We start from the raw sequence: 144,179 nt of genomic DNA on the forward strand, positions 1-144,179 counted from the left end.
ACAAAACACAAGACAAGTTTGAATTTTGGTGGCATCACTTTTACCATTCAAGAGTTATACCCCTTTACAAATGAAAAAAAATGCTGAATTTTTTGTTCCATTCTCCCACTTCAGTTTGACTCAACCAAATGATATGAAACTTATACACAATGCTCATTACCACAAAACACAGATTGAGTTTGAGTTTTGGTGGCATCCCTTTAACCGTTCAAAAGTTATGTTTTTTTACAAATAGAAAAGTTGCTGAATTTTTTGTTTCAAACTTCAGTTTGTCTCAACTAAATGTTATGAAATGTATATATAATGCTTATTACCACAAAACTCAGTTTAAGTTCAAATTTTGGTAGCGTCACTTATACAGTTAGTGAGTTATGTCCCTTTATAACGTTATATGCAAGCGGAAACATCATCTAAGTCCCTATGGACACATTCCCCATTTATTTTATCTTTTATAGTTTTTGAATTAAAAGGAAAAACACTAAAATTGGTAAAAATCATCAATTAGGGGTAAATTCAGAAATTATTGCGTGCATTTATTATTGCGATTTTTGAAGAATGGACATAAATGTAAGATTAATTATTGCGAATTCTGGAAAAGCTGCATACAGATATATGCATCAGATATCAGAATGCGAGTTCTTATTATTGCGATACTCACCCAGTTGCATTATTCGCAAAAATAATAAAATGCTCCGCAGGGCGCAGCTTGATATGACCGCAGAGGTCGAACCCTGAACAGTTGGGGCAAGTATGGACACAACATTCAAGCTTGATACAGCTCTGAATTTGGATTGTGATTAAATATTTGACACAGCATAGGTTTCTGACACAGAATGAATGTGGTCTAAGAACTTAAAAATTTTAAATTGGACATTCACCTATTATGGTCCAATATCCAAAATCTAAATACATGGTTAGATTCAGCATATCAAAGAACCCCAAGAATTCAATTTTTGATGAAATCAAACAAAGTTTAATTTTGGACCCTTTTGACCTCAATGTGGACAAAGTTGATAACGGGGCCCAAAAATCAAAAATCTAAGTACATGGTTAGATTCAGCATATCAAAGAACCCCATATATTCAATTTTTGTTGAAATCAAACAAAGTTTAATTTTGGACCCCGATTTGGACCATCTTAAAAACTGGGCCCATAATCAAAAATCTAAATACATGTTTAGATTCAGGATATCAAAGAACCCTAAAATTTAAATTTTTGTTAAAATCAAACTAAGTTTAATTTTGGACCCTTTGGACCTTAATGTAGACCAATTTGAAAACGGAACCAAAAATTAAGAATCTAAATACACGGTTAGATTCGGCATATCAAAGAACCCCAATAATTCAATTTTTGATGAAATCGAACAAAGTTAAATTTTGGACCCTTTGGACCTCAATGTGGACCAATTTAAAAACGGGGCCCAAAATCCAAAAACTTAATACACAGTTAGATTCAGCATATTAAAGAACCCCAAGAATTCAAGAATAAAACCCCATTGAAATTGATCAAGAAATAAGCAATTTATACGAAGTATCTTCTTTTGCACAATACTGTGCAATTGAATATTTCTTGCTATTGCGCAATACTGTACAATTGACAATTTCTTGCTATTGCGCAATATTGTGCTATTGGATATTTCTTGCTATTGCGCAATACTGTGCAATTGAAGATTTCTTGCTATTGCGCAATACTGTGCAATTGAAGATTTCTTGCTATTGTGTAATACTTTGCAATTGAAAATTTCTTGCTATTGCACAATACTTATTATATAATAATTTATACATCCTGTTTGGTGTGTATCTCCTACCATATCATTATTATTTGCTTTTAAATATAAATCAGAAATAACCAACTTAAAATGGAAAATTTTAAAAGAAAAAAAAAGGAAAAAAAGAAAAAAAAAGAAAAAAAAAAAATCCCCCCCCCCAAATTTTTTGAACCCCCTTATTATTCATTACCCCCAAACTCAATCCCAGCCTTCCCTTTGTGGTATGGTACCTTGCATACAATTTCAGAGAGATCCATACACTTGAACACAAGTTATTGTCTGGAAACTAGGAAAATGCTTATTTTTGGCCCCTTTTTGGCCCCTGATTCCTAAACGTTTCGGGCAATTACCCCCAAACTCAATTCCAGCTTTCCCTTTGTGATATGGAACCTTGTAGTACAATTTCAGAAATATCCAAACACTTACACACAAGTTATTGTCATGAAACTAGAAAAATGCTTGTTTTTTGTCCCTTTTTTGGCCCCTAATTCCTAAAATTTTGAGGCAATTACCCCCAAAATCAATTACAGCCTTCCCTTTGTGATATGGAACCTTGTGGTACAATGTCAGAGAGATCAATACACTTACACACAAGTTATTGTCTGGAAGTTACAAAAATGCTTATTTTTGGCCCCTAATTCCTTAACTGTTGGTACCATAACCCCCAAAATCAATCCCAACCTTCCTTTCGTGGTATTGAACCTTATGGTAAAATTTCATGGAGATCCATTCACTTAAACTAAAGTTAGAGTGCGAAAACCAATGTGTCTTCGGACGACGCCAGACGACGACGACGACGACGCCAACGTCATACCAATATACGACCAAAAAATTTTTAATTTTTGCGGTCGTATAAAAACCTCGCAATAATTTCTGAATTTACAGTACTCCTTTACAGAGTTAACCAACAGTTTTGTCCTTGTCATATTTCTGGTCTTGCTGTGGCCAGGTGAGCTAAAGTAAGGAGTAGTTGTATAATTGCAAATGATACACTTATACACCAAATACCAAATGTCATGTATATGCTTAAGCTACTTTTGGTCATCATACAATCTTCAACGATGATCCTTAAAGCCATAAAACTCTATAGCAAGCTATAAAAGGCAGTCATGAACCAATTCAAAAAATAAAATAAAATGAGAAAACCTATTTCTGATTTAGGCTGAAACTATAATATTAGAATTACAGCCATTCAATCACAGGCTCCTGACTTTGGACAGGAATTTAAAGAATGTGTTGGGTGGGGGAGGAGGTTTCATAGGACTTAATAATGTTCCCTATGAAATAATGTCTAACACACATTTTTTCATAATAAATATAAATACTGTCCATGGACAATATTTACTTATTTAAATGTGTCCAAGCCACAATTTTCCTATGAAAAATGGTCTTAGGTATGAAAAAGTGTCCATGAACATATATCACTGTATATAGCCATATTTAATCATGTTAATACTAAAATTTCTATGATTTTTTTTCATACATTAAAGTATAATATAATAGCCATGTTATTACTAAACATATTTTAACCTATTATCATGTTTATTGCTTACTTTTAATACATTGTTTCTTTGACAGAGAGAAGTGTTGTCTCATTGGCTCTCATACCATCCTTATATTCTTGTTTACATTTTTATACTACCGCAAAAATTTTTTGGGTTCTTATAATGCTATGATGTCATTGTCTGCATCGTCATCCGAAGACATATTTGGTTTCCGGAAAATAACTTGAATTTAAGTGAATGGATCTCTATGAAATTTTTAAAGAAGGTTACTACAAAAGGATGGTTGGGATTTATTTTGGGGATGATGGGCCCAACCACTTAGAAATTAGGGGCCCAACGGTTTTAAAAAAATTAGGGACTAAAAAGGATAAAAAAACAAGCAATTTTGTAGTTTCCGTACCATAACTTGTGTGTAAGTGTATGGATCTCTCTGAAATTGTACAACAAGGTTTCATATCACAATGGGAAGACTGGGTATGAGTTTGGGGGTAATTGCCCCAAATGTTCAGGAATGAGGGGCCAAAAAAGGGGCTAAAAACAAGCAATTTTGTAGTTTCTGGACAATAACTTGTATGTAAGTGTATGAATCTCTCTGAAATTGTACTACAAGGTTCCATATCTCAATGTGAAGACTGGGTAAGAGGTTGGGGGTAATTGGCTCAAAGTTCAGGAATTAGGGGCCAATAAAGGTGCAAAAAAATAGCATTTTTCTTGTTACCAGACAATAACTTGTGTTTAAGTGTATGGATCTCTCTGAAATTGTACTGCAAGGTACCACTCCTCTAAGAGAAGGCTGGGATTGAGTTTGGGGGTAATTACTTCAAGGGGGGTCAAAATAATTGGGGAAGGGGGGGGGTCATAATTTTATGTATTTTTTTTTTCAATTTTCCATTTTTCAATTAATTATATTAGATATGTAAAAGCAAAAAATATTGATATAACAGGAGAAACACACAAGTTATCATATGAAGTATTGTGTAATAGCAAGAAATCTTCCAATTGCATAGAATTGCACTATAGCACAGTATTGCGCAATAGCAAGAAATCTACAATTGCACAGTATTGAGCAATAGCAAGAAATAACCAATTGCAAAGTATTGCACAATAGCAAGAAATCTTCAATTGCACAGTATTGCACAATAGCAAGAAATCTTCAATTGCACAATATTGCACAATAGCAAGAAATATCTTATCGCACAGTATTGCGCAATAACAAGAAATCTTAAATTGCACAGTATTTAGCAATAGCACAGTATTGTGTGTATCAAGATGTCTCATTCCAAATTTCAGAAATTAAAAAGAAAATGTCTTCAAATATTCAATTCACAACAGCATAGTGTATTGCACAAAAGCAAAACATTGAATATAAATTCAAATAATATAACCAATTCTAAGTTCTTTGACTACAGTTATTCTGTGTCAGAAACCTGGTATGTGTCAAATATTCAATTACAATCCAAATTCAGACCTGTATCAAGCGCAAATATTGTGTTCATTTTTGCCCCAACTGTTCAGTGTTGAACCTCTGCGGTCGTATCCAGCTGCGCTCAGCGAAGCAATTTATTATCCATTTGGGAATGGGGGTCAAAGGGAATATTTTTCCTTTTTTATGACAAAATTCATAGGAAATATGTTCCATCGGAATTTATATCACAGAAAATATGTTCCAGCACTGTAAAATTTGTTCCGGAACTAATTTTATGACCAAATGTGAAATAAGTTCCGGAACAAATATCATAGCTCCATGAATTTTGTTCCAATTAATATTACATGTATTTAGAGTTGTAAATAAGATAAATATTTAAGTTTCTGTGATATTAGTTTTAAACGAACATGTACATATTTCATAGAAACCAATTAATAAGTTCCGCTCAAACATATTTTCACAGAAATTAGTACTTTTGCAACATATTGCACACGAAAATATTTTCTTGTTACACTTAAATTATAATGCAAGCTAAATGCTGTACTGAGTGTGCTTGCATGGGATACATTTGCAATCAAGGGATGTCTGTAACCATAGGATGAAGATACGAAATAAAGCCATTGAAATGTATTATAATTTGTATTTATTTTTTATGTAGTATTCCTCCTTGGTTCCTTTTAACTGTCATGGCCCCTTGTTCTTGTCATACATGTACTGAGGTCATGACACAGTTTCAAAAGAGTATGTCTTTTGAAACTACATGTCTTTTGATACAATTGATCAGTTATTATGTCCTTTTCAAATAAGTACATTATGTTCATCCTTAACTATCGTCCTGAACATGCATGAAATATTTGCCACTGGACGTTAAGCAACCAACAATCAATCAATCAATCATCCTTAACTATAATTTTTTTCTGAATGATTTTTCTTATTTTACTCTTTTCTGGCTCAAAAGTGTCATTTTGATATTTTTACAGGGTATATAACTAAACATGCTCAACATTTGCTATACTCCACAGGATCCGAATTGGATGATTTATACTTTTTGCTTATATTATTAATATAATACTTATTTTTATAATGCACATGAATGATAACTTTAAACGCACTGATGACAAATGCTCAGTATATAAGATAACTTGTTTAACCATTGGAACATATTTTACAGACAAGGAACTTATTTCACCAGGTGAGGAACAAATCTCACAGACCTAGAACTTATTTCACCAGGTAAGGAACAAATCTCATAAACCTGGAACTTATTTCACTAGGTAGGGAACAAATTTCACTACCCCAGTACTTATTTCACCAGGTAAAGTGTGGAACAAATTTTATAGAGATGGAACAAATTATATAGAAATCATCTGTGAAAAAAGTTCTCCCAGAACATATTTCCTGTGATATTAGTTCCGCTGGAACTTTTTTCACAGGAACAAATTTTGGCTCATACTAGCACCTTAAAGTCCAGCTAACCTACAGGCCAGCTGGCTAGTACATTAGCATTTTTTAACTTTGGCATTTTTCATTTGGCTTTTAGCTTTTACATGTTGTTTTACTATTCATATTTTTATATCATTTGGCATTTTTTCATCAACACACCCAAAACACTTTAAAATTGAGAGTTAAATATACACTTTTGGCATTCATAATGTTTATCAATCAAAATAGCATTCTATTTTTAAATTTACATTACACAATTTGGCTTTCTGTAACTTTGGCTGTTAATCTTTTGTACGAATGCTATGATGACCATTATGTGTAGAAAATAAGACTACATTTCTAAAAGTGGCTCAGTATCATATGTTTATGTTTGGTATCAATTTGGTTCTAAATTTCCTTCATATTTCTAAAATGTAAATTCTTCCATTTCTGGTACATCTTATAATATTGTATTCATCTACTAACCCAATCTTCTCATAGGGACTTAACACAAAGCAGAAGGGGTATAGGTGGTAGGTGGTTAAGGGTGTTACGAAAAAGTGAAAGGGCAAGAAAGGGAGGGAGAAAAATAAAATGATGGAGAGGGTGATGGTATATGATTGTGAGTGGAAATTAGAGAGGGAGTTAATCTGTGAGAGAATGTGATTTCATAGTAAGGGTAGGATGAATTGGTCTAATGGAAGTGCAGTTTCTGTTTTGTCTCATGTAGTTTCTGTTTTCTTCATCAATCTGATAAGTTTAAATATTGAAATTGCTGCCATCTACAGTTCACAGGTTAACAGCCTTTCTTTTAAGCAGTAGCTTCTTTACAGTCTATTTTAGAATGATGCCAAGTGGTGATTACCTGTACGAAATGGGACGCCCGTAAATGACACGGAAACCAGGCGTAGAAATCATACTCTATCAGGGCGTCATTGTAGTGTTTACGGAATGCATGTCCAGGCGTCAACCAGGCGTAAACCAAGCGTAACTGAGGCGGAAACCAGGCGTAAAATTAGGCATAATATTTAAATGAGTACGCCTGGTCCAAAGAAAACCAGGCGTTATACGCAAATGAGTACACGTGGTCAATAAAAAAAACAGGCGTAATATCCTTACATAATACTACACTTATTTTAAATCAGTGTATTACCCTAGCTGTGTACTTTTGTGTATTTGATACAAACTTCTGTACTATTGCTTAAATTTCTCATTGTTTGACATGAAACTTGAAATATTAACCATTAATTGAAGAAGCTATATAAAAAAATACATATTAGACAGACACTGGCTCAAATAAGTTTAAGTTTAAATTAGAATTATGACAATTAATTCTTCCTGAAATAAAACCAGCATTTTAACTCAGTTTTTTTGAAAATTAATGTCATTTTAACCAAAATATCAATGATAATACTGCAATTTAACTTAATGTGAAAGATTTTAATGTTATCATCCAAGGATGAAGGTTTTCAGAATTCAAAATTACTGTTAAAAAAAAAAACTTAGTTACTCACATAATTATCTTTTACAATGTATATTACTTTCCTTTTATTTCACAATTTTCATTAATCAATTTGATTCCATAATTCCAATTTCTTCCAAAAAGCACAAAACAAGCTTAATTATCCCTGAATATATAAAGCTGCCATAAGTCCAACTCTTGCAAAATAATACCAAAGAGCCAAATTTTGAAAAAAAATCCCATGATCCATTATCAACAAAGCATTATGGGTATTATGATTTACGCCATACCAACAGTTTTATGCCCGTAGGAAAATTTACGCCTTGCTTATTTCAATTTACGCCAGGTTTACCATATTTTCTACGTCCGTAAGGACTACAAATTTACGTTTCCTGTTCCCTTACGCCTGGATCTGGACACGTAACTACCACTTACGCCTGGTTTACGCCAGATTTCCAGGCGTAATACGCCTTATAATTTCGTACCGGTAGCCTTATTCTTCTGTGCTTTTCTTTGAAGTTTAGAAATGTTCTTTAATCTTTCTATGAACTGAACTAGTAATTACACATGATTAAGCTGTTAGTATTCAAACTGGTTTAAATTCAGATCATTGTGAACTCTCTCGTTTAGTCTTTTCAATCTTGATGACTTTTTTGTATCTTGGAATAATATACCAGTTAGGGACCAGTCAAAATTTCTCAACGCATGGGACCGGTGCAAAACCAAAATGAACTGTAAAAAAACTTGAAGTCCCATGGTTATGCAAGTGAAGAAAAGTTGATGTCCCATTCTATTTTGCAACAAAAAAAGTTGGTGTCCCATGCTAATTCATACAGTATAAACTCACACAAAGTCCCTCAAACCAATGTGCCAGACAAGCATACATGTACATCATTCAAATAATGCCCACATTCTTTATTTAATTTTTTGAAGTTATTATCTGAGGTTATTTTTTTTGCGATTTGTTTACTTTTTCTTGTCCCGCCAATTTTGTTGTACAGAAATTAGTTATTTTCAAAAATCTTTTTGCTCTCTGGCCATGCTAATATTTATTACTTGTCCAGGTTTAGTTTTATGAAAAAAATTCTTGCCCTGCTATAATATAATCAGAAAACTTATATATATATATCAAAACTTAAAATGATAATTTATTTTTAACTAAAATGTGTATATACATCAAATTAAATACTTACTAAATTATTTTGATTGTTTTCATGTTCATCAAATTACAAGAAAATCTCAATAACAGACATTTGGACCTGCAAGGAATTTGGAAATATATACTACATTCAGATTGTATTACCAGTACATGTGCTTTAATTGACTCTTTATTTATAGGAGGGATGGGCCAGTTCATTCTAATTTTTACTGAATTTTATATTTATTTGTGTACATGTAATTCCACATGATTTTAATCAAGTAACCATATCTATTATTTTTGTCGTCCTGTTACACTAAAAGATTCTTTCTAATGCAGTTTGTTACTTCATCTTTCCTGATACATGATACTTATAAATGCACCAATCACTCTGTGTTATAATTTTCAAAATTTATTTGATTGAATATCAAATTATTAATATGAGTATAAAAGCTAAATCTTACTCTTGGTTTTAATTTAGAAGCATGGAAGGAACAAAGTAAATCTGACTTTAAATTGTTTAATTTCTGATGACGCTGGTCATCAATGTGGATTCTTTCAAGTCTGTTTTCCTTGTCAGTAATGAAATTATAGAATATATTTATGTAAATTCAATTTTCTGACCACTGCACAGAAAATATTGACTTTGTTCCTAGAACCACTCCCCCCCCCCCCCAAAAAAAAAACAACAAAAAGCAAAAACAAATTCCTTCAAAATTTCATATCTAAGAATCAAACAAAAGAAATAGTTCTAGATAAAATTACTTTCCTGTTTCATAACCTTATTTAAACAATGTTTTCACAAATACATTTTTAAGTGTCAAAACCAAACTCCTTTATTCACATCAACAACACCTATTTGTATAGCCCCCTTTTTTAAATAACCATTTACTAGTAGATATTTGTATAAAGGAACTACAATATTAACTCACAACAAAGGCTTTTTGAGGTATCATCCTGTGTTTGTTTTCGTTCAAGGGATGAATAGGTGCAGAGGAGTGAAACAAAGGCTCTTCCTTAGTTTTATGTGGGACTGATATTGATCCCAGGTTTTACATGTTTAATGCAGATGAAATTGGAATAACAAATTGTAAAAAGATAAAAACTAGTGAAGAAAAAACTTATTGCATACATTTATTATGTCAATTTGAAGTGTACATAAATACATCCTAATTTGAAAATAAGCTTTAAGTGTAAGAATTATTCAGACATTCCATCTTTGAAAATGACCATTACTTTTTCAAATCAAAATTGAAATGGGATTTTCATAACGCTAAAAGCTATTTTCAATATCTTCTTACAAGTAGCAAATATTATTTTCATAAAGAAGTTTTGCTCTCAATTGTTATAAACTTATATGTGAAAAAAAAATTCTTCTCAGTTGGGATTAAATTCATATAGTTGACTTTAAAAATTTCTTGAAAGTTCTATCTCCTTTTAAAACTGTGTTTAAAATGGCAAATTTTGTAGATTTATTACTGTTAAATTTTATGCTATATAAAAAGGTGAAAAATCCAGTTGGGAATAAATTCAGATACCAATAGTCACCTTTGAGAATTTCTAGGTCTTTTAAAAATAACCTTAGATTTTCATTTAATTGGGCCATTATGTCATGTATATACTGTTCTTACAATTTGCCAAATTTTAATTCATTTGGAGATCTACTGTTTTTAAATAGGCAAATTATATAATTGTTTTCAATAAATGATGATTGACAAAGATAGAGATTATCATTTTCTTTTCAAAATATTTAAGATTTTTATAGACCTTCACAAGTGAAAAAAAGTCAATGTCCCATGCACATTCAACTTGAAAAAAATCAGGTCCCATGGAAATTTTGTTTTAAAAAAGAGCATGTGACTATGTCCCATGCGCCTTTGCACCGGTCCCATGCATTGAGAAATTTTGACCGGTCCCTTAGTATGTTTAACTAATGTCATAAAAATTCATAATATCTAATAAGATTAGTAGGTTTTGCTAACAAAGTCCTTATATTTGAATAAAGTAACATTCATTTTAGTGGAAAATTGTTTTAACGTTAATTAAGCTATAATTAAAAATTGTTAGCTTACCCCTCTCTGTGCTTAATGTTAGCATGGTTAGATAACTCTAATTTTCTCAACACTCTATCATTATGGGGAGATAATCAGGGCTTCCAAAATTATTGTTAGCCAGCCGGACATTTTATATATTGTCCCGATTTTAATCCCTTACATGCCTTATATTATAAATAAACAAAAGGCAATAATAGTAATCAGTTGCCGAGTTGGCCATCCCAATGATTGACATTAAAATTTGTGAATTTTCAAATTTGAAGTTCTGAGATCTTCTGACGTAAACTGTTAAATTGGCAGTGCATCATTCGAACTGTCCAACATCAGCGTACTTATATCTGTCTTAGACTCTATATTTGTGCAAAATAATGTTGTCAAAATCTTTACTTTCGATAATATAGGGGAATATAAAGGTGTTGATATGACTCCACAGTCATGATGGCATTAAAAAAAGTTTATTTATTCGGCTTGATATATTCAATCATTTGAGAAATAAATGATACTTATAAGTATACGTTGTTTGTGTCGTGTATGTTGTATTCCTTATTTTTTTCTTCATGCAAACATCTTGATATGTTCCAAATTTGAAGTCAATTAATTGATCTCGAAACAAAATTTTAGACTGGCATAATTTTCACTATCGACCAGGGACCTTATTCACAAAGCATCCGTAAAGTTACCGCACCCGTAAACGTTGCGGAATGGTTGCGAAATTGAAAGTTTTGTATTCACAAAAACTTCGGAAATTTTGCTTCCCTAAACGTTGCGGAATATGTCCGGTAATTCCTGAGAATATTTACGGGACGTCATGACTATCCGTAAACGTTGCGGAATCGGGCACTTGTGTAAATTTTAAATTTTTTTTACGAAAATATTTGTTTCAGAATAAAAAATAACTGCAGGTACTTGGGGACAGGCAATTTTTTTTAGCCTTTTTTCCAAAATCGGTTATTTTTTTTGTTTTCTATTAATTCCAATTATTTTCGCATTTTTATGAATCATATGATACATAAATATATTAGAAATAACTTGTATTTGCTTTTTACTATCAATTCCAAGTTTACTAATGTATAGCTCTCTATAAATATAATACATCAGTGACCGCTGTTGATAGTAAAATTCAATTAATTGCGTAAGAAATATGTTTGATGTATTATTGATATATAAATACTAGTATGCAACTTTGCAGAATTATCATTTAACAAATGAGTTTTTTCATAACGTTATCTGACTTTGATAAAATTATAATAAGGCACCGACCATCCATCTTTTGTGCATTGGGCATGATTTTTTTTAGATAGAATGATTTCCTTGCTGTGTTGAAGACCCATTGGTGGCCTTGAGCTGTTATCTGCTCTTTGGTCGGGTTGTTGTCTCTTTGACACATTCCCCGTTTCCATTCTCAATTTTATGTTTCTTCTGGAAATGTGCCCCTATATGTTATATTTACGCTTTATATCAAGGCAATACAAGTTAGCTCATCATGGAAAGACGACAGTGAAAAATGCAATACAAAACATTACACAGAAGCTACGGGTATTTCACTATGATCTAAAACCCCGGGTGTGAACTCAGTTGTTCCTGTAAATTAAGCAGTTATCATTCGTAAAACCTGAATTCATACGACCCAATTTCCCATTACCCCTCCCCCATGCACCCCCGACCCCCCAAAAAAATAATATCTAATTTTGATTTAATTTCACCGAATTTACGTTTTGTTAACCTATTATATATACATACACATATATAGGTGACGCATGCAGATTTCGCACAGTGTCAAGTCTTAAGGATTTAAGTGAAGTTTGCATCTTAAATTGACCAAAAGGGTGAGCAAATCGCACATTCACATATAACATTTTTTTTACTTCTCATCACGATCGGCTTTCCCTATATGTTATTGAATATGAGCTGCCTAAATACCAAGGATCAAAAATTTCTACGACTTCCACTACGAACAAAAAGGCCTATCAGTAGAGTCAATAAAAATACAAGACACGGAAATTATGAATATATGGAAATTTCGTCTTGACCCCAATTTCCGAACACAGGTTGTATTTGTTGAAATTTTATATCGTCAGAAAAAATTAACCTACAGCGGCAATATTTACTATACGGCGATTTGGAGTCTCATCGGATCTACAACAGTTTACCATTAGACAAGCTTTGAAATACACAGTAAAAATTGATACCACTGTACCACAGGATTGACGGAGGAGTAGCCTTCATCTCCAGCAGAATTAATGCATTTTGTACTTCATTCAACGTTATATGCGTCTTCTTTTTCGTTCAACATTTGGTTGGTGAGGGTAAATGTAGAAAAGCGCTTCGGACTGACCAAATTTATACAGTGTTACATGCATCTTCATTTGCTTATTAATTCCATTAAAATGTTCACTTTCTTGGTTAATTTTAAGTCCAGAATGGATTACACTGTGGTATTGTTTTCTAGTTCTATTCTATATAGACCAGCACCACCGACCAACAATACAAATTAGTTTACGAGAGACTAGCATTATAGTATTTGTATGTAAATATAGATTAACATGGACCATTTCAGTAAAAACTATCAAGAACCCGAGCAACCACAAAAAATCAAACCCATTCTCAATAACTCCAAATTATATAGTACGTAATTATTTAAAAGTACCTAGCTAACAAGCAAGACAATTTCTGTCTTTATTTTCCTGTTCGGTTGGTTTAGTAAAGTCAAAGTTAAACTTGAATTGGCTTCAAGATTTGTCTAATACAGTCGATTACCCAATACGAATTACCACATTATTAAGCAAACATGTGTCCGGTTCATGTCTTCCTGCGGACTGTTACCTTGTGAACTAGCGCGCTAAAAATCCGGCTCAGCGTGTCGGTCTAGCACAAAGCAGGGTTAATATTCATATTACATTAACATGTTCTCGTTCTGAATATGCATTTAATTTGCCACTGGACATTAAGAAGCCATCCACCATCATCATCAATCACATATAAAATAATTCCGTAATTATAAGTAAGGAGTGAAACTCTAAACAAATATTTCATTTTTTGTTTGGGTGTGGGTGGGGTGGGGTAGGCAAATTGTAAACCATCGACAATTAGAAAGTAGTTCCACTTCTGAATTCAAACTATATATTTAAAAATAGGGAGATGTGGTATGAGACAATAATTCACCAAAAATCAAATTAAGTGAATGTAACCAATTATAGGCAACCTTACTTTCGATGTACACTTTATCATCATTAAGGTCAATATCATATCTGTAATCATCTTTTTCATCGGAATTCATGCAATACAAATTAAAATTTCATGTTATTTGAAAAAAGTAAAAATTTAAACTGTCGATTTACAAAAAAATCGCTCAAGAGTGTCGAATATATATAACTAAGCTCCAGAAAAAAAACCTAAGACAAGACTGATGCTGCGTAATATGTAACGAAAGTTTGGGAAGATGAGATGAGTTCAATGCAGTTTACAGCAAACGAAAAGGTTACTGATGAATTATCCAAGAGTACCACTGAATTCGACACTGGAGACTACGGAAGCCGGTTATTGTAAGGGTGTAGTTTTATTTTTAAGTCGTGAAAACGACTTAGCTAACTCGTTATAACGACTTAGCTTACTTGTTATAACGACTAAGCTTACCTAACTTGTTAACTCGTTATTACAGCATAATAAACTCGTTAAAACGACTAAGCTTATCTAACTTGTTATAACGACTTATTCACTCGTTATAACAACTTAACTAACTCGTTAAAACGACTTAGTTAACTCGTTATAACCACTTAGCTAACTCGTTATAACGACTTAACGTACTCGTTATAACAACTTTGCTAACTCGTTATAACGACTTAGCTACTTTCTAATTCCAGGAACTATACCCCTTAAAATCTTTGTCTTGATTTATTTTCGATTGTCTTCTTATTTAGATATTTTTTTTATTTTCTACTTAGTGCACATAAATAATAAATAGAAGTTCGAAGATGTACAATCGAAAAAATGAAATTGAAGATGAAATACATTTTTTACTTATATACGTCCTAAATACACCGAAGAGTGAAAGCAATTTCCAGATAATGTAGAAGTTTATAAGGGTGGCAAATTTTAGATATTTATTCATAAATCTAAATTGTTTAATTTGTCTTGATGAATTCTTCAATCGGAAGAGGTAAATCACAGTAGCCTTTTTTAGGTTCGCTTTGTTTTATTAGTAGTGGAACAAGGAACTTTTAAAAAGAGGGAGTGATTACATGTTGATAAGGGGAGGAGGAAGGAGCCAAACCTTATATTTTACTATTTTTTAAAGAATATGAAGAAAATCAGCAAAATAACACAAAAGATTAATATGCATAGGCATCCATTGATGTTTAACGATATTGAAAATTCAAACAAGTCCATCGGAACATTGTTTGGTATGCTTTAATTCAGAAATTGTAATATAGTGCTAAAATTTAAAGATATTGTGTCGTTTTAACGATTTAGCTAAGTTGTTATAACGAGTTACTAAGTCGTTGTAACAAGTTAGGTAAGCTAAGTCGTTATAAAGAGTTAGATAATAAAAATAAGAAGATGTGGTATCAGTGCCAATGAGACAACTATCCATCCAAGTCACAATGTGTAAAAAGTAAACACTTATAGGTCAAAATACGACCTTCAACACGGAGCCTTGGCTCACACCGAACAGCAAGCTATAAAGGGCCCCAAAAAGACAAGTGTAAAAACAATTCAAACAGGAAAACCAACGGTCTAATCTATATAAAAAACGAGAAACGAGAAACACTTATTAACCACAACAACAAACGACAACCACTGAACAACAGGCTCTTGACTTAGGACAGGTGCATAAAAATGCAGCAGGTTTAAACGTTTTAACAGGTGCTAACCTTCACCCTAACCTGAAACAGTGGTATAACATTACAACATAAAAAGACGCAAAATAAAATATCAATTGAAATGGCTTAACTCGATCAAAAAGACAATACACAAAAACAAGTAAATATACACCGAACGAATAAGTTTGATCTATGACACAATTTAGCTAAGTCGTTATAACAAGTAAGCTAAGTCGTTATATTGAGTTAGCTAGGTGGTTATAACGAGTTACCTAAGTCGTTTTAACGAGTTAGCCAAGTTGTTATAACGAGTGACTAAGTCGTTATAACAAGTTATGTAAGCTAATGCGATATAACGAGTTAGCTAAGTCGTTATAACAAGTAAGCTAAATCGTTATTACGACTTAAAAATAAAACTACACCCTGACATTAACTGGCTTTCGTAGGAGACAGTCTTGACTTTGTTTATAGATGTCAGATATTTATTTCATCATTGAATATATTCAAGCAAGTGCCATGATTGGAAACAGCAATACAGATCTTTATCTATTCCTATTCAATCCTATTATTTCATGGGCCTCAGTGGCAGAGTAGTTTAAGTAGTTCATCTACAGTATCATAAGCCTGTCAAAACTATGAGTTCGAACCCCGCATGGGACACGTACGTTCTACTCTGAGATTGCCAGTTTTCCTGCCGAAGGTCGGTTGTTCTCTCATGGAACTCCAGCTTTCTCCACCGATAAAATATACCCGCGACGATATAGCAAAGAGATCTGAAAGTTGCGTTTAACACCAACAATCAATCAATCAATCAATTCTATCATTTCACTATTTTTTGTGGTACATCAACAATTCTCCAATCAATCGTGTGATTAGTTCTTTATAATAAATAACATATCATAAATGTTTTATGGTTAACTTTCGGCGGAATATGTTTCACGCATACTTAGGACAATCGCCAATTATAAAATAGTTCAATAATTATGAATAAAAAGCATAGGTTCTGCAAAGTGGTTGGACCATGAGGATTTGCAGGAAACTTTGCTTTGTATCAAATCACCAACGGATCACCAGGACATGCTAAGAGGGTGACATTCTCCAAATGCGCAACCCGCATACGAAAGAAAACGAACGCATTTCTTAAATTTAAGATAACAAGTATGAAATTTTAAATTGTGATATCACTTTGATGTTATTTTAAGATAATTTTTATGTTGCAAATTGTTACATAAAAACTAGTTAAACCCCGTCACATAATAATCATTATCGAGTGCCTGTCCCGAGTCCAGAATGTTGTTAAGGGTTGTCTTATATCATTTGTGAATGTATTTTGTTATATAGCAAATATGGTTATGATGACAGACCCGTTAAAGGTTATGCATACTTAATAATGAATTGTATAGACTCTGGCCTATTTAGAGCTTGCAATATTGTATAGATAACTGACTACTGTTGTAGACTGTATACTGCTCTATACATGTCTTAAGGTTATTTTTATTGATGGGTTGCATTATTATTGACGTACACCCCACATCTCAATTAACTCATGTATCTGACTTAAAATTACCGAATTACAAATAGTTTATGACAAATTAAAGTTTGAGCCACAATAAAATTGAGAATGGAAATGGGGAATGTGTCAAAGAGACAACAACCCGACCATAGAACAGACAACAGCAGAAGGTCACCAACAGGTCTTCAATGACATCTTTAAATTAGACATCTTGGAGAAATTTGACAAAGGAATATAAAGACGACACACAAAGGACTCTTAAAACAAGGGTTTTATATTATATATTACTTTCGGCCAGGATAGTATTTTTTATCTGTAAAATATTTAAGACTTTCGAAGTGATGTTTCAATATATTCATCAAATTAAGAAAAAACGAGGCTGAAAAATTATGAAAATGTTATTTCTTAGAAAAAGGAACAAAGGAAACACCAGTGTATAGATATAAGAAGATGTGGTATGAGTGCCAATGAGACAACTCTCCATCGTAGACTATATATATGTTCCGGACCATATGAGCATTTGGACCATACGCGAATGGTCATGACCATATGCGTATACTCATATGGTCCGACCATACGCGTATGGTCGGACCATATGAGTATATACTCGTTTGGATATTAACGAGCCGGACCATATGAGTATTCAGACCATATAGGAATTTTCGAATATATTCTAAATGGACTATTTTCTTCTTTCCCCAGTATTTAGATAATTTAATTTTTTAAATTCTTCTAAATTTTACCTATTTTCACTTAATTGATGTGTTTTTGTTCCTATTTATACGAACTTACAATAACAGTAGTTCATACATAAAAACCTATAGAAAGAGCACGTTTAAACTACGTGATTGTATAAACAGGAGCATGAACACATTAAACTTCATTAAAAAACTAAAAATAATCTAAGATATTAAAAAAATATTTACTAAAATCAAATTAAAACATTAAAATAAAGGGGAAAACGGTGAGGGTGCAATGCCCCAAGTGCCTGTGAGTTGAACAGTTGACTTTTTGTTAAACGGTACATTTAAATATTTCTTGAAGTTATATTCCAAAGTTAAAATCGACAAATGTTGTGTTTCGTAAGGACAAGTCGAAAAGGACCATGAAAAAATGCTTTAACTTAAATTTTAATTTGAGTAAAATTAATTTTATTTCATTAACACCCAGAACCATGCAAAAGGCTTGTAAGTGGGTCCACATGACATGTCAACCAAATGTAATGAAATTTTGCACATATGTTATGATAGTCAAGAGAAAAAAAATCTTACTTATTGTTAGATTTTGAAGCGCCATCTACTGGAAAAGGCTTAATTTCCTAAAATTTCCACTAATATGTCACATTTTTGTCACTCTGAATATGCTAGATATGGTTTTGATTAGCTGGTATTTGAATTGATTTTTAAAAAACAAGCATCATTTGTCCTTCGAAACTTGACAAAATGTTATAACTTGAGTATAGCTATATGTTGGGGCTTACCGGTCTAAAAACGGCATTTTGTGTATATTTTGGATACTTGCTAAAAAGATCAACAAAAAGACATGAAACCTTTAAAAGTACTATATTTTTTTTAATGTTTTCAATATTTCTATAAAGGTTTACATGTGTTTTACAAGTTTTATGATTTTTGAGCTAAGGTCTCGTACACCGTTACCATGGCAACGGGATAAAAATGTGTAATTTTCAAGTATTTTTCTCAATGATCCGTGTATTTAATTAATCTTGAAAACTTATTTATCTTTTGACACTGACTTATGATATTTGGCATGAAGGTGTATTTCAATAAAACAGTGTATCTCATAAATATCAAGACCGTCAAATGACCTTGACCTTTGACCTCAAGGTCAAACTACTCGATTTTTTAAAATTTTCTTGTCCGAAGCACACCCTTTTCTCTCCCTTGACAAAATCTTTTATATTTGATACACAAGTGCATCACCTAAATATAATGTGTCGCGTTCCACGGATGATGACCTTGATCTTTGACCGTCAAGATCAAATAAAAGTCAAGGTCAAATATTTAATTTTATATGTCACCCTAAAACCAAACATATTCTTTCTTGTTATGTCAATATTAAAATGAAGAGATGTGGACTGATTGCTTATGAGACAAATATCCATCAGAGTTAAAATGAAGTGGTAGTAAGCAATTTATAAGCCTCAGAACCGGCAAGACCTTTGCAGTGCAGCTAAGGGTTTGTTCCTGGGGATCATGACCCGCCCCCTCATATAATAATGTTGTTATTAACATTTATCTAAAAAAGGATCCAGAACCCACCCCTAATCCATATTTAATCTTAATTGCCTTTCTATTTTATCATGGGGGACATGCCCTGCCCCTACATACCATTGATGGTAAAATAGCTTGAAATATGTTCATATCCCTACCTCTTAATCATATATATATATCATCAATCAGCATGACAACACCTTTGAGTACACCATATGTTTTGCTGGGGTTTAGGGTTAGGGTAAGGGTTTAGGGTTAGGGTTAGGGTTAGGGTTAGGGTTAGGTTCAGGGCTAGGTTTGTGCCCCTTATTTACACGGTTCAGATCCCCACCCCTAAACCATATACTATAATAAATATATCATAATTAGACCCAATAAGTGTACCATATATTTTGTCCCTCATGCCCTACTCTCTCGTTTAATAAATTGTTAAATATATTAAAAACAGTGCATATTTCCACGCATTAACCATATAACTGTATATTCTTACTTGCAATGACAATCTTTTTTTTTACTAGAGTGACTCCTACAGGGGAGACATTAGTTTTAGTTCCCTAAAACGGTTCTACCTAGGTGTAATTAAATTCAAAGACAATTTGGTAGAATTCTGACTTTATGCAGACAAATTTTAAATACTGCGAATTCAGAAGTTAATGTGTGTATTAATATCATTGCGTATTCATGGTGACCTTCCAAAATGTGAGATTAATTAAAGCAAATTTAAATTAAACTGTAAGGTAATATTGTACAAAAAATGAAACTAAGGTCATGTGTCAGTCTGGGTAATATAGGGCTAACTACATGGTGTGGGGTTTCCCAGTTTGTTGCAGATCGTGTGGCGACCTCTGGGTGTACATTTTTGGTTAGTAACTTCTGAGATGAAATATTGTCTCCTTGACATATACCCCATATCTGTTCTTGTCCCCCTCAGCATCACATTGCGACCGGGAATATATAAATGTTTATCGTCCGTCTGTCCGTCCCAGCATCGGTCTGGGTTGTAAACACTCTAGCATAATTAATCGTTATCTAATTTGGATAAAATTTATGCAGTCGCTTTCTACAGACAACCGGTCAAGGTTGCAAATGAGCCCTGTCAAAATCTGTTGTTTTATTCATATTGCAATAATTTTTAAAATTACAGAAATATATTTTGAAGGTCTCGATCAGAAGGTTTCGAGATACATTGTACATGTAAAAGTCAGCTTGATAGATTTCCCAAATAAACTAAGAAAACCATGAAGATTTAACTGAAAGGCATGGGAACCAGATGATATATTTTTTTATGGACTAAGTCTTCTTTCATAATGTTGTTTAAGCACACAAAGTTTCAATTAAATCTGATGACCCCCCTTGTGGACTTTTTTGCATGGTTTTATGGATGGTGTTAAGAATGGTTGCCGTTTGATGTACTAAGTCACAATTAAAATCTTTTAATTAATGACACATTGAAGGTTCGTGCTGAAGGCAACGTCCTTCATTTTAAACACCCGGACCATATGAGTATATACGTATATGGTCATGACCATACGCGTATGGTCCAAATACTCATATGGTCCGGAACATATATATAATACTCAATTATGAAAATTATATTAGACATTTTTAGTAAAACATTGATTTAATTAGATTAAGACGTCAAAAGTATTACGGAAACGTTCCGTAAATTACGGTACCTTTACGGACGCTTTGTGAATACGGCGTAAACGTTGCGAAGTAGATGCGGAATAAATCCGTAAACCATCCGTAAACTTTCCGCAACGGAATGTTTTACCAGAGACATATAATATATGTATTATATGTCTCTGGTTTTACGGAACCTTTGTGAATAAGGTCCCAGGAAATTAATCAGGTTATGAAAAAGTGAAACTTATGAATACACTACATTAAATAAAGATTTTAAGAAAATATGTTTTTTTTAAATGCAAAAAACATGAATGAATTTTACATTACATTTGTTTTTTCTTCAAATTTATACCTCAGTTTTTTGAGGATATAGTTTTCACTAAAAAGTTATTCCGTATTGTACGATTTTCTGACACATTTTGAATAATATGATAATTTAAAACTGATCTCTTTTTGAACAAACGAGTCGAGTTCTAAACTACCAAGGACCGAACTCGTATACATGGTAACGCAGCAATCAAATAAAACGCAGAACTACGACAAAGTTTGGAGAGCGTTCGATCCTACTTCGGAAGTTGCTCGAGTCCCTAACCAATATGTCTTTTCTTTTTAAAATGTATGATAAACTTCCGGTAAAAATAGTACAAAATGCAAAATGACATTTCAAAACAAAAAGTAGCCATAAAGTAGCTGCTGTGTGGAGATTAGTTTACATTTTAAATGATAACTGGTAAAAAAAATTCTGTCTATATAATATCCTGATTTTTTTCAAAAGAAAAGCATGCACTGATAAGTACATGGTCGTGTTGACAGCACAAACTTTACATCCGAGAACAAAACAAACCTGTGCGTGTGGAAAAGTTTTAAGGCATAAATAGACACAAACATATTTATAGAGAGAAAAGTTATATGTATATCATGTTTGAGAAAATTAAAAGAAATCTGGATTTTCCCCGATGCCAATTCTGCATTAGCTCAGGGCTGTCAAATTTTCATGCAGCAAAAGCGTGGGATTTGGAAAGTTTGTAAAGAGTGTGAGATTTGGAAAATTTATAAAGATCAAAGAAAAAAATAGATCAAAGGAAAATGCCACCAAAAAAGCATGAAAATGTGTCGGACTTGACAGCACTGATAGTTGTTTCGGCCACTGACAATTCAGCGATACTGCCCAGTGAATCCGGGTCCGTTCGCCCTGATTCGCATTCGCCCTAGTACCTGTTTGCCCTGGGTCCGTTTGTCCTAATTCCTGTTAGCACTGAGTCCGTTCGCCCTGATTTCTATTTTATTTTGTTGTCTTGTAAAATATGAATTATTTGAATTAATTATGTTAAAGTTTGTTGAAAATTCCGCTGAAATATTTATGTTGTATTGTTGCTACCAGACAATTATTTTTCTTTTGATTTGCATTGAATATTCTTGCCAGAATATTCATCATGTTGAATGTGGACAGTATTTTGAAGAAGAAGAAGTGTTCAGGAACTGGAGACCAAGACCCAGTTCACACTAGGACATGTCGACTAGATCGGTGCACTTTAGACCGATTTAAGGGCCAATGTGAACGTGTTGAATCGATCTTTAATCGGTCAAAACTAAAACACCTGACCAAGAGAGGTAGTTTAGTTTGAATCGATCTAAAGTGAACTGATCTTACTTTAAATGTGAACACAGAGATCGGTTTAAAACTAGTACGATTGAATTGAAAATAATGTATGTGCATGTATAGCGGCACAACTATATCAATGGTTTGTTGTTTAACCCATATTTCTCTGTTAACAGACCTTTGTGTACATGCACGTAAAAACAAACTGAAAACATGTTGTCTTCGCCGTAGCATAAATTTGCAAAATCTGTGTCTTCTTTTTTAGTTGATTTTTTCTTTTCAGGAACCGCAGTATTTCATCGTGTTGTAACTTCATTGCTACAGTTTTTTGTATCAAAATCAAAGAAAACTGCAAGAACACCAGTATCAAAATTTGAACTTGTGATTCAAGAGAAACAATAACTTCATCCATTTTTTTTCAAGTGTGTGTATCAGTGTATCAACACATCAATTTGATAAATTAGTTCTATTTACACCACATGATTTATACACAATGTTTACAGTTTTACAAGTAATAAGGTCAGATCAATTGCATTTTTAATTGTAGTGTGAACGCACTGGTTCAGATTAGACCGATAGAGATCGTTATGATTAAAGATGATGTGAACGCTAACTGGTTTTATTTAGATCGATTCGAATTAGATCGATTAAAGAAAAATGCTAGTGTGAATGGGGTCTAAGTTATCTGTATGAATTTATCTTTTTTGAAACCTTGTAACAATTTCAAAACAATCCAAATAGGTATAACAAGATCCAACTCACTCAACACCTTAAGATCAAAGAAGCCAAGCGGCGAAAACAATTTCCCTTTAATGTCTTACAATTCTTACATCATTGTTTTAACTCATTCCAAGCTGACTTGTTTATTTAAAAAAAAAACAATTTCATTATTAATCCATCAAAAACAATAACTACAACAATCAGTGAGATCAAAGACATCGTAATCATATCTAATCAGCATTCTAAATTACAAAACTTTGAATTTTCGGAATACTTAGGCTTTTCCACCTCAGAAATATATTACCTTAGCTGTATTTGGCAAAACTTTTAGGAACTTTGGGTCCTCAATGCTCTTCAACTTCGTACTTTATTTGGCCTTATTAACTTTTTTGATTCGAGAGTCACTGATGAGTCTTTTGTAGACAAAACGTGTGTCTGGCGTACAAAATTTCAATCTTGGTATCTATGATGAGTTTATTTACAATCAACAATCAACAGTCATTAAAAGTAATTCCTAATAAAAACAAATGTAACAATGAAGCCAATTAGCCTGATTAATGCTCCAAAACAAAAACTTTTTTTTTTTAATTTCAATGTTTATTCATGAATTTGGAGATATACATTTTTAATATTTACCATTTGAACATGTTGAATATCTAAATAAGATTACAAAACTTTAAATTAAACCATTAATATTATTTTTTTTATAAAAATTAGGGCGAACGGACCCAGGGCTAATGGACTCTATGGGCGAATGGACTCAGGGCGAACGGACCCAGGGCGAACATGTAACTAGGGCGAACGGACTCGATACCCTGCCCAGTCAGGAGATTTACTGAAATAAGTGATTTATAAATATAACTCATTTAAGTAGCAAATTTGAAATTCTGTGATTTTGTAGTTTTACCAAAAATTCTAAACATACACATTTAGATTATATCTAATTATTAATAAAATTGGAGAAAAAAAAATGAACCTTTTGCTTCTTTTAATCATTCAATCTGTAAATTCTATATTTGTTGAAAACAAATGCTATTATGAAGGCACTACATAATGCATACCTACCAACCCTCCCGTTTTGAGCGCGAGACTCCCGCTCAAATGACGAAATTCCGGAAATCTCCTGCTTGCCGGTCCCCTCCCGTGCGGGAGTATCAAATCTCCCGCTTTTGGACATTTTACCTTGAATTGACCAGTCAACATTAATAACGTTTTTGTGTCACTGATGAGGGATTTTTTTTACCTGTAAATCACAGTCCATGTGAAAATTAAATGGCTTCACATGACAGCTTGGGTGTCAAACATAATACTAATGTAACGTGTAACGGGCGATCAATGGATCCGTATCTGAATAAATCAGGATTTCAAGTGTTCTACTCAATTTTTCACCACAACCAGTTGTCCTTTTCAAAACAATCAACACATCCATAAATGGATTTACAACGAAAAATATATACACAGCACAATGCACATAAATCAAAATGCAAGGTGAAGTACCTCATTCACAATGCATAAACACACTGTATCATAACAGAATATATATACACAATGTCACTATGCAATCACTATGCAACATGTATCAGACCGATTTATTCACAATGTCACATACAGATTACTATGCAACATGCATACGGCCCTAAATTTATTACACAATGTCACCAACAGATTACTTTGCAACATGCATCAAGTAAGTATCACACAAAACGTATGAACATATATACAACTTCTATTTACAACGTCCACCAATATGTAGTATCACCTTGTTAGTCTGCAACTAACCACAATAACACAATGACACATTTACACATGCACAAATCCTTCAATGCACAAGGAATATATATATAAACACAGCTGAACTCACGCACTAAATATCCCTTTGAGTTCCCACACACTGAATATTATCCAAACTGGTAAGGTTTAACACAGTGCACTTTCACTAATACACTTCCACAATATCACACATAGTACAACTTGCAACACCAGCAAGTATACACCTTGTTTTCTCACTAATACAAATCTATGAAGTATCCACACTTCCACATAGTACAACTTGCAACACCAGCAAGTATACACCTTGTATTCTCACTAATACAAATAACTTATTATATAAGTTTCACTTTATATCACAATCACTATTGCAATATCCACATATAAATCCGAACACTATTCATATATATCCTTTGGAATCACTTAATTCACTCTACTTACCAGTTGGAAAATAATTCCTGATGTTATCACTTCAACGGTCCACAAAAAACTGACAGAGTTTCTCTGTCTTGAGCTGGTTTATATACTACCATCTGGATCAGTCCATTATACTTAAAGGGGTGAAAATCAAGACTATACCAACTTTAGGGGTGTTTTAAGTAACAGGTGGTGCTCCAACTATGGAGAAACTTATATACATATAGAAACACAATAAATAGGAAAAGACAACTGGTATTTCACATCAAAATAAATGAACTATAACCGATTTCCGTTACACTAATTAACGATCATTAACGACTTTTACCTCAAGCTTTGTAAATTTGAAAATACTTCAAAGAAATTTCGGGTTACTTCCCCTGTTTAATCCTGTTTTAAGTTACCCTACTTAAAATAATGTGAATTGGTTAAAGAATATAAATTAAATACAAAATGAACAAAGAATCATAAAAGGATGGTAATTTAATGATTTTGAAGACCTTAGGACAAAAATTATAATTATATTTTGAAAATCATTTAATAGATCTATACTTCTATTCAATGTTTAAATTGAAATTTATAAGGAATGTATTTCACTATAATGATTAAAATGTGACTGTTTATACATCTATTACTGCATTCTTTACATTAACGATGATGACTTGAATCAGACCTATCTTAGAGGTATGCTGGACTGAAGGTACATTAATGTCAAAGGTAATGGAAAAGTAAAAAAACAAACCAACACACCTTTTATAGAATATAACCATGATTGAAGAAATAAAGTGTATCTATTTACTCTTATTTGTGTTTTGTAAATGAATAAATAAACAGGTCATATTTTTCACTTGAAAATGTCGTTCGCGCAAAATCTCCCCCTCAGCTGTCTTAGCTGAGGGGGAGATCTCCCTCTTTGAAGGTTTCAGAGGTTGGCAGGTATGCATAATGATCTAATACTTTCTTAACAGATTTTGCCTAGCAGTGGGAGTATTTGTACTACTTAAATAGGTGATTAACATGTCACCTTACCCGGACACATTATTCTGACTCCAACTAGTCTTACTCCTTAATGTCGCTTGCTTACCAGAGAAGCAGTAAAAAAAAAAAAGACAACTCGTACTTCCAACATTTCTGGAAAAATGTTACTTGAATCAGTGATTTAAGAAATCACTCATTTAAGTAATTCCCCTGACTGCTGCCAGTTCACACAAAGATACCCCTATTTCTCTATTTTATATTGTATCTGTATCGTTACGTCAAAGATACCAATTCTGGTTTTAACAAAACAGGATAGAGAGCGCCTATTGACAGTACTGGAGAGCTGTATTGAAGCTTCAGTACATGTATATAACTGCATTTATAGATGTTAAAGACTATGATTTTGAGATATATGTTATTATTACTCAATAAATGTGGAATTTAACTTCAGGAATTCGATTTGTGTGTCTTGTATGCAAGTTACTTGTTTAATAATACAACAGATAACACAATCTTCATTTTAAACACAGGTACATGTATTTAATTTTCTCAGACATTTTTGATAGCCTATACATAGTTTCAGAGACTTATAAAACATGGTTGGAAAATCCCCTGAGTTTTATAAGTATTGCCAAACCCAATGAGAAATAAGTGAATAACTGGGTTATGCTGGGCAAGATTAAATACTAGTCTGAATCTTAAGAGGGTCATCATGACACAAGGATTAAGTGATCAATTACAAATACAATTCATAAAAGATATACATAAGAAATAATATTTTAATTGATATATACGTTCTCTGCACTCTCAGTGTGAATGCACTACATCCCTCCCACAAGACCATCAAGGCATTCATGTAGATCTTACATGTACCATTGTCCATTATTCATATATATATATTATTCTTTCTTCTGTATTTCAGATCATGACAAATATGTAATAAATGGAGAAGTATGAAACTGTAAAGAAGCTAGGGATAGGTGGATGTGGAGCTGTTTATCTGGTGAAGGGTGTTGATACCAAGAAGTAAATAAAATGTTAAAGTTATTTTCACTTGATTGAAAACATTTAGATTTGAGAGATTGTGTTGATGACAAGCAAATGGGTTTGATGAAAAGATAATCCTATACAAATCATATCAAGTTATTTCGAAATAAAAAAAATACAAAAATAATGACACATAACAGATTTCTATTATTATGTAAAAAAATAACCAACTAAGCAAATAAGAAAAATTAAAAACACATACCACTATGGGTAAAACTTTAACCAACTTAGCCAATAAGATAAAGTAAAATCACATATAAATAGGGGGCATTAAGTTTTACCCTTGTCCATACGTACGTCTGTCCGTACATACGTCCGTACGTCCCAAAATTGGTTTCCTCTCTATAACTGTAGTTTGCCTCAACCAAATTTAATGAAACTTATACACAATGCTTATTACTACAATTTTGAAAACACAGATCAAATTTGAAATTTGGTGGCGTCACTTTTACCGTTCTAGAGTTATGCCCCTTTACAAATGGAAAAATTGCTAAATTTTTCGCTTCCTTTCTGTAACTTTAGTTTGCCTCAACCAAATGTTATGAAACTTATACACAATGCTTATTACCACAAAACACAGATCAAGTTTGAATTTTGGTGGTGTCACTTTTACTGTTCTAGAGTAAGGCCCCTTCAAAATGGAAAAATTGCTGAATTTTTCATTTCCGTTCTCTTACTTAGTTTGCCTCTACCAAATATTATGAAACTTATGCACAATGCTTATTACTACAAAACACAGATCAAGTTTGAAATTTGGTGGGGCCACTTTTACTGTTCTAGAGTTATGCCCCTTTATATTCGTTTCCTTTCTCTAACTTTAGTTTGCCTCAACCAAATGTTATGAAACTTATACACAATGCTTATTACCACAAAACACAGATCAAGTTTGAATTTTGGTTGTGTCACTTTTACTATTCTAGAGTTATGCCCCTTCAAAATGGAAAAATTGCTGAATTTTTCATTTCCATTCTCTTTCTTTAGTTTGCCTCAACTAAATGTTATGAAACTTATGCACAATGCTTATTACTACAAAAGACAGATCAAGTTTGAATATTGGTGGTGTCAATTTTACTGTTCTAGAGCTGTGCCCTTTACAATTTTCATTTCTGTTCTCTAACTTTAATTTGTCTCAACCAAATGTTATGAAACTTATACACAATGCTTATTACTACAAAACTCAGATCAAGTACAAATTTGGGTGACAACGCTTTTAGTTTTACCGTTCTTGAGTTATGTCTCTTTATAATGTTTTATGCAAGCGGGGGCATCATCTGTGTCCCATGGACACATTCCCCATTTATTCTGTATTGTTGTACTGGGGTGATTCCCCTTGCATTTTGGTATTGAAAAATCACTTGATAAATACTACTCTTTAAAGATTTGAACATCTTCTGACTGAATTCAGCCTACTGAAAGATGCATATAAATGCAGCCAAAAGCTTACAACATTAATTTCAAATATTGGTACTCATTTGTTATAAAGTTATTTTATTATGTTATATCCTCATGAAGGTGTCTGTTGATGTCCTTGATTATGGATTGAGAAAATAATATTTTTGATTTAACAGAGACCTGTAATGCTGTATTTCATTTTCCAAAATCTTATACAATTTCAGATTATGTGCATTGAAGAAAATAGAAGTAGATGACAGAAGAAAATCAAGGACGAAAGAAGCAATTCAGAAAGAGGCTAAGTATGTCATACAAAAAAGCTATAAGTATGCATTATCTTGTATGTGTTGATTTTGTTCAATTTATCATGAGTTCATTCTTAACAAATTATTTGTTAATTCTGATACATTTGCTTTTTCAATACACTGCATTTGCTTCATACTAACAACCGTTGATTAGCAAATGCAATGAGCCAACATATTTTACTAAATTGATATGGAAGGACAAAGCCTTTTCAATATGCACAGTAACTTCAAGACATTTATTGAAGTAGACAAGTTCTTTATTTCTGAAAGAATCCATACAACAATTCTTGGCAAGTAAAATCACAGTAGATGTGGTTTCAGTTTGACCTTAGGAGTCATATTATTCTTACGATGTCAATGAGATTATTAATTGCAGTGTAATTTGAATACAAAATAAAACATGAAAAAATTCATACAATTAAACTCTTTTATTAAAATTAGTATACTGTAAATTGATACTTTATGGGTACTTATTTGTGTTTAACTCTTTGTTTGTAGAAATATATTTTTCACGATTTTCTAAATTTGTTGTTATAATGTATATTTATAAAAGTGATGAACAAAGTTAGACATATTTGCAACAATTTATTACCCCATTGTTTTTAAACTTTCAGAATTCTTGAATAATAAATCGCTAGTGAAAATTAGTTTGTTTAAACTAATTTTGTTTATTTTTCAGCATTTTATCACAATTGAAGCATCCCCACATCGTATCTTTCCACGAATCATTTTATGACCAAGAATATGTATATATTGTTCAGGTATGTATGACATACAATCTTTCAGTAAAAGGGGATATTTGGATGTATAGTATGTAACAACTTGCTCAAAACATTCTAGGTGAATTTAGTAATTTTCACCAGTCCATGGCATAATTTTCAAAACAGTAATATTTACTGGTCAAATCTGTCAAATTTCATATTTGTCTGAAAAGTGAACCAAATATGGGTCATAGAAAATGGATTTACCGTGTTTTAATTCTTTTTCTACATTAAAAATCTTGATCACTGCAGCAATAACAGTCAATAAGCACAGGTACTCTTTTCTGGTCACAAAAGTGACATGAGAAGTAATTTCTGTAACAAGCCTTAATAAATAACCCTGACAACAAAACAGATACTGATAAGGGCTGAGGTTTACCTATTGACTAGACCGGTAAACAAGAAGCCAATTTTGGTCAATTTTATGAAGTATTCGATCATTTTAAATTGTTTACAACCAAATAGTTTTGGTAATGAGTGATTTAGTTTGTCAAAATAATATTCTGATTGATTAGGTAAAAATGATTTGGAGAAATAAAGTCATGCTGATGAATAAAATAGCATGTGTGCACAGGTTTAATACTGAATTGTGCATCCAAAGGCTTTCAGAAGGAATCAATAAGTTAAATCAAAAATCTTTTTATGTTCTCAAGTAATTGCTGGAAAAAAGAATGATTAAATAATTAATAAATCTTGACAAAAATGTACACAGATTTCCAAAATTCCATCTCTGTTCCCAGCTGTTTAGTCAACACTCTATAATTAAGATTATAGCCAAATTAAGGTAAGTCCACTGACATTACACACTATCAGATAACATAACCAATATCAAAGTATTGACTACAGTAAGTTGAGGGAATCCATACATGTATCAATGTATGAAGTAATCAATTTCATGTGTTCAGGTTTTACTTGTATAGATAGCATTCTTCCAGCAGTAAAAGTCTTATAGAAAAATACATTTGTCATTTTGCAAATTTGCACTGGGAACCAGAACAAAAATCTTTCAAACTTAGCAACTAGAATTTAAATGGGGAGACGTCTATTAGAACATTTTATAAGAATAACAATCTATATCCAAAAGATTTATATTAATGTTAAACCTTAATTAATATATTTAGAAAGGTTTAACACTAATATGAAGCTTTTGAGATAAGTGCGGGTAGTGATTTGAATCTGAAGGAGGGGGTATACTCTTGGTATGCCTTTTCCAACATCATTCTAAATAACATTTATTAAGATACTAAACAGATTCACAGAATACTGCAGAAGTAGAAAAGAGTAAACTATTAAAATATATGATGAAATTCCTTGTGTATATCTCCTGGTGATAATCATAATTGGCTGGAATTTCTTTTATTACTAGAGGAAAAGAATTAAAAAGGGACTGAAAATAATGTCTGTCAGGCTCAAATATTTTTTAACCCTAGTAATTAGACTTGCCCTGCTATCCTGTTTAGTGGACATGCCATTTCCTTTCTTTTATCATTGAAATTGAACACACTTTACCTCAGAAAAATTAGTTGAGCTTTTGTTTTTAATATTTTTATATGACTGCAAAAAATTTTTTGGGATCGTATAATGGTATGATCGATGTCGTTGTCGTCCGAAGACACATTGGTTTCCGGACAATAACTTTAGTTTAAGTGAATGGATCTCTATGAAATTTTTTAAGAAGGTTCAATACCACAAAAGGAAGGTTGGGATTGATTTTGGGGATGATGGTCCCAACCGTTTAGGAATTAGGGGCCCAAAAGGGGCCCAAAACAAGCATTTTTCTAGTTTCAGGATAATAACTTGTGTATAAGTATTTCGATTGCTCTGAAGTTGTACCACAATGTTTAATACCACAAGTAGAAGGTTGGGATTCATTTAAGGGGTTATGGGGCCAACAGTTTAGGAATTAAGGGCCTAAAAGGGGCCAAAAACAAGCATTTTTCTAGTTTCCACACAATAACTTGTGTGTAAGTGTATGGATCTCTCTGACATTGTACCACAGGGTTCCATATCACAAAGGTAAGGCTGGGATTGAGTTTGGGGTTAATTGCCCAAAACATGTAGGAATTAGGGGCGAAAAAGGGCCAAAAACAAGCATTTTTCTAGTTTCCAGACAATAACTTGTATTTAAGTGTATGGATCTCTCTGAAATTGTACTACAAGGTTCCATACTACAAAGGAAAGGCTGGGATTGAGTTATCGGGTTATTGCTCCAAGGAGGGTTTCAAAAAGTTGGTGGGGGGATTTTTTTTCCCAAATTTTTAGGGGATTCATATTTTTTTCAAAATTTTTCAAATTTTGAATTTTTGAAAAGTTTCAAGAAGAAATCTTTAATTGCACAGTATTGTGCAATAGATTTGAAAGATCTTTGACCACATTTATTTTGTGTCAGAAACCTATATTATGTCGAAAATTTGATCACAATCCAAATTCAGACAGTATCAAGCTTGAATATTGTGTCCAAATTTGCCCCAACTGTTCAGGGTTCGACCTCTGCGGTCGTATCAGGCTGCGCTCAGCAAAGCATTTTATTACAAAATGTAAGGTCAAGTTTTGGTGGGCTGACCACAGTGTGATGGCAGAAATAACAAAATCCACATGACCTGTAGGGATCAAAGAAACAATACTTATATTACTGTTATTGGTTTTATAGTTACTGAAAGGTCTCCACTGATGAAATTCCTTAAGAAATTTAGCATCTCAAAGTCAATAATCCAGGTGATTCTTTATAGGAAACAATTGCAAGTGGTAAATTTTTATAGGATATATGTTCTGATTTTACTCTATATGGGGGAAATCCTTTTCCGTCCGGTGTAAACTATTTCAAAGATCTTCTCCTCTGAAACTACTGAACCAATTCAAACCAAACTTAAGCAGAATGATCCTTAGGGTATCTAGAATAAGTTAGTGTTTTATTTTCTGTTTCGTCAAAAAACATGGCCGCCATGGCTAAAAATAGAATATAGGGGTAAAATGCAGTTTTTGGCTTATATCTCAAAAACTAAAGCATTTAGAGCAAATCTGATATGGGGTTAAATGGTTCATTAGGTCAAGTTCTATCAGCCCTGAAATTTTCGGATGAATATAACAACCCATTGTTGGTTGCTGCCACTAAATTGGTAATTTTAAGGAAAATTTGCAGTTTTTGGTTATTATCTTGAATATTATTATAGATAAAGATAAACTGTAAAGAGCAAAACTGTTCAGCAAAGTAAGATCTACAAATAAGTTTGAAATGACCAAAATTGTCAATTGTCCCCTTAAGGAGTTATTGCCCTTTAAAGACAATTTTTCACAATTTGTTCATCTAGTTTGCTTACTTTAAAAAATCTTCTCCTTTGAAACTGCTGAATCAATATCAGCCAAACTTGGGCTGAATGAGTTTCAGAGTATCTAGTATAAATTTTGTATTTTATTTCCTTGTATGTCAAGAGCCACTATGGCTAAAATGGAACATAGGGATAAAATGCATTTTTTTGCTTTTGAAGAAAATATAACAGATACAAAGAACATTAAAATGGCATTTTTAAGCCACTCATTAATATATATTAAAAAGCAAAAATAATTATTGATGAAAGATTTAAGCAAAAACTTAAAGGTGAGCGATTCAGGCTCTTGAGAGTCTCTTGTTTCTTAAACTTTTCGAGGATTCATTCCAGATATAACTGCTCATTGCCTTTCTCTTTTGGAATTTAATTGGCGGAGTTTAAACTGATATAACAATGGTATTTGATTTACAGTAATGTTAGTGATGATTCTAATGCAACTTGGCTAAATAAACATGACTTCTTACCTCAGACTGTAAACAATTAAAATTTACCATTTGCACAAAAGAATATTTTTAACATAATTACAAGAAAAGATTTTGTCAGCATAGTCTCATGGTGATAGATATCTAGATAAATAAGTTATTTTGTCTTAATGGGTTTTTTGTTGTCTAGCCTGGGACAAAAGTCCTAGAATGTGAAACATAGTATAAAGCTTCATATTTCAGAATGTGAAAGACCTGGATGCTCCATTCTTTGTACACAGATGCCTTACGTTCAAAATTTTCTTCTGTCTTATATTCATTGTCCTTGACCTCATTTTCATGGTTCAGTGACTTCTTAAAAAAATGTATAGTGTTTTTGTTATGTTACTTTCTCACTTCTTATGACTAATATGGTATTTAGTATATGGGATCCTCGCAAGATCTACATGTCCATCAAACAAGGTTCACCTGACCTCTACCTCATTTCGTGGATCAGTGATCAAGGTAAAAGATACTTTTGGTTAAAAAAAAAACCTTCATATTAAAGACTTTTAATTCAGTCATGGTAAGTAAAGCAGGCACGAACATTTAGTGTGTTCACTCTTGTTTATTTTAGGATTACTGTGATGGAGGAAGTCTGGATGAAAAAATACAAGAAGCAAAAGAGGTAAAGTTTACTGTTTCCAAGTTTTGACATTTTTTTAAAAGTCTACTACATAATTCACTATTAGGTAATAGATTTCCTTTGGTCTGGCACTGGTCAATTACAAGAGAACATGGGATGTTTAGTATTAGCATGAATAGAAAAGTTAATTTCTACCTACAAGCGTAAAGAAACATTTCTTCTCATATTGGTAGACACTTTTATACAATGCTCGTCCTAGTAGTTAAAATAATTTAAACAATTTTTACGGTTAAATTGACTGTTGCAGTTACCCAGTTATTTCAGTTGCTCTCATTTGCAGCTTATTTATTATGATGTCACATTATAGGTAACTTTGTTGGTAAAAGCGTCCCATTAGATTTCAATACTAGAAAGACTGAAAAACAAAATAGGAGACAAAAGTTTTTGCCTGTTCATGAGCTGTAGTAATATCAATTTTTGGTAGGTAAAGTTGATATTTTAACAAGCTTGCATTTGAAAAGTCATAGTCAAAATGAGTTTTTCTTTTCCCAAAGTTTTTCCGTCTTTCTATTGGTAATTAATGGTCTTTAGTTTTATTGCCTGAAACTGATGTGCTACATGTATAGTAAAATACTCATATTATTAGATAATGGTGAAATTTATTTTTTCAGAAAAATATTCACTTTGAAGAAAAAGAAATCATGTGTGTAAGTATTTGAAGATAGATTAAAAATTTATCTTTATATATTCTGCTTCTCATTCAACCTTATTTTTGCCAAAACTTTCTTGATTTATGATATTTGGTAGGAAGATATATTACCATAAGACAGTGTGTCACATATAATTATGACCTTTGACCTCAGGTTCAAAATAGTTGATTATTTTGGACATTTCATGTCCAGAACATCTGTGAACATAGGACTATGATATTTGAAAAATGGTTAAGACAATTTTTCTTATACCATGGATGTTAGCTGGACTTTGACCTCAAAAGTAGAATACCGCCTCAGTGGTCTCATGGTAGCGTGTTCGCCTCGAGTGCCGGAGGTCATGGGTCGGGTCAAAACAAAGACTTTAAAATTGGTATTTGCTGCTTCTGTACTAGGCACACGGCAATAAGGAGTAAGAGCAAAGACTGGTCGACTCGGAGTTAGAAAAATGTGTCCGGGTAAGGTGACATGTCTTCCTGCAGACTGTTACCTTGTGAACTAGCACGTTAAAAATCCAGCTCAGCATGTTGGTCTAGTACAAAGCATGGTTAATATCCACATTACATTAACATGTTCTCGTCCTGAATATGCATATTAATTTGTCACTGGACGTTAAGCAGCCATCCATCATCATCATCATCAACATCAAAAGTCGAATAATAGATATTAGGAACATACTCATGTTTCCCTTGGGGGACATGCCCCTTTCATTTCATTGATTTTTAAATATCTTTAGAACTGTTCAGATACCCACCCTACACCATTCAGGGGCATAGCCCCTTTGTTAAGGAAGTGGAATCACAAACCGAAGCCCCCGGACGCTCCACATATATAACGTTTTAAAACAGTTATGACCGTATTAAAATTTGTACATATTTGTTGTGTTTTTTTGTCAATTATTTGTTTAACTTCGAAATGTTCGAGTCGAATGATGGCTTTTAAAACATGTTTTTTTTTGTGTTTTTTGTACGCCGTGAGAGCTTTTAAAATCACAGAGATTTGTTCCATATATAATTATTTGTAAATTGTATTGAGCAAAGTAGATATAAGAATAAGGAGATGTGGTATGATTGCCGATGAGACAACTATCCACCAAAGTGTAAATGGAAGTGGATGTAAGCAATTTTGTAAAGTTCAAATGAAGTGGATGTAAGCAAAGATGTATAAAAAAAACAGAATCATAAACATAAACTCAATACTATATTATGTGGAGTTTCTGTTAGCCTAAACATATCAAAACAATGATTCAATCTTTTGAATTTCAAACTTGAAGTCATATTAATTCTGGTCCCAAACGACGTTTCTTCTTAACAGCAAGTCCATCGTTCAACTTCCTCGCGAAATTGTGCAACATTGTTAATAGTAAGGTCATTTATATACGTCTCAAATAATATGTTGATTGCTTCCTAATTAATCCTATTTGGCTTTGTTGATATCAAATACTGGGCAGAAAACCGCTCTTCGTTAGAAACCAATCTGCGTGTAAGTTCTTGTATCAGTTAATCAAGAAATGGTAGAAACATTGCACGTTTCCAGTACTGACTGGGCGTTTCAGCTGGTACTTTTACGTGATATCGCTGTCTACCGGCAGCTCTCGGCATGGAAAAGACACAAACAGTATCCGAACGTTTAAAAAATATCATGTTCATAATAGGTAATAGATGCATCACTCTGTCCGATTCCGATTGACCAATTCATCTGTTTCTCTCTCTCTCTTTTTTTTTTGTTTGTGAAAACGACGTGGATACACGTGCTGTCGTGCCTCTGGGTAGCTACGCCCCTGCCATTAATAGTCCTAATTGTCATGACAAGATCTTTACAGTGCACCATAGGTCTTGACTTTGAGAGTCTTACTCCTACCCACCCCCTGTATTGTTAATTATTGAATATATCACAAAACCCAAATTAAACCATATGTATTGATAATTCCCATGGACAAATCTTAAGTGCACAGTATATTTTATCCTGGGGTTGAGGCTTGGGGTCATGCACCATCCCTAATATCATAAATTGTTGAACATAATGAAAACAGTTTAGATTCCAACCCATAAACCATGTATATATTCTTATTCTGCCATGACAATACATTTTCAGTACTACAATGTGTTTTTTGGGCCTTTTTGGGGTTTTTATACGACTGCAATAAATTCAGACCTGTATCAAGCGCGAATATTGTATCCATTTTTGCCCCAACTGTTCAGGGTTGGACCTCTGCGGTTGTATCCAGCTGCGCTCGGTGAAGCAATTTATTTAGATTGAAAGAAACTTATTAATACAAAAATTAACCATTTGTTTGACAAGTATCAATTGTAATGTTTAAATATCAGAAAATATAAAAAAGATAAAAAGTGCTACTGAAATTTATAAAGTTTTGACTTAATACCTCTGCTGACAGACTGTTAGTCCCTGAGAGGTATCAGCAGCTCAGAAGTCAGTGCGTAGATACTGACATGATTTATAACTTGCATTTCTAAAATTTCCCATTGATGAATTCAGAAATTTTTAAGAAATAAATGTTATAACTCCCTCAGGCAATGTTAACATAAGATGAATTCAGCTTTACTTTAAGGTCAGTTTTGGTCTTTTCTTCCTTACATTTCTACATGTTTTACATTTCTACATGTTTTACATTTCTACATGTTTTACATTTCAACATGTTTTACATGTTTTACATTTCTACATGTTTTACATGTTTTACATTTCTACATGTTTTACATTTCTACATGTTTTACATGTTTTACATTTCTACATGTTTTACATTTCTACATGTTTTACATGTTTTACATTTCTACATGTTTTACATTCTTGGCTTTCAAATGTTTATGTTTGAGCATTCCTGATGAAGGAAAATCAAGAAAAGTATTTTGGATGTTCAAAATTTATAAGTGTAATTTTGTTATCTGAAATATATGAAGGTTTTGGGTTGAAAGAAACTTTTTAATACAAAACTAAACTGTTTGTTTGCCATATATATATGTGATTGTACATTAATTATAATATTTCATTGTTTGAATATGAAAAAAAAAATGGAAATATTTCTCATATTCAAATATATAAAAATTCTACACTCATCTATTCAGTTGTGAATGTAACCATTATTTAATCATTTTTACCATTGGTTAACCTAGAAAGGTCCCTAGGATTCCCCTAGGCTGGAAACTGTTATCAATTTGTACTGTGATTCCTGAATCAAAGAGTTGAAGAACATCTAGCAACTGTCATGTTAAAGAACCGCAAAAAAGTGTTATTCCTCTAATATTGTCAGTTTGCTGTATATCTTTGGATTTTTTTTCTTATATTTGCACAAATTGTGCTGTTATCGACTCCTTAGATAATATTTCCAAATTTTCTGAACAGGACATAAGCTGATAAAAGATATTTCATTGCACTGTCTTAAGTTTACATAAGATCCTTTGTATTGACATTCTAGTTTTTCAGAGATAATTCTATTTGTTATTGTAGAGATGCTAAATTGCTACATTTTTTTTATCATTTCAGTGGTTTGTACAGATGACCATGGCTGTACAATATATACATTTAAAAAAAGTTCTCCACAGGTAATACAAAGTCAGATGAATTCTTGTGGTTTTTCTTTTGCCAATATAGACAAAGAATTTACTTGTTTTTTTATCACTGTGATGATGTGTAGAAATTATTTCCTTGATTGATTGATTGATTAAACTTTTCTGATATAGTTTTAGAGAAAAGTTGATAATATTCCATATTTTTTTATCTATTATTATATGGAAAATGGACCACTAGTTTAACTAAACTTTGCTGTTAGATCATCTGTGTAAATGAATATGATACTTAGAATGAAATTTCTTATTTTATGCTTTATGCCTATGGAAGGTTATGAAAATTTATTTAATTAAAATGTATAATTATAGTACTAAATATATGTTTATGATGTATGTGCACATACTGGTACTCATTGTTTGTCTTTTTTCAGAGATCTGAAGACAGAAAATATATTTTTGACCAAAAGCAATGTAGCCAAAATAGGTTTGTATAGTATTCAATTTTCTATTTTTCTGGACTTCTCAGCACTAAGTATATAGTAAAGGATGAAATATGTGAAGAGTTTTTTTCCACCTTTTTCATTCTAAAAGTTTATAATAAAATTATTATACCCCCACTCAAGGAGTTGGGGCTTTATTGTATTTACCTTGCCTGTCAGTCCGTTCCCTCAACTAATATTTTTGTTTATTTTTTCCCAGGTACTGTTCGACAAAAGATTTTATATTTGGTCAGCTGCTTGGCAGTGCTGAGTTGTAATGAGAGCTCTTTTCAGATCTGTCAAACACCTGTTTTACAATACTTTGAATTACTAGTAGGGTATGCTTAGCACAATATTTTTGTTTAATTCTCATGGGAGTTAACATACTTATTGACCAAACAATTTCTAAGAGTTGTTTCCAGGTATTTGAGCCCATGAAACCCATGAAATATTATCACAATCAGGTCTTTACAAATTAATCACTTGAAATCTCATGACAAATTTTGATGGTCAACTATATATTGGCTTGTGAAATCTGGTTTGATTGACTAATGAAACATATGTAGTCCAAAGTAATGTTTATCAACAAGTAGATAATCATCAAATAAATAAATAATGTGTGGAAATCTTTTTTAGCAAAGTTGTTGTTGTATATTATTCCTTGGCATGTGTGATCGTTATGAATAGCTTGAATTCAACATGACTGTGACATCTTTGTTTCCTGTAGATCTATATAATTTATATAATGTTTAGTTAAAATAAGCAATGCTTCATCTTGAGCTTGAATTTAAACTGAAATTTTAAAATATTGACATTGATTTATTTTAAGGTCAATTAAGGATATTTGCTGTTGAAATTTGAAATACAGAAATTATGATTATTGAGTTATTTCAATATAAAATTTATGATATGTCAAATTCCATAAATTTATACAAAAAAAACGGTTTTGTACTTGTTATTGAAATACAAGCATTTGAAAAACAAAATCAAGGGAGAAATGTCAACTTGAATTTTTGGAGTTGAGATGTTTTTGACAGCTATCATTGAAGTCTGAAATTCTTTAAATCTGAAACCGGTTCCAATTAACTTCATTGTGGCTAATTCATAATAATTTGCCATTTTAGAATTTCATTACACAAGATCACAAGAATAAAATTTATTTTTCAGGTGACTTTGGTATATCTAAGGTGCTAGAAAGTACAATCGACTTGGCCAAGACAGTAGTTGGTACTCCGTCCTATCTTAGTCCAGAAGTTTGTCAAGAACATCCATATAGTTCTAAGTCAGATATCTGGGTAAGGATATATGTACAATTTAGAACACACACAATCAAGGCTTCCTAATTTGTTCTATATATGTTCATTAGAATTGAAAATATGTTTGTTTTTCAGTGTTTTTTTTTTGTTGTTTTTTTTAAATCTGTTGTAAAAAAAGAGGCGGAAGATACCAAATGGATTATCCAACTCTTAAGTCGAAAGCAAACTGGCAATACCATTTCAAAAATTGATGAAAAGACAAACAACATGCCATTAACAAAACACAATAAGGGAAACTAAATTTTTTCACACAATTTCAGTCATTTTGAGATGACTTGAAAGTGTAGGTCTTTTTTTCAAACTGTCGAAATTGTTCACATAAGATTCATGGCATCAACGAACTTGTATTTACTGGTTTCATCAAATTTACTTCACGAACTTTCTAACTGCATGCATATTACATAGAAAATAAAGCACATGTTTGACTTGTGAAAATTTTTTTTTTTTCAACTTACATTTAATAAAAGTTTTATTTTTTAAATCAGAATTGGCAATTGTCTTTTATACTGAAAAGTTCTTAAATAATAAAGTAAGTTGTAATGGAATAGAATTTCATTTTTATAATATTAGTACTGAGCTTGATCCCTTCTGTCAGGTGTGAAGAACGCAGGTAAAAGATGATTAGCGATTATTAGCCATTATCTCCCGGAGGCTTTACTATGATTATTTGGAGGTCCCTCAGGGTTATCATACTATACTGGAGTGGCAATTTTATTTCCTTAAAAGAGTTTCAAAACAAAATTTAGTGAAAAATGGCGATTTACAAACCCAATCTCAATGAAATGACCAAAATTATTCCTGTAAAAAAGTAAAATTTGACCTAAACCCCATCTACCATTTCGGTCAATGACCTGTCAGTTTAGACCATGACTTGCAAATATGTGTGGCACCCATTGTGTTGCCATCAAGGATAAGTCTTATTCTTCTTGTTTATATGAAAAATAATCATTTACATTTTACACAATACATTATAAAAAAAAAATAGATATTGCCTTTTGGATTGAATTATTTCATGAATATTCCATGATACCTTATAGGAATTAAACAATAATTAAGTAGACCCTTAATTAATAAACAATATGAATGAAAGGAGATGAAAGTAAAGGAGACTGCAGCAATCTATCAATTCATTACAACCAAAAAAATCTTGAAACATGCAAATAAGATGTACAGTAACTTTATTAAATATCTATCTTAGTAAAAGGTTGTCTTTTTTGTCATTTAGAACAAATAAAGTAGGAAAATTTCTTATAGGGTAATTATCAATTATGTACTTTTGACGAGGTCAATACATTATATATGAACCTGTTCAGATTATATTGACCAAGGACATCCCTTCTGTCAGGTGTGAAGAACGCAGGTAAAAGATGATTAGCGATTATTAGCCATTATCTCCCGGAGGCTTTACTATGATTATTTGGAGGTCCCTCAGGGTTATCATACTATACTGGAGTGGCAATTTTATTTCCTTAAAAGAGTTTCAAAACAAAATTTAGTGAAAAATGGCGATTTACAAACCCAATCTCAATGAAATGACCAAAATTATTCCTGTAAAAAAGTAAAATTTGACCTAAACCCCATCTACCATTTCGGTCAATGACCTGTCAGTTTAGACCATGACTTGCAAATATGTGTGGCACCCATTGTGTTGCCATCAAGGATAAGTCTTATTCTTCTTGTTTATATGAAAAATAATCATTTACATTTTACACAATACATTATAAAAAAAAAATAGATATTGCCTTTTGGATTGAATTATTTCATGAATATTCCATGATACCTTATAGGAATTAAACAATAATTAAGTAGACCCTTAATTAATAAACAATATGAATGAAAGGAGATGAAAGTAAAGGAGACTGCAGCAATCTATCAATTCATTACAACCAAAAAAATCTTGAAACATGCAAATAAGATGTACAGTAACTTTATTAAATATCTATCTTAGTAAAAGGTTGTCTTTTTTGTCATTTAGAACAAATAAAGTAGGAAAATTTCTTATAGGGTAATTATCAATTATGTACTTTTGACGAGGTCAATACATTATATATGAACCTGTTCAGATTATATTGACCAAGGATGAAGTCTGAGGTTCAATATAATCTAACAGGTCCATATATAAAGTATTGACTGAGTGAAAGCCCTTAATTTATATATTACACATGTTCAGTAAAGGTGTATTATGGAAATGGACTTCAATGTTATTTCTGTGTATTTTAGCATTTTGCAAGATTTTTAATATTGTTAAAAACAAACTTGTATATACAGTAAACATTCTTTTGTTTCTTAACTTGTGTAAACTGAGCACTTGTTTAATCCAAAAAGAATCTTCAGTTCTATATGTGTAAGTTTAAGATATCTTTTGAATGCATTTATAATGTTGCCTCATGTTAAAAACAAACTCTTTTTACTGAAATTTTTACATAGAAATACTCTTGAGTCATAAACTTTTCATTGTTACTATGATAAATTTAATGGTAAGATTTTGATTATTGTTACAAGATTTCATAGAAAGTGTAAGAAAGCTTGCTTATTTTAAGATATTCATTTACAGGCATAAGGTTGTGTTGAGTATATTGACATATGTGCCCATGACACCTCTATTTATTATTTTACAGGCATTAGGTTGTGTTTTATATGAGTTATGTGCCCTGGAGCCTCCATTTGATGCCCAGAACTTAATCAGCTTATTTTTCAAGATAATCAAAGGAGAGTTTATTGTAAGTCTTAGATATTTTCATATTATGATAAATTTTGTATTTGAAATAGATAACTAATGAAATAATCTAATTAAGCCAGTTCAACTGGATTTTTAAAAGTACATGTTTGGAAACATCAGAAGAAAGAAAGAACAAGCACTCATACCACATCTTCCTATATCTTTACACAAAACTTCAGAACCCCATTATTGAAAAATAATGAAAGTATACTATGAGAGGCCGATGATGTGTTATCAATTAATTTATGAGAAGGTTTAAATTCCAAATATGTACATGTTTGATGTTAGAAAACTATTTAAACAAATGTATACAAAGATCTGGGAAAAAATACTGAATATATTTTTTTTTAATTTTATTTTACAGTGAAAGGGTAAATTTATTCATGGTTACAAACATTGATTTTGTTTTGTCAAGATTAATTTTGTTTTGTCAAGATAGTGACTTTTAAATATCCAAATTTGTTTTGTATTTCTGCCATACCAAGTCTGAAAACACAATGGTAAAATTAAAGAATGGGGATTTTTTTCTTCAAATTTATGCTGCAAATAAAAGTAATATTTACCAGTGCATGAAATCAAAGAAGGGCTACATGGACCTTTATATTTCTTTTTAACAGAGAATACCATCCAGATACTCTGATCCCTTGAATGATTTAGTACAAGCAATGCTAAAAAGGGATCCAGAGGAAAGACCAAGGTAAAACTAATGTACAATAGACCAAGGTAAAACTAATGTACAATAGACCAAGGTAAAACTAATGTACAATAGACCAAGGTAAAACAAATGTACAATAAACCAAGGTAAAAACAAATGTACAATAGACCAAGGTAAAACTAATGTACAATAAACCAAGGTAAAACTAATGTACAATAGACCAAGATAAAACAAATGTACAATAGACCAAGGTAAAACTTATGTACAATAGACCAAGATAAAACTAATGTACAATAGACCAAGATAAAACTAATGTACAATAGACCAAGGTAAAACTAATGTACAATAGACCAAGGTAAAACTAATGTACAATAAACCAAGGAAAAACTAATGTACAATAGACCAAGATAAAACAAATGTACAATAGACCAAGGTAAAACTTATGTACAATAGACCAAGATAAAACTAATGTACAATAGACCAAGATAAAACTAATGTACAATAGACCAAGGTAAAACTAATGTACAATAGATAAGATAAAACTAATGTACAATAGACCAAGATAAAACTAATGTACAATAGACCAAGGTAAAACTAATGTAAAAGAGACCAAGGTAAAGCTAATGTAAAAGAGACCAAGGTAAAGCTAATGTAAAAGAGACCAAGGTAAAACTAATTTAAAACAGACCAAGGTAAAACTAATTTAAAAGAGACCAGGATAAAACTAATGTAAAAGAGACCAGGGTAAAACTAATGTAAAAGAGACCAGGGTAAAACTAATGTAAAAGAGACCAAGGTAAAGCTAATGTAAAACAGACCAAGGTAAAACTAATGTAAAACAGACCAAGGTAAAACTAATGTAAAAGAGACCAGGGTAAAACTAATGTAAAAGAGACCAAGGTAAAGCTAATGTAAAAGAGACCAAGGTAAAACTAATTTAAAACAGACCAAGGTAAAACTAATGTAAAAGAGACCAGGGTAAAACTAATGTAAAAGAGACTAAGATAAGATAATATAAAGTAAGTTTCTACTTACACAATAAACTGCTGTTATAAAACTGCATTTTAAAATAAAATATTTAAAAAGGATATATGGGGAATACATAATGAGACAGCAAACCAATGACAAAAATAACTTAAAGAGATCTAGAGGGTAACAAGCAGTACCCACACAGGTGTCCAAACAATTTGTCAAACTCTAAATAATATGGAGTCTATAAAAGTTGGAAATTAATTAAACAGAAACTTAAAGCAATAGATCAAATATATTTGGTATTATATACTGGGTATATAATGATTGAAAGGTGTTCATGTCCATCTGACCTTGACCTCATCTTCATGGTCCATTAGTAATGTATAGTTTATGTTATACTGTAGTAAAACCTGTATCTTAAACTTTTAACATAAAATACAATCATAATCAGTGAAGCAGGCAAGACAAAACACTATGGCCATTTGTTTTTGCCATTGGGAGACTAATGAATGAATGCAATTTATTTGATGTTAGACCCTTACATGTATATTGAAATATTTAAAGGAGAATATGCTAAAATGCCATGCATAGTTTTGTTTTGACTACTCAATAATTCTTTAAGGAATAGAAAAGTAAATTTTTGCATTGAAATTCTCTCTATATTTTGTAGCATTTTGCATGAAGGATACACGAAAATATTTTGTTAAAAATTTTACCATCCCACTATTGGACTAGTAAAATTTAGACAATGAAACGCCCAATTTTATTTGTCCTCAGTGAATGTTTTAATCTAGCATATGTTGGGTCAGAAAGAAAATCTGAGAAGATATGGAATGACTATTTGAATTGTCACTGGGTTGCTGTCACCTGAGATATCAAACAAACGATTTATTTTGATGCAAAGTGTTTGTTAAGAAGGTAGAAGTTCTCTTAAAAATCTATATTTAGAAAACTATATGGTAAACTCAAATCTAAAATTAAGCCCCAGCATTTTTAAAACTGATTAACAAAATAAAAAGAAATGCCTTACAAAATGTCTTGAAATAAAATAAGCATATAAAAATCAACTTCTAGTATTAAATAAATTGTTGATAATTTTCAGTGCAAGTCAGATTCTTAGTTTACCATTTGTAAAGAAGCATTTAGCAGATTTCATAGAAGAAAAGCAATCATTACTACAGCAAAAATCCAGAGACTCCTCAAATGGATCCCTGATGAACCAATCAAATAACAGTATTAAACCAAAAGGAACTCCTAGAAGGTATTAGCAAACATAGTAGCCATACAATTAGATGACATTTAGGTTCAATTTTTATCTTTTGGTTAAAAGTACTTGACTTTCTTTATCGAATTATACCCAAACAAAGTTTTGGGGAACACATAGGATCCATCTTCCTTTATGTGCGTCTTCCCATGAGCCATGTAATCACAATTCATTCTTAATGACCAGAAAAATATTCGTTCAACTTTACGCTGTTGCGTAACATTACCTGATGATGTGCATAAAGGAATACAATCCTTGTCCAACAAGTTAAAGGGGAGATAATCCAATTAACTTATTTCAGTAGTTCAATATGTGGTCATAGTTTTACAGAAGCACAATTCCGCTTAAACAGCTAGAGGGATATTGATTAAACTTTACACCGGTGTAGACCTTAACTTGAGGTATATTCATAAAGGAATATAATTCAGGTTCAACTTGTTATAGGGAGAAAATCATGTTTATTTACTTCAGTATTGCAATATGTGGTAATAGTCTCTCATGAGCATAAATTCTTCTAAACAGAAGTATATTGATAAAACTTTATTCAGCTGTAATACACTACCTGAGGATGTTTATTAAGGGATTTTATCCTTCAAAACATGTGATTGTAGAGATATGTTAACTTACTTACCTCATTATTGCAAAATGTATGTGGTTTCCTTTCAGTGCATTTCCTGTTGAATGGGTGGACGAATATTTATGAAACTTAAAAAGTAATAGAAAACTACCTAATGATGTTCATAAAGGCATATTTACTCTGTCCTACATATAAAACAGGCTCATGTCTCCTTGTGTTAAGATGTTAAAAATAAATGTAGAAAAAAATCACACAAAGAAAATTTTATGGTCATTTTATGTATCATTTTACCTAATTGAAATTTATATTTTGGATCATTTTAATTGACTTAATGTCTTAAGTTGCATTTAAGGAACAAAGTATTAACTATATTTTATGATTACAGTGGTAATACCAGTATGAACCATCAATTCCTTAAAGTCAGCCCTGCCATTAAACGAAAAAATAGTCCGTCCAGATCTCCTCAGCAAAAAGATAGTGGGCTTAGTGTGGACAAATCTGATGAAGGTATGTTTAAAAATAACATATAAAATACCAAGTCATAGAACAGATAGCACCATTGTCAAAGGAAAATAAATAGATGAAAAGACTAATGTTCTAAAAACATACATAACAAAAGATTGAGCAACATGCTCTAAAAACTCTTACATACATAACAAAAGATTGAGCAACACAAACCTCAGCAAAACCAGATGTGAGCTCAGCTGATCTGATAGGAAATATATGTGTATAAATAATACATTTTTGCATTCTTTCAAATACTGTGGATACATTTATTTTTTGTGTGTACCAATTTTCATGGTTTGAGGAAAACTTGTAGTTTTATGAATAGTACCTATACCAACAAAATCCACGAAAAATTGACATCCCATGAATTAAAAATGAATCCACAGTACTATTGAATATGAATAAAGATTGGAAGTTTATGATGTACACCAACAAGACAACTAAACAAGATAACTCAAGCATATAGATGTAACAAAATGGTCTTAACAATAGAAAGTTTATAACATAATATGTCAATCTCATTATTGCACTGAATGTAGATAGGTTTCTTATAAATTAAACAGAGGAGCTAAGATCTGCTATCAACATGAAAGTCCTAAATGGACAAAACAATGACTGACTCTCATGAATTTTATGGGTGCAGGTGAACTCCAAATTGAAGCTTTCAACAAAATACAAATTTCCTAACGATTTATTTGCAGAGATTGTCCATGAAATCAAATTTCCAGCAAAATAGGTGACTTTGACAATAAATAAATCCACACAAGTTTATACTACCTAATAGGTTTCATAAGAATCTGATATTATTTGAAAATTTTCAGAGTGAAAAGCAACTTATCATACAGTTATGCTCACACTCAAGTTGTTGATTTTATGGCCCCATTACTTAGTGGTTGGGGCCATATAGTTTTACCCTTTTCCGTCATTCTGTCACGAACAATTATACACTTTTTTTTCTAAATGACTTCACATATTGAGCTGATTTTTAGTACGTCAGTCTACTATGATGAGTTTCAGATCGAACTTTTGTTTGATTCCGCTCCGCTGATTTTTGCCAAAATGACGGGATTTGGACTTTGAAAATTGAGTTATACAGACTTTTTATCCAAAAGCTTTCACACCATAGCTGATTTCTAGTATGCGTGTCTACTATGATGAGTTAAAAATGGAGTTTATGTTTCGTTCCACTCTACTGATTTTTTCCAAAAATTATAGTTTAGGTTTTTCGCTCCTCTCCGTGACAATTTTTGCCATGAAAACACTTTTTGGATTACTGACATTACAATGATGACTTGAACATCTAGTACGCGTTTGATTCAGCATCACTGAGTTTATTTCTAACTATTAATAAACAGTCTGCCTATTTTAGGTTTTTCTACATTGAGTTTGCATTTTTTCCAAAAATGTTGATTATTGTGAAAATTATCAACCTTTCATTATCAAATTTCCACTCCTTAAAATGGCTTCAATCTTTTTTTGTGAGTGGGGCTATTCATGTCATTCCGACACATCTTGTTATTTGTATAGGTTTGGTTTTCTTACACTGTAAGAAGTGTTGTGATTTGATAGGTTTTGTTAGTGTAAAGTGGGAAATTTTTGCAAGGGGTAAATTTTTCGCTAATTGTGCAATTAGAATAAAATTGTAAAAATATCCCTGCATAAATTTTATTTTAAAGGAAGATCAGAATCGAAGACAATCGAAATATGTAAATAAAACTTGGCGAACAAGTTTGGCCATTGAAATTGTGAAATTTGAACTCCATGACAATAAACCAATGTACACTATTATATTCTTACAACAAAGCAAGTCTGTAGTAGACATTATGTTGGATCAATCTAACAATCTGGTTAGTTGATTACAGACTTCCATGATGACAATTCTTTGAAGGAAGTAAAGCGTCTGATGTTAATGATTTTTGATTTTTTGTTTTTCAGATCTCCATGACAACAAGCCTGAAGCAGACAACATGTCAGACTATTCTGATGATTTTGATGAAGTGTCTGATGAAGAAGGTAATTAACTAACAATATAAAAGGAAACAAGTTTTGTTAACAGATCTGATGTGGAGGTGGCTCTAAAAGGTCAAGGCATCATCCTAATATCCCAAAGTTAATATTTGTACAACAATATTATAATTCATATCAACCACCATTTTGTAATCACAAAGAAAATACTTTTAAATAGGTGTCATGACTAGATCTCATATAAGAAATATTATCTTGTCAACAATTTCAGGGATGAGTCACAACTTTGTAACTAACAGTCCTACAGGTAAAAATATTCACTCATGATGGAACTAGTTTGGAGGAGGAGGGGGGGGGGGGGGGGGGGGGGGGGGGGGGGGGGGGGGGGGGGAGATGGGATGGTTTAGATCTGATATAAAGCATTGATATTAATTATTGTAATTTTTCAAGTGAGCTTTTCTCATCACTTGGCATCCGTCGTCATCGTCGTTAACTTTTTACATTTTGAACTTCTTCTAGAGAACCACTGAATGGAATGAAACCAAACATGGCATGAATGTTCCTTATGAGGTGCTGACCAAGTGTTGTTACTTTGTAGCCAATCCATCATCCAAGATGGCCGCCAGCGGGGGACTTCGTTTAACATAGGACCCTATGGACAATACATACAAATGTCTTCTTTTAGAGAACCACTGAATGGAATGAAATAAAACATGGCGTGAATGTTCCTTATGAGTTGCCGACCAAGTGTTGTAACTTTGTAGCGATCAATCATCCAAGATGGCTGCCAGTGGGGACTTAGTTTAACAAAGGACGCTATGGGAAATACATACAAATGTTTTCTTTTAGAGAACCACTGAATGGAATAAAACCAAACATGGCATGAATGTTCCTTATGAGGTGCTGGCCAAGTGTTGTTACTTTGTAGCCAATCAGTCATCCAAGATGGCTGCCAGAGGGGAACTTAGTGTTGTTACTTTGTAGCTGATTTGTCATTGTCCTTATAAAGTCATTTTCTACAATTTCAATGAATTTCTGTAAAATTTACAAAAGTCTTCTGCTTTTGATTAAATTACGGGGCCATTATAAACCAAATTTGGCCTCAATCATTATTAGGGTATATGTTATGATTTTAATCTATTTTTACTTGATTTTCAAAACCAAAGTAGAATCAGGTGAGCGACACAGGCTCATGGGAGCCTCTAGTTTTAATCTAAAAGAGGTTGTATCACATGTCACTGTCAAGGTCATATTTTTAGTTCAATTTTACATAAATAAAGGAACAATATTACAATTTTTTGCCCACTTCTAGGAGAGTAATATACTTATATACTGTGAAACCTGCCTATACTGAGTTACAAAAGATTATTGATTTTCACTATACTGGAGTTCAGTGTAGCCATGTCTCCAGTTTACACAGGGTTTGATATCAGGAGGTGTCATTGTACATTAAATGTAAAGTAAAAGAAATGTATACTCTTAAAACATGCAGATACATGTTACTATAATGATTTTTAACCGGATTTCCGAAGGAAAAATGGGTTATTGATTTGGGGATGTACGGCGCCGGGTGGGCAGTCGGCTGCCAAACAGTGTCCATGCATTTACTCAAGAGAACGTTCAACCAAAGCTTTTCAAATTTTAATATGTTATTACGGATGACAAAATGGAGGTCAAGTTTAATATGGATGATTGTCACTTTTACCTTTCAGGAGTTATATGGCCCTTGTGATATTGAAAAATGCCAGGACACAAATAAATGTTAAAAAATCCGGTTTGCTGTCACTCTGACAGCCTCATTTCTAATATTATATGTTTTTTTTTACTTTATTACAGAGAACAAAAGTAAAGGTTCTGATCAGGAGGTCGAGTACGACGATGATTTTGAGGAGTATGATTCAAGTGAGGTATGATTCTTTAATTATATATAATGAATAGATAAACACAATTCTGAGTTTTTACAGTAGAGTGAATTACAGTATTTCAACATTTAAATTATTTATTTTCTCTCTGATGTACATTGTCATTGCTTTCATGAAGGGAAGGACTATGCACGTTATTGTTAATTCCAGAGAGGTCATTTACCAGGATATTTACAATTTGAAGGGACTAGTTCACTTAAATTCTATCAAGGAAAATTAAAAAAAACAACATAAAATAGATAGAAATCTACAATTGAAAAATCATATTATACAGAAATACATGACTACATTTGTCTAGAAGATACATTGAAACAAATTCTGTTATAAAATACATTGTCTATTTTACTACATTTTATTACAACTTTGTAGAGTACCCTTTTCACATATTTAGAAAGATTGTAACTAGTAAAACATGGGATTAAATACTCAAATTTTTCCCTTTATGTTTTACACTGAATATCAAATATACTACACTTCAAAGTGCTTTCTAAAAAATAAAATCTACTCTATCATGATAGGAACTAGATGAGTTAGTAAACCAAGCTAAAGAAGTACAGGAGATCGAGGTTGAGGAGGACTTCTTTGCTGACAGTCAGAATCTAGAATCTATCAAGAAACAGACTGTGATATTCAGGAGGTAAAGACAATATTTTAGGTCACACCAACTTATGTTTTAATTCTTCAAGGAACAGACATATTAGTTCAGCCTTTGACAAATCAAAATGGATACTCTTAAATTTGTTCCCAGCAAAAACATTGCATTGTCTAAAAGACAAAAACTGAGCATTAATAAAGCTGTAGATGATATTTGTTTACCTGTGTAGTAGCAGGTAAAAAAAATTCAGTTGCCATTTATAAATTTTTTCATAAAATATCTAATTATATAGCAGATGCATTCTGAGAACGGCTTGTATGATGATAAATACAAATAAAATTGAGAATGGAAATGGGGAATGTGTCAAAGAGACAACAACCCGACCATAGAACAGACAACAGCAGAAGGTCACCAACAGGTCTTCAATGCATACATGTTTTAAACCAAAAGAAAAAAGGGTGATCTAAGATGAAAAATACTTTAAAATTATATATTTGAATGGGTGTTGATGATTTTGTTTAAAGAGAAAACTGCTGAACACCCTCAAGAAATGTTTACATATGATAAAATGAAAGCTTACTTTCTTTAATAGATGTTTGTGAAAAAATTACCTTATATTTATAGAACCTGTATGGATGCCATTAGTACAAGTGCAATCAGTACAAGATGTAAACGAATCCAAGACGTCAACAGGATGATCTCAGATGGGACACTTACAGAAGATGATCTCAAGTAAGGAGCTAATGATATTTTTTTATTTAAGTTAGTATGGGTATAAACAAAAATGAAAGAATTTTTTCATACCATCCCATTGGTAGTTTATATTGCGCTATTTGCAGAAAAATAATTAAAGCTGCCAATGATGTGAAAAATTGACACATTTTGTAAAAGACTTGCAGGGAAAAATAATTATGACTAAAACTAAAACTCTTGTTGACTGTGTAACAGTCAATTTATGTTTTGATTACTGTGACCTATATTTTTTGCTTGAATGACTTAAGTTAAAATTTGAACTTGATCCATATTTAAAAAAAATCATAAGGGGTTCCCAGAACCCTGTGTCTCCCCTACGATTGCTGCTGTCAGTGTAAAAGTGTAATGTTGACTTAAAAAGTAAGTCCATTTATCAGTAAAAAACAGAATTGAAAGAAAAAAAATCAAACTTTTCTTTAGACGCTATTTCTTGGTCTTGAAGATAAGCTTCTGTTCAAGTTTCATAATAATCCATGAAGGTTTACAAAGTTATCATCTCAAAAATTAATCCCAGACTGTTTGTAAAAGCTAACTGTAAAAAACTAAGTCCATCTGTCAGAAAAATACTGAAAATGAAAATATATTTTCAAAAGTTTGCTTCAGACATTTATCTCTTAATCATAAAAATGCTTCTGTCAAAGTTTCATAAAATTATATGAAGGTTTGACAAAGTAATTGATGTGTAGCAAACTTCAACCCTAGACTGTATATACTTGCTAACTGTAAAAAAAACTAAGTTTATTTGTAAGATAGGAAAAAAATGAAAATAAATATTTTCTAAATTTTGCTCTGGATACTGTATTTTCGTCATAAACAAGCTTCTGTCCAAATTTCATAAAATTCCATGATTTGACAAAGTTATTAATGTTTAAAAAAACTTTAACCACTGACTCAACCTAAATGTTGATGCTGCCACTGACGGAATCTAGGATTCCTATGTCTCGCTTTCGCAACATTAATGTCACAGGCTCAACAATTAAGAAGATGTGGTAGGATTTCTAATGAGACAACCCTCCATCAGAGACCAAATGACGTAGATGGTAGGCAACTATGGGTCACCATACAGCCTTCAACAATGAGCAAAAACCCATTCAGCAAAGCAAGCTATCAAAGACCCTGAAATGAAAAATGTAAAACAATTCAAATGAGAAACTAATAGCCTGATTTATGTACAAAGCAATAAACGAAAAACAAATGACAACCAATAGATTCCCACTTGCATGGGACAGGCACATACAGAATGTGATAGGGTTAATCATGTTTGCAGGCATGCCAACCCTCCCCTAACCTAGGATAGTGGTGTAACAGCACAACAAAAGAACATAAGAACAAACTATAAAAATCTGTTGAAAAGAGCTTAACTCATCAAATCATATGTCAGAATATCATAGTTATATATATATGACATCTCACTGTTATGGCTCTCGTTCACATTTTACAAATATTTTGTGAATCACAAACAAAAGTTAAAAACAACTTTCTTCGTATCTTTTCCGAAATGAAACACCTAAGACCAACAGTTTTAGCTGTTTTGCTTGTGCCTTTTGTGTCTTGAAATACACAATCTTTGTATGCATATCTTACATGTGCATTGAATTTGATACAACCACAAGTCAGTACCTCTGCTGGTTGACAGTCACAAAGGGTAAACTATTCCTATGTCAGTTGTTTGTGGAATATTTTCAGTGGCAATAACCATGAAACCTAAAATATGTTTTTAAATATTTGACTTATGAGACAGAATTAATAATAAAATTGAGAATGGAAATGGGGAATGTGTCAAAGAGACAACAACCCGACCATAGAACAGACAACAGCAGAAGGTCACCAACAGGTCTTCAATGCAGCGAGAAATTCCCGCACCCGGAGGCGTCAACAGTTTTAGCTGTTAAATCTGTTTACTAAAACAAGTGTTATCTATTATTGTAGGCAACAAGTAAGACATTCCATTAGTGGAGATGCTGCTGAACTGTGCCACCTTAGTCTTGATGACCTCTGAAAGACCATGATGCATTCCGTTTACCATATTCATCATATGTATATTTATTAATAACCTTGATCTTGAAGACTGTTGTTAGACCATGATGCATTCCATTTATACAATAATGTATGGTTTTGAGCTTAGTCTAAATGAATTTTATAAGACCATGCAGAAATTTAGAAAATGAAATTATTCTATGAATAATCTTCCATTTTTCTATGACATTTAATTTTTGTTTATATTCAATAATCATTTTATATTCTTTATGTCTGTTAATCTACTACATGCATACAGTTAATGTTTTCTTCATTGTCTTGTTACTTTTAGGAGAATATAATACTTTGTAAAGATAACCAGTTATAGATGATTTGCATCACAAAATTTCATTGAAAAACTCGGTGATTAAAGCCATATCAATTTCATAAAAATTAAGTTCAAATTAGGGTTATATCTGATATGTTATTTGTTTATCCCCCTTCCAATGAACATTTTATAAGCATACAAGTGAAAATTAACAAAAAAGCTTCTTAATTATAATATTATTGTAAATATCTCTTCATTAAGATTAAAATAGAAATTTGCATTCAAGGAAATCAATGAAGTGATTAAAATAATGTTAAGGGTGTGTTAGATTTGTGTGCATTAAGGGATTTCTAAAACTTGTCATAATTATATAATAATTTAACTGTAATAATCTAAAAATTAAATAAATGTAGCAAAAGTTACAAAAAGAATAGAATACTACTGTGTTGAAGAAATTTTTTGTCCATTTTTTTTTTGGGGGGGGGGGGAGGGGGATTATTCAAACAATCAGACAAAAATGTGAGATCTTTTATTGTGATTTCAGGAAATGCTGCATACAAATCAGGCTATCAAATTTTAAGTGTTAGTTGATTTTTGCAGTAGATTATTGCCATTTTGTCATTGGTGCATAGTCGTCTCATTGGTAATCGTATCCTATCTCCTTATTTTTATATTGAGTTACCAGTAGACTGTAAAGAGAATCAAAGGTACTCATGGTAGGGTGCTGCCATGTAAAATGTTGAATCTGAAGGATCAAAACCAAATAAAGTTCTACTACCTTTTGTATGTCCATTGGATGGCTTAACTCTCCTTGCTGAGAAATTTGAGAAAAAGGAGTATACTGATTATGTTACTTTTAAGATCTCTTTAAGAAACCTTTCAGAAAGGGACCCTAGATTAACACGTAGATGTGGTGCTTTTGAGTGGATTAAAGTAGGAATGATTTCAGCATTACACTATAAAAATACAACTGTTTAAAGAAGGGAAAATTTAAAAAATATGACCAAAACTTTAAAAGTTTTTGGAAAATAGAAAATTCTCCATTCCTCTAATACGATTTCTGCACTTCATTTTGAGGAAAAATATTTGTGATTGAATTATCACACCACCCGTATTCATCGAAAAAAACTTGTTTTGAAACATCGATTTTTGTTACCAGCTATCATCAAAGTAGTTCTTGAACTGTGAGATACATCATGATGAGACAAATGATATTAATTCCGAAACAGAAATATCAGAGAGGAACTTTTCTGGGACAAAATAGAGATTAATTATTTAATAAATGTTTTTTCAGGGTATAAATTCAATCCAATAATTAGTAATCATTGAAATATTTGCATTTATGATATATTTATGTACTTATTTTACATGAAAGATTTGTTGTAATCCAATAGATATTTATATTTTTACAAAGAGTTTTTATGTTTTTTGTTATTATTTGTTAAGTTGTGTTTTTTGTTTCAAAGTGTGTTTAACATATATATACAAGTGTTTATTACATATAGAGTAGCTAATGTCATTATATTTTCAGAAAATCCCAATGTAATTTTGTTTACTGATTTTATCATGTCTGAATTCATAGATATCAAGTCTCTCAGGTTCCTTGAGAGTCTGCCAATGTTTTATCAAATAAATTTTGAAAATCTGAAAATTTCCCATACTTTCACCTTTACATACAATTTATACGACCGCAAAAAAATTTTGCGATCGTATATTGGTATGACATTGGCGTCGTCGTCGTCGTCCGAAGACACATTGGTTTTCGCACTCTAACTTTAGTTTAAGTGAATGGATCTCTATGAAATTTTACCATAAGGTTCAATACCACAAAAGGAAGGTTGGGATTGATTTTGGGGGTTATGGTACCAACAGTTAAGGAATTAGGGGCCAAAAAGGGGCCAAAAATAAGCATTTTTGTAACTTCCAGACATAACTTGTGTGTTAGTGTATGGATCTCTCTGACATTGTACCACAAGGTTCCATATCACAAAGGGAATGCTGGGATTGATTTTGAGGGTAATTGCCTCAAAATTTTAGGAATTTGGGGCCAAAAAAGGGGCAAAAAACAAGCATATTTTTATGGTCAAATACTTTAGTACAAAACATAATTTAAAGCAGTGTAAGGGAGATAAATCAAATACATCATTTAAATTACCTCCCTTACACTGCTTTTAAATTATGTATAAAGTAATGGTTAATGAACAATTAAGACAATTTAAAACAGTGTAAGGGAGGTAATCCACATACAACGTTTTGATTACTTCCCTTACACTGCTTTTAAATTATGTTTAAAGAAATGCATATTTATACAGGAAGACCAGTAAAAATATCTGCAAATGTTGCATCTTTTTTTTTTTTACAAAAAAATCCATATGAAAGATTTGACACCATATTTTAAATTCTATTATAAAATAGATTAAGTTAGCACTATGGTAAATTTAAATGGGTAATTATGGTTGCAAATTCCATTGGAAATTTGAATTGAGATTATGTCCATATCTTGAGGGAAAGAATTTTTTTGGGGAAAAAGGGGGGGGGGGGGGTAAAAAGAAATTGTGGGGGGTCAATTTTTTCTCATTTCAGATTTCAGAAATTAAAAAGAATTATTCTTCAAATATTATTTTATTTTCAAATTTCAAATATTGAAAAATTTCAAGAAGTAATATTTAATTGCACAGTATGGCGCATTAGATTTGAAAAATCTTTGACCACATTTATTTATTTGTTATGCTGAATCTAAACATGTATTTAGATTTTTGATTTTGGGCCCAGTTTTCAAGTTGTCCAAATTGGGGTCCAAAATTAAACTTTGTTTGATTTCAACAAAAATTGAATATATGGGGTTCTTTGATATGCTGAATCTAACCATGTATTTAGATTTTTTATTTGTGGGCCCCGCTATCAAATTGGTACATATTGAGGTCAAAAGGGTCCAAAATTAAACTTTGTTTTATTTCATCAAAAATTGAATTATTGGGGTTCTTTGATATGCCAAATCTAACCGTGTATTTAGATTTTTAATTTTGGGTCCCGTTTTTTAAATTGGTCTACATTAAGGTCCAAAGGGTCCAAAATTAAACTTAGTTTGATTTTAACAAAAATTGAATTCTTGGGGTTCTTTGATATGTTGAATCTAAACATGTGTTTAGATTTTTGATTATGGGCCCAGTTTTCAAGTTGGTCCAAGTTGGGGTCCAAAATTAAACTTTGTTTGATTTCAACAAAAATTGAATATATTGGGTTCTTTGATATGCTGAATCTAACCATGTATTTTTATTTTTGGGCCCTGTTATCAAATTGGTCCACATTGAGGTCAAAAGGGTCCAAAATTAAACTTTGTTTGATTTCATCAAAAATTGAATTCTTTGGATTCTTTGATATGCTGAATCTAACCATGTATTTAGATTTTGGATATTGGACCATAATAGGTAAACTAAAAAAATTTAAGTTCTTAGACCACATTCATTCTGTGTCAGAAACCTATGCTGTGTCAAATATTTAATCACAATCCAAATTCAGAGCTGTATCAAACTTGAATGTTGTGTCCATACTTGCCCAAACTGTTCAGGGTTCGACCTCTGCGGTCGTATCAAGCTGCGCCCAGCGGAGCATTTCATTATATTTAGGTAAAGATTTTTTCCAACTTTAATATTAATTATTGGGTATAATTCTAAGTTTGAAACACTTTTCATTTATATTTTTCAAAAACAAATATGAAGTGATATTACAACTTTTTGATTTATAACATGTACAGCATAAGTGCTGTTCTTTTTTTTTAAATCTAATTAATAGCATAATATTAACAGATTTGCATTGTACTTCAAATAGAAAAATTAAATTGTCAATTTGTGAGCATCAACCATAAATTTGATGGTTACAAATAGATTACATTGACTTAGTACACACCATTTAGGAGAAAGAGCAAAAAACTTGTGGACTTGGAGTCATAACGTGGAATTCTTCAATATGCAGACTTACATTTGAGCTTGTGTGTAAAGAACCAAGCTCAGCTAGTCTAGAACAAAACAGATTAATACTTTATAAATTCAGTAGTCTTATGTCCCATTCAGGATGAAGAGGATAAGTAAGTAATTTGGTGCATCTGAAGAGCTTTTCTGGATTAACCTTCATTATGAGCGTTCAAACCCCCAAAAATGAATGCTAAAGATGTATAAATACCTGATAGTTGAGGAGCTTAAAATAATAACCAAATTCATCTAACGTCGACTTTACTTTTGGTAGTTGAAACTTTAGTTTTTTAATAATTTCTTAATTTATCAACATTTAGGTAAGGTATAAATCATGTCAGTACTGTAGCATAGACTACTCATGCCTAACTACTAGTATATCATTCAAAATTTATTTTCCTGCATATGCATGTTAACGTTTGACTTGAAATTAATCCCTCACCAATCAGTCAATTATGTTTATCAAAACACAAGTTAAAGCAACAGTTCTGTTTTGCAGCCATCATATCTATGCATGTTTTTCATGCTTTCAAATATAATATTCAATAAAGTTATGTTTTATATGACAATTCATGTTTAATTTTGAATTATGATCATTATTAAAGTGAAAAATCAACTTGAAAAAAAGAATCCGTGTAAGTACTTTAAATACTTTTATAAGCATTAATGGAAGTTGAATCATACTGGTTCAATGTCTTTTCTGAAAACTGTATTCTTTAAATTTTATATTTCTTGATATTGAAATAACTTAATTATACATGATATATGTTTAAACAATTTAACTTAATATAGTACTTATGTCATATTTAAGTGTGATTTAATCCATTATACATTAAGAAGCAGTGTTATATCATAAAGATATGCTTGTTTTCAATATGAAAGATTAATGTGGCTTAGCTTATTCTCAGATTATCTTTAGTATTTTAATCAAATCCGTCCATTATTTTTACTTTTTATATATTCAGAAATTTTGCATTATATTGTGCTATTGTAAGGTTTGTCTCTCTTGTTTTGGAGGAGATAACTATTTAAATATATTGAAACATTGGTATTTTTTAGTTATTATTTTAAAAAAGATCTTTCTTTTGCTGTGGATTCATTATAATTCGTTGGATACTAATTGCCATTGATGTTTCCTGTGTATAGGTGAATAATTTAATTTTGGATGTAAAGCATCTTCTGATTGCCTGATAGTTTTTTGTCTATCAGCTCATAGACATAATTTTGTCATGTGACCGTGACATCATCAAACTTTTTTCAAGATTTACTCCTTAAAAATGGAATTTAGAATTAAATCATACGGAATGACTGTAAAAAATTTTCTGTCTATTCCAAATAACCTTAAAAATGTGGTGCACATTTTTAAATAACCCACCTAATTAAACAACCAATTTTAATATATCACAAACAACAAAGTTTGTATGCTGATTTTGGCAAAACCGAAAAATGTAATATCCACAAAAATACAATTTTTCCTCAATCCACAAATTGGTATACACAAAAATAAATGAATCCACAGTATTGCATGAGCGATCTGCCAAAATAGGAAATCCAGCGACATTTAATGTCATTTTCTCAAGTTATATTATAATGACCAATAAAAATGTGGTGTAAGATTGTCCATTTCATATGCTTCTAATGATAACAACATCATTTCTTTAACAGTATCCTATTTAATTGATACAATATTAAAACAACAATGTTGTTATATCTATGATCAAAGTCTTTCCTTTGTTGCTGTAATACCATTGTTAGTACAGAAAAAATATGTGCATTTATTACTGCAAATGTTGATCAATGGACAACAATGGAAGATTAATTAATGAGATTTCATGAAATGCGCATTCAATTAAAGAAATGGAATTTAAGATATGAGTTCTATTTGTGCAAAGCAGCCATGCATTATACATAATTGAATAAATGGAGATTTTGGGAACATCAAAGAGACAGTAACCAAGCAATACAACATTGATAAAAGATTTCTAGTGCATGTCAATGAGAAACAAACCAACAACGCAATAAAACGACATAAGGGTCTTCAACCAGTACTATTCAGAACTCAAAATAATGTTTCTCATGACAATTGTAGATCAAGAACGATTTAACTGATCTTCATTTTAGCTTTTCAGGAGTCATGTTCCTTAATGGATTGAAAAATGTCAGTTAATGTTATTTTTCATGGAATAACTTGAGAACCATTCAAATAATCTTTTTCAGCTTTAAACATGTTGTTTCTCACAACAAATTTGAAGGCAAATGCAAGTAAGACAATCTTGCTTGTCTTGTTCAGGAGTTATTGGCCTTGATTACTTGAAAATGATAACTTTTCTTATGTTGTTATGATGACACAATGAGTGTCAAGTTTGATTTCAATGATTTGTACCTAGTTGTTAAGGAATAATGACACTTGTTTGCTTTAACACTGAGAACACGTAATAAATGTAAGTAAAACTGGTCTGTTGTCAATTTGACAGCTTCTTGGATCTCTCCCTGTTTTCTTTTCTGAGGGCTTATAATATATTTTACTTGATTAGCTGTCGAACATTGTATCTTCAGTTGTTATATTACTATTGATTGTTTGGAGTAGTCACATTCTTAAATGTGGTTGATGTGAAACAGACTTTTGACCCAATAACTCCAGGCATGTTAATGATAGTGTGCAGGTAAACAGACATGTTTGGCGCCAAAAACTAGTTCAAATCCGCTGCATTTGTTTGTACCTGTCCTAAGTCAGGAACCTGATGTTCAGTGGTCGTTTTTTTATAAAGATTAGACCGTTGGTTTTCCTGTTTGAATGGTTTTACACTAGTCATTTTTGGGGCCCTTTATAGCTTGCTGTTCTGTGTGAGCCAAGGCTCCGTGTTGACGGCCGTACTTTGACCTATAATGGTTTACTTTTACAAATTGTGACTTGGATGGAGAGTTGTCTCATTGGCACTCATACCACATCTTCTTATAACTATGTACTTGGGGTGCTGGTAAGATACGTCTTTAGATTATTCTCTATATTGTTTAAGGCTATGTGCCACAGCCTTTAGGTTGATAATTTTATTACCATGTGCTGAAGGTTTACCGTCTGCTTGGCATTCTCCTTTTAATTCAGATCTTATGCATTTTATTTACCAGTGGTCACTGGCCTATAATTTAGAATTATTTAGTTTTCCGATTTCATAATATGGCTATATAGTAGTCATGCTCTTATTTTAGGTGATTGATAAATGGTAAGTGGCTTAATGTATTTTAGGTGCACTCCATGTAATATTACCGCAGAAAGTTAAGAAAGCTTTTATATATCACATGTTATACTTGTATTTTTAATGCAGACCCATACATTGAGTTAATGCTACACTTTAAGAGCTGGAAAAATGCTATCTATTGTTGAATGCCATACATGTGTGTTGATCTCAAAATGTCTTTTGTAGTTCTTTTCGATTGTAGTCTTATTGATGCATAGACCATAAAATATGCCCTCACCATAACAGGACTATGATGGTCATTTGCCAATCATTCATGTCATTGAACCCTAAGGGTTAACTGGGGTTCTATGTGAGTTTAAGGTGAATAAAATAAAAATGTGAAGTAGAACTACTCAAATATTAGAGCTATGTAAAGAGACTGTGTAGTGTAACTCATGTTATATAGATTAAGTGTACAAATATTTTATGAAATCCATTTTAAAGCAACGATTCTGATTTACTATGTTTAAATCGTTGATTTATTTATTTTCAGTATTTTGGCTTTTAAATGAGAAGTTTTTCTCACATTCTCCACGAGGCCAAAGAGAGGCGAATGATACCAAAGGGACACTCAAACTAAGTCGAAGATAAACTGACAACACCATGGCTAAAAAAAGAAACAGACAAACAACAATATACCAAACACAACATGGAAAACTAAAGCCTGAGCAACACGAACCCCACCAAAAACTGGGGATGATCTCAGGTGCTCCGGAAGGGTACGCAGATAAGTACAATAGATAAATGAACTAAAGCCGTCATACATTGTGTACTTAGGAAATGCCCAGTTTCGTGGGTCAGTGCCTTTCACTGTCGCAAATTTAAAGAAGTAGGGTTGTTTGTACAAGTGTTCAGATTTTTTATTGTACAATTGGTCGTAAAAAGTTATCACAGTTTAATCATTTTTCCATACAAGATAACAGGTTTTTAATCAACATTTTCATTTGTATTTACAAAAGAACGATTTTTTCATGCACCATGAATTTTCAATCATTGGTAAATTTTAAATAATACAGAATGAACAAAATCACAGCCGTGTCGAAAACACAATAAAACACAAACAATATTTTGTTTATTTCATTTGTTTGTGAAAATATTTAAATAGTTTATATAGCTTTTTAAAAACTGATTATCTTAAATTAAAATACATAATCTATGGAGTGACAGGTTTGAATCTGAACAGGTAAGGAAATGTTCTATAAAATGCTACCAAAAATAAGGTTAATGTAATTGTTACACCTCACCCAGGGAATGCACAATGATAGGTGTGGTTCATCCCTCACTTGTTTTCATTTCTTCACTCAATATTAGTTTGCTATTGTACTGAATATGCTTGAAATATTTTTCACTGGACGTTCGACGGTCTCGAATGAATCTATATATATATATATATAACGCACACTAGACTCAATATTCGTTTTCTTTTTTACACCGTGTATAATTAAGCTAAAATCAATGTTTAGAGTTGACCACAAATTCCAACTCCGTTATGATAACCGTATACTTTTTTGGGTATGACTTGAACATTTTATTCTTCAACTGTAGCATTCCATGCCACATACATTGTTTGCAGTTAACATCGAACTATCAAATACGTTCACTTACATAGTAATCAATCAATCAATCAATCAAATGCCTTTTATAGCTTACAACGCGGTATGGGCTTTACTCGTTGTTGAAGGCCGTACGGTGACCTATAGTTGTTAATTTCTGTGTCATTTGGTCCTTTGTGGAGATTTGTCTCATTGGCAATCATACCACATCTTCTTATTCTTATAACACATGTAAAATCCTTTAATTATAGAACCTTACACCCTCCGCCATATCAATAAAGTCAAATCAATTTTTAGAAATGCACAATTGTCGATCGCCTTTGGAAAATATATTATATTCTCGAAACCGATGAAAGTTGCATAATGCGGGACATAGGGATTACTATCCGGCGTCGTTGGCGTCGGCGTAAACTATTTGTATATAGCTTCATATTATCAAAAGAAGAAGACCTGCATGCTTCATATCTTGTATGTAGATGCCTTATATTACGAAGTTTCCATATGTCATATATCCATTGTCCTTTATGGTTCAGCGCCTGCTTTGCAAAATATAATGTATGTACTTTATTGTCATGTGAAATGCTCGCTTATTATGAGTTATAGTATCACAATATTTTGTATATGGGATCCTTCTAAAGTCTACATGTCCGTCAGACAGGATTCATCTGACCTCGACCTCATTTCATGGATCAGTGAACAAGGCTAATTTTGCGTGGTCAGGTCTTTATCTCAGATGCTATAAGCAATAGGACAACTATATTTGGTGTATGAAATGATTATAAGGTGTACATGTTCTCTGGCAGGGTTCATCTGACCTTGGCCTCATTTTATGGTTCATGGGTCAATGTCCAGTTTTCCGTAATAAGGTCTGTTTTCAGATGCCATAAGCAATAGGGTAAATAATTTTGGTGCATGGTTTGATTGTAAGGTGTACATGTCTGTCTGGCAGGGTTCATCTGACCTCATTCATATATGGATTATTGATAATGTTAATGTGATAAAAGGCAAGGTTAGTGTTATTGAATTCATTGCCCATGTAACCCTTAAATGCATGATGTTTATAATAAAGGTTGGTTGTTCTCAAAGGTTATTGTTATTGAATTCATCTTCTAATTTATCTTAACAAACAAAGATTGGTGGGTTTTCCTCCTCTCCTCGCCATACAAAGAAAAAAGAAGAAGAAAGACAAATGCGTATTTAAAGTAAAACAAAAAACCCAAAACCGGTACTACAATCCAAGAAAGGTAAATAAAGACATGTGAACGTGTACATGTATTTTCTGGTTAAGGCTTGACTATATTATGTATTATTACTTTTCATATTAAACACCTGTATACAAGTTTATCCTAATATGGATAAGCCCTTGTAAGTCGGTTAAGGTTACTTAAGCTTTTATCCTTAAAAATCAGTTAAAATAATTGCCATTCGATTATTCAATAAAGTATAAAACTATGTGGTGATTTTTGCATTTAAATTCGTTAACAATGTGTAAGTCCGTACTTTAATATAACACAGTGTTAAGAATAATTCAAGGCTAGACTTACATTATATCGTATTTTGAGTTCTTTTACACAAAGACCTTTTACATTTTGAAATTGTATGAATATGTTTACTTTGCGAAACCTTATTGTTTGATTTAAAAAAATCTACCACGTCAATCATTTATCAGATGTTATATTGTTTATTTAGATGAATCTCAAGAACTTTAAATTTGTGATTTATCAATTTTGAAAATACTGTATTAGAGGGATGGATTTGACTTTAGAAAAGGAGGGTACTTGGTATGAACCGTTAAAAGACGAAAATGAAATACGGACGCCAAGATATAAACAAAACAATTCACCTCGAATTATTGTCCACAATGGCAGTGGTCCTCGCATTCATTTAAGAGCATCGCCAGCGTCATCACATCGTAGTGTAAACACATCAACAGTTCGACACAATGGGATAATGTCGCATTCAACACCTCGTCATAGTGCTCCATCTACGATCAGATCCCGACACAGCAATCATATGTCATCGAGACAGCTATTACGTCATAATTCATCTGTCAGAAGTGAGAAGGTGGTAGGTGCTAATCACTGGCGACCGTCAACTTTTGAAAATATAAGAGACGAATGTTTGAAAAGGTAAGTATCACTGCATTTTGTAAAACTTCATATATATGATATTTTGTTGATGATAAAAAGAGGAGATAATCACGTTCAACTTTCCGATCGACATTGGTCGCGATTTTACTGACATTCGATTTTAAGAGGAAAAGACATATTTTCTCGAATGGCCAAAATCGGTATGTTCATACAACCTCGTAAAATAATACAGATGCTAAATAACATACTTGAAAATTTCGTACAGAAATTGTACATTCAGTTAATTATTTTTTTATATTTACAAAAAGTTTGGTTGCAGCTTCCTGAGGAAATGTTAGACTTAGATGTGTTGGGTAATATTTACCAATAAACACCATGAGATCGTTTTTAGTATAACAAGAAGCACAAGTTTGATACATTAATGGCTGTTCTAGTATAAACTGTTATATTTTTGAGTTACATTGTGATATCGTAGCGTAGCTTATACTATAAGCACTTACTATTCCTTGAATAAAACTTCAAATGTTGGTATATTTTGTTTTAAGTATACTCATACACTTGCCTGATCGATAAATAAATATAATAAATATAACACCACAAATCATTAAACAAATTCTTACAGCGGTACATTGTACGAAGACCCTGTGTTTCCAGCTAATGACAGATCTTTGTACAGACACATAAGGCCATATAAAAACATCAAATGGAAAAGACCACACGTAAGTTTTACGAGTGATTATGAAACTTTGATGCTGCTGGAGTTAACTATTTTCTTCTTCTCCAAATTTAAATCTATTTATTATGTGCCGTGGTAAAATATTATATAATATTACACTGGCGTGAAATATACAAACTAATCCTACAATTTGATTGGTTATCTTGACAGGGTTCACAAGCCCATATACCTTAGGAACAAAAACGAAGACCAGAATAGTAATTTATGATGAAATCAGGAACTCAAATATAATATATTTGTTATTTAGGCTTCACAGGTTAATTGACTCATATTCCTTGTCCATGCCCTATATCCATAAAAAAAACTGCCAGGGTATATGAGCCCATGTTCCCTGTGAAGATCCCAAATAACATCAAATCGAAATCGTCAAAGAAGTAAATACCAATTTTATTTCCAACAGACAAACAGCGTGACATTTGTAGAACTGTAAAGCTATCTGCGCAGTGCACGCATTATACCGGGTTTTGCGTCCTTTTTTAATTTTGTTATTTCTAGTTTTTTGTCAGATAATTCTAATTTCAACATTTGGTTTCGATTAACAATGACAAATTGTATAACCTTTCAAGAGTGGAGGTCGTGCATGGCTTGTTTTACCAACTAGATCAAACCAAATACATAAACATTGGTATGTACATAAACTCTGATTACAGGAAATAGTACAGAATCCTACGTTTGCTATTAAAGATGTCTGCAATATGGATATTGAACCTGGAAAATTAGGTAAGCTATAAACATAATACATATCATTTTTCAAAACATCTTTTGTCAAATTATCTATCGTAAATTGTTCTTTTTGCCGTAAGTATTTTTCTTTTTCAATTATGAGAATGGCAGGGTTGGCAACGTAGGATTTGTAAATATAATAAACCGCATACAGAATTTCCATAAAATAGCCTTGCTTGTATCCAAAATTTTCAACATGTCAGAAAGGCTCTAAATTATATTTCATTTATTTTGATTTTAAGATCAAAACAAAGATAGGGATATGGCATGGTGCCAACTTGCAATCATATTATCATTATATAACATAAGACAAAGCCTGTCATTATTTATAATACTAGTTAATGTTTCTAAAAAGGTTGGGTATCAACAGAAAAAGCGTTAAAAATTCATTTTTTAAGCATTTTTTCTTGAATTTTAATTTCCAACAGTTTTGTAGTCCTTGCTTACAGTCTATTCTTATATCTTTTGTATCTTTTTTTGGAATGACTGTTATGTCTATGCCTGCCCTTGATTGAGATTCCACAAACATGATCGAATCTTTTTAATTTGTCAGGTGACTGCTGTTTGTTATCAGCATTTACATGTCTTGCAATGGCACCAAAATTACTGCAAAAATGTATTCCATCTGGACAGAATTTCCATGACAACTATGCTGGCATATTTCACTTCCGCTTTTGGAGATATGGGGAATGGATTGATGTTGTTGTCGATGATAGGCTGCCTACAATTGATGGTATGACAAATTTTATACAGATTCGGTCAATAAGTTAACAACACAGGAAAGGAAATACTTCCATGGTGATGTCAAGCTTTTATTTTGATGTCGGAAGTTTTGCATTTCTATATCTGAAAATGAACAGTAAAGCTTATTTTGACATCTATATAGCTGTTCAGAATTTACATTTAAACTGGAAAGTTAATTATGATTATAAAAAGAAGATGTGGCATGATTGCCAATGAGACAACTCTCCACAATAGACCAAATGACACAGAAATTAACAACTATAGGTCACCGTACGCCTTCAACAATGAGCAAAGCCCATACCGATTACCATATTTCAAAAATGTTGAAAACTAGGTTAATAAATGAAAAAAATGTTCTGTAAAAATTTATGATTTAATTAAATTAGAATATGCAACACCAGAACTGTACACTTTTTATCTTTTTGTATATCAATTATTGACTTTATATATAATTGTGTATATACCGTTTGAAGCTTAATTTCTTCACAACCTATTTTTTCTTATACAGGTCATATACTATATATGAGAAGTTGTGATCCCCAAGAATTCTGGTCAGCCCTGTTTGAGAAAGCTTATGCAAAGTAAGTTGCATGAACTACTATTTGTCTCTATTCACACTATGCTTCATTTTTTCAAGGATCTTACACTAACTTACCTTGAAAGCTGGCGAATAGAAAATTTAAATACTTTTACTTATATACTCTCCATGACATTCATTGGTATTTAGCACGAGAAACAAAGAGACGTACCAAAATTATATCTTGTATATTTTAAAGCAAAAGTGGCGACTTTCAAACTTTGAGTTGTCAATTGCAATGATGCTATTTATCACATTTTCCAAATTTTAAGTACGTGGTATTGCCTTTGTCCGATAGATTTTATTTCAAGGACATCGACAAAATAGCATTGTCAAAATTTATAAAAATGGAACTTTTTCTGTTAACAAAAATTTATGGTTCACTTGCAATACCTTAAAAGAGTGCTTGTAATGCATTATTTCATGCTCTTTCTTTTCTTGGTTAATAACCTTTCCCATTAACTAACAAGTAAAGGCAGCTTTACCGCACATTTCGTTATATATTAAATGATTTGTTGAAGTAAAAATAAAGACTATACCCTTATTTCACATGGTTTTATTACAGGTTATATGGATCATACGAGAGTATTCATGGTGGAAGGATAAAATGGGCACTTCAGGACCTCACAGGGGGGATAGCTTATTCTCACAGTACTACAGAAAGTATAAGGCATTTACTGACAGTTGTAGATATAGCAATGTCTCAGGCATCGTTGATTGGTGCTTACATATCTGTAAGTTAAATAATGTTTATACTTTATCTGGAATTGTGGATTCTTGCAGATGGTCAGATGTAAAGAAGGCTGTAAACAATGCGAATATAAGAACATAAGGTCAGCAATCAGTTATTTTGAATTTCAAATTCACATTTCGTTACCATATACTGTTTTTCAGATGTATAATATATAAATATAAGAAGATGTGGTATGAGTGCCAATGAGACAACTCTCCATCCAAGTCACAATATGTAAAAGTAAACCACTATAGGTCAAAGTACGGCCTTCAACACGGAGTCTTGGCTCACACCGAACAGCAAGCTATAAAGGGCCCCAAACATGACTAGTGTAAAACCATTCAATCAGGAAAACCAACGGTCTAATCTATATAAAAAACGAGAAACGAGAAACACTTATGAACCACATCAACAAACGACGACCACTGAACATCAAAATGTTTAGAATTGGCGATAAAGTTACATTACTATTTCCAGTTCACTGTTTAAGATACGTTTTAAGATGAAGAACAGCAATTTATGACATTTCTATTTGATGTATGTGATTACTGTATTCTATGTAGTGTTTTGATGTACATCTTACGTATTCCATGTTTTATATTGATTATTTTTCTTCATTCTAGACGTCTGTTACAAACAACCAACCTGGCGTTCTTAGCAACGGACTTAAGACAGGTCACACATATAGAATATCCGGTTATGCAGAGGTATGTTTAAACCAGTCGAGCTTATTCTGTGTACCTCAGTATTTGTTATAGGATAATATGATAAATTTAAAAGATTTTAGCCAGTCGCAATTGGTTTTACTTTCAACAGAATTATTTATCAATTTATTTATCAGTATCACTTAGAAATATTGGTTGAAAGATTTTGGATTGATATAGTTGAATTTCCCCAAAAACGTTTTAGATTATTTAAACTCCGGTGTCCATGGAACAGGGAAGGCTAGGCATTTTCAGCTCTAACTTATAACATCTATTTCGATAGTCAAATATAGAAATAATCAGAAACCATTTGACCTTTGATATGCCAATGAGTAAAAGTGTGATATTAGTTGAAAATTTTAGATTCCAGTAACAGGAGGGACAGTTATACTGCTAAGAATGAGAAATCCATGGCACAGTGTGTACTGGAATGGCGCATGGAGTCCAAGGTAAAATCTAAATTCCAATGTCCTTGCCAGTCTTATCTGGCCTGTAGATACTCGCACATATAGTAACATACTGTTTAGATGTTCACATGAAATTCTTAAGACAACAGTTACGTCCAGTAAACCTTCTTAATATAGTTACGAATATACATCTAGCTATCTATAGTGAAACTATTGAGTTAGCCCTGCATTGAGACGATTTAGTTATAATTACTCAAAAATGCTGCCAAATGTTTTGTCATATAAATAGTCAAATTTTGAAAACTGTTGTGTGTATTTGGGTCGTTTTTTTGCAATAACGTTGGCAGTTTTCATCGACTGGTGAGTTTGAATATCTCTTTGATATCTTCTGCCTCTCTTTCATTCAATGAGGAAAACAATATATCGACAAAACACTTTTGAACTTTCTTGAAAAATGACACACACTTATTAAAATTCAATTCACTAAATACTGATCAAACATCGAGGCTTTTTTCACTATTTGCAAGCATCTTGGGTTATTAATCAATTCTGCAACACTGAAGTCGTTTTCGAAACGTTAGAAGTGCTTCGTTTTGAGCAGCAACACAAAAATGTTGCGAAGTGGTTATAAGCGTTAGATGGAAGAATGAAGAACTGGTCTACAATCACCAAATTGTAAAGTTAAAAACGTTGTGTTTTGGGATTTTTTTTTATATTGTTACCATTACACTTTGGTGAATTTGCCTTCGACCAGTTCTTATTTGTTTTAACTCGTTGAAGCTATTATTGATTCATTGTTGATTGCCCAAACCCCAGTGGCAAATATGTGATGCATATTCAGGACAACATATATGTATGCTAGAACAAAACTGCTATTCGATATATCTTTCAATTCATTCATAATTGTTTTGTTAAGGTCTCCCCATTGGAATGTTTTGAAAGAGAGTACAAAAGAAAAGATGAAAATCGACAACCTGTTGGATGGCGAATTTTGGTATGATATTTTGAAAAGTACAACTGGAATTAATTAACCAAAGGGATGTTTCAACTAATAATTTGTAAGCCTTTCAACTCAATTTCAAATGTTCAATACGGAATGAATATCAAACTATGGTAAACAAAATAGCTTTCTGCACTAAATATATTAAATGTCTATTGAAACGGTTATTACTTTATTACTTTTCGGTGATTTTGAATACCACAAAGGCATCTACATTTTGAATTTTATGCTTCCTTCCCCCTTATAGTTACCAGTAATAAAGACCACAAAAACATAAGTATAAAATATGACAAGTTAGGTCTGATTTATACCTCTGAGTCGGTTAGTCGTCACTTAAGAAAAAGAGAAAATTATACAATTGTAAAATATTCTTCGTATCAACACGCCGTAACATATGTTTACAAAACTTAAACCAATGTTAGTACATAATTTAATTTATCATTAGGAATGCATCTTTTTGGCAAGCAGCATAGAAATCCCTAACACTTTACATTAAACTCACGTACATCGATAAAAAGCTAGATAAAGTTTTCTATTTAAAGGCATATGAATTGACACAGAGAGACTTTTCTCTCTTGCAAATGTTCTTTCAGAAGTTATACTTGATTGTGAGGTCGTACACTTTGTACGAATTTTTATTTATTTTGTTTTCAGTTATTGGGACTGTATTTTTTTAAATATTCATTTTTCATTATTGTAATTTTGCTGATGAATTTTAACTGTAGGATATCATTCATCGATTTCAAAAACATCTTTACGGAAATTGAAATATGCCACCTTGGTCCAGAGAGCTGGAAAATGGACCAAAGTATACAACATCGTGGTGTGTGGTTGGCATCTGTGGCACATAGGCAATGGAGACGTGGAATAAATGCAGGCGGGTGTGTTAAACCAAGTAAGGAAAATGGAATACATACAAAATAACACCTTTTCATATTTTAATCTATTTCGAGATGTCTTTTTTGAACGTTTATACTTATGGACAATGGGCTTTCATTGCACAAAACCCAAGATATCAGAACATTTAACAGGAAACAAATCGGAATCTGGTGCAACAAAATTGGTACCGTAATGTTATTACGAAATTGGGTCATAATTTACATATAATTCAATATGCGAAACCGAATTAAGTAAAATTAAAAATAAAGTGGAAAAAATATAAAGAAGTTAAGTAGAAAAATACAGACAACACCATGACCAAAAGAAGGAAGACAAAACAGTAAACATGAGTCCACAATGCATTACACAGTCAACATCGCATTACACAATCCACATACATGTAATTATACTACCATAAAAACGGAGGTTATTTCAGCTGTCCTGGAAGGGTAAGCAGAACATACCCTGCAAGTTTTACCCGCCGTGTTGTTTATGACTAGCAAAATCCGGTCATAAGTTGCATTACATATAAGCGATAAACGAGGAAGGGAAGGATTTTGAATACGAGAAACGGAGCATGCACATGGACACCTGTGAACGAGATATTCCTTATTGGTTAATGAAGTAATATTTGTGTATATTTTTCGAAAAACAGTGACCACCTTCAAAACATGAATCCAATGCTAGAATAAAAAAAAAAGCGTTTATAGGAAACCCAAAACCTTGAATATTTATCTACTGGGCGAACTTTCATACCCTATAATTCTTTCTCTACATGAAATAAAAAAAAAAATTGCAATTGGAGTGTTGACGTCATTTTTTCCGACAAAGAACCCTTCTTAAGTCGACCATTAAGTGTTCATACATTGTGTAACAATTCTTGTTTACAATTAGCTCGGCATCAATTGTATCAGAAAAACCATGATCAACGAACAATCAGACAACACAGCAATAGTTCAATAATTAAAAATAATAATATGTTACAAGGTGTGATGTGCAACAACAGCCAGTTTTATTTGGAGTTAGACAAACCAAAAACTGTCATAGTTTCCTTAATGCAGAAATATAAGACGACCGACGACCAAAGACGCTTCCAACCATGTTGTTGTCTTATCTTTAAGGTAAAGAATATTATTGTTACTATCCATTGATACAAATGGAATTTTCATTTGGTTTGTTGTTATGTTTTTACGTCAATTTTGTTTGGTTTTTATTTGGTTTATTTTGTTGGTTTTATATATATTTCATAATGTTGTAATTCATTTTTATTTAGAATCATACATATTTAGTGATAAATGGATATGTAATTTTGTAATGTGTGTTAAAAAGTAAGAATGTATGACAATGTTGACATTTTCAAGCAAAATAACAACAGTTAATTGATTGATGATAATAACCTTAGACCGTCTCACAAGGACACTGCCGAGGAATTGTCGGTTTATTAGTCATTTTTTGTTCTTTTTGTTCAATTCGCGTGCACATCGACAATGAGATGAAAAAACTCTTCATATATATAATTCAAGGAGTAAAAGCAACAACGACACACGCGGGATGTGTCGACATAAGAATCAGCAGTGGTGCATGAATAAAATTGCAGGCAACAATATTTTTCCGGTGTCCAATTGTCGTAAATCCATTAAGCAAGAAAAAAGGTAATCGCATGATATCCAAGCGGAGCTATTCCGGCCGGGTTCGTCGATAGAGTAGTAAGCGTCTCCTGCTATTAAAGTACCACGCGCAATGCGAGTTCTCACTTAGAAAAACTGTCGAAGTAGGGATTAGGATCGGTAAATTGATAGATCAGACGACTATATTATAATATCTAAAGATCTAAGACCTTGAACACATATCGTGTCGGTCAATTAATTTGTGATTCAAAACTGTTGGAAGACCATGATCGATACCGAAGTTGAGGATCATTGATAAAAAAATCCAAAAAGTGTTGGCTTGAAAAGCAGCAACAAAGTTGAAGATCATTGAAAACGAAAAATTCCACGTGTCCGCACGAAAAGTAACAATAAAAACGGTGCTCTTTGCTTTGGATATCATTTAGTGTTGCTGGGAGTTCATGTTATGAATATAAATACCATGATATACCGTTTCCATGCTATCCACAATAAGAATAGAAAAAGCGCAATGTAGGTAATTAACGTCTATCTACAAGGCCATAAAAAAGAGGGGAAAGATATCAAAAGGACATCCAAACTCATTAACAGAAAGAAACTGATCATGACAATGCTATGGCAAAATACGAAAAACGATATAAAGACAAACAACAGTATACAAAAAATAACAAAGAAAAGACAGCAATACGAAGCCCATCAAAAACCGAAAGGGTAAGCAAATCCTGCTCCATAGGTAGGTCACACTCGATGAAATGAGAACGTGATTGTGATCACGACAATTGAAACATATCCGTTGTTATCTGTGAAACAGATATTCCATGACGGTCAACCAACTCATCACGAGTCTCCTTAAAATTTTTGAAGGGATGATTTCAACTTCACCACTTGGAACTCTTGGTTTAATAGCTTCCTTGTAAGCAGCAACCCTCTATCAAGGAATTCATGATAGGAATTGCAAGCTCTTAGAAGTCGGCAAAGAATAATTCTTTTACGTATTATGATGAGTTTATTTATCAGCTTCTCCTCCATTCTCCGCTGTCACCTTTTTCTGATCATTTTCTTTTATAAGCATATCATGTTTAAATATCAGCTCCGGAATTAATCCCATTTCTTGCAGCAATTCCATGTAAACACTTGATTGGTTAATGTAGTTAACATATAAATTTGTACCTAGATTCCTTTTTGGTCATAAAATGACCATAGTTACTTTGCGTAATTTAGCATTTTCTTGTATATTGTAGGTACCACTTGACGTAAAAACAAAAAGGAGCGCCGAATTCTTCCTTTATAATAAGATATATGCCAGTACAAAATTTATCCAGGATAGAGAGAACGTCCACACATTTAAACTAGGAGAGGGGTCGTATATGATCATGCCTGTCACAGAAATTGAGGGACAAGAAGGCAAATATATGTTGAGAGTCTATACTGCCGGTAACTCTATAATAAGGTAACAATATATTAATGATTTTCTTTTTTGTTTTGTTTTCTGTTCTGGGGTTTCTTATGATGTGTTTTTTTTCTCATATCATCCTTTTTTGGGATGTTTTGTCTCATACAAACAACCACTTTTACAAACAGATTGTTTTTACTATGTTACTAGTCATACAACTAAAAGGCACACATTAATTTGTATCTTAAGTTAATCTCTGGATTTCATTGTACTTGTTTCATTTTCTCGTCTCTGCATGCCGTAATTCTACTCCTTTTCATAAACGCAGATTCTATGTTATAAGGTAAATGGTATAATGACATAATAGAATAAATAATTCTGATGGCACACTACGACTCCATTATAACAAATGCATTGCCATTAACATCTTAACATGCTTATATGTACTACTCAAGGATGTTTTGCTGAAATTGACAATAATGACATGTACATTAAATATCAATTGATGTAATATTTGATGAGAAGTGGATTTGAGACATGAATAAAACGAGATTTTTAAGTTTCTAAAAAGTACGCTAAAGACAGCAATCCAATGACACTTTATGTGTTTTCAAACAGATACTACACGATACAATGATTAACAGACAAACCTTATAGCACTCTGTTTACAAAAAAGACAGACACATATTTTTTCAATGTGATTTTTAGATTGTCCATCAAAGTCTTCAATGAGCAAAAAACGTAAGAAAACATTCTACTTTTAATCTAATATAAATATTTATGATTAGTTCATCGACAAACAATTTCCGAATTTTAATTGCTTTTAGAGCCATTTCTGTTAATTTAATCCAGCTGAAAGTGATCAGTCTTTAGTTTTCTATGTTGTGTATTGTGTACTATTGTTTTTCTGTTGGTCTTTTTCATTTTTTCCATGGCGTTGTCAGTTTATTTTCGACTTATGAGTTTGAATGTTCCTTTGGTATCTTTCGCCTCTCTTTTATCATTTAATTCCAATAAGTAAAACTTATAATGTTTATCTTCAGAGAGTTAGACGATTTAGATGGATATAAGGAGACTCAGGTATGGTGCTACATATAGTTTAATTATCAAGTTCTCTAGTGTATTATCTAATAACAATATACCACATAGGTGGATTAAACCTAAATAAGTCTTTTTAAGCTTTAAGCAGAAACTGGTGGGGTAAAATATGAAATAAGATTTTTGCATAATTTAGTGTTTTTTCGTTGATGTATGAAATAACGTTCGATCGCTTATTTTTTTTTTTTAAACATGTGGATAGATAACGTATATTGAATTTCTACAATGAATAATTTGAATTGATTTTGAAATTCATTCAATATTCTATATTTCTAAAATTATAGACAAACACAATTTTCATAATGAGCATTATATATAAATGATTCTAGAATGGCCATTCATTAGACTGGGAAAATATCAATATGCTCAGAAGACAGCTTACGAAGACAGCAATACAACACAAGGTATGCATTTGCTTAGATGATTACTACAATGTACTGGTAAAAAGTAAATTACAAAAATAACGAACTGCAAGGAAAATTAAAAACGGAAATTAAATGGTAAAATCAAAAGCTCATCCACATCAAACGAATGGGAAACAACTGTCATATTCCTGACTTGGTACAGACATGTCCTCATGTAAAATATGGTGGATTAAACTTCTTTCATGGCCAGCTAAACCTCTCACTTGTATGACAGTCGCATAGAATTCCATTATATTGACAACAGTGTGTGAGCTAAGCAAACAGACACAATAGGTAAAAATGTCAAAAACTGGGATACAGCAGTCAACCTTGTGTTATAATCTTAATTACTATAAAACAAATAACTCTTTCATCAAAGAAAAACAAAATGACAATTAGACACTCTACAGACAAAGTACATAAGCAAAATGAAAGAAAAAAAATACCATAACACAATGAAATACCCCATCCTTTCAAGTGTTATTCTACAAGGAATGTTTTTAATGTGGTATTTGTGGTACTATTCATAATGAGACATTTGTTTTTAGACTTCAAAACAAGAAGTTAAATAATAAAGTAACAGTGATTTACTGATATTATCAAACCATTAATTCATCGCAAAGCAAGTGAGTTTAAATAAATGTCCTTTTGTCTGTCTCCAACATCCAGCTTGTAACTTAACAGACTATTTTACGACAACATTTTGTGTTTATTTTCAAATTTGATATTTAATCTTTTTGGAATTATTAAAATTTTTTTAAAGATATTTCATATTTGCAGTATGAAGAAATAGATGCATCTAGACTACAGAAGGTTCTTTTAACGCCTATGAAAGATAAAATTCCACTATTATGTTGTTTTTCAGAATCTGAGAGTAAGTTACTTCTTAAAATGATTTAATCCAGGTATATTAGATATCCAAAATTGCTATTTATATTATACTATAAAAATTGTACATTTTTAATAATTCAAAAGTGTTCATATTGGTGTTATTAGACAAGTATTTTTTTACAAAACGTTGGTTTGGTATTTAAAAGACTATCAAATATATAACGTCATTGCAGGTCTCCAGCTATTTTACAATAATAAATACCGGTATTATATGTGCATTGAACACGTTGTGAATAATTGATTACCATACAACAATGTCGCAAAAAAATTGAACGTATATTTTCTTCATTTCCTTTTTTGATGGAAAGGGTTCATTGCATATTGTATATTTTTGTTTTGAATCATTTAAAATGTCAGAAATACACTCTGATCGTTTGAATTTTATTCTATTTCAGTTGTCAAATTTAAACCGTTAAATCTTTCTCTAGACACATGCAAAGCAGCTATAACTATATTCGATGTATCCTTTGAGAAATATTGTAAAGTCTTAGGATATTTCATTTGCATTATCTAAATAGAATAGTGTGGGTTTCTTTCAATGCAGAACCTATAATATTGGTAGCATCGATTTTATTCTAGATTGACAATATCCGACTCTACTGAGCAACTGGAACCTGGAGCTTTTATATTTTACTAGGGGAGCAACACTCTTTGAGTACATGGTTTGAAGCCCGCACCCTCGATTTGCATGCAGTCTTGATACAAGTTTAAAATTCTGGTTGACCATGATGCCTAGAACCCGTTTCATTTTTCAAATGTAATTCTGGTTGCAAGGAAACAATCTTAAATTTTGAGAAGAAATATACATATATATCATACGAAGTGCTATCTACCGAAAACATAATTTTCCGACAAAATTTAATTTTTAACTCTTTTATGGATTATCGCATTGACATGGAACATTTGAAATAAGGTATAAATAACTAGTTTCATTTAAATTTCTTGTTGTAAATTTTTTCACACTCTAAACGTATTCTAAATCTAGATCCAAGCTACTAAATATTCGCTATTTGATTCAACAGCTCCTCAATATTCGCTATCCGATTCAACAGCTCCTAAATATTCGCTATCCAATTCAAAAGCTAATACATCTTTGCTATTTGATTTAACAGCTCCTAAATATTCTCTATCCGATTCAATCAAGAAAAATAGTAATATGCCCAGACGGAACATTTCACAAGATTTGAATGAAAAACCTTTCCTCTGTTAAAAACATTAATGATAATATCTTTAAACTAAATTTCTAAATTAACTTACCTTAGGGGAACGCTTTGGTCAATAACTTCCTTGTTACATTTTATTATTCCAAATGCTCTGCAAACCCTAAATTTCATTAAGTTTGAACATTTGAATGTCTCGATCGACTGAGCCTAATGTGATATGATCTTTATATATTGACATAATACTTTGGAGAATGGCTGTACCAAATTTTCTATTTCGATATTTTGAAAATTGATAAATCAGAATTTGCAAGATCAAGGTCTTTGTGTCAATATCGAAGTGGAAAATTTTAACAAAATGTTGTATGTCTAATTTGAATGTCAATTAATTTTTATACGAAGTCGTGATCCAATGAAAGTCAACAGTATTGAATAGTTGTGTACTCAAAACATGTTTCTATCAAGAACACAAGTAGAACAAAACAAATATTTGAGCGGTAACTCGTTATTGAATAAGAATTTACCATGTATTAGCACACCATTTGCCGCAATAACGAAACAAATGCTGACAGTCTGTGTATGCTTTAAGAAATTGAACCTTTTCATTTAAAACATCAATCTAATATGATGTATTTTGTAAAGTTATCAGACAATATACATATTTATTCGTGGGGTTTGTGCTGCTCAGTCTTTTTATCATTGTATATTGTGTTTTGTAGACTGTCTTTTCGTCGTTTCTCGTTTTCTGCAAGGGCTTATGAGTTTGAATATCCCTTTGGTATCTTCCTCCTATCTTTTATTGTATACCTTAACATTTTGACAATTTGGAACAAACCTCTCTATGAACCTGTTCAAGATGTTGGTATCAGAAATCTGATCCGAAGAACAGTTGTTTACTTGTATATGACTTTTTAAAGGTTGAATACAACTTTAAGGTTAATATTATAAGTCATGTTTTTTCAGGCGTCTTTTTTGATTCGCTATTAAGATCCATTATTAAGTTTTTGAACTGGAATGAACTGTTAAAATGGTTCCTTTATCTAGCCATGAATATGACGGTCAGTCGCCAATTGTTCTTTGAATATCTATAGGGTGTGTTCACCGGTATTGTTGTATAATGACACTTAATTTTGATATAAATATATTGAAGCTTAAACATTTGTTGTTCGTTATTCTTAACACTTTATTAGAGTAAAATTGAAGGACATCTATGTTATGAAGATTTAAACAAGCTGCTCAGCAAACTTATACTATGGCAGGTACGAAATTACTTTACTGAAGGTCAATCATTTCAATATGACGAGACATATAAGTCAGCACTCTTTAGTTGAAATTGTTTTAGGTAATTACCATAATGTAATGACTTCTGAATATTGAGCACCGATACGAAAACGTGAATCCGTTAAAAAATTAGTAAAAACAGGATTTGCACCTAGGTACATGGTAAAAGGAACATGAAAATCGAAAATTATAAGAACAATACAAGACCAAGAGAAACCTAAAGGATAAGGATAGCCTCTTCAATCACATCCTTGACGGAAATCAGTAATTATAGCGGGTTCTCAGTGCACCATTAAATTGCAGTGAGTCAAATACCAGTGCTTGTAGCCGCCAATACAAGTTAAATGTAGTTCAGTGCAAACAGCAGTTGTTTGTCGGAAAACCTGTCGTTATGCTCGGGATGGAATGTTTATTTCGCATGAGAACGTTTAAACCAACACAACTAAAACAAAGAAAACTAAATCCATCTAACTTTCGATGAGGCAATTACAATCTTCTTCTATGTACAATTATATAACAATAAAAAAAACGAACAGTGGTTAAACGATTTTCAAATATTTTAAATCCATATAAATAAAGGCAACATTAGTATGCCGCTGTTCAATAGTCATAAATCGATTAAGCGAAAACAAATCCGGGTCACAAACCAAAACCGAGGGAAACACATCAACTATAAAAGGAAAACAACGGAACAACAGAAACACTGAACTGCTACAAAAACAAACGCCAACATACATAGAAACGGACTATTTGATAACAACTGCCATATTCCTGACTTGGTACAGGACATTTTAAGAAACAAAAATGGTGGGTTGAACCTGGTTTTATGGCTAGCCAAACCTCCCGCTTATATGACAATGATAAAAATACCGCTAAAATGAACACATTACGTGACAGGAATACAGTACAAATATACGCAAGAACACTCAGGACAGAGAAGTACATAATATATAAACCACGGTAACCATTGATTAGTAAACGATCTGGATGGTGCAGAATGTTATGCTTAACAAGCTGTGATAGACATAATGAAACAGAATAATAAAGGTTTAACAATCTCATGTACTTGTTATCTTAGATATATTCCTTTTTTCTAGGGTACATTTCGAAGCTATTCACAGGGAAATCTTGATTTTAGTTCATATTCACTGAGGAGTGCTCTACGACTTATAGGTTAGTGGTATAAAACATTTCAAACGGGCTATCTCATTCTGAATCTGGTCATACCAAGTGTACAACATATCTTTTTGGGCTCACGGGTATGTATCAAACTTTACTTATATCGACTATCAAATGAACTACTTTGCACTTTCATAATTACTTTTTTATTACTTTGATTAGAACCAGAGATGGTTCACTGTCACTTTAATTAAATGGCATGCACTGTTCACACATCTGAAACAACCCACTTCAATATGAAAACGCTAGTGTTAATTTGTACACTTAATTGACTTTACATCTTTAACAACTGATGGTCTGAAATATGTCTGTCACATAAATAACCGAACTAATGCAAATGAAACCAATATTTTCAGTCTGTAAAAACTATAACAATTGTCATTCACAATATTAAAATATAAAATTAAAACTGTATGAAACCTATTTAGAATAAAAGTCATTAACTTTACAATCAACAGCAAGCTAAACAGATTATGAATGTTCAAACATGGGTAAGCCTTTCCCCTTTGCCTTGCTTGTCCTAGAATATCATGCTTCTACTCTTTTCTGCTCTCCGAATAGTGGCTGAGGTCATACCATTAATATCCTTTCAATTTTAGGACTAACTGTTAGCAACAAAACGTTAGAAACACTTATAATAAGATTTACCAGCAACGGAAGAGTGTCACTTGAGCAATTTATATGCATAGTAATTAAATTAAGTACAGTTCACGGTAAGTCAAATACATTAGTTTACTCCGGAATGTATTGAGTCCATGATGTTTAATCTTTATCTGTTGATTATAAAATATAATGAGATGTGGCATGATTGTCAATGAGACAACTAGAGCGACATAATCATGTTTTTCTCCGATGTAAGAACCTGTAATTAGTAGAGATGATTTATTGATGTTGAACTTGGATGACGAACCACAATAGGTCTGACGTCACCTCTTTGAATACGGCAAGACAATATAATATTTCTTCATCGTCATCTTAGTGATTATCTGATGTAACTTAGTTATAAATTTGTAAAGAATTTAGGAGTATTAAAAGTTTATTTTACAAACGTATGCAGCATACAACCTACAGACTTTAACTTAAACATCTTAACGACATTGTAAATGATACCCTTTTTTATTACTTCTACATTCGTTTTACAAATCATAATTTCTGGTCCGTTTCTCCTCTCGTAAATCGAACAGTAACAAAAGATATTAAAATTTGGTAATTTAGAATTTCAAATTTTTTCTACGTTACTTGCTGAAAGTTAACGTGACTGTATAGATTATTCATTTCCCTTTGTAGCTCGATACCAGTCGTGTTTATCAACAAGCAACATATTACTGTCAGATGTAAGTATTGGAATTTTTTTTTAACATTTCTAAGTCAATTACAAAAAGAATAATAGAATAATACACTTCATTTTCTGACGTCCATGTCGTTAGATATGTCATAGTGCATACAAAAAAGTAAGTTGTAATATTCAACTTCGTTCTTTATTTGGCTTTTTAACTCTTTTGATTCTAGCATTACTCATGAGTCTTTTGTAGACGAAACACGCGTCTGGCGTACACAGTTTTAATCCTGATATCTCTAATGTCCTTATTAAGTATAGAGTATGATACAATACCTCACTGAATACTGCCGATATACTTTAAGATGTTGTAACATTTTGAATAATAAAGCTGTTTTATTTTCGGATTAGAAATATTTAATTTCATGCACCAGGAACATAAAATATATTAAGAAATGGCCATTCGTTGCATCACATTAAATTCCTAAACGTTTAATGTTTATACCCAGCGTCACGTAAAATATTGTTTAAGAAGAACTTTTCAAAATCTTCAACTTCTTTTGTTTGGTACATTCTCTTGAATCATTTGTTGATATGGTTATTGGCTTGAAAAAAAACCAACAAAATTATTGACTGATTTATTAATGCAACCGAACTTTAGACTTGAAGACGAGTATAGCGACTCACACATACATTCCAAAAACAAAATGCTCAAATCAGTTACGGTTTATACTGTTTTGTTAAATTATATATGTTTTGACATTTCAGCTACTTCATACAGCAATTTATTCATGAAGATGATTTGGCTAGAAATGCCAAGAGTAAACCTTTTCGATTTTTCCGTCATTAACGACACCCAGGAAATGAAAATGTGGGGAAAAACACAAAATATATTTCAAATTTGTGATGTATTCAGCTTTATGATACTTAACGTTCTTTTGTTTTTGCTTTCTGCTGTATCATTATTTTTGTTGATTTTATAGTATTTTGTTTTATGGAACTCTGAATAAAGGACTGTGTGCAATTATATTCTTCAAATCAAATAATCTAATTAGCCTGACATTAGATTGTTTGTTCTGCTTTATTGTGACCTTTCAAAAGAAAGACAGAAACTATTCTTATTATTGAAGGCTTATAATATAATCAAATTTCTTAATAAAATCGTTCTGTATTTCTGATATGTCATTCTGAAATACTGTTAATGGAAAGTATTTTTCATAACTAGCACATGCTGAGGACATTGAATAACAAAATAATTTCAAAACACTTTGCTGGAGGATCTTGTTCACATATTTGTTATTATACTCCCACTGGTTGGGTATATGACTTGTACTGCAATCACACTGTTATTTAATCTGTTATTCCGTCCGACGGTCCGTCTGTCAACAACTGTCATTGTGCCATCGAAGTCTCTGTTTAAGACAATCACAATGTCTACTGCACCTTTGTTCTGGCAATGTTGAACAAGGTTGAATTTGTCTATATTTTATGTCCTTATTGGTCATCTACATCCAAATATTTCTACGTAGCTACACATCTTTTGCATTAAATTGTATAGATTTGAACATTCCTGATTGCGATAAATGCAGAAAATGCGCTTCGGACGCACGAAAGTGATAAGTGTTACTATCATTCGACTCAGATACATCAACTAAGACAAGGAATTTACCTAAATTCTTTATTCAAGTCCAAGAGAAGACTACAAAAAAAAACAACAATTGCATATTACAACATCCTTTATTGCATTCAAAAAGCTTTCCCAGGTTGGGATGATGAAAGCTACAGTAAAAAATGACTGTACACAAAATATGCAGATGACAAAATACAATAAATAATGAATGGATTCTTCTGCTGTTTGAAAAATATACATTATACTTACAAAAGATAGGAATTGAAATGTACAAGGTAAAAAAGATGTAAAAATATAATGAACTTACATACACAAAATTTAAAAAAAATAAAATAAAAAAAATAGAACATATATTCAAAAATGTTACAGACGAAAGCAGGAAATGCTAGGAATAAACACCTTGCAGAATTCTTCTTTTAATAAATCATATTTATAAAATTTTGATATTGGTAGGTCTTACCTTGTTCTGTATAATAAATTAATTAATTAGTTGCAAATGCTTTTAATTTTCGATTTATCAATCTTTAAGTACATTATTTATTAGACTGTTCAAATACCAAACTCATTGTAAATAAGTACATTTTGTTTAGGGACCAGCTGAAGCCCGCCTCCGGGTGCGGGATTTTCTCGCTGTGTTGAAGACCCATTGGTGGCCGTTGGCTGTTTTCTGCTGTTTGGTCGGGTTGTTGTCTCTTTGACACATTCCCCATTTCCATTCTCAATTTTATGTCTTTTTTCAGTTTAAATTCAAGTAAGCAATAATTTATGATTTTTAGCAATAAAAAAAAGCACGTAACAAAAAATAAAACTAACCTTTACAACATGAACATCATGAGAGGTAAATTAAATATGTTTGATAAATTAACCCAAAGACATTTTGTTTTTCTGTTTGTATCGTAAAATCTGTCATGCATGCCCATTTGTTGTGGCATAATCAAGACTCTACAAGGTGGTAAAAATGGTCAACATAATTTCTTATTTTTTCCAGGATATGTTATGCACTTCTTCTGACACTAAATTACAATCATTTGACGGAAAAATTTAACAGATTTCTTTTTTTGTAAATTTCAAATTTAAAAAACGCCTAATTGATAGGTGATTTTTTGGAATTTGAATAACATAAACGCCAAAATAAATAACTTCAAAATGCATGTCTGAGTTATTCTTCAATAGAATGCTTTTAGTCAAAATTCTAAGAAAAAAATAATATTTTTTTACCAGCATATCTTAAAGCTGAATATTTAATATGGAATTGATCAAAACAGAGGATTCAGATAAAAAATTACTCTGTAATCTGGCAAAACCTTTTATATTGAGTTATTGTCTTCTGGTTATATCTTTTTATGAAAAATTAGTCTTTAAAAGAAAGAGATACATTTAGAATAGTAAATTATCATCATGACAATGACTAAGATTGAATGGGATTTATAGCTCATTACAAAAATATATCTGCTTAAGATCTACATATTCGTCTACATTATTTTCCTATATTCTTGGGAATTTTAAACAGACTTGGAAAAAAAATCAAAATATTCCAGAATAATGTTGATGTATATTAACTGGAAATAAAAGTGTTCTCTTGTAACAACCCTATCTCCAACCTGGGACATTATGCAGATATATCATAAAATATATGTAAAATCAGCTTTAAATAATAACTAGTAGCATACTTTGTGTAAATTTGAAAACTTGAATATAAAACTCCAGAATTAAACATCAAATTGAAAAATGCAGTGAAAAAGGATAAATATATATATATAGCATGAATTCCATATAATATAGTTAGAGATCTCATTCAATGAACTTGTTATGAAATTAGAAAACAACTTTACAAGATAATTTGCATCTTTTCAGAAGTCTACAAATAATTGTAGTTCTAACTGCATCTATACCATTTAAAGATATAAATCTATATCCATAAAAATGTTCGATATTGAATTCAAACTTCATATTATTTGCAAATGTAAATGCTGTATAAAACGTAAAGAGAGTGTAAATCAAATATGATTTAACTAGCATTGAATTATTTGGACACATCTGAAAAATACATATTATCACCACCTATAAACTTGTTTTTCTTAAAAAAAACCTATTGATTCCTTAATACAAAAGGGGTCATACACACTTCTTTTTTAAGAATCATGGTAATCTATTTTGAGTTTTTGGTAGAAGTTGGATTGGCTTCACTCTTAAGTCAAATGTGATAACTTTTACTCATTCTTTTTTGAATTTTCATAATCTTGCTTATATGCATGAAAGTTTGAAAACAACAATAAAATTTGTTTAGTCATAAGATAAAATGCTGCCATACTTCAAGAGGTATGAATTATAACAGTTATTTATGTACAGAACAAATCAATATACAATGAACATAACTCTACACAACCTTTATATAAAAAAATAAAGTGTGTTTTGTCCCACTATTTTGTTGGTTTTCATTCAGTAAAGGTTAATTTTTATCCAAATCTAAATGAAAACAAATTATTTGAAAAAAACTGCATTTTCCTTTTAAAAGTAGCAGCTGTCATGATTGAAGAGAATATTTCAGAAAAGACAAATATTGTAAATATGAGGAGAAAGCCCAATTCCCGGTTTCGAATTAAAAGTATTCGTGTTAATATTTTCGAAAATTAACACCAAAACATGTTTTAAGGTGGTACCTAACACTACAGGGAGATAACTCTGTAAAAATCAGCTAAACGTTTCAATCACGTTGTATTGTTAAGGAAATATTAAGCTTCTCAATGATCAAAATTAGTGTTTGTCAAACTGCTATATAACCAATGAAATTTTTCCGATAAAGTGGTTGGTTCAAATTTTTTGAAATTTTTATATTTTTGTCAAAGGGTCAAAGTAAACATTTTGTCAAAATTTTATGAAAATTAAACGAGCCAAATTAATATTAGTCAAGGTGTTGGGTACCACCTTAACAACATCTTTACTAATCAATATTCATCAAACGGTGTAATGATATTTTAGCGTGTGAAAAATAATTACCCACGGACTCTGTAGATTCTGAAATGGTTAGTTAAGATCCAGGTATATTTATCCAAAAGTAGTTTGAACCTTGGTTTTACTTATGTACAGCAACTAGTGCTAAAAATATATACAAAATGTACAAAAAATCATTGTACAAAGTGAAAAAAAAAACCTGCTACATGTATAGTTATAAAAAAAACAAAGCACTTACACATATTCATACAAATCTTTACAGTTGTTTACAAATATACGATAAAAAATCTCATTCAACAAAAAATACTCAACAACATGAAACTGCCCTTTGATATTTCACTTATTCGTATTTTCATATACAGTAAACTTTTGATAGACTGTAAAATGGCAAGAACTTTTCATATTGTAAACATCAACCAATAAGATTAACAAATAGCTAAACTCAGAGGGTGTCAGAGAATATTACCTTCTTACTAATTATGTAAACCACTCGTTACTATCAATATTATTTTTATTACTAAAGTAATGTCTACTTAGATTTGTTACTGCAAAAATACTCTTAAAATTTTTAAATTTTCAGTCAGTACAAAACACAGTTTATTTTATAACTGTTGTCATTTTTAAAACAGAAACATATCTGAATCAAACGATAACTGAGACTAAGCTAAACATTTGATGTTGTACATCTATGGTACTTGTATTTGAGGTATTGAAAATATTTTCGAATATTGATATTACATCAGTTTGAAACAGGTCATATATCTGTATTTTATGTAAGCTTATGGCCAATTTAGTTCTCTGTGAATTTAAAACAGATATAATGGAAAAATGAAATTCTTTTAAATTTCATACAAGAAGGAATGAAATAAAAAAAAAGTCTTGCCATTTTATCAACAACAAAAAACATACATTTATTACCTGATTTTATAAAAGGTATGTATACATATAATCTACTTAAAACATTTATATTTAAAAAGGCAACAGTATTACAGCTAAACTTTTTTCTGAATATTTTTGTCTTTGCTTTTCCTTTCTGGTTGGCAGTTCTTTTAACTGAAACGAAAGAAGAGATGATTCATAATATATTATTTTCACAATTCTTCACCAAATGTCAATCCTATAGACATTACATGCGGCCATTAACTTTTTTTCTAAACTATTGTATGATCTTCTGGTGTTAATATACAATATCCATATCCATTCATATACATTTTTTATCTGTGGGTGTGTGTGTATGGAGAAGGATTTTGTTTTATGAATACATCATACCTTCCTTACCATTATGGTTTGTAACCAGGAAAGCTAATATACATTGTATTGATACAAATATTTGATATGAATCAGATATATATTTAAATTTCAATAAGGGAATGTGAGACCTTCTAATGTATACTAATTAGAAAATCTACGGATATCAACAGTCACATCAAAGAAAGTTGCATAGTTTCGCAACATGTAAAACATTCAAGAAAATGTGAAGGCTCCAAGATTGAAAATTGTAGTAGGAGTTTTTTTTGCATGGCATTTCACTCAACTTACTTAACTCCCATCATAAACTATACCATTAGCCAATTTGAACTTACTGCAACTCAGCAAAAATTCTGAAAAGTTGGATTAATTTCTCTCAAAGGTTACAACTAAATTTCACACCTTGCATTAAATAAGTAAAATACATTTTAAATATTTGATTTTAATTATTTACCGAACTAATTAAAAAAGTAAACTTATACCAAATTATGATTGTTCCCTTAGCTATATAAATTCTGAGCATAAAAAATATGAATTTACATCTCCAAGAAACGGGAAAAAAGAACAAAATTGATTGTTAGTTACTAAGTGTAACAAACAAATATCAGACCTATGCAAACCCGGGAAGTACTCATTTAACACAAGAAGGAATTTCCAAAAATTGGGAATGTAATGCCATGTTCACAAGAAAAGAAGCGAAATTTTATGATACAAAAAGAATTGTTTAATGTTCATGATTAATTCCATTGATATTTGATGACTAAGCTAAAAGGATATGCAATATTGGACTACGAGAAAAAATTCTCATCACTTTATACAAGGCTTTAAATAAACATTACAAATAGTGTTATAACGACAAAGTATTTTAAAACTGTATGGCACACAATACAGAATGGTATAGTGAGGTGCAATGGATTTCTTTTCTAAAAAAATGAAACTACCTAAAAAAATATACCAACCTTTATGCGTGGATATCCCTGACAGCACAACACAGAATCATGGCAAACACCATTCCTAAAATCTGTAAATAGACAAAAAATGCAAATCTAAATATCAAATTGTGGAAATACTTGTCTGGTAGATAAGAAGTTTAGAAGGAGTTCAGCGGTCATATGAGTTTGTGTAGTTTGTTTTAATGTTGTTCAACTGCTCTGCTCTTTTGCTTCAAAACTAACCTGAACTAAGTCAGATTGTGACATTGATATCAATCACACATAGTGCTATCTGTTAAAATGCTATTAAAGTGCTCTCTGTCTTTTGATAGTGACTTTGGTTGTCAGTCATTATCTGACTATTGATAGTGACTGTGGTTGTCAGAGTCATTATCTGACATTTGAAAGTGACTTTGATTGCCAAGAGTCATTATCTGGCTATTGAAAGTGACTGTGGTTTTCAGAGTCATTACCTTGCTATTGAAAGTGGCTTTGATTGTTAGGACTCATTATCTGGCTATTGATAGTGACTTTGGTTGTCAGAGTCATTTTCTGGCTATTGATAGTGACTTTGGTTGTCAGAGTCATTATCTGGCTATTGTTAGTGACTTTGGTTGTAAGAGTCATTATCTGGCTATCGATAGTGCATTTTGTTGTCAAAGTCATTATCTGTTTCTGGATAATGATTTTGGTTGTCCGAGTCATTATCTGGCTATTGATAGTGACTTTGGTTGTCAGAGTCAATATCTTGCAATTGATAGCGACTTTGGTTGTCAGAGTCATTATCTGGTTTATATTGATAAAGAATTTGGTTGTCAGAGTCTTTATCTGGCTATTGATAGTGACTTGGGTTGTCAGAGTCATTATCTGGCTATTGATAGTGACTTGGGTTGTCAGTCATAATCTGGTTATTGTTAGTGACTTTGGTTGTTAGAGTCATTATCTGACTATGAATAGTGACTGTGGATGTTGGAGTCATCATCTGGCTATTGATAGTGACTTTGGTTGTTAGAGTCATTATCTGGCTATTGATAGTGACTTTGGTTGTTGGAGTCATCATCTGGCTATTGATAGTGATTTTGGTTGTTAGAGTCATTATCTGGCTATTGATAGTGACTTTGGTTGTTGGAGTCATCATCTGGCTATTGATAGTGATTTTGGTTGTTGGAGTCATCATCTGGCTATTGATAGTGATTTTGGTTGTCAGAGTCATTATCTGTCTATTGATAGTGATTTTGGTTGTCAGAGTCATTATCTGGCTATTGATAGTGACTGTGGTTGTCAGAGTCATTATCTGGCTATTGATAGTGATTTTGGTTGTCAGTCTGGCTATTGATAGTGATTTTGGTTGTCAGAGTCATTATCTGGCTATTGATAGTGATTTTGGTTGTCAGAGTCATTATCTGGCTATTGATAGTGATTTTGGTTGTCAAAGTCATTATCTGGCTATTGATAGTGATTTTGGTTGTCAGAGTCATTATCTGGCTATTGATAGTGACTTTGGTTGTCAGAGTCATTATCTGGCTATTGATAGTGATTTTGGTTGTCAGAGTCATTATCTGGCTATTGATAGTGATTTTGGTTGTCAGAGTCATTATCTGGCTATTGATAGTGATTTTGGTTGTCAGAGTCATTATCTGGCTATTGATAGTGACTTTGGTTGTCAGAGTCATTATCTGGCTATTGATAGTGATTTTGGTTGTCAGAGTCATAATCTGGCTATTGATAGTGATTTTGGTTGTCAGAGTCATTATCTGGCTATTGATAGTGCATTTTGTTGTCAAAAATCCTGTAATTACACTCCTTGGATATCACACAACAATAGGTGATGACGTTTAATAGACAAATGAATTGAGATCCCATAGAAAGAGATAATAAAGTTCTAGTCAATGTAATCATGGTGTATTAAAAATAATAACTAATAAATGTTTTTAAATATACAAAAACATTTAACACATCACCGTAAAACCGTAATAATTCACTCATTCCATACATTCATGAATTAATGTATTGGTAGGTCAATCAATTAATATTATACACCTATTGACTGGGTGTGAGGGTAATAGCAAGTTTGTTGTCCCTGAGATACCAACTATTGCTCGAGGCAAAGCCGAGAGCAATAGTTGGTATGCGAAGGGACTACAAACTTGCTATTACCCGCACAACCAGTCATTAGGTGTTTTATTATACTGAACAACACAGTCATTAAGTGTTTTTATATACCAAATTAACTAATTTTCTAAAAGTCTACATATATCATCTGAAAGAAAAGAAAAAAATGTCACATAACTTGACATGCACAAGATGAACTATACGTTTTTTTTATAGTTCTTCTTGTATTTGTAAATATTTCATTAATTCCAATCAAGACTAGAAATACTTGTGTTAAATTTTCCGTGCATATGATAAATTTAAGCTAAAGTACACCAAACGCAAATTCGCTTTTAAAATACGACGACCGAACCCATATTATGAATAAGATACTATATTTTAGATCTCTAAAAAATGCGCACGAAGATTTTCTCTCTTTTATAATTGCTTCTTGTAAGTGAAATTACAATCAACACAAACAGATTATACCGTTTACAATATTAGAGTTTGACGTTGCCAAGCAAAATAGTCAATGACATCATTATTGTCAAATGAAAAATAAGCATGAAAAAGTACGGGAAAGATGATTATGAAACTATTAACCGGGGTAATAGTCTTTGAAACTATTGACTGGCAAATAGTCTGTGGAATGAAATAGCACAACTATTTCATTATTTTTTATATAGAAAAAACATACTGAGGTATAATAATTGTCCATATTTGGTATTCTATAAAAAGTAGTATATAATTATATGAATAAAAAATTCAATAATGTTGGACAATTTAAAAAACAAAACACTTTACAGATCTGATAATTGTATAAATTTCACCTGAGTCCAGTAGTCAGCACTTCTGTATTCTTTGAATAGTTCAAAATACTAAGGATTTATTTTACCCCAAGAATAGATTACCTTAGCTGTATTTAGCAAAACCTTTCTGAATTTTTGGCCCTGAATGCTCTTCGACTTTGAACTTTATTTGGCCTTTTAACCTTTTGGATTCAAGCGTCACTGATGAGTCTTTTGTAGACGAAACGCGAATTTGGCGTATATAATTATAAGGCAAAAAAAATAAAATATGTGAGTTTACTGTCACATGCTGAAAAAAAAAAATTTGTCGGTAGGTCGGATTTTTTTTTTTTTTATTTTTTAATTCTTTTTTTATTAGGTGGCGGCGAGTTCAATTGTTGTTTCTCGAAACAATTATCTACATACTACATACAGAGAAACAGAAGACAATATAATGGTGTACATGCTTGTCTATCAGCTAGTTTTCTGGCACTGGAGGCCGTCATTGTTGTTTAAAACGGTAAATACCGGTATACGTGACGGAAAAGGCGGGATTTTCCGGAATTTCAGAAAGATGCCGATAAAAAGTTAGGGTCGCGGCAATAAAATGAGGGTCGGTCAGGTGACCGTAAACACACATATTTTTTTTATTTGGCCTAAGCCTGGTATCTTTGATGAGTTTTTTTCTTCTGATAAATAAACAGCTATATACATAAAGATGTTCAACAAATTTTTATGGGATTTAGAGGGAAGATTTGGTGTAGGGTGATACATTTTTTAACCAGTAATGCGTGTGTAATAACAAAGCATTCATATGAAACCGACTTATAGTATGCAACTCAGAGATTGAGATTATTTATTTACACAAACCTACCATTGAATTGTAAGAGATATGTCCTTTAACAAAGACAGACATCTTATGAACTAAGAAATGGTTTTTAAAGTCTAACTGAACAAACCTGAATAATGAATTCTTGTTTTGCTAAAAAAAAAAAAAAGAGAATGTCCAAATTACATTGATGTTTTGGCAACATCCATCGGGTGTAGTAATATATGATATAAATACTCACCAATATAAGTGCTATTCCGAACAGTACACCTGCTACTACAACAAAATTCTTTTTTATCCATTCAGAAAATATGGTAGTACAACCCTGTAAAATTTAAGTAGTATTACTGGAAAGTGCAAAACAATTACCAAACATGAAGCTGAAAATGATTTGTTATATTATGTTAACAAAGTATTTAAATTCAACACAATCAAAAATAGCAGTAAATGGTTGCCTTAAATGAAGAATTTAAGGAGTTCTGGAATGGAACTTGAAAGAATTTTTTATATTATATCAGTAAAAGCATGCTCTTGTAAAAGAACCAAAGTGAATTAAAATACTTCTGACTAATTCTAAAAGCTTACTTTGGTATCAAAAATGGCTTCACAGATCATAGGATGAGCACATGATGTAGGTGCATAGTCTGTCAACCCGTCAGCTCCACAACATTTGAACTACAATTTAAAACAAAAAAAATTAAAATGAGCAATGTTTAAAATAAGCCACCATTTTTATATTTTCATAAATGATTCAAGTTGTGTACAAATTAGTACAAATGTTTTTTTTTACAAAATGTCAGATCATTTATCGTTACAGACTGTGCTATACTGTTATAACTTATCAGTTTGTAAAGAAAGTTCAAACGTGGCAGCATATTAGAATGGTAAATAATTGGATGTTTTAAAACCATGTGACTTGATTTTAATGATAATGTGATGTATACTTTGTAAGCAATGCTTTAATCCATGCAAGCATTATTTCAACAATTTGAATAGCATGTTAGGTCATGACTTACGTTTTCCTGGATCACTTGCATGAAGTTCGTAGCGTCTTCATTGCCATCACACGTGTCTTTCACCTTCTTCTTCAGAACTTCTGAGACAACATTTCGGAACTGTGGATAAAAACAAATGTTCTTCTCTATGTTAAATCATTTCAGCACGTTTGAAAATAAAATAACAGTATCAATGCTGTGGTAACACGAGCCACATTCACATATATAATCAAATAATTTGAAATGGTATTTCAAAACCCGGTGTATAATGTCATTTTTCGAATGGACGCCCTGACATACAATCTTACCTTTGTGGAAAGTTATTCATATCTTTATTATTTATTACAGCAACATATTTTCAATTTTACCTTTTATTTAAACATATTGGACAGTACATGATACATATCCCACATTCAGTGCTATTAAGTAAAACACTTTCATAATATTCAATGGGTTTCTTTAATTTCAGTAACAATTTGAATATTTTTCTTTTTGGTCGTCTTTCATTTTTTGAAATGGCATTGTCAGTTTGTTTTCGACTGATGAGGTTGAATATCCCTTTAGTATCATTCGCCTCTCTGTTATATAGTAAATCTACAAATCTTACACGTTATATTTCATAAATTTTAATTATGAATTTATTATTGGTGTGGTATATTAACTTGGACAAGTCAACTTATGAAACTTACCCCATCCTTGGCAACAATCATATAAATTCCTATTCCCAGTAGAGCACAGAATATGATAAATAGACAGGCGAAAAACTGAAAATCAGAAAATAAAATTCATATACAATGTAAAAATAACTTATCATTACCTATATTTGTTCTTTTCCAATCTTAAGATCTATATGTATCGTGCACTGTGAGATCTGATTATTACCAGAGGGCATCCTAAAATCATTAATTACTTGCATCGTTCTTGTGTTTAAGTTAATATGTCGGAGATCTTCCGGGACAATAGAAAAAATCATTGTATAATAGAAAAGGTCACGATTCAAAAATAAATAAATGCATTTAATACCGATGCTATACATCTATAAATTTAACAATGAAAGGGTTGAGAAATATTATATTTGTCAAATAAGGATCCAAGGCTTGTCTGGTGGTCCTCGTGTCTTGAGAACAGGAGGTCTTAGGTTCGAACCTCGACCGGAAATCTGTTTGCTAAATCTTTTTCGAATTTTTGGTCGACTTATTTTATCTATTGTTTTCAAGTTTAAATGTTTTCAATTTGGCAGTGGTGTTTTGAATTTTGCGAAGTAATGTGAACTATTAGTGTTTCCCAGTTTTACAAATACTTACCAATACTAACATAATCTGATTTTCCCTGATAGCTCCACAGCATCCTAAAAAGCCTATCACCATTATTATAATACCAACTACTATAACAACATAAGCTGCTGTATAAAGGAGGGAAAACTCATCTACTCCGTCGGTGTACTTGTCAAACTCGTCGTCAACTAAGATCCATATTCCTACTCCTAGCATAGCACATCCTAGTAACTGTAAATTAAATAATAAACAGTATAAATATAAAAGGTTAGAACACAATGGTAAAAAGTTGGAACATAAAGGTAAAAGGTTAGTCTTTTGTCATACAATCATGATAATGGTAAATAATTTCAATTTTGTTTATTGAGTCTTATTTCATTCGTGAACGTCATGATAACCAAAAGGTTATGCGCGTATAAAGCCCTTTCGTCCGGTCTTAGTGTATTTCATATGGATTATTAAAGCATAGATACTCGGACTGGGAACTGGACAATTGTCAGCTGAAGCCTTTACTCATAGATCTATGTGATTTGTGTAGCAATGCATACTCTCTCACGGTGAGCATGGTTTGTGTAGCAATGCATACTAGCTCTCTGTATGTTTTATGTATCAATGCATACTCTCTGTATGTTTTGTGTAGCAATGCATACTCTCTGTGAGCATGTTTTGTAAAATTGGTATCAAAGGTTTGTCCCATGTCTCTATCAACAATTTCCTGTTTCAGTTAGTGGGTTGAATACCTGCCACGACTTATTATATTGTTAACACATGGCATGAACAGAGGGTGCCGTGTGTGGAGCAGGAAATGATAGCTCTTCCGCTGTGTCTTAGTTCACTCTGTTTTCTGTTGGGTTCGTGTTGATTTTAGACTAATATACAATGGTCGTCCCCATATACAGTTATCTCAGATATATCCTTTTTTTGGGAAAACGTTGAATCTGATGAAGAATAAATAATACGCTTAATGAGGGTCTGGATGGGGTTCCTTCGTTTCTGTATTCTTTAATTGTTTAGGCCACTTTTCTCTATTCTTTATATTTTTTGCCCATTATTCTCTATTCTTTATTTTTGGTGGTTCATTTTTCTCTATTCTTTATTTTTTGTGGTTCATTTTTCTCTATTCTTTAAACCCCCATCCACACCCTCCTTGATATGTTCAGTTAAGACTGAGTACAAAATCAGTAATCCAGTGATTGTATCGTCCCTTATTTACTTTTGTTATTAATAGATATAAGAAGATGTGGTATGAGTGCCAATGAGACAACTCTCCATCCAAGTCAAAATTTATAAAAGTAAACCATAAGCATGCTACAGTTATGACTAAAACAATTTTTTTTTAAATCTTTATTTTCTAACTCCTCTTTAAAAGGGACGACAAAGAATGGCTATCAATCTTGTGTACACGAGAAATATATATACAATATAAGTCTCTGCTTGATGTACCAATACAACTTTCTATATAATTTGTGGAAAATACTTTCATCGTGGATATAAAGTCCTATTTTTTTCAGAGATGACTGTTCTGCACAAGGAGGGAGGATTTTGATAGATTGACCCCCTGGTTTGAACATGTTTGCCCTCTTGTACATTCCATTTGTGACTTTTTCACTTCAATTATCAGTTTGAAATCAATAACTAAGCACTTATATGATATATGATTATTTACAATGCATATTTCAACCTTGAAAGTTTTTTCATTTATGTCATTTAGTATTTAAATGGTAAATATGAAACGCATTCATAACTTATTTTCGTTATGATAATATTCTAAGTCAAAAATGAATATGCGTGTTTTCTACCTATATTTCGTATAAGGAGGACAATAAGCGAAGATTAAATGGACTTGATGACTTCATTTATGGTTAAGAGATCATAGGCCACATGTCAACATCGCAATTAAGTGTGATCACTAAGTATATAAATGACACTACAATCAAACGAAAACAATGCAAACAAAATAACTTAGTGACATTTAAAACGAAAACACTTGTGACAAAAAGAAAGCTAAAAAGTCAAAATATAAAATATAAATAAGCTGTAAACATGATATAGAAATATTTTAGACTTATTAAAACTGCGATTAGTATCTTCATTTATATATATCTATGTTCATACTAACTCTTAATATAAACTTTCGTCTCAATCAATGTTTACAATTGACTTTTTCATCAGCAAATTAATAAAAATCATATTAACTTCATTCTGATTAATTTACCATGCGATATCCTGTTGTCATAGTAACGGTAAATAATTAGACAGAAATATGGCAGACTGATATGTCGAAACAGTTGTTATCAGTTGTGTAAGAAGATAGTTATACACTAAGACATGTTTTGTGCTACAAATATCGAAAGATTCTTTCTCTGTCCAGAAAAAATGTTTGCTTGACTTTCCACAATCACACAAAAGTTTATCGTCCGATATGGTTTCTCAATTTTAGTTACCAGAGACTCAGTTGAGCATACACCAGTCAACCATTATTTATTATCCACAAAATGTTTGTGAGATCACCCCAGATTTTGGTAGGGTTCGTGTAGCTCGGTCTTTAGTTTTCTATGTAGTGGTTTGTGGACTTGTTTGTCTTTCCGTCGTCTTTGTTTTTGTTTTTGGTCCTGGTGTAAGTTTCTCTTAGACTTGCAAGTTTTAAATGTCCCCTTGGTATCTGCCGTCTTTTGTATTCTTCGTATAGGTTACATGATATATGATTGGTCGTATCATCTAATGTAAATAGTCAATAGTTTTCACCATCTTGTAAGTATTTGGTTGACCAGACAAACCCTTCAGCTCCCAAACTTTTCGCATAATACAGCTTTCGGTGTTTTTATCTTTTAAATTGATAATTTAACGTTATTGACTGACGAGGAAAAACTTATGTTTGATAAGCTCCCTAATTACCCAAAACATACAGAATGAGTTTTAGGTTCAGTTATAATGTGAGCAGGAGGACATTAGTACCTTAAATATTTGCTCATTCCTTCATTATTAGGGCCAAAATGAAACTTGTGCAAATGGTTTCCTACCTACACTATTTTAGGCCTTAAAAATAGAATGACCTCTAGTTTTTTTTGACTTTTTTAAAAAGTGAATCGAGATAATCTTGCCTGTGGTCCTCATTAGTCAATTTAATAAATGAGGATTACATATCCTACCTACCCACTATCTATCCACCTACCTACCTATCTATACACCTACCTACCTATCTATCCACCTACCTACCTATCTATCCACCTACCTACCAATCTATCCACCTACCTACCTATCTATCCACCTACCTACCTATCTATCCACCTACCTACCTATCTATACACCTACCTACCTATCCTATCTTACCAAAGCAGGAAACCATTAACACATATCGTGTTTTGTTTGGTCTGGGTATGTGAAGTTAAGCATGACGTCAAAAAGTATTTTATTCAATTCATTTGAAGATATTTCCACCTATCGTAAAAACACATTCAACACTTTAATGTATGGCCTAGTTAACTGTATCCTCTAACTTTAGTTAGGCGTTTTAATTTACTATACACATTTATCGAAGTTAATAAAACGCTATCTCAAAATGTTTCGATACACAGGTGTACATTTGTGCTTGATTTCAGGTCACAAGGTTTTTTTATCGATTTAAATTTTGTATATATCGTTTGTGGGTTGTTTTTATTTTCGGCTGAGGTCAAGACGTCCCTATTTTGACAGAGAGCCTGATGTATCAAGACACACATTGTACATGTTGTAGCTGGTAAGAAAATCAACTATCTATCATTGTCTATAGAACGTGATGTACTCCTCAACCCCCTGAGCTTTTGATATCTAAACACTTTGGTGATCTAATTTTGTTGCATATAAGAGCGTCCCAAGTTGTGTATATAGGGAAGTAACCCAAATAATTCAGTCCCTCCCCGTAATCGATCTCTCGTACTTGCGAATGAAGTAATCGTAGATCAGCGGAATATAACACTGAATTATTCGGGTTAAAAGAGACATGAGAGAAGGGTATTCGGGCAATATGTAACTTCATATTTAAAAAAATATTATATATATACATATATTTCTGACTATGAGACGCAATAGACGTCATATATGGTTTAACAAGAAACAAAGATGTGTGGATGCAGCAGAATAATTTCCTTGTCTGTGATGTATTCTCTAATATTTTACAGATATGGGTTATTGCTTGCGAGAGAGCTGTCTTAATCATGGCAATCATACCAGGTCTCCTTATTTTTGTATATTGATTAAAGGGTTTGATGCTGATTATAATATTCATATTGTGTCTTGAATTAGCACCCAAATCCTTTCTTTTCAATTAAACCATCATTTTATATCCATTTTACATATCTGAGCTCGTATAAACATGATGAAAATGTTATTATAAAACCAATGATTCCAATAAACTCTCGCAACAAACTAAATCCGATACAATAAAGTTGTTAAAACTTCTACAATCTATATGTATAATTAATTTCGCAGGGCTTCATTGATCGCCTCACTACTCATGCTACACTGAGTCACAAATGCTTTTTATAGTAAGAAATGTTTAAAATAGAACCACGACAAGAAATTGGAATGAGAAATGTTGTCAATTGAGGAACTACTAGCATTTATCTTTGGACGTTGTAAAAAAAAAACTATCAATTATGCTATGCTGTTCAGTTCATAAAATTTATTAATAAATAAATGCCGTCTTGTCCGTGAAATATAGAATATCTTCTTTTAATGAATGATGGAATGCAGTTAAATAAAGAACCCAGTTGCAAATATTTCATGCAAATTCGTGTCCTTGAACAAATAGAAGATCATCTTGCTTAATTTCTCACAGCAGTAGTATCATTTTTTGTTCTTTTATTGAATGCAGTTCGATGAAGAACCCCGTGATAAACATTTCATCCATATATCATTACGAATATAAATTGCAAATGAGTGCAAAAAAATCGTTAAAGATAGCAGCTCAACTCATCTTAAAAGGTATATATTGTTATAAAGCTGGGAATGAATCGGAACTTTCATTCTTATCTTTTCTCACTGGTCAAATTATTCAGCTTTTAATTAAATAATAAGATACATAATATCAATTCACATTCCTGTAACCGTCTTGTGCACACTTTTCTTGTAAACAGTGCATGCATTTTGATTGAAAATATGTCGCTACGCTGGATGCTCCTAACGTCAGTTCATCCTCAATATTCAACAAGATTTTTTTCGTGTTTAACTACACAAATATCTAACACTTCACACTGATGATTGCGTTATGCAAATAAGACAGTATTTAATATTCGAGTACTCATGCAAAGATACGTGTACATATGATAAGATCGTAGGCGTGAAATTTGAGGGTCTTCACCACTTCAAAGTAATTGCGATAAACACCGTCACGCTTGATGATAAAAGAGAAGAAATCGCTCTACATGTAGTACCGAACCTTAAATAGCGGATGCACCTTCCTTTCAAGAATATGTCCGAGATAGAAGTTGCAAGCCATGGAAAAGGCGCTTTAATCATTGTACAAGCTTCCCCCGTCCTCTCTTTTCTCTCTTTTGCCTTTGAATACATTGTTTGTAAATCATGCATTTATATATTCAACAACATATTTTGAAAAATTGTATTAGATGTTTAACAACTTTTTTTATTTAGGAAAGGGGGTGCTAGGTTTCCTAGCTGTTGCGGAGTAAAATATCTGGCCCGAATTGGCCTATATCATTGTATATATGCAATATGCACTTTTCTTCTAGTGGTTGTGTAAATTTCCAGCCCTTCGTCCCAATCTACACAATTTATAAAACCGACCTGAAGATGGTTAATTGTAATTTTGTCCTCGTCCTGATTATGCAGGAATCTTCAACTTCATTACTCATCAAAATCCATACTGGAATCTAATAACGAGGACTTGTGCGTTTGTGAGCATGGTGAGTATTGGTGTACTTCGCAAAGAAAGTTATTTTTATTGTTATGAAATACTTGAAATTGGATGTACAGAAAGCAACACAAAGTCCAGTGGCATAGCACCAGTGTAGCACTGTAAAACATTTTTCCCATAAAAATCTTACTCATGATAATCTTTCAGCTTCTGAGGGGCTGTCGCCCCCCCCCCCCCCCCCCTTCCGACCCCCTGCTTACAATTTATTTTCCAGTGGCTACGCCACTCAAATCAACACATATTAACATATTAAGGTACACGAATCATGTTTAAGACAGACTTAACTGTCTATAGTATTTGAGGGAAACCAAGACCCCAAATATTTCATATACGGGATATGGCCACTTAAATAATTACTTTGATTAAATTGCTGAACACAAAACGCGTCAAACGATATTATTGTATTGTACAATATGTATGAAACCACGCATTTTTTCAGTGATGTCCAATTTTAGCCCGATAACGATAATGTTTTTCATTACAGTTTGATTGAAGGACATATGGTATAATATAGTACACAGAAACAGCTACACAACAACACAGTCTAAACACAGCAGATTACGCATATGACTTAAAACAATGAACAACCACCCATATCGTAAAAATATAAAACAGAGAGAATTATCATTCTGTCAAAATATAGACTGACCACGTTCAACAGGACAATATTTACAATTAATTCATATAAAAGGGGGATATTTATTTTGTCAAAATTTCTTAGCCTAAAGCATGGGAGAAACATCCACATATTTATGTATTATCTCTTTTCATGTCTGATAACTTTATTATCTATTATATAATGTAATAACTAGATAATCATAATAAATCTGACTCGATCAATCATATCATATTTCTCATCTTAAGGATAAATGATTGTTTGTTTAAGATAACCTTATCATAAAAGTTATTTAGGTTAATCATTTCCTGGGAAACATTTATACTGTGTAACAGTATGTTCCGTTTGTAATATTTTTTAGATACTTAGTCAGATAATTTTCCTTCCTCCATTGATTAATCTTAAAATACTACTGTCCGTCGGCATCAAGTTTTTCTTTAAGTTGTTCGCTTATTATCCCAGTATTTGTCAACTTGTTGGCAGCTTTTCCATTTTGCTTTGTTCAGTCCCAAATATTTCACAGGATTCACAAGCGCGACATGTATGCGACATGCATTCAAGCAGGTTAACTGGATTATGATAGCATTCAAACAGACGTCGATTTAAAGACATTAAGGATATAAAGTAGTGTCCTGATATCACCATTAAATGAAGCAGATCAAATATGTTAATCTATAGAAATTTTAGACTATTTAATAACAACTTTTCTGTTACAGTAGTTGTAAGAAAACTACGCGCTGGCTGACCTAAATTTCGAATACGGACAATAGATCATAAACCTTTACCTTTTTATTACTGATTGAGGCATCATAAAAAGCCGATTTAAATTTGCAAGTTGTATGGCTCCCTTACTAAATAAGTCCGCACTTAACTACCCTATAAATTTAGCTTTATTTTAATGCCTTTTATATTGAGTTAAATTCCCCATTATATGAATCCGACAACACATTGTTATAAAATCATACGGTTCAGTTAATCTTCATATAAAAATTTACACAACATGTTTTAAAAAAATTCAATATTTCAATCGTTATTGTAGTGGTGTTACTATCATACACACTAAAATCAATTAATTCATTATTATAACAATTACAAGGTAATTTTTATCAGGAAGATGGAGACATCAAATGCATCCGGGAACTTGTTCCTATTATAAATCGTTTATGAATGTTGTACATCGTTTTTGATATTGTTACGTACATCGTCTTTGATATTGTTCCAAGCTGATAGAACAAATGTATAATGAGCAATACTTCATTGTATTTGCCAGCATTTTGTTTGAGTCATAATTTTCAGTTGAGAGCTCTCAGAGGGGAGGGACGTAGCTAGCGAACAACTCAATATAGCAATACAAGATATTGGCTTTGTAAAGGTTTTAAATGCTCATGCGAAAATAATACATTTGTAATAAAAGTTAACCCTTCAACATGAACATAAATGTAACTATGGATAAAATAAGATGAGACAGCAATGTAACGACATAAAATTATGTTCATTTCATAAGTAAAGACACCATGATTTATATAGTTACAAGCGAAAGACATACTTATATACAAATATTGCATTACCCGAAAAGAAGGTAGTTTGTATTCTAATGATGTATTCAGATTTGAAATAAAGAAAATCGGACGACAAGATATTGAAACTCTATGTCACAACTAAATTTCTACGAAAAATGGTATATTCCGTTTATCATACATCTAAAGTAAAATTAAGTTTTTCTTATAGTGCACAGCGAGTATATGGAAAGTTTTCCCTGTACAGGGATTAAGTATGGGTCGTTAGGAAGGGCTAAACAAACAAGTGGATAATTTCTGCACTATAGTCTGATATACAAATATGTCTTACTGTACAATTTACAGGAAGGGACGTGGTCCATCATGATCATATACGACCAGATGGGAAAAACATATTCAAGTCTCATATGGTGATTGGTTATGAAATTAGTCATGTAACAATAAGATATCATCAATGCTGTTTTCAAAATTTCCTCATGTATTCAATTGATCTACCATTTTACATCTTTTCATTTTATTTCTAGTTTATCTTCTAACAAGTCAATTTCCGTCGTCACCTTGCATCAACATTTCTGATGAGTCAAGGTCCTTCGTCACCTTGCATCAACAGTCAAGGTCCGTCGTCACCTTGCATCAACATTTCTGATGCACGCCTTTGCATTCTTGATATTTTAAAAACTTTAATTCGATCTACACTGAATTCTCTATTATTTTTCATTTCGGAAGCAAGTACTTAAATGTAGGATAATACATAAAAAAAAGGATCTAACAGCGTAAGAGGGTACTTAATTTAAGTGTTTTATACGTAGAGGGTGAAATGCACACATCACAATTTAAATTAATATCATCGGAATTTTGGATTGGTTGTTAGGTCGTTGGCGTTTTTTAAAAATAGATTTTCCCCGAACATTCATTATTGTAATGTTTACTTCTTAATTGTTGCTTGTTTAACATCCAGTACCAAATATCACATGCATTCGTATTCAAGACAACAAACTATTTGTGCATGATGGGGAAATTAGACTCGGAGGATTTGTTGGAAAGGGATTGCAAGTTCCAAGCTACCTACATTTTGTGTTACAATGGTAATGTGCAGAAAGCATGGCACTTTCTCTACAATATCATCGGATTTATCATACCATGGAAGTAAAGTCAATATAATACTTCCATGATCATACCCATCCAACCGGACTTTACCCCGTATTTATACATCCGCACAGCCAAAACGGAGACTCCTCTTGAGTATGGATCAGTCTAGAAGTCTAATAAATAGACGGATATGCATAGTGTGGAAGGAAAACACTCCTTCCCTTTGCCGAACATAATAATTTGCACAGATAGATAAATAAACAGATTAACAAAACTTTGACATAATTGCCTAGATATAATTTCTGACAAAAGGAGCTCGCCCTTATCGCCTGAAACAAGACACTGACACAGTGATGTAGGAATGTATTAACATCAAAAGAACCTACTAATATGCTCCAGGAAATCTTATTAAAAATGTATACACATTAAATATATAAATACAATTATTTGTATGGGAGCATACTTCGGTACGTGCATACGGGCAACATTAAATGATTTATTGAACCTTATTTTAGTCATCAGAACAATATATTAAAAAAAGCAAATCCTTCGACTTTTCAAAGCATAATTAATTGTGTTCAGAAATTAAAAAAAAACACTCTTTTCTTATTTTTTGGATTATAAAGATGTATAAGATAAGATAAGATTTTTTTCCAATTGAAGAGCAAAGCAATTTATTACAATGATTTTAATAATTGATACAATAATTTGGATAATCATGTATAAATATGAATATAATGAACTAAGTTCTATAGATCTGAAACCACAGCCAGACCAGAGCCATAAGCATATAAGTAAATAAAACAGCAACATAGCTGATTATAAACGTCATTTTGTATACGTGCATACAATTACGAAGGATGATGTCTTAAGGTTCATCTATACACCAACAAAAATGCCTGTGTTTACACCATGAAATTTTCTCTGAATGCAGACAAAACTGTGTAATTCTAATAGTTTTAAATCCTGGCAGCACCTAGATATATACAAGTTGTATTCATTTTGTGTTTTAAAAAGAAAAAAACTTTTGTGGATTTTGCTAAACATTTTCTTTCCTTGCCACAGGTGGTGTAAAAATAAACAAAGTCATGTGAAATCTTTGAGATGGTCCCCCTCAGGTAATGATTGTATTGTATCATATTAATTGATATGGACAATAGAGGGACAATAGAAATCTACTCACAACAAAGGTGATTTAAATAGTTGAATGAGTGGACTGTATCAAAGAAAACTCAGGTGTTTGTTTATTTCACCATCTTCTGTGGCAAGGAAAGAAAATGTTCATCAAAAGTTTTTTTTTAACTTTTTAGAACATAAATTGGATGTAACATTAATTTATCTAGGTGCTGCCAGGCATTAAAACTTTTTAAATTGCACAGTTTTGTCTTAACTCAGAGAAAATTTCATGGTCATACAGCCATTTTTGTTAAAGTGTATAGATGAACCTGAATTCAACAGTTAATATTGAACAACAATGATTTTTTTCTTATCCTGCTTATAAAATTTTGTTCAAAAGACTTTTAATGCTTGTTGATGAGTAAGGTCTACACCCATTTTAACTTTTAACGCAAACATGTAAAGTATTTTTACAGAGGCGTAAAGATTGATGTTATCATCAATTTATCAATCAATTTATAGATTATACGTGTAATATAGTTCTGGGTTATTATTTACACCGGACATCCCATCTAGAGCCCTAAACGCATACAAATTGTGTATGCAGAATTCCAATCTATTTATAAAGCCAGTAATCAATGACTCTGCCGATCAATACAAACGATATCTTCATGAACAATTTCCCGCCATGGTTTTCCAAAGAAAATGGCGAATGTAGGTCATATTTGTTTTGATATTAAATCGGCTATGCCAATTTTCGTTTTGTTCTACCCTGAAATAGATCTATGAATAAATATCACAAATTGACACATTACAATACAAACAGATTTTTAATGGGCATGCACTTAATATGATACGCCACTTCCCAGCTACCAGTGTAATTAGAAATATAACGTTATACATACCCAAAATAAAAAGTTAAATCCAAACATTAAATATTTAATGCACGTATGACAACTTCCGAGCGGCATGATTGCAAATTTTGTCTAAAATCCCTTAAAATTGATAGAATTTAACACACTAACTCCTTGGAAATATATCCCAGCTACCTGTGTAACACGATCAAGCGAAACGTTCTGCAACGCGTCAATGACTACGGGATTCAGAGTCGTAACACTGGTGCAGATCTGCGGTCAACAAACACACACCGACGCAAATGCCTGTTAAATGTTATCAAAATAATTATGGCAAAACTGTAATAGTTGAACTGAACTAATGGCTTATGAATTATGCAGGTCTAATCTCGGCAATGTTACAATTATTCAAATTTAGAATGTATGTGTATAGCGATAAAAATCTAATACATATTCTCTTGAGGGTCTTTATCTTTCAAATATATCTGTTATTGTTATTAATCGTCTTGTATATATGATATATGAATATATAAAGTACATGTACATAATCACACAAAACTACATGTACTTGGATTATAACCATGTACTAAAATTACGTAAGGCGTATCAAATGTCTTTACCTAACATGGTGGGGCGAGGTTTTAAAGGTGATCTATTTATAGTGAAAATGTAATTTTCAATTGTCCCGTAACAATAGTTATAAAGATTTGAATAAAGTGAAAACACACAGAATAACTATTCATTTTCAATTTTAATTCGAAAAATTAACCTTGGTAACAAATAGTGTAATCTAGAGGATGTAATATTCCAGAATAATTTTCCATTTGGAACATATAATAAAGGAACATATATATATATTCCACGACCCTTGCACTAAATTAACCCCGTTACAATAGTTAATACAATTTGAATGAAGTGAAAACGCACAGAATAACTATTCATTTTCAATTTTAATTAGAAAATGTTGACTAATATCTGTTTAACAAACAGTGACAAATATTACAGGCATATTCGGGGAATATGTCTTTAATGAGTTTTTTATATTCATGGAATACACCCTGCTTGTGTCAACGTATATCTATTCCTCCTACAAACATGTATATGGAAACTTTGTTATAAGCAATGATATATACTACTATAATACATGTTACTATTGGGCTCTTATTCCCTTCTTAACAAATAGTGTAATCTAGAGGATGTAATATTCCAGAATAATTTTCCATTTGGAGCATATATAATAAAGGAACATATATTCAACGACCCTTGCACTAAATTAACTTTTAACGTTCTATCTCTCGAGGCAACAGTCCTACACGAAGACATGCCACCCTATCCGAATACATGAGTCTCACTCCGAACCAACCAGTCTTCACCTTTTCTTATAAATGTTTTGCGGAGAAGCAACTCTTACAAACCAGAAAATACACCATTAAAACACAAAGGCCACAAGAATACTATTCGCTGTGTCAAAAGGTGTCTCTCTGAATAAACTAACTTTTTAAGGGTTAAACATTATGAAGATGTCTTAGTTTGATATTTCCTGGTATTATAGCCTTTTTCCCTTTTATTTGATCATCTTTTCCATTTATCATACACTGGATCGCATTTTCAACACATTCAACAAAAAACTCGTATATGCTTTTGCTATTTTAGACAGTATGTCCACGCGTATGTCTCTTCGTACGCCCGTCCATCTGTCCAAAAGCCGCAAATTCTCTTTGAATTCATAATTTCCAGTATATATGTTTAAATTCACATTCAGTATTTGGAAACGGGAAACGCAGCTTCAATTTTTATTTTTATATATTAAGGCGATGTCGTTCTAAGGTCATGCAGCTTAAAACATAAAAAAAGTCAGACAATTTTTTCTACTCCTATGTCGTACAAAAAAAAAAAAAAAAAAACCCGAGTTGTTTTCTTTTCTTTATTTGCCATAATTTTGTTCGCAATTTTATGATTTATTTAATTTGGCAGATTTTTAGAGTTGTCTTTAATTTCTTTAGTTTTGTTTAACACAAATTTTCGTTTTATTACTACATTCCCGACCTTTTATGTGAAAATAAAAGCTTTTTTTTTTTTTAATTTTTCTCTTTTTATTTCGTTATGGCCTGTCCCAGGTATGCCGTTGTCTCCAGACTAATTTTGGTGATCATGTGTTGATTTTCTTCTGAATTTCCTCACGCTTGAGAGTAAAGAATCAAATAAGAAATTATGTAGCAATTTAGTAGATATAAGAAGATGTGGTATGAGTGCCAATGAGACAACTCTCCATCCACGTCAAAATTTATAAAAGTAAACCATTATAGGTCAAAGTAAGGTCATCAACACGGACATGCATATGCACCTATTATGAGCATAATTAGATTTTTTGTTATTTTCATTGTGATATTACCAATTACGACTTATCATCGATTTTTCACGACATGGGCAAAACGACGGGTGTCGTTACTGGATCAGGAATTTACTTTCCGGAACACCCGAGTTTACCTTCAATCTTTTTCTGGGTTCCTGAAGTTTTCTGTGTATTGTTTGTGGGCTGTTGCTTGTTTTTTCGTCTTTTCAGTTGCAATGGTGGTTTTACTTCGATTTATGCATGGTTTTTGATTGCTTCCCCTTTTTGGTATTTTCTGGACCATAACTTTTTGTATACGACTACAGCTACCGGTTTTAAATGTTAAATTAAATGCATATGTTGTTATTTATAAGTAAAAGAGAGGCGAAAGAAAACAACAGTACAAAAAACACACATAGAATACTGAAGATCGAGCAACACGAACCCCACCAAAAAAACTGGGGGTGATGAAATGGTGACAAAGGGACATTTTTGTGTTAGTAACATCAGTCCTTATTGTATTTAAATTCTGCTGACTTTTTGTATAAAAATATGGCCACCTTGACGTTTTCCACCCGGCAGTTAAACTTGCGATGAAGCGGGTGACCGTTTGGCTACAAGGAATGTAAAAAATACGCATTATTCTTCCGAAGCAACCTCTGTATAAATACGCAGACACGTTCGGTGTTTCGCTGCTTACAAGGAAGCTATACATTTAGATTTCCCAGTTGTAAAGTTGAAATTATCCGTTTGAAAATTTACAAGTTGGTTGACCGTTATGTAATATCTGTTTTACCGATGACGATGGATTCTCGCCCTCTTACTTCAAATGTGACAGCATCGAATCAGCCTTATCATCGAATTTGTGTTTATAATCATGATCAATACGACGGGTGCCACATGTGGAATGGAATGTGCTTGTTGATGTTCAGTCTGTTGTTTTCTATGTTGTGTTTTGTGGACTGTTGTTATCTTTTCGTCGTTTTTCGTTTTTTGCCTTGGCTTAGCCAGTTTGTTAGACTTGCAAGTTGGAATTTACCATTGCTTTTTCTGGTTGTCTTTTGCAGACCCTACAAACTTTATTCATTTTCAATTTTGATCTTGTCCTGTTACTGCGTGAAATATTAGGTACTTTAAGTTAAGGAAACAATAATCAATCTTACAGCAAAACGGTGTCATGAATATTATCTTCGTATCAATTAGCCAAAATTAAAAGGCAAATCATTAATAAATATGAAGAATACTATAGGACCTAAAACTGACTCTTGAGGTACACCTGCTTTTAATGTACATTTGAAAAAGTATTTGAAATGGATACGACCTGATGTCTATCGGCCAAATACGAAATAGACCAATGAAGTGAATTATAAGAACATTTATATTTCTGTAATTTTTGAAGGAGCAGTTAATGATTTAGAAGATCAAAAGCTTTACATAGATCCAAAATGTTGCCCCTACTAAATTTCCTTCATCAATGGCTTTTAACCTTTTATCAAAAAAAGACGTCATAGCAGTTGACAGGAATGGTTTGTACGAAATCCTGATTGCATGACATACAACAGATTATACTTGTTTAGAAAATTCATCAAATGAGTTTTTACGTGTCGCTCAAGGATTTTAGATAGTAATGGTAAAATTGCCATAGGTCTGTAGTGAAATGCATCATTTTAATTTTTGAACCTTTTTTTTTAAAAAACTGGTATAACTTTAGCCAGTTTGAATAACGATGGGTGTACTGATTTTCTGATGCTTACATTAAAAATGTGACATAATGGAACTGAAACAAGGTGTGATGACATTTTTAAAAACTTTGCACTGATATTATCAAGACCTGTTGCTTTTGACTCATCAAGTGTGATTAACTGATTGAGTACAAATTCATTGGTTATTTGTGGTAGTAAAAAATACATTTTCTTGTATACGACATGAAATATAATTATCAAGTTTTCCAGAACAACTGGTGCTTGAGTTTGAATTAAGATTAATATTTTCAGTTATATTTGTAAAATAGTTATTGAAAGTATCAGCAATGCTCTTTGGGTCTGTAATCGGTTTATTGTAACAGTCATTTAAAGTTGCATGGTCATGATAATTTTCACTACCATTGACATTATGCAAGTGTTTCCATAATTTACTACTATATTTCCTTTTTCATGTTCTATTACATCAGTATAGAATTTTTGCTTTGAATTTTCTATGAGGTATTTAACCTTGTTTTTCCAGAATTTATAATTATACGTATATTTTTCCTTCTTATGATAATAATTACGTTTCGCATTTTCAACACATTCAACAAAAAACTCGTATATGCTTTTGCTATTTTAGACAGTATGTCCACGCGTATGTCTCTTCGTACGCCCGTCCATCTGTCCAAAAGCCGCAAATTCTCTTTGAATTCATAATTTCCAGTATATATGTTTAAATTCACATTCAGTATTTGGAAACGGGAAACGCAGCTTCAATTTTTATTTTTATATATTAAGGCGATGTCGTTCTAAGGTCATGCAGCTTAAAACATAAAAAAAGTCAGACAATTTTTTCTACTCCTATGTCGTACAAAAAAAAAAAAAAAAAACCCGAGTTGTTTTCTTTTCTTTATTTGCCATAATTTTGTTCGCAATTTTATGATTTATTTAATTTGGCAGATTTTTAGAGTTGTCTTTAATTTCTTTAGTTTTGTTTAACACAAATTTTCGTTTTATTACTACATTCCCGACCTTTTATGTGAAAATAAAAGCTTTTTTTTTTTTTAATTTTTCTCTTTTTATTTCGTTATGGCCTGTCCCAGGTATGCCGTTGTCTCCAGACTAATTTTGGTGATCATGTGTTGATTTTCTTCTGAATTTCCTCACGCTTGAGAGTAAAGAATCAAATAAGAAATTATGTAGCAATTTAGTAGATATAAGAAGATGTGGTATGAGTGCCAATGAGACAACTCTCCATCCACGTCAAAATTTATAAAAGTAAACCATTATAGGTCAAAGTAAGGTCATCAACACGGACATGCATATGCACCTATTATGAGCATAATTAGATTTTTTGTTATTTTCATTGTGATATTACCAATTACGACTTATCATCGATTTTTCACGACATGGGCAAAACGACGGGTGTCGTTACTGGATCAGGAATTTACTTTCCGGAACACCCGAGTTTACCTTCAATCTTTTTCTGGGTTCCTGAAGTTTTCTGTGTATTGTTTGTGGGCTGTTGCTTGTTTTTTCGTCTTTTCAGTTGCAATGGTGGTTTTACTTCGATTTATGCATGGTTTTTGATTGCTCCCCCTTTTTGGTATTTTTTGAACCATTACTTCTTGTATACTACTACAGCTACCGGTTTTAAATGTTAAATTAAATGCATATGTTGTTATTTATAAGTAAAAGAGAAGCGAAAGAAAACAACAGTACACAAAACACACATATAATACTGAAGATCGAGCAAGACGAACCCCATCAAAAAAAAACTGGGAGTGATGAAATGGTGACAAAGGGACATTTTTGTGTTAGTAACACCAGTCCGTATTGTATTTACATTCTGCTGACTTTTTGTATAAAAATATGGCCACCTTGACGTTTTTCGCTCGGCAGTAAAACTTGCGGTGAAGTGGGTGACCGTTTGGCTACAAGGAATGTAAAAAATACGCATTATTCTTCCGAAGCAACCTCTGTATAAATACGCAGCCACGTTCGGTGTTTCGCTGCTTACAAGGAAGCTATGCATTAAGATTTCCCAGTTGTAAAGTTGAAATTATCCGTTTGAAAATTTACAAGTTGGTTGACCGTTAAGTAATATCTGTTTTACCGATGACGATGGATTCTCGCCCTCTTACTTCAAATGTGACAGCATCGAATCAGACTTATCATCGAATTTGTGTTTATAATCATGAGCAGTACGACGGGTGCCACATGTGGAATGGAATCTGCTTGTTGATGTTCAATCTGTAGTTTTCTATGTTGTGTTTTGTGGACTGTTGTTATCTTTTCGTCGTTTTTCGTTTTTTGCCTTGGCTTAGTCAGTTTGTCTTAGACTTGCAAGTTGGAATTTACCATTGCTTATTCTGGTTGTCTTTTGCAGACCCTACAAACTTTATTCATTTTCAATTTTGATCTTGTCCTGTTACTGCGTGAAAATTAGGTACTTTAAGTTAAGGAAACAATAATCAATCTTACAGCAAAACGGTGTCATGAATATTATCTTCGTATCAATTAGCCAAAATTAAAATTTACGTCGATAAACAGTGACATTTTCTTTGTAATTATGTAAAGATATTTCGAGAGCGAATTCGTAAAAATGTCTATTCAATGAATCAGCGAGAAACGAGAACAAAGAAATTCTTCATTTTATTGAATTATTCAACATGGCGATACAGTTGACCTAACAAAACTCGGTTTTATCGGTTGCTTGTCGCCATAGTAACACGGTTTTCAAATCGTATTGAATTCTGTGATTGTCATCATGGAATCTGCCGATCAATCAAATGTGTCATAAAAGTTTTCTTTTGAAAACGTCAATACTGTCAACGTCATGTATTCTTTGCGAGACGTAAACAAGCTCAGTGTACAAGTGTGTTAGAGTTACACGCGCAACATATAAATGTGAATGAGCTACAAGCTCAACTTATAAATGTGATTGAGTTACAAGCTCGTGATATAAGTGTTACTGAATAACAAACCGTCCTGTTAAATGGGAGTTTACGAGCTATCTGGAGTATGTTTTGTTCGTATAGTTTTATGGTCTTTTCTTTTTAGAAGAATCTAATAATAATAATAATAATAATAATAATAATAATAATAATAATAATAACTTTATTTAAAGAGAGTAACTCATTTTGATTAAACCAATTGTCAATAAGGTTCTCTGCATACAATATCAACTACATGAATAAAACATATTCAAACTACTATTACACACATATAAACAATAGATGTATATATACAAAAATATAACAAAAATAATACACCTTTAGTATATATTGTAGTTTAACTTGTAAATTTCACACTGTTAAAAATATAATGACTTGTAAGATTATTTGAATGCAGATACAGTTTTTGATTTTTTAATTTCACTGGATAGTGAATTTCACACTTTTGGACCACTAAAAGAAAAAACTTGATTTGTATAATTCTGTATTTGATTTAGGGACAATAAAATTATCTGATGGTGAAAGTCGAGTATTGTACGATTGTTTACTATTTGTAGGCACAATAAGATTTGATAAATATTTTGGTGCCAGTTCATGTTTTGATTTATACATTAATAATTACTTGTGGTAAAGTATTCTCTTAGTAACAGGAATAATTCTAGAATCCTTAAATTTTTCTATATATGGTTTACGAATATCCTGTTCGTTTAAAATAATTCAAGCTGCCCTTTTTGCAATTTTAGTATACTGTCAATTAAAAACGTGTTACAGTTTCCCCATACTGAACAACAGTAATCCAAATGTGGAAGAATATAAGCATTGTAATAGAATTCATGCATTATGGTTCAAGTATTTCTTGATTCTTTTTAATAACGCTATAATGAAGAATTAACTTTTTCTGATAATATGATTAATTTGATCATGCCAAGACAGAGTTGCGTCCACAAAAATGTGACTTTCATTAATATGTTGGCCATTAATGGATATATTTAATGTGTCATTGCACATGACAGACAGTTTTTGTTTTGAACCTATACACATTGTCTTCGTTTTTGACACATTAACTAACATTTTGTTTTCATCACACTAGTGACAAATATTTTCTAATACAACATTGAGTGCCTGACTTATATACCCTTTGTCTTTTCCAAGAAATGATTCTATCATCAGTAAATAGATCAGTGTTATGATTAGGAATTACATAAAGGCAAATCATTAATAAATATTAAGAATAATATAGGACCTAAAACTGACTCTTGAGGTACACCTGCTTTTAATGTAGATACATTTGAAAAAAGTATTTGAAATGAATACGACCTAATGTCTAGCGGCCAATTACAAAATAGACCAATGAAGTGAATTGTAAGAACATTTTTATTTCTGTAATTTTTGAAGGAGCAGTTTATGATTTAGAAGATCAAAAGCTTTACATAGATCCAAAAAAGTTGCCTCTACTAAATTTCCTTCATCAATGGCTTTTAACCATTTATCTAACAAAGACGTCATAGCAGTTTGACAGGAATGGTTTGTACGAAAGCCTGACTGCATGACATACAACAGATTGTATTTGTTTAGAAAATTCATCAAATGAGTTTTTACGTGTCCTTTTTTAGGATTTTAGATAGTGATGGTAAAATTGCAATAGGTCTTTAGTGAAATACATCATTGTTCGAACCTTTATTTTTAAAAACTGGTATAACTTTAGCCAGTTTGAATAACGATAGGTATACTGATTTTCCGATGCTTTAATTAGAAATGTGACATAATGGAACTGAAATAAGGTGTGATGACATTTTTAAAAACTTTGCACTGATATGATCAAGGCCTGTTGCTTTTGACTCATCAAGTGTAATTTACTGATTGAGTACAAATTCATGGTTAATTGTGGTAGTAAAAAAGACATTTTCTGGTATACGACATGAAAAGTTTTCCAGAACAACTGGTGCTTGAGTTTGAATTAAGATTAATATTTTCAGTTATATTTGTAGAATAGTTATTGAAAGTATCAGCAATGCTCTTTGGGTCTGTAATCGGTTTATTGTAACAGTCATTTAAAATTGCATGGTCATGATAATTTTCACTACCATTGACATTATGCAAGTGTTTCCATAATTTACTACTGTTTCCTTTTTCATGTTCTATTACATCAGTATAGAATTTTTGCTTTGAATTTTCTATGAGGTATTTAACCTTGTATCTCCAGAATTAATAATTATACGTATCTTTTTCCTTCTTATGATAATAATTACGTTGTTTCATGCCCTCCTTAATTTCATCATTTATCCACTCATTTTGATAAACATGTTTAACTCGCTTTTTAATAAGTGGAGCATGATGATTCAACGCTTCAGTAAAAATATGTATAAAACTTAGTAGCGCTTCATCAGGATCATCAATTTCTAGTGTTCTATCAAGGGGACACCGAGATAAATGGCGAATAAAATCTGTCTCGTTGAAATATTTTGTAGATACTTTGATATCACAATATTGTCAATTTAGAATACTTCCATTATTGTATTGTTTGGTATTTTTGTTAGCTTCCTGTTATCATTATGATACTATTAAAACAATTTCCCCCTCTTATAACGGGAAAGAAGGGACATTGTGTTTTAGTTCATGACAGGAAATACTTACACACACTTGTCACAATAACAGTGCCTATTGTTGATATTAAAACAAAGAGTTGGAGGTTACTAATAAAAAGTTTAAAAAACCCTTTTGTTTACAATGCATATAAAATAGATATAAGAAGATAATTTTTTTTCGAACGTATAAAAGAAATCTTGTTTTCAAATATGAATATCAGATTTCTTTATTCTTTCATGTCAATTGATAACAGGTACCTATTGCAGTTAAGAAAATTATTTTCACCATAAGTAAAACAAAACAAATCCAGCATGCCAAGCATAATAGTTATAAGAAAATCCTTCAAATTTGCTATGATTAAGGTTTTCAGGATACCAGTTTAAAATTATTTTTGGAAAGTCTATACAACCATGAAATACGTAAAAAAAATCTATAACGTCTGCTTAGCTCCTATAGCTGTATGTTTACCGATGTCCAAATCTCATTTAATCCATTAAGAAGATACAAATCATGGTAAAAAAAATCTAAGAAAAAACCAAAACTGAGGGAATCGCATAAACTCCAAAAGGAGCGAGACCGGGTGCATTGACAGGACAGAAACCACATTGTCCTGCAATGTATGTATCACCCGCCATGCGAATTCACACTCAGTCAAAATGTCACACTCTGTAATATGGCGGCACACTCAGTGAATTTACAAATCAGTCGACTAATTTGAATCTAACTATATTTGACATATATACGATGGGACAGAGGGTATGTTACTGCTGAGAAGTATGACATTGATAAGTGAAAGTTGAAATCATCATGTTTGTCATAGGTTTTATTTTGAAGTCGTGCATCTGGGTCAATATCAAGGAAAAGGTCAAGCTATGAACCTAGTTTCGGTAGAATCTTTAGTTTTTAGGTTCACTTGGATATAGGAAACGCAAACGTTAATTTTTAGTGTTGACGTCAGATTAAACTCCTTTCTGAGTGTACTATGCTTTCTGAGAGAACAACAGTCTTTAGATATTTCACATGTCTCTATGGACACATGTACACGCCCTATTGCAATTAATCTTAACTCGTGAGTTCATTTACCTCAGCTGAATGAATATATACACATTCACGTCCCAGTGGGAACGTTAACAAAAAGAAGCCAAAATGACTGTTTTCTGAGAAATTTGAATCCTTAGTTTTTTGTAAAAATTAGAAAAGGTTTTTATGAGAAGTTTATCAATAACTATGGTAAATTTCAAAACATTGACTTTTTGAAGGCGAAAGTGACCTCGAAAACATTTAGAACAGTCTAACATTTTTTTTTTATCGACCCATTAACTAAATATTCGATTGTTAAATAAAATTGAAATATACAAAACATAAAATGTATCAAATATCATAAAAATGACAATATGTCGTGATCTCTTTCCCACCATTGTACTTTTTCCAACTCGACAATATGGCCATTTTCCTCTTAATGAAATTAATTGGAATAATATTGGTGCTTTTGAATTTTGGTAAGTGCATATACTAATATTTTTCACTCATATATGATATCTTCTTTTTAGATTTAGGGTTCAACGGGGAAGAAGATATCAAGTGGGTAGTAGAAAATCAAAGAAACCAGACGCCACCATGGTCAAAGAAAACAAAACCCGAACAGGCAAACAAAGTTCACAAAACAATACATACATTTCAAAAAATAAAAAGCAACACGCCACACACAAAAAAAAAAAAACACCTTTGGTGAACTTCGTTACTAAATGGGGGGTTCTTGTGCCACTACTGGCATCCGTCATGTCGCTCATGGTAAGTAAAATCCGATGACGATAAGTCGCATTCAGTATTCAGATATAGTTCATCCTCAAAACTATTGGTGAAACGGTACTTTTCCAAATTTAGTTATTGGATATTAAAAATGAATTTTAGAACTTTTAAGACCACAGAGACATAGACTATATACGATATATATATAAATGAGACCTATGACAATATCGTCTTTCATCAGCTGAAAATTGAATAACAAAACAAGAAGTACATGCAAAACGATAAACAATGACATATAAACAATGCTCGCAGTAACTTAAAAAAAAATCAAACTCAAAGCACGTAAACTGCTGAAATGAAACCACAGCTTCTTATACTTTTGTATCGGATGTACTTTAACTTGAACTGATAATAAAAGCAGTTAATGATATATCAACGACATTCAATAGAAAGATTTCCTTTATAAAAAAAGATTTATCACATGAAGCAAACACATACTGAGTAGATAAACATTTATATCATTGGTGTCATGTTCTTTGAACAGCATCTTCGCTAGCCAAGGGTTAAGATCCAGTGCCCACCTCTCCATCCTTGGCAGATTAAGCCAACATTTGTGATAACAATGTTGCGCCATCTATCGGTTGATAAAAGTCACGCCCATTCCGAATACATTATTCTTGAACAATGGTAGCACTCGAACTCTCCAGTGTGGAGGTGTAAAAACGGTAGCGTCTAGAGTTTACAAACTTCGTGAAGCAGGAACCGAAAATATACGTTGACATTCCAACATTTGCGCAAGAAACATATTTAGGAACATTTATTAGTTGATTAAGAACATTTAAATTGTCACTAAATATCGTCGTATGTTTTGGGGGTAAAGACTTGTTGCACAACCAGCACGTCACAATTGTTTATCTACATTTTCTACAAATTTTACACGTGATCGTGTTAAAGGCCCTTTTTGATTGGATGCAACCAGTTACGACTGCGACCAATGGAAAGTATTACCTCGTGTATCCGAAATTCTCTCTTAATGTGTCGTTCTCTATGAAGGTACAAGTGCATCACTTGCTGGTTTTTGGTCAGTCTTTAGTTTTCTTCTGTTTTGTATACTGTTATTTGTCTTTTGCTCGTTTTTCTATTCTTGCCATGGCATTCCCAGTTTGTTTTCGACTTACGAGTTTGAATATCCCTTTGGTATCTTTCGCCTCTATTTTACTGAGGGGGCGTGCATACAGAAATCAATGATGGACTTAAATAATCTGTATGTACGTGAAAGGGCTTAGGTGCTGTTAAATTCTAGACCAACCAACCGCTTTCATTTGCAATGTACCAAATTAGGAATATGATAGTTCATCCCAAACTGTTGCCTGGGTAATCATTTGAAAAGGTATATCCCCGACACTTGCCAGTGTAAATAAACCTAGAAGTTCAATATATTTTTAGTTTAAACAAATAAACAATAAGATCGAATACAAGTCATAACAATTTATTATACCCCTCTGCATATAATAAAAGTATACAACCTTCGAGATGACAGTAAACAGTCAGTTCCTTTTTAGATATTTAAAATCTAATATTTACATATGATAAATGCAATGTTTTTATACCCTTGATAGAAAGTAGACAACAATCATTAAACATGTAAACCCATTTAAAATATCTTTAAATATTCGACTAAACAGCTGAACGTGTAGGTATGGAGTACATGTAATATAAGTATGACTTCCTCTGATGAAATAGAGTCATAATGTCTACTTCATTTGCTTTTGATGAAATTATAAAAGTGCGATCGTCTATGTATAACCCTATTTATTGTTTGAAAGTAAAGAGACGAAGTTTATAAGAATTACACGACCATTCATATGTGTTTTGTATACATAACTTATCTAGCTTCATTAAGCTGCATTATAATGGTTTAGGGACGACAGTTACCGTTCTTAACGAGTTCTTCAGAGCTCCAAATACATCTTCATTAAAATTAAAAGTGAAACAAATTCCTTTTTTCCAAAAACATAGTCCTAACAGTTATAAGGAAATTTTGATCCTTAGAAATTCAACTTTTGAATCGTTTTAAAAAATGTTCATTTTATCTATTTTATTTGAAAATTCCTTCATCAATTAAGTTAGATTTAGCTAGAACTACATCACGTGTTTTTCTTTTTCTTCTTCAGTTGACCCATGTGTTTCGACACCATGTACATTCGAGAACTCTAATATATGTGGTTATAAGCAGGACCAAAAGGATGATTTTGATTGGACAAGATCAACGGGTGAAACTCCATCGACAGACACGGGACCTGAACACGATCACACAAAGAAATCTGATACAGGTAAAGTTAACTAAACATACATGTGTTAGACATCAACCAAACAACACAAGCACGGCGAAAAAACTTATTTGTCAATACAACCAAGAATGATAGACCTTATTCCCTATATACCTTGCAACGTTTTCACCACGAACTAGTCCAGAATCGGTTAAAATAGTGAAGTTTTATAGATCCATAGTGTACCCCAAGGGTTAACCGGGTTATCCTGGACTTCTCTAGTTCAGACAGTTTTATCCTTGTTATAGTGAGGCGCCCATTCGGCTGTGCGGGATGCACACATGCACGTCCCGCAGGAAAGGGGACCTTTAATCTGGTACCTTGTGATGGATGAGTGACACGCTCTCCGCATGTTGAAGTACCCTTGCAACAATATAAAATAAGAAGATGTGGTTTGATTGCCAAATGAGACAACTCCCCAACAGAGACCATATGACGTAGAGGTTAACTGTAGGTCACCGTATAGCATCCAACCTTGAGGAATCTTATACCGCATACTTATCTATAAAAAAAAACCCGAAATGACAATTGTAAAACAATTCAGACGAGAAAACTAACGGCCGGATTTATGTACAAAATAATCAACGAAAAACAAATATGATATACAACAACAAACAAAAACCACTGACTTACAGGCTCCTGACTTCGGAGAAAGGCACATACAGAATGTGGTGGGATTAAACAATGTTTGATGGCGCCAAACCTTCCCAATAACAAGGGACAGTGGTGTTACAGTACAACTTAGGAACGGAATATAAAAATCAGTTGGAAAGAGTCAACTCATCAGATCGATACAAAGCACAAACAAATCCATAACAAAAACACAAAAGACACCAAGTACAGATCTGAGAGTTCTCGCAGTTACTGAAAGCTAGTTAAAAGCCGATAACAACTAATAAAAAGATAAAAGACTTAAAAATCAAGCAGTACATATTCAACATCCAATGGATTTTAGTGTAAAGACACAGTCAGAGAAAAACATGACATTGTGTAACAAATCTAATAAGTCTGTATGAAGCGTGATGCAACGAAAAATGTCCGCCCCTATCAAACATACCCTTATTTTCCGGTTGGAGTCCCTATTTCCCTCTTGTCATTCCAGTCGTCCCACCTTGCAGAACTGACTCATTGTGTTTGTCAATATATTTTGTCCTGAATATGCATGAAATAATTGACACTGGACGATGTGCAAGCAAAAATCAAGTAATTAATTATGTGAGTCGATGACAGATACTTAGTCTGTGGAGAAATTTTCTTACCTCTTTACAGAAATCAACAAATAATAAAATATTCCACCTTTTAAAGGCGACATTAAACAAACAAACAAACATTTTATTGAATTTTTGTATACATTTTTAAAATTTGTGATTCGTGTTATTCCGATCTGGTGTAACACTACTTCATTCTTTTGGAGAAACTGGTAATTTACAAGATCAACGTAATATGTATGTATGGTTTAATTGGATATTCAGTTATTTTCCAACTTATATTCATTTGTTTCATTTGTTTCATAGAACATCTGAAGATCACTCAATTAAAACACAAAGCAACGATTGTTATTTTATATCCTATAACTTTAAAACAGCTTCACCAGATCATAATGATATACTTTCAGTTCGTTATACGCAATTATCTACAGTATTATTATATACCCTGTATTTTGAAACTGCTCATTTTTCACTAAACATGAATACCTGAAGGTGTAGATCCAAAAATTGCTACTGACGCATGGTATTTATAAAGTGTTGTTTTCCTAATCAATCATCAACTCAACAGCACAATAAAACATTGAAATACATTTTTTAAGGTTATTATATGCACATCGAAGCTTCAAGCCCGCGACTTCAAGGTGATAAAGCCCGACTAGTTTCACTCGAACAATCCTCGTCGTCGGCTAATCGATGTGTAAAATTTTGGTATCACATGTACGGACAAGACACTGGTACTCTCAATGTTTATCTACAAACTAATGGTATCCTTGGAAAACCAGTCTGGAGGAAAACAGGTAAAGCTGTAATTTGTAAAGTAGGGTTTCTCGATTTACGCTTTATGTTTTTTAAGGTTCATGTGGACCCTTTGGCTAAAATGGCTGCATTTTCACCTCAAAATTTACTCTGAGTACAGACAAACCTGCGCATCTGGAAAAGTTTTAAGGCATAGCATGCCCTAGATAAATAAACTTCTAATGCATTGTATGTTTTAGAAAATTTAAAACTTAACTGGATTTAGCAGTGCACTTTTTTTCGTCCCTGCAGAAGATGATAAAATTAACAAACAGTTGAGTTTCACTTGATATGGTCCACTCAGGTACACAGTTTAAATCACCAATTATTGTCAGGTATCTATTGTCCATCTATTGTCCATGTCAATCAAAACAGTTCACTTCAATTATTACCTGTGGGGAAGTTCTCAAACCTCTTTCCCAACTTAGTTTATTTTGGCACCTTCTGGAGGAATGAAAAAAAGTGCACTGCAAAATCCGGTTAAGTTTTTTATTTTCAAAAACATAAAATATATTTGAATTTTATTTATCTAGGGCATGCTATGCCTTAAAACTTTTCCAGATGCACAGGTTTCTCTGTACTCAGAGTAAATTTTGAGGTGAAAATGCAGCCATTTTAGACGAAGGGTCCATATGAACCTTAAATTATAAATTTTCTTCCAGCAAGTTAAAAGTACTCATACACCCTTGACCTACACATGTTTGAGTTTGAGTGATCCCGGCGAAGGTTAATCCAGAAAAGCGCCATGGACGCTCCAAATTAAAGGCATTATTTCCATTTTTAAAACACGAGTTTTCTGAAAACGTTAACTAAAATCAGATATTTTTTACTTGGTTTATATTCATGTTTTGACGAATATTTATGCTAAATATAGTTAGCTTTGTAATGTTTTCAGAAAATCACTGCTTAGAATATAGACGAGCTATTCTTAAGTCGAAATTCTGACTTTAAATATGACAGATATTCTTTGACATTAAGGCTCGTCAATGAAAACATATGTTACCAATATCAGTGTGTACTTGTTTCTGGAATAACCTTCTCCAGAAACTCTCGAGGCAAAATGTTTGGAAGACACAGCAAAGAAACGTTTGTAAGAATAACAGAATGGGCCGAAACAGTACAGGCAAACAAAAAGTGTAAAGATGGCAAATTTATTAAAAAATGCTTAGAGGGAAGAGCTTTACCGATTTTGAATTGATATAGAATTTCATTGTTTTTGGAACATATTTATATGCAGGTAGTTGACGTTGAAACGCTAGATTTCCCCACATACATGATCAATTGTCATGGTGTTAATTTTATTGATCTTCGCATAAACTTACCGCGCCTAAAAGTAAGTGAGAGTTCCGTATGATTTGATTGGGCTTCAAATATATACTTGGCTTTTTCTCTGGAAACAGGTGAACAAGGCAACACTTGGAGGTTGGGAGAATTTGATATTCCTGCCAAGTCTGGTCGTGTTTGGTTAGTGTTTGAAGGGGTTAGGGGTCTTGGTTACCTTGGGGATATTGCATTAGATGATGTCGACATAAAGAAAGGATCATGTTCACCGGGTAGGTACTGATATTCAATTGAATTGACGAAAACAATATGCAAATGTTTAACGTTTTGCTGTAAAAATAAAAACAAAATTACTACAAAATCATGAAAACGATGTAAATAATACCCATCTTACTTAGATTTTACACCAATATTCTTAAAAGTCTTGAAGACAATGTTAACACCATTTGTTTTTAAGAATCGGCAGCGGCGTCATGCAATTTGAAGAAACATAGATACATTTTAAAGCATATAAATAAGAAGATTTGGTATGAGTGCCAATGAGACAACTCTCCATCCAAGTCACAATGTTTAAAAAGTAAACAATTATAGGTCAAAGTATGACCTTCAACACGGAGCCTTGGCTCACACCGAACAGCAAGCTATAAAGGGCCCCAATATGACTAGTGTAAAACAATTCAAACAGGAAAACCAACGGTCTAATCTATATAAAAAACGAGAAACGAGAAACACTTAAGAACCTTACCAAACAACGACAACCACTAAACAACAGGCTCCTGACTTAGGATAGGAGCATAGCGGGTTTAAACGTTTTAACAGACGCCAACCTTCACCCTAACCTGAGATAGTAGTGTAACATTACAACATGAAAAGACACACTATAAAATATCAATTGAAATGGCTTAACTCGATCAAAAAGACATATAAACAAAAACAAGTAAACATACACTGAACGAATAAGTTTGATCTATGACACAATATAAATACAATATTAATAAAAAAAGATGTAGCAACAGTGTCAAAAAGACAACTCTAACCTGGGACAAAATGGCGTTAAATAAAATAACGTACACAGGTAAATTTGAATATAATAATTTTGTTGTTAGGAGTACGGAAACATTTTATTTACAAAATTAATAAATTTGTTGTTCACAGTACGAGTACAGAAGTGAAAATTTATCGGCATACTAAATACTTATCAAAGATGATACATATTAAAAATAGTGAGACGAGATATAACACAAAATAAGTAAACATTTAATTACAAAAATGCATTACATACTTATTTATAGCCGTTTCATCATTTCCCTCTTAAGATTTTTCTATGAGCACTTATATTACATATCTTTCTTGATAATCGATTTTGACGAATCTATCTTTTATATCTTAACACAAAAGCTACAACTTACTAATCTAGCAGTTCCTGCAATCCTGAGTTCATACCTGAAATTTGGTACGGGTCTTCATGTTCAAATTTTGTGTAGTGTTTTGTGGAGGTTTTTTTTTAATGTCTGTTTGCCTTTTTTCTTTTGACACGATATTGCTTGTCTTACATCTAACTGGATTTTGATATTAAACCCCCATTTTTGTTTTCCTGATTTTTCTTAACCGAACCAGATTAATTGAAATGACTTTACAGCTTTTGCATCAATTATAACGTCAAAAATGCATCTGCACAATTTGTGTTCTCTCAATCGCTTTAAGGATATACACTGTGTTTGTTGTCTCCCTTTTCGTATCATTTATTTAGTTTTAGTTTATTATTATTTTCCAATCAACAAACTCAACATAATCATTTGTAAATTGTAGTTATAACTGTTATTGCTCTGCTTCTCAAGGCTTCATAATTAACAAATAAGAAATTGTTTGTTTTGTTTGTTGGTTCATTCGTTCGTTGTGGAAAAGTACCTCAATTCTACATCATCAAGCTTTTATTTTTACAAATGTTTTATTCCATGCTAAGACTTATGAGTTGTTAAATGAGAACATTGAAGTAAAAAAATACCTTTGATTTTTTCGTCATTTGTACTGGAGTAACTTCTTTTGAAAAAAAACCAGGTTCAGTTCATCATCATTCGAGATATGGAAAGATGTAGAAATGGTTTTCAGAAATGCATTTTTTTTGCTCAACTGTTCTAATTTAAAGTGATAGAAATTAAATTCACACTCAAATCGCCGAATCTGTTAATTGTTTTCTCTTGGAAATTCTAATGACAATATGTAACTTTCATTTACAGGAAATAAGAACAAATCTTTGTCATGTGATTTTGAATCTTTCAATATATGTGGATATACAGAGGACAAGACGGATGATTTTGATTGGACAAGAACATCTGGAACAACCCCGTCACCAAGTACAGGACCGGCAAATGACCATACGTTCGGATCCTTTAAAGGTAGACAGCATCGTTGGAGTTATTGTTTTGATATTTCTTTATTAAAGTGTATGATCTCTTTAAAAATCATTTTTTGTGGTCTTTCCACAGGATATTTTTAATTTTCAAAATATTTCATCTTCCCACAATATTGAAAAAGATGGGCTTTTTTCTTGCGAGACATATAGAACATATTTGGCACATTATATCGAACAGTGATAACGGTTTCATCATTGACCCTTTATTACCGAACAGTTATCCCAACGGGAGTTATCTACCCGTTCACTTTTTTCTTGTTATCGCTACTTCTATGAAACTGTTGTAGATATCGATTTGATTTTTTTCCCAAATTATTTTGACCGAAACAATTCTGTGATAGTTTAAAGCAGTCAATTCTCTTTTTGCAGTTAAGATGTAAGTGTTCTGTCGTTGTAACTTATAAACCGTAAGTCATAGAGCTAGAGCTAGTCTTGGTATGAGGTCATTGGTTCATTACCAGAAAATTGAGGTCAAAAGCAGTCACGTTCTTTATTTTCCGTTTGCATTGTTATTGCTATTCACCAGAAACCGTTACAGTTTATGATAAAAGATTTTTGTCAAATTGTTTTTTTATGACATTTCGCATCTTCAATACAATTGGCCGAATTGCTCTGGTGTTTTTTTTATATAGTTTTCTTTCCTAAAATATTTTTAAAAAGCCGTTAAGTACATGTAGTATAACTAAAAAATCGTACATATAAGTGACATAGATATTTTTGTTTAAAACTAAAGAATCATACAACTTGTAGGATTTACTATTTTTCTATCTTTAACAGGACACTATCTTCATATAGAAGCATCTAACCCACGACAGCTCGGCCACACAGCTCGGTTAATATCTCCCAGTATGTCTCGCCCTAGAGATGAAGGCTGTTTGCAGTTTTGGTACCACATGTACGGGTCACACATAGGAACTTTAAATGTTTATGTGAAATCAAATGGAAGGCTAGGAAGGGCTGTTTTGACCAAGAAAGGTTGGTTTATTTTCACGCTTAAATAGCACAGAAAACACAGTTTACAAGTAAAATTTAACGTTACATTCGCAATACTTGTTTGGGCTTTTCTAATGATACTTTTAGGACAGGTGGATTAAGGTTATTATAAGTGGAAAACCCCAGAAATGGGGAATAAAGTAGCGAGCGATAATAATGAATACTAAAATCATGTTGACTTCTTAAAGGGATGAATTACGGATGTGTTGTTTAGAAGTTCTACACAATTAATTAATATTAAAAAAATGCATACTATACTTTAATGCAACGTAATTCGAAGCATTTGATATACAAAATAAGTCATTTTACGGGGAAATATTTAACAAAAAAATCTACAGGTTCAGCTTGGATAGTAGCCATATTCCGGATTTGGAATTATCATTTAAAAAAGGGATGTCGAAGTAGGAATATTTGACATTTTATTTTTATCATGTATTATTGGATAGAAGTCGTGTTTTAATTCATCAATAGTAAACGCCGATTACTTTGACCAGGAAAGGAAACCTTTGAAGGTCTTGATTAAATTATGTATATTGTAATTTACAAATTGTCTAGTATATACTTTTTCTTGTAATGTCAGGATATGACTAAATGGTCCCCTTTCTGTAATAATTAAGATAGTTTATAATAAAGTATGTATAAAGCATGATGTTCTGAAAATTTAAATTATCCTGTATGAAATCGCTTTTAAAAGAATTAAAAAAGCATTTTCTAGTTATTAATTTTGGATTGATAAGACATAAGATTAATGTTAAAATATCTTACAAAACAGAATACTTTTCATTTTAATAACGGTTTACAGGTGACAAAGGTAAAGGATGGATTCGAGGAGAGTTTCCACTTACAAAAATCAGTCAAAATTTCCAGATCGTGTTTGAGGGGATAAGAGGAGCTGGATATCAAGGCGATATTGCAATTGATGACGTAAAACTCATGTCTGATTCCTGTGCACGTAGAAATTCAGGTAAAGCAACTAAACAGATCGAATTGTTTTTGTTATTGTTTTTTATTTAGTAGACAATGCCAGATGTCAGATATTTTTATTAATAATATCGATGCATTCGTATCGCATGTCCCCCGTTTGTCAAGTCTATTTAACTCCACGATTCCAGTCTCTTTGTGATTTACCAATGAGATGTTAAAAGCGCATACAATTACTTCATGTTATAAGCCAGTATATATTACTCAGTACAACATAATCGCAAATTCTCAGTAATTTCTAGACAAAACATAACACTGCTTGAGGAGAAAAAAAATAAGTAAAACAGAAATAACGCAATATAACTATTTATCTTGAATGACTGTTGTTCTGTTTTAAAGTTAATTGTGATTTTGAGAGTTCGGATATCTGTCAATTCGAGCAGGATAGTTCAGATGATTTTGATTGGACACGACAGACAGGAGAAACTTCATCTGTAGACACTGGACCAGAGAACGACCATACATACAAAATGGAGAACAAAGGTACATATTGACCACTCATCTTTCGATGTTTTACTGCGTTCAACAAAATAAAGTAAGGTGTTGATGTTTACTGAAATAGTTCTAAGACATATCAGAATAATTGTTTATCATTAAACATTCACTTATCATGCTTATGTAACTATTTAATGAATGGCTATTATTTATTTTGAATTTATTGAACCATAAAATTAATTTTTGACTCTTCACATTATATTAACATTAACAACGTACACACATGTTGGCGTATGAATACACAACGTCAGAGTGGGCGTGTCGCCATAAAAATTAACAACATTGAAAATAAAGGTAATACTTTTAACCAATCAGAAAACAGTAAATACACCAAATTTATTTATTTAAATATGAAGCAGTGGAACGTTGACCTTATATATCTACTTTAAATTCTTCATAGATTTATATTTCTAATTTTATAACGAAATATTTTACATTGGACCTTCTCCTCTTTTTTTTTAAAGAACATGCTTTATATTTGTTAATGACAATCCTGCGACTCGTTTCACAAAAAATCTTACGATTAAAACTGATCGTAAGTTATATTGAAATGTGAATGACTTACGAGTATTTTTACTCTTAAGATTTTTTGTGAAAAGAGACTCAGCATTGTAACAATTGCACTACCGGACATTAAGTCCTGAGGAAAATTAAAGATGTCAAACCATTTAATAATTGTTGTTTTTTTTATCATAACCCTTTGAATGTTATAGAAATCTGTCGAGTAGAATATTTCGAAGTAAATTAAGTAACAAAACTATATCGAAATACTAATATAAAACTTTATTCTAAATTAGATGTATCCAAGGGTAAAATAGGTTTGAAATGGATTTTTGTTATAATCGCGCTTACACATTGTTATCAATACAATAGAAATCTATGCGACTGTCATACAAGTGAGCGGTTTACTGGCTATAAAATCAGGTTTAATACACCATTTTCTGCATAAGGTAATGCACGAACCAAGTCAGGAATATGACAGTTGTTTTCCATTCGTTTGATGTGTTTAAGCTTTTGATTTTGCCATTTGTTAAGGGAATTTCCGTTTTGAATTTTCCTTGGGAGTATTTTTGTTATTTTACTTTTTAGATATATTTACCACAGCTTTCTGGTACAATTCAATTCAGTGCTCCATTTATAGCGCCTTTTTTGTATAGTTCTCTAAATATTTCATATATTTGCGACTTTATCGTATACAAAGAACAAATTTGGTTCACAGATTCAATATTTGCCATGTACAATTGTCAGAATTCTGCTTTTAAAAGATAAAGAATTTACGATATACATATTAAGTCAATTAAGCTGGTATATTTTACACCGCAACATCAAAACGTAGTCTTTCTAATAATGCCCCATATCGTCAATTTCGATAACAATTTTTCACTTACCGACACTTTGCAAGTTTATCACTTGGATCCGCAAACAATTTCATATTTCATGAACCATTATTTATTTACTGAATTTGCTTTGCAAGGGTTCTTTATGTTTATTGAAACATCAAGCCCACGTGTGACTGGCGATATCGCTCGATTGATGACACCAGAACAGCCATCACCATCATCGGACCTATGTGTACAGTTCTGGTATCATATGTTTGGACAGACGATTAGCAAGCTTAATGTTTACTTGAAGCAAAAGAAAAATCTAGGAAATTCGATATGGTCAAAAGCGGGTATTTTAATGTCTAGAGTTGTTAGATTTTAATATTTACTGACAGGGCCAAAGCCGATGAAAGATGGTAGATCTCAAATATCATTTTCATTTCTAAACTATCCGATTATTTGATAAGAAAAAGAAGAAAAAGATAAATTGTTATCATTGCATGAAACCAATTATTTATCTAAAGTTAGCCTGGCATAATGTTGGTAAACTTCTGCCTGTGGAATAGCCAATCAACTAAATAAAAAACATTTATTTATAAAAGTAGTCATGAATTTTCCTTTTGCTTTTCTGAAAATAAATTCAACACAAACCATTGATTTGTGTCATAATTTCAAACAAAATATACATTTTACAGAATCACTTTGACTTTCGCTAGTCTATTAATTAATTTCTTTACGAATATTACTTTCTTTTTTACTTAGTAAGAACATTTATCCTGTTTTGAATCGTATTCAATCTTCGTTACAAAAAGTGTATTCTCTGTGCAATGTTTATTTCACTTCAGTGGATCATAGACCATTGATTGGTACATATTTTATATAGGTGACCAAGGCAAGAAGTGGTTACTGGGAGAAATTGAAGTCCCTGCGAACTTTGGGAGATTCCATATTGTCTTTGAAGGTGTTGTAGGCTCTGACTATCATGGTGATATTGCAATTGACGATATTCATATGAAGCAAGGAGGTTGCTATTCTGGAAAAAGTGGTAAGCATGTGTCAATTCTCAAATTATTTCAAATAACCCAACACCTTTATACTTCAGAAACAACTAACAGTCCAATAATTTTGGATGTCCTTAATATAATAAAATAGCAACTTTTATTCAATTCGTTCTTTTTTACCATTACAATGTAGGGAAAGAACGTGTCTGTTATGCTCTCCTAACGATAAGTTGTTCAGGTTTGTGATATCAAGTTAATCAATTACATTTAATAACAATGCAAAGAAGGAAAAGACTAAGTGGATCATTGGCAGCAGTAAACCATGTTTCTCCGATAAAAAGTTACAAGATAACGAAAGAGTGCGTAATCATGTGCCATGTGTGCATTTCAAAATTTTATTGATCGGCTATTGAGTTCGAAATTACGTCAAAACAGCCTAGATACAACTAACCTTTAAACTTCAAAGATACTTTTGTAGGATGTTCTGCTGTGTATTTGTTCATCATTTAATTTACATGTAAACTATTGTTATTAACTAAATACAGTGTGATACTATAACAATAGGTAACTGTACATTCGAATCTGGTCTCTGTTCCTGGACAAACGCCCTGGGATCAAATGATGATTTTGATTGGTCGGTTGGAAAGGGAGGCACTCAAAGGAAAGATGCAAGTCCTTTTGTGGATCATACATACCAAAATAAAACTGGTAATTGCTTTTTTTTAGAGTTTCAAAGTGACACTAAACAGGATTTGTGTCACACCTAGACCAAAATAAAAACTACTTATGTTTAAGGTTTCATTACATGCCATATTTAGTAGCAAGTTTCAAAAATTTTCAGCCTAAAATTTAATTGTTATTTTGGAGTGAATGGTGATAAACATGAACTATCCATTAACTCAAGATAAAAAATATTGCAAAAGAAAAAAATTTCCATCCTATCTATCCTTTTTTCTCAAGGAGGAAACCCTAAACACACATACTCTTTTTGATTTCCAGTTGTCAGTTGATACTTCAAGTATGTGCTATTCTTCCCTGTGTAATGCTAGTTGTTTGCTCTCTAAAATTAACTACTATTGGGAGTGTAAACAGATTTAACCAAAGATTCTGGTTAAAGACAAATATGTGTAAATGTCCGAATAATTTGTTTTCATGCATATTTAATCTTGTAAACAAAAAAATGTCTCGCAAGGTTTTTTCCTTTTAACTCGGTCTAACAGATGTGAAGTTGTGCTCTTAACAAAAACCTTGTATGTATAGGAGACAAAATTAGATCTTAAAAATTGTGCAAACAGGATGCAAATCGTGAAATCACGATTTTGAGATGTTGACGATGGTTCATTTGAAATATCTAATTTTGAATTCGGATATTGTTTTGATCTATAATTATGAAATTTTAGAAATCATTGAAAATTAAGGAATGCATCTAATCTATGCATACCTCTTGTTCTCGTTCGTGTTTGGCTTTTTTTTGGACCTTTTTGGTCATGTCAGTTCTGCAACGTTTGTCTTATGTTTTGGATTTGTTTAAATATTTTGACCTCGAGCATTACTGAAGATACATTTATTGTCGAAATGATCATCCGGTGTAGCAAAATTGGTACCTTTAGTATTGTTGCACTTCACTGAAAAAGTTGTGTATGATATTTTAAGTGTAATATGACGTATAACTGTGTGCATAGGATGACAAGTATTTACGCTCGAAACTGAATCTTTTTTAATATCGGTCTTCTTATTTGACCTTCATAATTTATCTTTAAACATTAAGGTTATGGCTAACATCTTACAGCAAGATTAAGACGATTGAATCCCATGATAATAAGTTTTAAACCTTGCATTTATGAATTAGTCTTTTCATTGTAGTCGTTGCAGGTTTTCAGCTAATGGGTAACATAATGTTATTTACTTGCCTACTCCACAATTAAATACAATTTAACACTTTTGCATATAAGAATATGAAGATGTATTATGATTGCCAATGAGACAACTCTCCACAAGAGACCAAATGACACAGAAATTAACAACTATAGGTCACCATACGGCCTTCAACAATGAGTAAACCCCATACCGCATAGTCGGCTATAAAAGTCCTCGAAATGGCAAAAGTAAAACAATTCAAACGAAAAACTAACAGCCTGATTTATGTACAAAATAATGAACGAAAAACAAATATGGTATACAGCAACAAACGACAACCACTGAGTTACAGGCTCCTGACTTGGGACAGGCAAATATATAATTTGGCGGGGTTAAACTAGTAAGTTAGTCTCCTGCTTCTCTAAAATTCTCACGACTAAAGTTGATCTAAGTATACTGAATTGTTCATGACATATGATCAACTTTAGTTGTAAGAATTTTTGTGAAACTGATCACTGAAGATTTGTCGTCTTTCCCGCTGGAGTGCGTCGTCGGTTTTTACCATTGTATAAAGAAGCATTTTTCTGTAGTTACCTTGTTTTGCATAAATTTCATGGTATCTCTCGTAATTGATGCCCTGGTACCGGGCATTATTTGTCCAACTATTATTTCTAGAACCTGATTTCGAATCCATAATCTCAAATATGTATTAATTTACTTCATTAATAGTACACAATTACACTTTTATAAAATAAAAAAATTTAATTGTGGAAAATATTTCAAAAGCATTTAAAAACATGTAAAAATGTTCCATTTTCTTAAATCATGTTAACCCATTAACAATAACAAAAAAGTACAATCTGTACTAAACACTCATCAAAGATAACAGGTTTATAATTTGTTATGCCAGACGCACGTTTCGTCTACATAAGACTCATCAATGAATATCGAATCAAAACAGTTTGAAGGCCAAATCATAAAGGAAGTTGAAGGGCATTAAAAACCGAAAATTCAGAAATGTTGTGCCAATTACGGCTAACGTAATCTATTCCTGGGAAAGAAAAACTTTTTCGGGTAATCAACATTTTATAAACAAGAAAATTACAGAAAATGAAAGGTGAAACAATATCTTCGAAACAAAAAAAATACTTACAAAATTTGATTAACGTTTTGGTCGGAATCATTACAAGTAAATATGTACAGTACACATGAAAACCATACCTATTCCACACAGAAATACGTCGGAACTTTCAACACACTGTTATCTTTATTTCCAATATCACTTATTCTGTATATTAGTAACATCTGTTAAGTACTGTTTCTCTTTTAAATACTTCAAATCGACAGTAAGAGAAAATGTGGAGAAAATATCTTCCGCGGGACCACAATACGTATGAGAGAAATACTTGCACAACTATAAATGAATGTCAGTTCCGAAAACGTGATGACATCTACGGGCAGTGGTGAATCAGTAAACTTATAGGTGACACTTTCTGGAACATTTTTCATCAATTCTTAAAAAAATGTAAATATCTACCACTTGTGTTTGCAGTCTAATGTTGGAGATGTAAATTGATAATCATGAAATAAATTAACAGAAATTATATTTTGTTATTCAGCAGTTTTTAGTCGTAAAGCTAAAACGATTTAATGTATAAACGCTTGTTTTAAGGAAAATATCTATATACCGAATGCTCATCACCCCAGAGTTCAGGGAATGTCGCTAGTATTCGAAGTACAAGACTGGCGCCTACAAATGGAACATGTGTAGGTTTCTGGTACCATATGGATGGAGATCATATTGGTAAACTGTCTGTGTCAGTAGATGTTAAAGGATCTAGATCTCCAGTTATTTGGAAACTCAAGGGACGGCAAGGACATAAGTGGAACCTAGGGCAAATTTCAATAGCCAGTGCTTTACATTACAGAGTAAGTATAAAAGATGAAATAATATAGGTCTACATGTATGTTGCACAATTGACTTTGGATTGCGTGATGTATTATCTACATCGATGTTGTCCGATGGGGTAAAAAAAACTAATCATAGATACCAGGATTAAAAACTGGCACGCCACACGCGCGTGCGTCTACAAAAGACTCATCAGTGTTGCTCGAATCAAAAAAGTTAAAAGGTCAAATAAAGTACGAATTTGAGGACCCAAAATTCCGAAAGGTTTTGCCAAATACAATAAACGTTGCTTAATATATTTTCTATATCTATGGTGGACGACTGAGTGTTAATTGCATACAAGATTATTTGTTTTACAATTGAATCCAATTAAAAGCGAAACGTATATTGGCGTTCTATGGAATACTCTGACAATAAAAGGTTGAGGATCATCCAGACATAAATTCATTTGAATCGCATTTATGTTTTCTACATTGAAAATTCTCTTCAAATAAAGCTGTTTGAAATGGAATTGGACACATTCCAATCGATAGACTTTAACTTGTTGGAAAAGTCTAGCAAGCCTTTTATAGCGAACTATATATGGTATGGGTTTTACTCATCGTTGAAGGCCTTACAGTGACCTATAGTTGTATAAAAAAATACACACTAAATCAAAAGTGACTGAATGCAAGTGGACAAGTAGACAATTTTATTCAACTGTTAAAGAGAGTGTAGAAGAATAAAAAAATCAAAAGTAAGACACAGAGTACTATCAAGATGAAAATAACAAGCAATGTATGTGAAAATTAATTAAAAAAAAGGAAAAACAGAATAAAAAAACAGAACATAGTTTACAAAATTCCTATAATAAAAATGAACGATAATTTTTGTTATAGCTTCTGATTAATGTAACATGCGGTAAAGGACTCAAAGGAGACATAGGTATCGATGACGTCATTGTAGATCACACCCAATCGTGTTCCGTTCTACCAAAGAAAGCAGTAAAAGGTAATCACTGTTTGTTTTCTGTTGTGTAAGAATAATGTGTAAATCACATTTAGGTATTTTAATACCGAGAACATTGCTGAAAGGAATTATAATTTTGTATTTGAATTTCTATTCCAAATAAGAGAGGAGTAACTGCATTCCAAAATAGTCTTTTTGAAATCCTGAAAGCATTTGATATGTATTTGATTGATAAATAGCATCGATTTTTTATTTTACAGTAGAAATATAAACAATAAACAAAGGTTATATTAAAGTCTTGATTCCTCGTAACCAACCTCAAGGAATCCCGTTAAGAAGTTATACAAAAACGGACTTCGTAGAAGAGAAACAAAAATGACGATTGTAAAAACTAGTCAACGATACAAGGCTTATAGTTTGTTACTGCAGACGCACGTTTCGTCTTCATAAAACTCACCAGTTGCGCTCGAATCAAAAAATTGAAATGCCAAACAAAATACGAAGTTGAAGAGCAATTATGTTGAGATAATTTTCAAACTTCATTCGTAGTAACTTGAACTAATTAAGTTTAAAAAGTAAGCACGATATTGTTATATATATAAACTTTTGACAATGTTTAACAATAACTTCAGAATGGCATCTGATATTCCTTGGAAAAAGTGGCAATGGTGACAGTATTTATGACAAGTGGAGAAAACAAACACCATCAATATGTACAATATCTAAAAACTGTTTACCCGAGAACGAGGAGATATCAATATTTAATGTCAAATCAGAACATCACCTGAAGAGTCCTATCATTGATAACTGGGCTACATCAAACATCAAACAGGTATGTTATCACTGTTATTGTTTGCTGTTCTTGTATGTACAAGACAGTATTAGATAACCATATACTATTGGGATGTCCATATATATTTATTTTTAACAAATTATCTAAAAGACATAAATATTATATATATATCTAGATTGATGATACGAGTGATTAAACATGGTATACGGTTTTAACCTAGTCTAAACCGATTTCAATCAAACAATGTTTTCTTTAAAATGTATAGATCTTCCTTTTTACTGAAAAAAATATTCATCCCCAAAACAACATAGCAACTCTGTAAATCTACAATTAATTCGGCTATTTAATCTTAACAGTCCACCAAGGAAAAAAAAAATGGAATGAATAAACGGTTTGCACAAAAATACAGGATGATCGAGAACGTGACATATATTGTATAGACGCTTGTTTGTGGTTTAAGACCTAATGCCGACTTCACTATATCTTTTGATATTATTTGTCGTTTGGTTGTTGTCTAATTGCAGTCAATCCAAAATTCCTTTTATTTACATTGAATGGACATAAAACATAATATTTATAGAAACTGTAATGCGAACTTCAACGGGTAAAGTTGGTCTTGACATTTAAGCACCAGTAGAGGTCGTATTTTTATTATTCTTTTGATGCTTCATTTTACCTATCTTTTGCATACATGAACTTAGGTTTTACATTTGCGTTCCAAGCACATGGAGGAGGTAGATTCTTGAAAGTGCTAAGACCATAGCAAATTAAGTATCCTGTCTCAGTTGCATTTACATTTGGCGATGCCACAGCTTATTGATAATAACATTTATGGTACAATTTTGCTGCACAATATGCACATTTCGACAGTAAATGTCTCTTTTTATTGATGCTGGAGGCCAAAATATTTGAAAATCCAAAACCTAATACAAACGTTGAAGATCCTGTGCTATCGCGAATAAAATTCGTGACGGTCATAAGTTAGCATAATAGATTTGATATACGTACGTTTGATTAGCTCTCAGTTTTAATAACAATGATACAAATATGCAATGCGGATAAATACATTTCTGAGAAATCATTTCAATGTTTTGTTTGATTTGTTTTTGTTCAACAAATGACTTATATTTTCTCTTTCTTTGTCCTAGTTTTACCAATGTGTGACTCATTCCTTTACTTTCTACTATACTAATGATGTGTATAGATTGCTGTCTCCGTATATGTGTATTATATATGTAAGGAAATGACTAAATATAAGTATTGGTAGCTTGTGTTCAATACTATTTCTTAATTATTGTAATGAAATATTATTAAATGCAACAGATAACTTTATTTGTCTTTATCAAATCATCATGATAAATTGACGCAACTCTACAACATTTATAATATACTGATCGTTGTAATTTATTTTTGCGTGCCACTTTTCTGACTACCAAATTTCATAAATATGAAAACTGTTTTAAAATTAGCATCACAGTTAAGATGTGTGTCTTCACTTGTCATGTATTGGTTCAGGTTATCTAGAAAAGAAAATGATTACTAAATGCCATTTCCGTAATCCCTACTCATGTTTACGCTAATGCTAATACTTCCGTTCCCCATGTAGGTGTAAACTTCCGTTCCCTGTGTAAGTGTAACACTACCAAATAATCCGGTTTCATGCGAAAGGGGTCGAAACATAATATTCTCTGGAAATTAACCCTATATTTCATTGCAGAAAAAAATTTGATTCACAAACACATATTTTTGGTGTTTCAAAACAACATTATTTTTTTATTTGGTGTTTCTATAAAATATTTAGGATTTTAGGTGTCATTGTAACTAAAGCTTGTAAATGGAAAAAGGGATGAAAATTTGATTGGTGTACTTCCGGTAACGGTTATTACCAATGAAATGTCATGTGAAACTTTCACAGTAGTACTGGACAGGCTAAAACTTTACTCAGGCCAATTATTTCTTTATTTGAAACAAAGATAAATTCTGCACAATGATTTGAAAAATGCAAGTTTAACAAAGTCTAATTGGGGAAAACAATGGTGGAATTACCCCTCAACGCACATGTCAGTTTAGATAACAGCACACAAACAATGCACCCAAATGACATAAAAATGGTCTAAAAACAAACCAAACATTTTAAACAATGCATACCACGTTATTAAACGAAAATGAAATTAGGGTTAAAAGGTAAAACTAAGTTCATGACCAATGAAATAAAGCAAGCCTTCTGATGACCACTTTTGACTTATTTCTTTTCTCATTAGTAATACTCAAATGTATTCTGTCAAATGGGAAATGTGAACCTTGATTATTATCCAATTAGCATGCACACGATTTCAAGGATGTCTTTAAGTATATGTTATTCATATAATAGTATTCATTTCCGTAAAGGATGCCATGAAAAAAAAGTCTAGATCCGTCCAGATGTATAATAAAACTAAATTAGATGAGATGCATTAAGGCCTGAAGTGGAAGTAGAAACTGCATACAAAGACAACAATAAAAACCATAAAATTTCGGAAATCGATTTGACATTTTATTCATAGTTAAGTTTTTTTCGTCTACTGTAAAAAGTTAAATTACAAAAATACCGAACTCCAAAGAAAATTCAAAACGGAATGTTCCTTTACAAATGGCATAATTAAAAACTCAAACACAGTAAACGAATGGAAAACAACTGTCATATTCTTGACTTGGTACAGGCATTTCCTTATGTTGAACATGGTGGATTAAACCTAGATTTAATTTCATTACCGATGTTAAGATTGATTACATATTGTAGCACGTTCTATGCTTTAGGAAACGTGGCATTGCAACATTGTTAAATAAAAATCTCAAAACGCTATAAACGTTTATGAACAAGTTAAGGTTAGTAAAATGAAATTTTCAAGTATCCTACTTGTTTTAGATGTTTACCTTCGTTTGACACATACAATCTCATTTTATGAAACCTGATCAAACAATCTGGTCTTGATTATGATATTGCACATACATTAAAAACAAATTTCGTAGTTCAAATACTGTGAAAACAGAAAATATTCTTCCCTTTTCCCAAACTTCTACGAAAAATATAGTTAAATTCACAGAGAAAATGGGATAAAATGAACGGAATATATTTAATTTAATATAATATTGCAGATTAAATTAGAGCTATACAAGAAGAAGGTATTAGTCATGTCTATGATCTTTGACGGAACCAATACAAATAACATAAACTGGTTCTCTTCTAAAAACTTGATTAACAGCAGTTTCGATGATTTGTATGGGGATGGTTGCTTTTTCAAATACCAACTGAATTCGTAAGTCATTTCTTCAATTTTTTTAACTTTGTTTACGCTTGTTACAATGACTAGAAAATCCTAAGCTCATAAACTTAAGAAATCAAAGGAAATTACAATATCTTGATGAAAAATCAGAGCTTTGTACAAAGCGGCATAAATTAAAAATTAGATGTATGTAAATATCTCGCAGGCATCCTCAAAATGTATATGGAATATAGGAATTAAATCACTACTTGCAAAAGCTACTATACTTTCAGTTTTTCATGATGATATTTTCAGAAAGAATGTATTCTAGTAGTTCCGATGTAATAACAAAAGCCATTATTTTGCGATTAAGAGATAATACCCTTTTTATTACCTAGACAGTGGTCAGTTTCCTGGTTAATCTTCTAGAATCATAAGGAAACAAAATAAATGTAATGAATTTAGCATTGAAATATTGAGTAAACTTGATCTTACAGTAAAGCCAGTTGAAAGTCTTGTACCAAAATCAGTTATATCGCATTGTTATTTTATCTTATTAAAAATATTCACAGTTTGTGCTATGAACATCTACATATACAGTTTTTGTATTATGAATCCAATTTTATTGACTTTTTTAAACCGAAGATGGTATGCTTATTCATTCATGACATTCCAAGATGGTCACCCATGTGATTCCTATGCCAAAGGGTGGTTTGCTGTCATTGATAAAGAATACAGTTCGTCCTCATCTTATCCTAGCACTTGTTTACATATGAAGCAACAACAGTATCCGGTGTTTGCATATGCTGAATATAACCACAAAACAAGGTGGTTTGACAAAAGTAAGCAATTTGGAGAAAATGTATCCTTCCTGAATGTCCATTAACATTAACGTGTAAAAACACAAATTGAGAAACAGATAAGTGATCGAATATCGATTTTTTCTAGAAAAATCTGGCTTTTGTACATTATTGAAAGCTTGTCTGTTTTGTTATAGTAAGATTTGACTTTTAATCGTTACGACTAACTGTAGCCATTCATTTTTCGACGGCCAATAATCACTTAAAAATGGAACAAGTATTTAAGTTACTTGGTCATCAAAGTACATAAAACAGAAAGATGAAAGAGGAAAGCAAATACCTTCTTCATAAACATCATATTAAATAATTTAAATCTCAAAAAGTGTCGATGCCCTTTTTTATCCTGACAACTTTTATTTCTTTGAATTTTAATTGTGTTTGAATAAATGAAATAACTTCAACGATATATTTTGCGAATTCTAAAACTGTACATTGTTATTACATCATGTTGAATTGGAAAAATTCATTTTTTTCAGGTTATGGTTTGGCAGATACCTTGGTTATTATGGTTAAGCGAACATAATGTTCACCAACGGAATACAATAAGCAAACAAAATGACCTGTCGCATTGGATTTTATATATCTTAATTTTGACTGACAAGGACATTTCAAAGATATATCATGGACTTTTAGTCAATTCGAGTTAACGAATGACATTATTTTTATTAATTGCAATACTCCACAGCATTTGACGAATACACTCTTAAGTGAACAAAAATGAGGGGGAGAAATCCTTTAATAACTTGAAAGGTGTTTTTGAAACACTATTTTGTATAGTATTTTATTACATAAGACCATAATTTGTTTTACAATCTACTGTTATTTTCACGATAAAGATTAAATTATTATAATGCTACCACACTATAAAAATGGTGATGTGGTATGCATGAGACAGATATATACAAGATTTGTCACACTGTTTATTACTATAAGACACACTGCTAAAGAATGTAGATTATTTCACAATCCACGCTGATAATGATACTTATATGAGATTTTCTAAGCAATTTAGAGTGCGAAGTAACATGACGGGATTTGTTATTTATTATAAAACGAAATGACATTTCATAGATTTCGTGAGTCCAAAGTGCCTTACTGTGTAGTTATTTTTTTTGGTAAATCCTTTTGGCGTAGCTCGGTATTAATAAACCCCGCCATTGTGTTATTATTCATTGTTCATTTTTTGTATTCTTGTCTTTCATTTTTGCTTATGTGCTTTTTCTAAATAGTGTCTATATGCCATTTTGTTTTTCTTTAAAATTGAAAATGGAAATGGGGAATGTGTCAAAGAGACAACAACCCGACCAAAGAGCAGAAAACAGCCCAAGGCCACCAATGGGTCTCCAAAACAGCGAGAAAATCCCGAGGCGGGCTTCAGCTGGCCCTTCAACAAAAATATGTACTAGTTAAGTGAAAATGGAAGTCACACTAAACTCCGAAACATATATTAAATGAACTAAAATTAAAAAAAAACATACAAGACTAACAAAGACCAGAGGCTCCTGACTTGGGACAGGCGCAAAAATGCTGCGGGTTTAAACATGTTATGTGAGATCTCAACCCTCCACCTATACCTCTAGCCAATGTAGAGTTAACAGCAATACGCACAACAAAACTCAGTTTAAAAGAAGTCAGAGTCCGATGTCAGAATAGGTAACAGAAGAAACTAAGCAAAATGACAATGATACATAAATTAACAAAGGACTATTAGCAGTTACTGACATGCCAGCTCCAGACCTCAATTAAACTGATTGAAAGATTATGTCTTTATCATATGAAAATCAAGCACAATCCCTCCCGTAAGGGGTTTAGTATCATACCATCATAAAATATATGAGAAGAACATAACCCGTATCATGCCAACAACTGGTTTTAGAATAAATGTGTTTATTTCCGATGCAAAGACCCTATTTGTGAATCAAAATTAATTCCAAAATATGCCATCTTTAATGACCTGACAACAGTATCGTAACTATATTTGTTGACATCGTTGTTTTTATAGTGATTAAGATTATAACACAATGTTAGCGGCTGTACCCTAATTTTGGAAATTTTACCTATTATGTCTGCTGGTTTTGCTCACACATTGTTGTCAATATAATGGAATTTCATGCGACTGTCATAGAAGTGAGAGGTTTAGCTAGCTATAAAACCATGTTTAATACACCAGGTTCTACATAATGAAATGCCTGTACAAAGTCAAGAATATATCAGTTGTTTTCCATTTGTTTGCTTTGTTTGAGCTTTTGATTTTGCCATTTGATAAAGGGACTTTCCGTTTTGCATTTTCCTTGGAGTTCGGTATTTTTGTTCTTTTACTTCTTTCTGGAATTGCCTTCAATAAATACGCTCAATTCCAAATGTTAGAAAGTCAGTGATGTATGCATACTTGACGAGTTATACGAACAAAAAAAAAGACATAAAATGATAAGTCAAAGCTGTCTTAGGTCAACTTTGCCTGAAGGACTCGGAACCTTAGTTTTTGATTATTTGTTAGTATATCAACGGAAAATTTAAGAAAGGTATGTTATAAATGATATTAGTGTCTCTGACTACAGGGTAGAGAATATATTATACATTTTTATAGAACTAAACACAATTTGTACTCACTTCTATATGATATTCTTTTATGAACCTGTTTGTTACTATTCTCAATTTTATACTGGTCGAGATTGAATTGGGAGGATTGACCTCTGAAAATTACTAGACATCATACCAGGACGAGCATTTCCCTTTCTAGCTACTATCTACCAAATTGGGGGACCCGGTATGAAGTTACAAAAATATGATTTCAAGTTGCATTCTTGGATTTATTTAAACAACATGAGTGAAGAATCTATATATGTTATAGATATACACTGAAAATCACAATGCAGTCAACCAGAAATCAATCAAAATAAGTTATGTTCGAGTATGTAAAGAGCTTATGAGGACATTTAACAATTGACCTTTGGTTTGGATCAAGTCCTTAAACCAAAATCTAGGAAATATATTGAAGAAATTTAGAAGATACAACAATACCAAGCTACATGTTAGTAATGCAAGCTTATAAAAGTATTTCAATCCTGATAAACAATTTGCGTTTACGATAAACATGCTAAAAGTAATTGAGATGTACTTGAATAACTGAATTACATGTATAAATTTCAAACATCTTTCGCGGCTAGTGAAATAGACATGTGTGTAAATATAAGACACGGGATGGACAATGTCGACTGGAAAAAAAAAATTTCGGGATGTAACCTGCCATGAATCACAAAGATTTTGTTGTACCTGTAGAGACAAATAACAGGATATTACATTCTTATTTTTTAAGCTGTTTATAAAGTCCTTAAAAAAAAGTAAATGCGATAACTGTAAACTTATTGATCATTTGAATAAAAAGAAAAAGATCATACCAAGGAGGCATTCGTTTGTCAAATAAAAACAAACCATAAACAAGGAGAACATTAAGAAAATATTGACAACAATAACAAAATACTACAGAGAAAAAAAAATTATCAACACAAACCCCACCAAAAACCTTATCCACTAGTGGCAACCGTCATGTTACTCATTGAAAATTAACATTAAATAAACTAAACTTGGATGGAGAGTTGTCTCATTGGCACTCATACCACATCTTCCTATATTTATTAATCTTAAATTTCATCACTGTAGTAAGAAGGAAAAAAGAGTCAACATTAGCAAAAGACATTTAAAACCCAAACATCGAGAGAAATTAACAAGCGTCTTTTCAAAAATAGAATGCCTGTGAAAAGAAAAACAAGTTTACAAAACACCCCAGAAAATACGAGCTTGACGAAAAAATAGGGGTGATCTCAGGTGATCTGGAAGTAAAGGCAGATCCAGCACCTCTAGCAGCACCTTTCGTGTTATTCGTGGTAGGTAAAAATTCGTTGATGAGTCTCATTCGGTGATGTCACGATCAGGAAAAGGAAACGGGATTGTGGTTACGATAATTTGATGAACATATCCGTGGTAATCTTTTCACCCAACCATTTTTATGCCCCCGCCGTAGACAATGGGGGCATTAGGTGTTACCCTTGATCGTCATCCGTCTTTCCGTCCTCAAATTTTATGAAACTCGTACACAATGCTTAGAAATACAACACGCAGACAGAGTTTAAATTTTGCAGTATGTCATTAGCCGTTCTAGAGTTATGCCCCTTTATAAATAGGAAAATTGCAAATTTTTTGGTTTTTGAACTCTTATTTAAGTTTGTGTCATCCACATTTTATGAAACTCATACACAATGCCGAGAACCACAACACGAAGACAGAGTCCGAATTTTGACAATGAGTCATTTACCGTTCTAGAGTTAGGCACCTTTTAACTTGGAAAATTGCAAAGCCTGAAAGGGGGCATTCGTGTCCTC

At 32.0% G+C, this 144,179-nt stretch overlaps 4 protein-coding genes and 1 long non-coding RNA gene across 6 annotated transcripts; 4 read left to right on the forward strand and 1 right to left on the reverse strand.

Moving 5' to 3' along the window:
- The first annotated feature begins 21,600 nt into the window (after positions 1-21,600).
- On the forward strand, positions 21,601-55,260 carry LOC127706092 (serine/threonine-protein kinase Nek5-like). Its single transcript, XM_052210547.1, has 18 exons — positions 21,601-21,695; positions 27,370-27,473; positions 29,111-29,188; positions 29,871-29,952; positions 34,317-34,367; positions 34,997-35,032; positions 38,534-38,592; positions 38,988-39,040; positions 40,203-40,330; positions 42,970-43,071; positions 43,688-43,767; positions 45,800-45,958; positions 46,924-47,045; positions 48,981-49,058; positions 50,847-50,917; positions 51,451-51,569; positions 52,152-52,259; positions 54,210-55,260. The coding sequence occupies exons 2-18, from the start codon at positions 27,391-27,393 to the stop codon at positions 54,277-54,279; spliced, it is 1,479 nt and encodes a 492-aa protein (XP_052066507.1). The 5' UTR covers positions 21,601-21,695; positions 27,370-27,390; the 3' UTR covers positions 54,280-55,260.
- LOC127706121 (uncharacterized) lies at positions 44,102-44,801 on the forward strand. The gene is made up of 3 exons (XR_007984235.1): positions 44,102-44,339; positions 44,574-44,625; positions 44,678-44,801. It is a non-coding gene; the product is annotated as an uncharacterized LOC127706121 (long non-coding RNA).
- A 7,612-nt stretch (positions 55,261-62,872) lies between the features above and the next one.
- On the forward strand, positions 62,873-84,262 carry LOC127706087 (calpain-9-like). 2 transcript variants are annotated; one of them, XM_052210539.1, is made up of 22 exons: positions 62,873-62,951; positions 65,011-65,450; positions 66,034-66,130; positions 66,798-66,867; positions 67,424-67,603; positions 68,123-68,195; positions 68,757-68,925; positions 69,548-69,631; positions 69,992-70,077; positions 70,952-71,029; positions 71,761-71,930; positions 72,902-73,035; positions 74,781-74,989; positions 75,976-76,012; positions 76,360-76,434; positions 77,215-77,308; positions 77,721-77,785; positions 79,676-79,744; positions 80,864-80,939; positions 81,545-81,658; positions 82,233-82,279; positions 82,990-84,262. In XM_052210539.1, the coding sequence occupies exons 2-22, from the start codon at positions 65,071-65,073 to the stop codon at positions 83,014-83,016; spliced, it is 2,334 nt and encodes a 777-aa protein (XP_052066499.1). In that variant the 5' UTR covers positions 62,873-62,951; positions 65,011-65,070; the 3' UTR covers positions 83,017-84,262. The 2 variants fall into 2 exon arrangements, with proteins under 2 accessions (XP_052066499.1, XP_052066500.1); XM_052210540.1 differs by lacking the exons at positions 62,873-62,951; positions 77,721-77,785; positions 79,676-79,744; positions 82,233-82,279; positions 82,990-84,262.
- On the reverse strand, positions 83,945-106,514 carry LOC127706103 (CD9 antigen-like). The gene is made up of 8 exons (XM_052210569.1): positions 106,115-106,514; positions 94,991-95,191; positions 94,376-94,450; positions 93,708-93,806; positions 93,277-93,366; positions 92,933-93,016; positions 89,011-89,072; positions 83,945-87,856 (listed from the first exon to the last, which is right to left on the reverse strand). The coding sequence occupies exons 1-7, from the start codon at positions 106,178-106,180 to the stop codon at positions 89,013-89,015; spliced, it is 675 nt and encodes a 224-aa protein (XP_052066529.1). The 5' UTR covers positions 106,181-106,514; the 3' UTR covers positions 83,945-87,856; positions 89,011-89,012.
- A 10,511-nt stretch (positions 106,515-117,025) lies between these two features.
- LOC127706086 (MAM and LDL-receptor class A domain-containing protein 1-like) lies at positions 117,026-141,042 on the forward strand. The gene is made up of 17 exons (XM_052210538.1): positions 117,026-117,122; positions 119,547-119,705; positions 121,510-121,707; positions 123,106-123,258; positions 125,224-125,382; positions 126,177-126,374; positions 127,195-127,356; positions 127,713-127,856; positions 129,343-129,540; positions 130,074-130,235; positions 130,756-130,899; positions 133,721-133,977; positions 134,836-134,947; positions 135,538-135,737; positions 138,834-138,994; positions 139,586-139,782; positions 140,277-141,042. Exons 1-17 carry the CDS (start codon positions 117,065-117,067, stop codon positions 140,321-140,323), a joined length of 2,709 nt encoding a protein of 902 aa, XP_052066498.1. The 5' UTR covers positions 117,026-117,064; the 3' UTR covers positions 140,324-141,042.
- Positions 141,043-144,179: the final 3,137 nt, after the last annotated feature.

The sequence above is a fragment of the Mytilus californianus genome, unplaced genomic scaffold (genome assembly GCF_021869535.1).
Source record: "Mytilus californianus isolate M0D057914Y unplaced genomic scaffold, xbMytCali1.0.p SCAF_6, whole genome shotgun sequence".
NCBI lineage: Eukaryota > Metazoa > Mollusca > Bivalvia > Mytilida > Mytilidae > Mytilus > Mytilus californianus.

What these genes read in the sequence shown, in the direction of transcription:
- LOC127706092 (XM_052210547.1), top strand. Translation starts at nt 27,391, where the DNA reads ATGGAGAAGTATGAAACTGTAAAGAAGCTAGGGATAGGTGGATGTGGA. An exon ending in AAGGGTGTTGATACCAAGAA is followed by an intron (nt 27,474 to 29,110) that starts GTAAATAAAATG and finishes ATACAATTTCAG; the next exon opens with ATTATGTGCATTGAAGAAAA. An exon ending in GTTCTAAGTCAGATATCTGG is followed by an intron (nt 40,331 to 42,969) that starts GTAAGGATATAT and finishes ATTATTTTACAG; the next exon opens with GCATTAGGTTGTGTTTTATA.
- LOC127706087 (XM_052210539.1), top strand. Translation starts at nt 65,071, where the DNA reads ATGGATTTGACTTTAGAAAAGGAGGGTACTTGGTATGAACCGTTAAAA. An exon ending in TATTGAACCTGGAAAATTAG is followed by an intron (nt 66,868 to 67,423) that starts GTAAGCTATAAA and finishes TTAATTTGTCAG; the next exon opens with GTGACTGCTGTTTGTTATCA. An exon ending in CAGCTATAACTATATTCGAT is followed by an intron (nt 77,786 to 79,675) that starts GTATCCTTTGAG and finishes ACACTTTATTAG; the next exon opens with AGTAAAATTGAAGGACATCT.
- LOC127706103 (XM_052210569.1), bottom strand. Translation starts at nt 106,180, where the DNA reads ATGCCGCTCGGAAGTTGTCATACGTGCATTAAATATTTAATGTTTGGA. An exon ending in GATTTAACTTTTTATTTTGG is followed by an intron (nt 95,192 to 106,114) that starts GTATGTATAACG and finishes TTTAATTTACAG; the next exon opens with TTACTAGGATGTGCTATGCT. An exon ending in TGATTGTTGCCAAGGATGGG is followed by an intron (nt 93,807 to 94,375) that starts GTAAGTTTCATA and finishes TTTTATCCACAG; the next exon opens with TTCCGAAATGTTGTCTCAGA.
- LOC127706086 (XM_052210538.1), top strand. Translation starts at nt 117,065, where the DNA reads ATGGCCATTTTCCTCTTAATGAAATTAATTGGAATAATATTGGTGCTT. An exon ending in CACAAAGAAATCTGATACAG is followed by an intron (nt 119,706 to 121,509) that starts GTAAAGTTAACT and finishes ACATTTTTTAAG; the next exon opens with GTTATTATATGCACATCGAA. An exon ending in AACAAGGTGGTTTGACAAAA is followed by an intron (nt 139,783 to 140,276) that starts GTAAGCAATTTG and finishes CATTTTTTTCAG; the next exon opens with GTTATGGTTTGGCAGATACC.